At 41.0% G+C, this 144,179-nt stretch overlaps 3 protein-coding genes and 1 long non-coding RNA gene across 9 annotated transcripts; 1 reads left to right on the top strand and 3 right to left on the bottom strand.

The window, feature by feature from the left end:
- Positions 1-13,514: 13,514 nt before the first annotated feature.
- LOC134801425 (transcriptional activator protein Pur-alpha) lies at positions 13,515-40,683 on the bottom strand. 3 transcript variants are annotated; one of them, XM_063773978.1, is made up of 10 exons: positions 40,543-40,683; positions 30,018-30,065; positions 20,770-20,882; positions 19,630-19,706; positions 19,429-19,516; positions 18,492-18,670; positions 17,856-17,979; positions 16,758-16,874; positions 13,827-13,877; positions 13,515-13,752 (listed from the first exon to the last, which is right to left on the bottom strand). In XM_063773978.1, the coding sequence occupies exons 1-10, from the start codon at positions 40,583-40,585 to the stop codon at positions 13,729-13,731; spliced, it is 864 nt and encodes a 287-aa protein (XP_063630048.1). In that variant the 5' UTR covers positions 40,586-40,683; the 3' UTR covers positions 13,515-13,728. The 3 variants fall into 3 exon arrangements, with proteins under 3 accessions (XP_063630048.1, XP_063630047.1, XP_063630049.1); XM_063773977.1 differs by lacking the exon at positions 19,429-19,516 and having other exon boundaries at positions 19,542-19,706; XM_063773979.1 differs by lacking the exon at positions 19,429-19,516 and having other exon boundaries at positions 17,856-17,961; positions 19,542-19,706.
- Positions 40,684-56,207: 15,524 nt separating this feature from the next.
- LOC134801412 (trithorax group protein osa) lies at positions 56,208-122,071 on the bottom strand. 4 transcript variants are annotated; one of them, XM_063773953.1, is made up of 20 exons: positions 121,758-122,071; positions 97,487-98,173; positions 81,773-81,914; positions 73,861-73,992; positions 73,514-73,645; positions 72,420-72,518; positions 71,454-71,647; positions 69,739-69,960; positions 69,381-69,444; positions 68,183-68,333; positions 67,190-67,410; positions 66,762-66,974; positions 66,173-66,580; positions 65,726-65,903; positions 65,349-65,424; positions 65,079-65,170; positions 62,969-63,230; positions 61,911-62,139; positions 61,431-61,502; positions 57,443-57,559 (listed from the first exon to the last, which is right to left on the bottom strand). In XM_063773953.1, exons 1-19 carry the CDS (start codon positions 121,796-121,798, stop codon positions 61,470-61,472), a joined length of 3,576 nt encoding a protein of 1,191 aa, XP_063630023.1. In that variant the 5' UTR covers positions 121,799-122,071; the 3' UTR covers positions 57,443-57,559; positions 61,431-61,469. The 4 variants fall into 4 exon arrangements, with proteins under 4 accessions (XP_063630020.1, XP_063630021.1, XP_063630022.1 ...); XM_063773950.1 differs by lacking the exon at positions 61,431-61,502 and having other exon boundaries at positions 56,208-57,559; XM_063773951.1 differs by lacking the exon at positions 61,431-61,502 and having other exon boundaries at positions 56,208-57,559; positions 65,726-65,900.
- Positions 122,072-122,325: 254 nt separating this feature from the next.
- Positions 122,326-124,347, bottom strand: LOC134801436 (uncharacterized). The gene is made up of 2 exons (XR_010145669.1): positions 123,422-124,347; positions 122,326-122,846 (listed from the first exon to the last, which is right to left on the bottom strand). It is a non-coding gene; the product is annotated as an uncharacterized LOC134801436 (long non-coding RNA).
- A 5,157-nt stretch (positions 124,348-129,504) lies between these two features.
- On the top strand, positions 129,505-143,269 carry LOC134801649 (zinc finger protein 484-like). Its single transcript, XM_063774267.1, has 11 exons — positions 129,505-129,939; positions 130,013-130,116; positions 132,760-132,907; positions 134,425-134,607; positions 135,307-135,491; positions 136,116-136,206; positions 136,532-136,652; positions 137,421-137,508; positions 139,516-139,765; positions 141,089-141,219; positions 141,691-143,269. The coding sequence occupies exons 1-11, from the start codon at positions 129,832-129,834 to the stop codon at positions 141,779-141,781; spliced, it is 1,500 nt and encodes a 499-aa protein (XP_063630337.1). The 5' UTR covers positions 129,505-129,831; the 3' UTR covers positions 141,782-143,269.
- Positions 143,270-144,179: the final 910 nt, after the last annotated feature.

The following is a 144,179-nucleotide window of genomic DNA, read 5'->3' as shown; positions in this document are numbered from 1 at the left end:
TGACACGTGCCGAAACCGTCAGCCACGTGTCCAAGTGGCCGCCTATCTACCACGCCAACGTCGCGATGCGCAACAGTAATCACGAGCTCGAAAGAGCCAATAACAAATTAGATCTGACCACACCTGAGTCACGTGTCCATAGCGGAAGACGGTGAAGCCGTGGCCACGCACTGCTCCAGAGGCGCGCAGGGGAACAGCCAAGAGTCGCGGTGACACGCGGTGATACCGTCAGCCACGTGTCCAGGTGGCTGCCTGCCCGCTTCGCCAACGTCGCGATGAACAGCACGAAGCTCCAGCCCAAGATCCACAGCAACGCCCAGCGCCGACACGTGCCCGAAGAAAGAACCCAGGGTAGAGACCGGCATTAAAGCTAAAGAAAAAAACACATATTGAAACGCAATATGAAAAGGATTGAGGTTACGCACATGTTAGACCTTGTTCTCCACTGAAATTAACTAGACATTAACCAAACTGACACACCGATCTGGTATTTACAGGAAAACTTACAAATTGGCCATGCGGTCATCCGACACACATGGACAAGGACAGAAAAAAGGTTACACTTCCTACAATAAAATCGCAAATGCTTACCCGGATTTCAATTGAAGCTGCCGATGCTACACTGCCGACATTTATAAAAAAAAAAATCCTAATTTGCCCTTACAGGGACTTAATATGGGACGCCATGTTGAGTTCTGTTTGCTGTAACAAAAGAAATGGAAAATCAGTATTGACAAACGTTGCAGAGAGCAGGCTATATTCTCCTAACATTAAACACTTGCGCTGTGACTTACCTTGCTACAAGAAGTCGAGGTGTGTTCCCATATTTTACAGGGATGGCTCCCGTACAAAGCGACCAGAGAAGATCTGCACCAACTTTCTCACATGGCTGCGGAAATCTCAGTGACTTGATCGCGCTCGACAATCAATTTCCTCTCTTGTTATTTTTTTTAATCTACATCCGCGCTTCACAGCCAAGGAATTTTGCCAGGCATTGCAAACGATGTCCCAAACAATATTTGAAAATTATCATATTAAAAGACTAACGATATTGAGTATTAATATTTTAGAAGAATTAAACCTAAATCTTTCAATCATTAAAGAAAATCTTTAATACTAAATAAGAACCATAAAGTTTCCTAGAGTAACAGCTTGCGACTAAGTGATCAAGTGCCATCTTGTGCGGATAGATGGCGCTGAAGACAATCCTGTGCGGTCTGTCCAACCACAATGCCGCTAGGTGTCGTTGTGAGTACCAAACTAAAAAAAGGAAATTTCCCCTGCTACGTTGGAAACGTAACATGCAGGTACCTATGTTTGTGCTTATAGCATCTACCTGCTGGACCGATTTTGGGGAAGGTAAGTACCTACCTATCAATAGTATCAGTCATATGAGTTGAGTGCATAAGTGAGGCGAGTAGAATATACCTAACTGTTCCAAATATTAGGTATCTATACTTACGTCAAACGGTCTCCACGAAAAACGTATTAATAACCGATTTCCTAAACCGAAGTAATCCCGTAAGTGCTCCGTGGACAACGTTTTGTACGGAGCACTAAAAACGGTGTCGGATTGAATTTATAGAAGGATTCTTTAATGAAATGAAAAACAAATCAAAAGGTACCTCCGCCCCTTGGGTAGATGTTATCATTCAGGCAGTAATAATACCTAAGTATTTAACAATAATATCAATATCACATACATTCTAAATATCTCATATACCTAATCGGTGCCTAATAGCGCCATCTGTGGCACATATCAAACTATAACTCTCCCCAGTTCCCTGGCAAAATCCTGACGTACTGACGATGCCAGCACCTACGTGTTGTTAAGAAAATCTCTTTTCTCGTATGAGGTCGCTACCGTCGGGAATGGAAATAGGTTTCATGTCGCGTCGAATTTCATATAATTTTAGAATGTTGTGTTAAAATGAAAGTGTAACTTGGATTGTATGGCGGCGGCCAGGTTCGTGTGGGTCTGAATCAGAGACTCCTGTATAACGCTGCGTGCCTCATCATAATTCTAGATGGCGCTATGTATCTGCTGCTCTTATAACTTTACTGTCACGGGGAAAAAAGTGTTAGAGTCGAAACAAGCTAACGCTGCATGGCATTTGCAGCATATTTGCAGTGATGACAATATTATGACATTTATTTAATGATACTCCCTCATTATAGTCATTATGTTCTAATTAAGCCGATGCAAAGTTAGCTTAGACGGACTCTACTTCAGTCTACAGGGCAATAAATGACATAACCAAGCTTTTTTGTAATTTTATTTATTTTTTCACCATTTATCGTAAAACTTTCCTACGGCACACCGCGCGTCGCAGCCGCGCTCCGATACTCGTGTATGTCGACACTCGGCCGGCGCCGGCTCGCCGTGACGCACCTGCCTCGTATTCATATGACGCACAAGTGTTCTGTTACTTGACAAGTATTGTTTATCGTTATAGTAAAATTTTTACGTGACTCGAACTGATGTCACGGTGTCTTCAGATTACCTTCTTGCATTATTTTAACTTTAATTATCATTTTGCAATATTTTCAATTCTTAACCTCTTGCTTGTGTACAGTCAGCAGCAGAAGTTGCTAAGCGGGCAAGGTGTTCAAAATGACCTTGACACGCTCTTATTATCTTAACAATAAAGTCATCTTATTGCATTTTTTTTTCAAGAACTATTTTTCTGCTCTATACAATAAGCAAAACCGAGGTTTGAACCCACGATTTGTGACCACCACACACACATGAAAGATTAAAGTAGTTTTTAGGGTTCCGTACCCAAAGGGTAAAACGGGACCCTATTACTAAGACTCCGCTGTCCGTCCGTCCGTCCGTCTGTCACCAGGCTGTATCTCGTGATCTGTGACTAGCTATCACAGCTGAAATGTTCACAATGATGTATTTCTGTTGCTGCTATAACAACAAATACTAAAAACAGAATAAAATAAAGATTTAAGTGGGGCTCCCATACAACAAACGTGATTTTTGACCGAAGTTAAGCAACGTCGGGCTGGGTCAGTACTTGGATGGGTGACCGTTTTTATAGATAATGGTACGGAACACTTCGTTTGCGAGTCCGACTCGCACTTGGCCGGTTTTTCAGTATACGTACTAGGGCTCGCGGTCGTGTCCGGGTTTCGTGTACACGTGTTCGGTACCCGTTTCCGAACTACACGTACACGGTTTTCTGACCCGTTCTACACGTGTAGTCGTGCACACGTGTAATTAAGATCCGTGTATCCGGGTACCCGTGTACCCGTGTACACGGTGAAACGGACCTTAAATACACGCGGGCCTAACCCGTCCTTGGCGTGTAGCGGAGATTGTAGTAATGTATATATGGATGTTCAATGTGATTGATATGTGTTGTACCAATTTAATTTATTTTTCACCTCAGCAGCTCGAACAAGGGTACTTTGCTAACAGTGAGCAAAATGCGATTTTGTTAAAGGAAAATATATATTCCGTTCGTGGTAGTTTCAGTCAGAGATGGGCAAAATTCATTTGAATGACGAATTACGAATGAGAATTACCAAATCATTCGCGAATGACGAATAATTTTTTCGAATGATCATTCGTGTTCAATTCATTGGCGAATAATTTATTCGGCGAATAAAATAGCCAACGAATAAATTATTTGCGAATAATATTGTCGAATAGTTAGCTTACAAAATAACTATTTAGCTGTTTTATATCCCAATAGTAAAAAGAAAATGTTTTCTATCGGTTTATCTGGTTGGTTGATTTGAGGTGTGGAAACTGGGAATACGCCTCATGTATTGGCGGTCACGTGGGGCGAGAACAACTGGAAATACACCAATAATGGGGGTATTCCCGTTTGTCCCCTTCGGGAACATGTGGGAAAAGACCAACAATCTTTCCCATTTGTCCCCACTTCATTGAAGCAGGGACAAATAGGAACACACCATTAACGGGTGTATTCTTATTGTTCCCCGCCGGGAACAGATGGGAATAGGCGCTGCATATAAAACATTTCCATTTGTCCCTCATGTATGGCGTAGGTCACGTGGATAGGGGACAAATGGGATTATATCAATAATGCACCCATTATAACATGGGTGCATTATTGATATAATCCATGCATTATTGATGGGTGCATTATTTGTGTATTCCCATTTGTCCCCGCGGGGAACATATAGGAAAAGAAGCCGCATATAAATATTTCCCATTTGTTCCCACCTTATTTTTGTAAGGACAAAAGGGAACACACTATTTTCGGATGTATTCCCATTTGTCCCTGCCGGGTACAGAAGTGATAGGATTTGCATATAAATATTTCCCATCTGTACCCTCCTTATTGGTGTGGGGACAAATGGGAACACACCATTTTCGGAAGAATTCCTATTTGTCCACGCCGCGAGAGACATTTGGGAAAAGACGCTGCATAGAAATCTTTTGTATCGGCACCAAATGGGAACACCAATATCGGGGACAAATGGGAACACCAAAACTCATATAAAACATTCCCATTTGTCCCCGCCTCATGTATGGCGTAGGTCACGTGAATCGGGGACAAATGGGAATACACCAATAATGCACCCATCATTACCAATAATGGGTGAATTCCCATTTGTCTCCGCAGGGAACATATGTGAAGACCCTGCATAAAAATATTTTCCATTTTTCCCCACCTTATTGGGGTGGGGATAATTGGGAACACAATTTTCGGATGTATTCCCATTTGTCTACGTCGGGAACTGATGGAATAGGTGCTGCATATAAATCGTACCCATTTGTCTCCGCCTCGGGGACAAATGGGAACACCAAAACTCATATACAACATGCCCATTTGTCCCCGCCTCATGTATGGTGTAGGTCACGTGAATCGGGGACAAATGGGAATACACAAATAATGCACCCATCATTACCAATAATGGTCGAATTCCCATTTGTCTCCGCGGGGAACATATGTGAAGACCCTGCATAAAAATATTTTCCATTTTTCCCCACCTTATTGGGGTGGGGATAATTGGGAACACAATTTTCGGATGTATTCCCATTTGTCTACGTCGGGAACTGATGGAATAGGTGCTGCATATAAATCGTACCCATTTGTCTCCGCCTCACGTATGGCGGCGGTCACGTAGGGCAGGAACAAATAGGAATACACCAATAAAGAGTGTATTCCCATTTGTTCCCGCGAGAAACTTATGGGGAAAGACGCTGCATAGAAATCTTTTGAGGTGGGGACAAATGGCAACGCCAATATCGGGGACAAATGGGAACACCAAAATTCATATAAACATTCCCATTTGTCCCCGCCTCGTGCATGGCGTAGGTCACGTGAATTGGAGACAAATGGGAATACACCAATAATGCACCCATTATTGGTGTATTCCCATATTACTAATAATTACCAATAATGGGTGAATTCCCATTTATCTCCGCGGGGAACATATGGGTAGACCCTACATAATAATATTTTACACAAATATCGGATGTATTCTCACTTGTCCCGGCCGGGAACAAATGGGAATAGGCGCTGCATATAAACAATTCCCATTTGTCCCCACCATAGATGGCGACGGTCAGTTGGGGACTTTCCCAAAATTTTCCTTGGCTCTAAAATACGCTGCAGTTGCATACCTATTCAGATTTGCCATCTGAGTGTGTATTACAAAAATCCTTCGTGTAATTTATTCGAATAATTCATTTCTTATTCGAAATTCTAAACGAATGGTTTATTCGCGAATAATTTATTCGCGAATATTAATCTCACCATAATTATTTAGATTAAAAATGATTCGAATAATGCCCAACTCTGGTTTCAGTAAGCATAACTATCTACTTTTGTATTAAATAATCATTTAGGTTTATATAACACTTTAAACTCTCGCGTTTTGTACACATAATTACACAAACGGGTCTACCGCGATATAATTTCATTGTTTTTACCTTTAATTCCGACGTTTCAGCTGAGTTGCACCAGCTGTGGTCACGGAAAGACTGACGTCCCAACAAATGGTAACATGGTGGTGGTGGTATTTAGGTTTACTTTAATTATCAAAAAACTACATCAATGAAGAAACTGAAATACCAACAATGAAGTCAACGGTTACTGAGATATTGTTAATTTTAATCTTATGATTATTGAAACAAATTGTACTTACCTACCTATTATTGACATTACAAATCAATCCAGTAAAACTGCAAAGTAGGTAATCGAATCTTCCTAACCTTCCACATATTCGATCGTATGTCTTCATAGCACGAATCTCCGCTACACGAGAGTGAAGGGTCGAACCGGCGGGTAAATAAGATCCGTTATTTCGTGTATCCGAGTACCCATGTACACGGGTACCCGTGTAAACGTTTCCGAATCCGGGCGGGTTCGTGTAGTTCGGGTTCTTAAGCCCGGCGGGCTTAAGAACACGGGTACCCGTGTCAGCGTGTAACACGTGTATCGGGAGCTCTAATACGTACCTACCTACTTAACCGTATTGACCTTAAGTTATTGTAGTGCGCTTATGTAACACATTCATTTTGTTCTTCAGAATGTTGCGTCATAATACTCATAATTTCATAAAGTCACACCAGTATCTAGTCATATTTACCTACTGTCAAATTACATATGTTCGGGATTGTCACAATGCGTCATTGAATAGTTAATTAAGTAACACATTTTATTTCATCGTCAAGCTTTATTCGTCGCATGCGTCATTGCGTCACGTGCGTCACGCCGCGCCGAGCCGTCACATTTCCATCCTGCGTCACGTTTAGCTTTGCTAGCGTCGACGTGTCGCTCACAAAAGGGCATGAAGTTACAAAGAAACAAATACTAAAATTAGAAACATGGACATCTCTTGCGGCGTTCCATCGATTCGAATCGTATACAAAATAAATAGGCGTCACACTTTTAGTATAAGAAAAGAAAATATAATGATATCCATCGTAAGTACACAAGCACCATGCAGTTTGACTGCTCCTCGCTCGAGCGCGCCGCGCCGCCGTCTGTCAGAGCCTTTATAAAGACATTCACACACTGCGTGCACATCAGGCCTCAATTTTACTTGCAAATCTATATTAAAATTTTCACTGCCCGGTAGGGGATAAATATGTACATAAATAAAGCGATAAACATTTATAATTTATATAGTTCCACTGAGAAACGGTTACCCATACCTATAGGTAAATGTATGACAAATTTTCGTAGATCAGTGAAATAAAATAATTAGTCGAGAATTTAAGGTCTTAACTACGTACATACTTGTTTATCCATTACCGAAGCTAAGGCCCCTAATGCCTTTTATACAACGGACAGACGACAGCGCGGTAACATTTTATGCCATAGCGCGCGCTCACATAACTTCCTTCATCCCAAAAAATACATAGTGATATAATATGAGGCGCCGCGGCACGATCGCATCGCGTCGCGGCCGGCTCCACAATTTCGGTACACAACTTATATTATAACAGCTAAATTTTAAAATCGATCTGGAGATCTGACAATGTTCCAAACATTTCCGATACGAACTAGTGTCAAACAATAGAAAAATAACAAGTATAAAATACTAGTATAATAATAATAAACCTATAGGAAGTTATTACATCACACTATACAATCTTTGGATACAAAATCTCATCCGGGTCGGAGGCCGCGGCGCGACGCGGCGACTGTGCGTTAGTCGCGCGACAGTCGTGCGACTGTCGTCCGGCAGTCGCGCGGTAGTCGCGCCGCGGCCCCACCCGGCACACCGAACCAGTCTCAGAGAGAAGCGAGTCGTGTCACACACGAATTGTTTTTTTTTAGAATAATCCAAATAATCCGAACAAAATTTATCCTCATCATATGAGCCCCATCAGTCCCACAATTCCGAATTCTCGATATCAAAAATTACCAACTACTTTTCCTGTGCATATTGGGTGCCAAATTGAATAGAGTTCGTAAAAGCTTCAATAAATCAGAGCTAACTACCATTTCATTCACACGGGGCACGACTATCGAGTATTCAAGAGCAGTCGTTCGTCACTACCTCCCCATACCTACACAACACCCAATATGCCAACACTATTAACCCTAACAATTTTATGTATATAGCAATCTAGTTTTTTTTACAACTTAGCTCCTTCTGCGAACCCCATTCGCACCAAATTACTTACGGCGCCGGGCCCCCGCGTCGGATCCGCGCCGGAGCCGGTACGGCGGCCCGGCGCCTGCTATCTAGTCAACGCCCTGTCGCTCGGTACTCTACAGAACACAGTTTGTATCCATCCTCGCCCTAAGGAAACATTTACATGGTGGCCCTGTCCGTCCAAACTCCCAGTGTGTCGCTAACCGATTGCAATGCTATTGTCAGTTACTTTGTGAAGTCTGAAGGCACGGACGAAACTGAACGTTTTCCGAAGCGGAACATTTGAACGGCACCTAGCCACCGTTATCGATACTATACATAAAATATGAAATATTCAGGACACAATATTTCGAAATCGTTTAATTCTACAAATCATTATCCATTATTATTATAAACCTACAATCGATTGGCAGTATTTGTTCAACTTCACTCCCCACGTCTGATAACGCCACGCGGGTCCCGGCCCGCGCGGCCACTCCTACATACACGTCTGTCTTCGGACAAACTTCAACGGAAACTGATGTCATGTTCCTTAATCTTTCTTCAGTATTATGAAAGAGTCAAGCTGTTTCACCCTCGTCCCGACTGCGCGCGCCGGCGCCGACACGGATCCGGCACGGAGCCGGCGCGCGCCGCCGCTCGTGTTCCCTACAACCGTTTACCCTAACCGCTAACCTGCCGATTCGTCGACCGACTTGTCTCGCGACTGATTCAGACAGCTCCCAGATTGCTGCAGTGGCTGAACTTTACGGTGAGCGCTCCAGCTATACAAATACGAACGTTGCAAGATTCATTACTTTAATTACTTTATTTGACAATATTTAACAATTACAGAAGCCTTAGTACGATCGACCACCCGAAACTAAACTGAACGTTCATCGAACCCGCAGGACGCCGCGGGGCGGCGTGCTTCGACCACTATTTCCGTACTATTACATTTTATACTCTTTTTTTTCCTTAATTTCAGGTACTGTGGTATTGCTTACGTGTAGTTAAAATCGTGTATTGCGTGAGTTCGATGCCGCTCGGTCATGGCGGCCCGCGGGCCGCCGCGGACGAACGCGTAAATAAACTTTAGTAAAACATCGATTCTTGTCAGAAATATAATTAAAACTAACGTACTATTATAACTCTGTTTTTTTAGGATTTTTTGTTTTATTTTATAGTTTCGCGGTGTTGTCGTCCCGTAGCTAGAGCCGGTGCGGGCGGGGGGAGCGGGGCCGCTACATTAATTGACTATCCGGCGCCGAGCGCCGCTGCGCGAGCACCTGCCGTCCGATACACATACGGATCCGTGTCACTGAGGGAACACGGATACGGAGCGTTTCTCAGTTGATGAGTCGTACACAACAGCGAAAGCGCGAATATATTTTCAAATTCACTTTGAAATCGCGTATTTGGGCGTCAGTAGTCAAACGATAATTGTAATTGGTGAGTGAGTGTTCGTTCGGCAGGCGTTCGCACAGCGCATACAGAAGAAGTGAAAGCTTGCGTGGGAGGTGCGGGGGCGGTATCACAGGGCAGCGCTGTACTCGCCGCAGGCCGCTCGCTGGGCCCCAACCATTACACATCAACTGGTGTCGGGCCATAAACGTGCCGTTGCACATCTTATACTACTGGGGACCTAGCTAAGTGACAATGGAATATTAAAACGACAATCGAAACTTAAATAATGTATGAAATTACCGCACGACTTTTCAGCGCATCTGCCATTCCGATACATTTTGACTTTTCGATTGGAATTTGTCGATAGACGATTGTCACCTTGGCTAGGCCCGCTGGCCACTCCCGCCATTAGGAGAATGGGTGGTATACTATATAGGGGAGCATGCCACATGTTCTAAATTATACCAGAAGGTAGGGAGTGACTTTAACGACTACACAGGAGGCCCGCTGGAGGGGCCGAGCGCGCGTCGAGGCCTGCAGCCGACGTAATCACCACGCGATAACTAGCTCACAACATATAGATCTATGTTAACATTAAATTTATGTCACTCCTCACTCGGATACACATATATGTAACATTAATTATATTTATCGACGATGCTAAGTCGGTTTTAATCACTTTTCTCTAAATATAAACTCTGTAGATCTTAAACGTCTATGGAACTAAAATTACATTTTGTACCATAAATTGTTGTTAAAATTAAGCCACTAGTCGCGAGGAGGCACACCGGTCGCCTCGCGAGGCAAGCCCCCTGCGGAGGCAAGTGCGCCTCCCCGCGGCCCGCACGAAGCCCCGCGCCGCCCCCGCCGGCAAATATATTTCTATTTTATTATAGAGAAGTGATTTATTTTTTATATATTTTATCTTTTTTTTTCTATATGTAACATTTTATCGGACGTCACGAACTTATCCCACACTATTAGTATTAGTATATGGTCTCCAGGAGATGACTGCATAGCTTACAGGCTACTCTAGCTCCGTAGGTCAAGTATTCTAGGACTCGCCGCTCGCTCGCCGCGTCCAGCTTCGCAGGCCATGAGCCATAGGCTGTGGCCTATAATGACTGACTTATGCACTCATACTTCGTTTTGCGCAATAGTCTTTAGTCATTGACTTTTATTTAGTACTTTAGTTACAGTGAGGTAAAGGCTAGTGAAGGCCCTTCCGAGTCCGGAGGCGACGAGCGAAGCGATGACGAAAAGGATCGGAGACATCACAACTGTCGGCAACGTACCACTAATAAAAAAACATTACCCTATCATTTAGTAACACAATAAAATTTTAAAAACGAGTTACTACTAACCTGACTCGAATTCGTAGATATACATAATATTACATTTATAACGAGATAAGGCGGTCTTCACTGATGCGGATCCGCGCGAAGCTCCGGTGTGCGCGCGGGACGGTATATTATACGTGCATAGCGCAGTCTCGCTCGCACACCGGAGCGGCGTGCGGGTCCGCATCAGTGGTAACCGCGTAACGCGCGGCCCGTCGCCGGCGCGGAGCTACCATTAGAGGGTGAAAACGGGTGATGCACTTATAGTAAAGAAAAAACAAAAAAAATGCAAAATAAGACAATTAGTAAATAAAGGCACGTCCGACGCCCGGTGTAGTGCTGAACTTAAACTACAGCGGAGCGGCGCGGCTTGCGTCACGGAGCGGAACCGGCGTCACGGAACGGAACCGTCCCGTCACGGAGCGGACCGTCGTAACATCCACGTCACACGGCAGAAGCGTTGTCACACAGCGGGTCCGTCGTATAACACAATGAAACAGGCGCGTAACACACCGGAACCCCGGTAACACAGCACCGCGCCGCCCGCGTGCGTCCCGCGCACACACTCACACATATATATATATATATATATACACGCACACGCCACGCGCTCGACGGGTCCGCCCGCGACTTGCCACGATTCGTTGAAGGTTCCAAAAACCAGACCCATCGAGTGCGATCAACGGGCAATTTTTTTTATTGTTGTAACGTGCATGTTCTTAAGATTCCCAGAAATTTTAGCTTAATCCTACTTAGAATCACGAGCTCTATTGACTCTACTATAAGAAAAAGTACAACAAATTTTCTTTCAAAGGTACCTTTATGGAGGTAACGCCATGGAAAGCAAAAATAGTAGAAATTAAATTGGGACACTTATTAAATTTCTCCTAGTAGTTTTTCTTTTCTTAATCTAATGTTCCTGATTCTGAGTAGAAATAACCTATAATTTCTGGAAATTCTTAGTACAGATGAGCTTACAACAATAAAACCACGCCCTAACACGGGGTGTCTACGCCTTAACCTACCCGGCTCGGCCGCACCGTACAGGCGCTTAAATAAAACCAATCCAAAACCCGCCCTCGCTCTTAAAGCCTTAACCCGGGGCCACGAAACACGCTCCGAGCGATTACGCTTGACGCTAACACCGACTGTAAATGTTGTAGTTTTTATATTGAATTGTTCCAAGTTTTAATCAGGGGCAAATGCCGAGCTACTTCAACAGCAAAAAACAGAAGTATATTTTCAGAGTAATAGCTGAGGTAAAACTCGCGCGATATTCTATATCGGAACAGGTGACGTAACAGAAAACCATGTCGCCAAAATGATTTTAAGATTTTATATGAGACTTAGATAATCATAATCATTTATTGCAATCATGGTATTGCCTGAATATAAATAATATTTGATTTGTTTTGGCATTAATCTTGCCATGTCTCTTATTCCGTTGTAATTCGCCCGGAGCGTGCGGCGGCCGGCCGCGGCATTTCTCCCACCCTTTAGAAACCCCATTGGAGTTGAGTGTTCGGCCCGGCCGAGCCTCCCAGCGCAGTACAAAAGTTGTAATCCTCGGCTGTACCAACATATCACAGCTTGCGTAGCTTATCTAATGATTCGAGATAGCCGAGCCGGCGACACTAACGATGGTCAAATATAATTTTCATATTAAAACCAAGTATACCGTAGACAAATTTTTATCGAGCAGATGAAATCTGCGAACAATTTTTTTAATAAAAAAATAGAAAAATGCAGTTTTGGTACCTCAGGTAGTTAAGCGCGATTGGACTGGTATTCCAAAAGGTTGCATGCTCGAATCCTTGCCGAATGATTTCCCTGCCCCCTGTAAACACCCGGGAACCCGCGGTACTGACGTACACTTCCGTTCAAAATAAAGGCATATTGAATTCATAGCACATGCTCGCTAATATCATCCCAATTTCTTACTTACTTACCTACATATTGTAGTTGAAGCTACATTTGTATGTTCTTTAAATTTAGTTGTAAAACAAAATGTAATCAGCAGGTTTTTTTTTCTATATTTTAATATTTTCATCGACGAACCGCGAGCTCCCTCGTTTTCAGTCAAAAAACTATCATATATCATTAAATAATTCATATAAAAAAATCATACCCCTACGAACTAGATAAGTGGCATTTATACATCAACGTAACTCCTTATTATGTCGTTAGGATGTCGGCCAGGCGTGCACGATTGTTAAATTTGTTTTTTTTTTACATTTTTCAAAATCTCTTTTAAGATTTACCAATTTTTATATCCTATGTTACGCGCTGCGGGTGCGCCCGGGTCGCGCGGGGTGGATTCGATCACAATTAACCACGTCCACTATGAAAAAACGCTCCAAGCAATTACGCTTGACGCTGACGGTAGCGGCGTCGAGCGTCAAACACATGTATGGTGTTCTTATGCTAACGTCAGCGTAGAGCATAATTTTTAGAAACATTTATTTCGTAACTTTCAGGCAAGGGACTCCGCGACAGGCGCAAAGTTTCCTAATGTTTCAAAACCGCCCCGCTCGCCGGCGTCACATTTCATTCAAGTAACTCATTGACAGGAAAATTTGAAGCGGCGACGACATAAAAAAAGGCCACGAACGTGAAACGAGACCGCACCCGGGCGCGCCCGCCCTAATACTTGACAAATTAATTACAATTATACAAAAAAAGATAAAACAATAAAGCTCAAAAACGTGTTTTTATCACATTAATACCTTACAACTAACGCGTCTATGAACGCTCAGAACGGAGGATGAGACAGAGGTCGGAATGTCCGCGCGAGCCGCGATCTATAACAGGCTACGTATATAAAATACTATATACACATAATGTGGTCCGCCGGCGGCTGCGGCGGCGGCGGCGGCGGCGGCGCCTCCCCCTCCCCCCCGCCGCATCAGGTCCGGGCACCGAACGACTCCTGCAACAACGCGAGCCTGTACACACTCCACTCCACGTACCCTGTACCTACACACATGTGCTGACGCCACTTACTGTGTCGGGGTGAGGCGCGGCGCTGCCGCCGGCGCGTGCGCTTCCGCCGCCCTGCAAACATATCCTCGATTACTCTCGACATCACCAAACGCTAGGCGAGGGGCTTAATTAACTTATTCAGACCGTATCTAGTTTACGGGGCTTATCATGGAAGACAGGGACGGCCACCACTAATTGCAGGAAATATATATTTTTTTTTTTTTTTTTTTATTGAGAAACAAACAGTCTTAGAATAAACATATGAGCAACTTAGCTAGTAGCTACAAATTAATTTCGGTATAGACCTATAGTTCCCTAATTTACAAAGATAATTTACAAATGTATAAAATTAGTGTAAACTTATAGTACCCAATTACATAAAAATAGAATAGATGTAAAAGAGAAAAGACTCAAATTACAAGTATGCGGTTGCTTGCAACATTTCACACTTTCTTTACTTCAACAAAGAATATACAGTTTTCTTAAACAGACCTAATGAACTGCCAAACAAGTCTGCATCCATACATTTTTCATTGTACTGCTTACATGCGCGCCCAATATATGAATGCTGTGCGTGTTTCGTTCTGCTGTTAGGAATGCTAAATAATGCCTTACTACGACAACTACGTTCATTCCTACGGGGAACACGGAAGCCAATTTTATATAATAAGTCGGTATGTAAATATTCATTTTTAACATAAGTACTTCCGGCACTGTCGGTTAAAACCTCCGAGACCTCTGTCGGGCACAATTGTATAAGGAGACCTCACATGTATTTTTCTACAGTGAACGAAACTAAGAAAAAACACCTACCACGTGAGTAGATACCTTTTTCGGTTTCGTTAAACATAAATCTTCACTTCGCACTTCAAAATAGCGAGTCATCAGTCATCAACTCGTCACATTCATAACTTAAATAGAAAAATAAACAAGATTTACTATATACAATACTATGTATCTTAAAATTTGGTCAAATGAAAAAAAATAAAAAAAATACACGTGAGGTTATGTGGGGGAGGGGAAGTAGCCAAAAACCTCACCAAATATCACCAAGGGTGAGGGGGGATCAAAATGTAGCCGAAAACACCTCGAGTGATTTGTGCACAACCCCTATGTCCCGGCCACACACACACGCACACACACACTCACCTGCATGGAGTCAGGGTACGCGAGGCCCATCTTGTCCGTGTAGTCGGCTAGTATGTCCCGGCCACACACACGCACGCACACACGCGCACACACACGCATACGCATGCACACACACACACACACACACACTCACCTGCATAGAGTCGGGGTGCGCGCGGCACATCTAGTCCGTGTAGTCGGCTAGTATGTCCCGGCCACACACAGGCACGCAACACGCACGCACACACACACACACACACACCTGCATGGAGTCGGAGTACGCGAGGCCCATCTTGTCCGTGTAGTCGGCTAGTATGTCCCGGCCACACACACACACACTCGCACACACACGCGCTCACATACGCACTCACGTACCTGCATGGAGTCGGGATGCGCGCGGCCCATCTAGTCCGTGTAGTCGGCTAGTATGTCCCGGCCACACACACACACACTCGCACACACACGCGCTCACATACGCACTCACGTACCTGCATGGAGTCGGGGTGCGCGCGGCCCATCTAGTCCGTGTAGTCGGCTAGTATGTCCCGGCCACACACACACACTCGCACACACACGCGCTCACATACGCACTCACGTACCTGCATGGAGTCGGGGTGCGCGCGGCCCATCTAGTCCGTGTAGTCGGCTAGTATGTCCCGGCCACACACACACACACTCGCACACACACGCGCTCACATACGCACTCACGTACCTGCATGGAGTCGGGGTGCGCGCGGCCCATCTAGTCCGTGTAGTCGGCTAGTATGTCCCGGCCACACACACACACTCGCACACACACGCGCTCACATACGCACTCACGTACCTGCATGGAGTCGGGGTGCGCGCGGCCCATCTAGTCCGTGTAGTCGGCTAGTATGTCCCGGCCACACACACACACACTCGCACACACACGCGCTCACATACGCACTCACGTACCTGCATGGAGTCGGGGTGCGCGCGGCCCATCTAGTCCGTGTAGTCGGCTAGTATGTCCTGGCCACACACACACACTCGCACACACACGCGCTCACATACGCACTCACGTACCTGCATGGAGTCGGGGTGCGCGCGGCCCATCTAGTCCGTGTAGTCGGCTAGTATGTCCCGGCCACACACACACACACTCGCACACACACGCGCTCACATACGCACTCACGTACCTGCATGGAGTCGGGGTGCGCGCGGCCCATCTAGTCCGTGTAGTCGGCTAGTATGTCCCGGCCACACACACACACGCACACACACGCGCTCACATACGCACTCACGTACCTGCATGGAGTCGGGGTGCGCGCGGCCCATCTAGTCCGTGTAGTCGGCTAGTATGTCCCGGCCACACACACACACTCGCACACACACGCGCTCACATACGCACTCACGTACCTGCATGGAGTCGGGGTGCGCGCGGCCCATCTAGTCCGTGTAGTCGGCTAGTATGTCCCGGCCACACACACACACACGCACACACACGCGCTCACATACGCACTCACGTACCTGCATGGAGTCGGGGTGCGCGCGGCCCATCTAGTCCGTGTAGTCGGCTAGTATGTCCCGGCCACACACACACACTCGCACACACACGCGCTCACATACGCACTCACGTACCTGCATGGAGTCGGGGTGCGCGCGGCCCATCTAGTCCGTGTAGTCGGCTAGTATGTCCCGGCCACACACACACACTCGCACACACACGCGCTCACATACGCACACACGTACCTGCATGGAGTCGGGGTGCGCGCGGCCCATCTTCTCGGTGTAGTCGGCTAGTATGTCCCGGCCACACACACACACTCGCACACACACGCGCTCACATACGCACACACGTACCTGCATGGAGTCGGGGTGCGCGCGGCCCATCTTCTCGGTGTAGTCGGCTAGTATGTCCCGAAAGCGCGCCCAGCACTTCTCGGGTACTGTGATCGCTGTGCGGAAGTTGCTCTTCACCTGAACAACACACACATCATTAGTCAGACCAAGCTTACTATATACATAATATAGTGGTTCTGTGGGCTGTAGACCTCGCAAATCCCCATAGCCCCGCCATTTAGAGAAAACAAAAAAAAAACAAAAACTAAATGAGCAAAAAAAAATCCTATAAATAAATAAATAAATAAATAAATAAACAAAATAAATATTACAGGACAATTTTACACAGATCGACCTAGTCCCACAGTAAGCTCAATAAGGCTTGTGTTGTGGGTACTAGACGACGATATATATAATACATAGGTATATATAATACTTATATACTTTGACGACCGGTCTGGCCTAGTGGATAGTGACCCTGTCTGCTAAGCCGATGGTCCTGGGTTCGAATCCCAGTAAGGGCATTTATTTGTGTGATGAACACTAATATTTGTTCCTGAGTCATGGTTGTTTTCTATGTATATAAGTATGTATTTATCTATACAAGTATGTATATCGTCGCCTAGTACCCATAGTACAAGCTTTGCTTAGTTTGGGGCTAGGTTTGATCTGTGTAAGATGTCCCCTAATATTTATTATTATTATACATAGAAAACGTCCATAACTCAGGTACAAATATTTGTGATAAACACACAAATAAATGCCCTTATCCTATAGAGCCCTCCACAGTGCGAGAAGGCGAAATATCAATCTGATCGACGATTAAGCGGCTCGTTTCCCGAATTTAGCCCTTATTTTAGTTTCCTGCTAAAGTAAGGACTATAAGCACGAAGAATTTCGTACATTGACCGCGTGCGATAGAGATAGCAACAGGCGGGTCAATGTACGAAATTATTCGTGCTTATAGTCTTTACTTTAGCAGGAAACTACTATCCTACTTGGTTCTCGGTTCATGTCTGTGAGATTCCAAGCTCTAATGAGGAGGATGCGACAGCCAAAGTACCTAGTTTTCTTTCTCGATGGGATGGTAAATAGGTAATAGAATTAGTGTGGTGTTACCTCGCTGACTTTCATGTAGACCCCGCGGTTGTTCTGGCCGATGTCGAAGTAGAAGTTCTTGTTGTCGACGCGCAGGTGGCGCCCCTCGGGCAGCTCGCCCTTGAAGCTGGAACCCGACACGGATCTACGTCAACGTTATGTTGTGTTAATTTCGCATGAGGGGCCATACAATTACATACACGAACATACATACCCCTTTGGTATATGGTAATTAGTTAATTTTTGGCTTTACAGTACGAGTCTCACTGAACGGGCGGAGTCGGAGCGCATTTCACATTTGTACGGCCGCAAGCCGGTCGGCTTCTCGCGGACGCGGACGGATCCGGACGGACTCCATCGCTTCTGCCATTTTTTTTGATATGCATTTATGCGTGTCTTATCAGTCTTATCACTATCAGGTCTGTATGTAGCCCACAACTTAAGAATGATGAAAAACGCATATCTTTAGTATAGGAAACCAATGAAACCTCATTCCGTCCGGCCGGTGGAGTATTTACTGATGGCGCCAGCATAGGTGTTACCTGTCAGTCCTACGAATACCTATCAATTTCTTGTTAATTTTCAATTTTTTTCTAGAACAAAACTTGAGACAGGTAAAATCTGTGTGGTGTGTGTGTGTGTGTGTGTGGGACGCACCCTCCGTCGTCGGTGCCGAAGTCGTCCAGCAGGTCGGTGAGCGCGTCTCTGAACTCGATCATGCCCTGCGCGGGCAGAGCCACCTGCGAGCGCGGCCCGCCGCGGGTGATGGTCTGGGAGACGCGCAGGAAGCGACCGCGCGAGTTCTCTTTCAGGTCGAGGTAGTAGCGCCTGTTGTCCTGCGACACACACAATCAATCGGTATATGATTTATATAAAAACCCAGAAAAAGACAACTTCGAGATAAGATACCTTTAAGCAACAATTAGTACTTGAGCTTACCGTCGCCGTCGTTGGGCACGTTTTACGGGCTGAGGGGTTCGAGCGATGTGTAGTAGTCACTGAACTCGGACTGGTGGTCGCGGAACTAACCTTGAGCATCGTCTCGGACTTGAGCTTGCCGTCGTCGGGCACGTTGTCCGGGTTAGGGGGTCCGAGCGACGAGTAGTAGTCGCTGAACTCGGACAGGTGGTCGCGGAACTAACCTTGAGCATCGTCTCGGACTTGAGCTTGCCGTCGTCGGGCACGTTGTCCGGGTTAGGGGGTCCGAGCGACGAGTAGTAGTCGCTGAACCCGGACAGTTGGTCGCGGAACTAACCTTGAGCATCGTCTCGGACTTCAGCTTGCCGTCGTCGGGCACGTTGTCCGGGCTAGGGGGTCCGAGCGACGAGTAGTAGTCGCTGAACTCGGACAGGTGGTCGCGGAACTAACCTTGAGCATCGTCTCGGACTTGAGCTTGCTGTCGTCGGGCACGTTGTCCGGGTTAGGGGGTCCGAGCGACGAGTAGTAGTCGCTGAACCCGGACAGTTGGTCGCGGAACTAACCTTGAGCATCGTCTCGGACTTGAGCTTGCCGTCGTCGGGCACGTTGTCCGGGTTAGGGGGTCCGAGCGACGAGTAGTAGTCGCTGAACCCGGACAGTTGGTCGCGGAACTAACCTTGAGCATCATCTCGGACTTGAGCTTGCCGTCGTCGGGCACGTTGTCCGGGTTAGGGGGTCCGAGCGACGAGTAGTAGTCGCTGAACCTGGACAGTTGGTCGCGGAACTAACCTTGAGCATCATCTCGGACTTGAGCTTGCCGTCGTCAGGTACGTTGTCCGGGTTGGGGGGTCCGAGCGATGAGTAGAAGTCGCTGAACCCGGACAGGTGGTCGCGGAACTCTGCCGCCGTCGACATCGCCAGGAAGATCTGGCTGCGCCGACCGTCTGCGCCGATCTGGAGAACACAGCTAATTAGTACCATCGTTCACATATTCTTATAAGTGATTCGTTAATCTTATTGCAATGACATGTGTTTCACGCATCTAAAATATTATTCTTTTATTGTAAAACCGCTGTGTGCCTTTGCCTGAATGTCAATATAACGTTCATTATTATATTTTCGGAGACTGGTCAGCTATGTGTCCTTGATTATACATAACGGCGTCACATCATTTTATAATCACACCTAGCTGCTTCTTGGAGAAGGCCACGACGTTCCTAAAGAAAAACTAAAGCTATACATTTGTATCTTATCTCGAAAACATGCTCCGTTTTACTTGGAAGTAATTCGTAAATGTATATATATATATATTTATATTATGTTTCTTGAAATCACGTATTTATAAATCGATTCCGTCGAGTATCGATGACTCGGTATCAAATATCGTGGCGAGCAGAGCGGAACAGACATGTCAATGTGTGAGTCTCTTTGGCTGTGCAGATCATAATATAACTTATGTTATGTAACAACACGTTATTCATTATCAAGCTGATATTACGTCTGATCATTATCGTGGATACCGCCGCTATCAGCTTACATAATATCGGCGAACTCAATCATATATTGCTGGAATATATCGATAATAGTAATAGGTAGGCTAAATATACACCAGTTCTATTACTGTGAGATACCTAAGCCGCTATAGGTAGAACTTAGAATTTTTTAACATATGTTCAAATTTAGAGCTGCACTGTAATAAGTTTTTGCCAAAAATTTCATTTTTGGTACAAGCTTTTATCGCTGACTGTACTTTTCCTTCCACATGCAACTAATACTCATCGAGACAATTCTAAATATCTTAAACACAATTAGGTTGCGTTGTTCATCACATCATCACAGAGTTCCTCCAATAGATCATTTATTGTTATAGCGATCATTAAACACCCAGTTCCTCCATCATCAGATCAGCTCGATGGTATCATAATATTGCATTGACACTTTATGTATGCAAATTTTTACTTACTCCATAGGTACAATTGAAAAATGACAGTGAGATCGAGACATCCATAAAACTCACCTCCGCGACCTTGATGAACCGGCCGCGGCGGTTCTGCTTCACGTCGAGGTAGAACCGCTTGGACTGGATCTGGAGCATCTTCGTGGCCAACTCCTGCTCCTGCGGCTGCTGGCCTGCAACACACGGACACTTCACTTCACTCATCGAACGACGCGTTCTTGCAACATTACGGCTGCCTACGAGTAGTAAAGCAGCGGACCGGACGCAAGCGACCAGCAACGCGGCGGCGGCGGTGGCCTAGTTGTCACCTTGCAAGTCGCGCTAGGTAACATTATCCATGTCTCTAGCAAGCACAATACTGATTAGAAAGAGAGGGAGACTTTTTCGCAAACAAATGTAAATGTATATATCTCTAGATAGAGCCTGGGGATCTTTTAAGGTACAGTGGGTTCAGCCTGCAGTTTTTGAAAATTCGTAGCGCTTTTTAGATCATAATACATTTGCCAAAAAATTCAAATAGCAATCTTGAAGCCTTTCTCTAGTAACTTCATCGATTTGAAACCTCGTTCGATAGAAGCATAAAGAAGGTAATCTAATCACGCACATAGGTCTAAAAGGCACAAACACACAAACTTTTTATAAATTAACTAAAAATAACAATTCAATAACAATCATATCTTATGAGGCCCATTGTGAGCCTCAATGGGCCTCATAAGAAGGCTCAAGGTCACTCAAAGAGCAATGGAGCGAGCTATGCTCGGAGTTTCCCTGCGTGATCGAATCAGAAATGAGGAGATCCGCAGGAGAACCAAAGTTGTCGACATAACTCAGAGAATTGCCAGACTTAAGTGGCAGTGGGCTGGCCACATTGCTCGCAGAACCGATGGCCGATGGGGCAGAAAGGTTCTCGAGTGGCGACCACGTACCGGAAGACGCAGACCGACGATTTGGTTAAAGTCGCGGGAAACCGTGGGTTGAGGGCAGCGAATGACGGTTCGCTGTGGAGACCCTTGTCTTTCGGCTGAGATGATGATGATTTACATTCATATCCGCGATCCCGGGCACGCACGGCTGTCCGCTCGGTGCTCAGCGAGCTGCGTTCGGAGGAGGACCTGAACTCACGGCGCCTTAAGTGTAGATAATACCACCGCCCAGGTATTATCGATTAGGCATCCAGGGCCTAGATACAAGCCCCGAAAGCTGTTATCTCCTCAACCTAGGCGTAGCCGACATGATTGATTATGATGAGCCCTAGGCGTGACGTTCAAATCTGATACTAAGTAATTTATCGTCCCTGAAACTTCAAAGAATGTTATATTGAAACTTATGGTTAGCTACACAGTAACCTACCTGGAACAGTCACTGACTTTAATTGTTGGGCCATTTATGGTTCAAGCAATTTGGTTGTTAATATATCTATCGACGGTATGAAATGTCTAATGTAAAGCAAACCATAAATGGCTCAACAATTAGTCCGGTGACTGTACCTGCGCCAAAGAGGCCCGGTTCTTAAGCTTGCCTACTTTAAAAATTTCATACTATACGTGCGAATGCGTTCCCATTTCTCATGCGTTCTCATATTCGCTAGTACAGTCAGCAGCAGATATACCTGAGCGGGCAAGGTGTCCAAGAAAACATATACACTTCAATCGTCACAAAAATAAGGACATCTAAGTTGTCATTTTCACGTAGGCTTTCAGTTCGTCACATATATCTTAACTTCTAAGTTTTTCTTTAACACATATACCCTTATTTAATTACAATGACAATAACGGTTAGAAAGTCAGTGGTAACTAAGCATTCAAATTCAAGCTGCTGTCATTAATACCTACACGCACTGCCAATCACGTACGTCAGCAGCCAGGGTGCCACCAATTGCTAAGCAGTTGTTATTTCAATGGTAACTAAGCATCAACATTTTAACTGTTTAACTTTTTAAAAAATATTGTAGCAGCTACGAATTGACACATCCTTTCTTAAAGAAGTATTTTCTATTTTATCGTCAAGTGTCAAACTTAGACAATAAATAAGTAGGTTCTACGAGAACGATCGGTCGGGTTTAACTGTCATAGGCGGCCGTTCTTCCAAACCGTAGAGCATATATATGTTAATATATTTATTTAGCCCGCTTATTGTACTAAAATATAATAGTATGTATATGGCCCATTTAGATCGGTCAGTATGGAAAAATCTGAAACTATAAGATATACCTACACCGATCTCTTCTTAGGAACCATATGTCATCGATTTTAGTAACAAGAAAAACTGCATTCATAGATTTAAAAAAATGTGTACTCTGCTCGGGAATCGAACCCCGAACGTTATGAAAAATAAAACTAAGACTATTTCTATTTAGATAGGTATCGATTGCGTAGGTCTTAAGAAGTAAATGTTACTATGAAACATGATGTCTGAAATGAATAAAATGCATTGTTTTCATATCCTTTAATTTATTTTAGTAAGTTTTCGAAAAGACCACCTTTTTTTCAATACATGTTACATACATTTTTTTAAATGTATGAATGCAGTTTTTCTTGTTACTAAAATCGATGACATGGTTCCTAAGAAGAGATCGGTGTATGTCGTATAGTTTTAGATTTTCCAATACTGACCGATCTAAATGGGCGACCTGTATAGTACTAAAATACGATGCTCCGAATCGATCAAAGAACGGAGGAGAAAATAATTGTATTGAAACGTAACACGTTCACTGTCCCAATCTGACATGTAAACCTTATGGCTTTGTAATAGAGGCTAGCCGTGGCCCCACGTGAGGAGCACGAACAGTAAAGGTGTTAAACATATCCAACTATAACTCCTCTCTTTATTTTGTTGGTTGGACTCATGATCCGCAAGAACGGTGCCATGCCATGCATATACGTAATATGCTAACTGTTGACCATAGGAATGACGAATTTTGTTTTTACAACTTAGCAGAGAGGATAGAGTAAGGTTTCTGGTTTCTCGACCTTTTTAATTTCTCGAGTTTCTCGAGTATCTCGAGAAATTTTGAAAGTTGTAAAACACACCATGTTATTTTATTTTTGCTTTATTGCAAATCAGACTCATACGAATCGTAGGTGAGATCAATAATCAAACATAATATGATAAATTTTTTAACCATAAATTGCACTTAATAATCAAAAATTCAACAACAACCAAAAAAATAACTGTAGGTGCAGACGTGCGCCGGCGATGTGATATGCTATAGGTAGTGCATTTCTTTAGATAGGTATTTAACAAAATGTAAACACACCAAAATATGGTATTTCATTAGGCAAGAATATTCAAGTTGATAAATTTCTTTCATAAGTAATTGGTTGAAGCCAGAACGATAGGGGACGGATCAAGGCAGTTTTTATTTGGTTGGCTATATAACTACCTAATAACTGGTATGAGTACCAGAAAATGTAAAAAAAAAACATTCTTTACATCAATTAACCTACCTAAAGAAATACACTATAGACACATCACGTGTTATAGGTACGCGTGTTTTCTTTTTACTGATGACAAGAGATTTATTTCTCGAGTTCTCGAGGCATTGAGTTATTTTTTCCCGTCTCGACTTAGGACAAATTTCTCGAGATTTATCGCCTCGAGAATTCTCGAGCAGAAACCCTAATACGGAGTTATATATATCTTTGAACTTATTGTTAGTATAACCTAGCAGTAAACATCAAATGGCATTCCGCACAGGAGTAATCTAAGGAACGCCCACTGCGGGTTCAAGCCTACAACGTCCTGTTAGAAGTCGCAGATACGCTAAATGTGACATATCTTCAAAAATTATATAAACTAATGCGAAATTAACATAAAACCAGAAGACACAAATTAATAATAGAAATGAAACCAAAAACTAAATAAAAAGCTGTAATCTCTAGGTGCGTGCGACTGAGATTTGAACCCGCGGTCTCTGCTTTGAAAAGCAAACGCCTGCATTACTGAGACCACAACGTGCCTTAATTGACAATTGGCTCTAAATTCGGCTTCAGTTAGCTTTCGCTATGTGTCATTCGTTTTGACGATTCTGCTAAGGCCCACTTGCACCATTCCACTAACCCGGGGTTAATCGGTTAAACCGTTAACCAAGTGTCAAATTATACTGGTAACCATGGTAACTCCATGGTTTAACCAGTTAACCCTGGGTTAGTGAATGGTGCAAGTGGCCCTAAAAGAAATAGTTGGTAGTAAGTTGACCGAGAGGCCCCTGTCAAATGGTTGAAGGACAAAACGTGAGATAGATGTATGTGATGACAATACTGTACTGCTTTCGATGATTGTCAAAACGCTTTACCTGAAATTAGCATGGCTATTTTTCATTCAATATTCGACCATACTTGTATGCTTTAAACGTCTATTTTTCCATATTGTTCAGATATATTTGACACGTTGACCGCTTAGATACCAGTGGTTTTTTGACAGCTAAGGTATCAATGGCTTGTTGTAAGTGTAGAAATTAATGAATAGCGACTGTTAAGATATTTGTGACACGTTGAGCGCTCACAAGTAAATACTACCATGACAGTCAACAACTTTTTGACAGCTTAAACGTTTACCTCTCTTTGAGCACTTGGAGTGTATAGCGACTTCTGCTGCTGACTGTACCATAGACACTGCTAAGTAGTTCATATTAAACATAAGAAAAATATAAAAATAAAATAACGATGGATTCTTTAGTTCAAGTACCTACTTCTAAACCGGAGGTTGTGGATTCAAACCATAAGGCGCGAATTATATGGAGATGGCGTAAGGTAAAGGCGCGGCGCATGCATGATGCAGCTTCAAAACGTTCATGACGCCTTCCAAAATTGTTCTAACTCTTGCGCTTGCGTCACGTACACCACTTACAAAAGGTCGGTAGAGCAGATGGAGCCAAGCTCTTCCTTTTTGACTGTATCTGAGCGAAGTACCTACGTGTGCAATTACGAAAGATCTTGCTTGCTCTATGACTTCCCAATCTTCCCGATCTTCCCAACCAAAAATGTTATATGGCGGTCTTCCTCCCAGTGACCTTAGTCAGTGCAAACTTAGCATAGACGGACTCCGGTACAATTTTACCTAATTAGTATTGTTTAATTTTTAATTCAAATCGATTCGTGTAATACCTACTAATGAGTACCTAGTTCCGATGATTAGGGCAATCCACTATGTGTCCCAGACGGTTTTATGTCTGCTGTCATTTTGGTATGTTTACATTGTTTGCAGACGTTTCTGCGCTTAATACAATATTAATTCATTATTGGGGTAGCACATCGTAACTGGTGAATTTCCAATACGACTTGTAACTCCGGTAGCCGTTTAAGATGTGTAATACTCTTACGGTAGCCGTACGTGGCTACGCGCCCTCCTAAGGCGCATATTAAGGATCATGATAAGTATATTCGCTGTCAACGGGTAAAAGTCTCGGTAGCTCAGTTTGTAGAGCGGCGGGCAGGTGTCCCGGGGTCGCGAGGTCAGGTCTCGCCCGAGACAATGAGATTCTCCACTTCTCCTTTAATTTTATGAACTGATATAATAGGTAGGTAATTATGAATGAGTGACATAGTCTCATCCGATACTACTGACGCTGACTGTACGCCAGCCAGACAATAAGCACACGGGCACACCCACACTCCGTCAAAATTATAGCACCTGCGTCTACAAACCGAACAAACATAGACTTAGGAACACAGACTACACAGCCACCGTATTATGAAACGTTTACAAAGAGCACGAGGTCACCACACATAGGTGTAATTTTACTCTTAAAATGTTACGATTTAAGCTCCACAACGACTACAACCAAGTTATATTTTACACCATTTTATACTATACTACTAGTTACACCCCCAAAGCTAAATTATTGTTAATATTTTTGATTTAGGTCTACGAGAACTGGTCGTAGTTGTGGGCGCAACCGAAATAAGTGGTCGCACCCTTAGTATACGGGATCGCTTATGTATGATGGACTTCAACTGTCTTATGTGCTCCATCTAGTACCTAATTGACGTGGTCTGTGCTTAGGAACCATCGTCAAATCAGTAACTAACCATTCCTAACCCTTATTACAACGAGTTAAAGTATGTAATCAGTTAGGCGGTTATTACACGGACCCAATGTGAAAACCGCCTAAGCGCTTTTAGTACGCGTGTACGGGAGAAACCTTATACCGTTCTACAAGCAAGATCCAACCTTGTGGCAATGACATAAGGCTGACGCGTACTCGGGCTAAAATTAGATGGGATCAACGCCCGCTGTGAGATTATTCAATATGTCAAATTTCGTCAGTGAGGCCTGCTATGTTTGCGTTTATTATGTGATAAGAGGCACAATTTATACACGGGATTTTGTCAATCCTTAGCCAAATTTTGCGAGGTTCACAAACACGGGCATAGCGGCGGTCACCGAGGGCTGGGAGGGGCTTAAAAATAGGACACGTAATATAGGTATATTCCCTAAATGCCGCTGTACGGCTCCGTAAACTATGCGGGCACTTTGGTGTCAAAAGTTGATGTATGACAGCTCAGTCCTCACAAAACATATGGTACCATACAGCGCCATCTCCAGCTGTCAAACTCGGGGCAGATCTTTTCCTTAGATTTTACACATCATATACAATCAATGAATCTTAGCCTCCCTTGGACTAGGGACCATTTTGGAATTTGAAAACTTCTTTCATCCATTATACCTAGTTTAAAATTTCGATTTGATTTTGCCCTTTTAAAAGAACATCCGGACTTGGGAGGTTAGTCAACATTCACTGAAGGACCTTATATTTTGGCAATAAGGTTTAATAATTGTCAATGGTCGGACGATGCCGACGGCGGAGAGCAATAAACGTTAGCACCGTCTGCAGTTGATGGCGGAGCGACCAATGCGAGCGCTGGTCATGGGACAGGTCAGTGAACTCGGGTTCAGTCGTGTACAGTACACTCGGCATCTAAAATAGCGGATGAACCAATGCGGAAAAATATCTGCTATTCTAGAAAACTTCCAAACGGGGATAAATTAGAAAATCTACGTTCGCGTTCAAAAGTATCAATTACAATAAGTTTTTGGCAAAAATTTCATTTTTGGTACAAGCTTTTATCGCTGACTGTACTTTTCTTTCCACATGCAACTAATACTCATCGAGACAATTCTAAAAACCACAAACACAATTAGGTTTCGTTGTTTTATCACATAGTTCCTATGGCCACCTCCGGTCTCCATCATCAGATCAGCTCGATGACACCATAATATTGCATTGTTACCCGACTTACGTATGTATGCAAAATTTCAGCTCAATCGGAAACCGTGAAGTGGATCAAATTTTACTTGCAAGATTTGATTACAGACAACGGTCAGGTGAAACTAAATAAAAGCTTGTAAAAAAGTGCTCATGCCCAATATCCACATATCGAGGTCCGCTAGAGTGAGCTATCGATATCCATAACACTTGGGTCGATATTAAATTAATCACCAGAACTGGTACGTTTTTGCCCCCTAAAACCGGGCTATGGACGTAACAAGGAATGAGCATAACGGCCGATTAGAAACCGCGATCGATTACATACAGCTTGCATCACTCACTGCTCATCGCATACGGTGCTAGTTTTATGTCCAATGTGAATTCGTAAGGGCCACTTGCACCATCCTACTAACCCAGGGTTAACCGGTTAAACCTGGAGTTACCATGGTTACCAGTACAATTTGACACTGGGTTAACTAACGGTTTAGCCGCTTAACCCCTGGTTAGTGAGATGGTGCAAGTGGCGCTAAGTATACTCAAGGTCGTATTTATACGGACAAAGTGCCAAAATTGAGTTTTTTTATGATCAAAGATAATTGATTGCAATAGAGAGGTAAAGTCTTCAACTTGAGTTTTCCCACCCACAGATCGCTCCCTTACTAGACGGGGTATATAAGACGTTTTATTACAGCAGGATGTATATCACTTTGGAATGTGTTCGGACTTGAGACGAGAGGGCACAACTATTTCAAGCTAGAGGTTATGCAGTAACTGATATTGGGGGTTTTCACTCGATGTCGGCGGAGCCCTGTCTAAAACTGCAAAATTCGTGTACAGTTCTTTTTGATATCTAGTAACACTTATTGAAACTCTGTTATGTAGAGGCCCAACGAAGCCGGCATGTCTCATTGATAAAGGCTTCTTTGGGGTCATCCATTAATTACATCACACGTTTAGGGGGGAGGGGGGAGTCACAAACTTTGTGAAGTCACTGACTTATTTAAATTATTTAATTCGCTGTACAGTTAAGAGCCAACGGTCATATCTCCATACAAACGTACTCCTCGTTTTCCTCCGTGGTTTTTGAAGCTAGAGCAATGATTTTTTCAACACAGATTAATATTGTCAATATCTGTGTCGGACCGTTTTGATTTTTTTGATATTTTTATTATTTAAGGCGCTAGAGCCCTTCAAAAATGGCCAAAATGGCCTAATTGACTATGCCGCAATGAGAGGCGTGGCATTCAAACGTTTTGGGTTATAAAATTACTTTGTATTTTCAAAAATATTTTGATAAAATGTAATAATAGGTACAACCTACTTAATTCGATTTGCCGATTTCGTTGAAAAAATGACGTCACACCAGGGGGGGAGAGGTTTGCCAAATGTGACCAAATGTGACAATGAGGGGGGAGGGGTAAAAAAACCTAGAAATTCGTAATCGTCGTGTAATTAATGGATGACCCCTTTTAAATATGTAGATTAAAAAAAAACCGTTTATTACAGTTTGTATGGTGACTGCTATGTTATATGTAGTTATAGATTAGCCACTCCATAGTAATTGGCTACTGTTAACAATAAGACTTCTATTGCCTTTCTGATTTGTTAAGAGTGACAAATTACTATGGATGGGCCAATAACTATAGCAGTCACCCTACATAGATTTAAGGACGTGTAAGATGTGTTGTCTGTTGGTAATCCTAAATAAAGAAAAATCAAAACATAGCGTAGTCTGCGAGTGGTAGTCTATGTCCCACCAAAGGGACCAACCAGATGTTATTGATTACTTTGCCTTCCACGAGTAGGTAAGGGTCGGATAATACATTCTTATTTATTTAAAACTTATGTTGTTAACCTTTTTTATGATAAAGGTGGCAAACGAGCAGACGAATCGCCTGATGTTAAGCGATTACCGTCGTCCATGGACACCAAAGGGGTTGTAAGTGCGTTGCCGGCCTTTAAGATACGAGTACCTAATACGCTCTTTACTTGAAGGTTTCTGTATATGCCTCTCAATCGCTTGCAAACTTACATAGGTATGTCAGTGTGACCTGTCGCCAGACCTGTCGCGTGTTAATAGAATACATAAAACACTCACCGGAGTCAAAATTGTTCCCTCCCGCGTCCATGCCTTGACCATGATATTCTGAAATGAAATAATATACTTTAAAATTGCTAAATTCTTAACATTTGACTTTGATTCTCGTTTCTGCCTTTCGTATGGCTTTTACAAAAAAAATACGATCTCATTTTTGATACATGCTTTTATCGCTGACTGTAATTTTCTTTCAACGGTCAACTACATAGTACTCATCAAGACAATTGTAACAATCTCAAACACAATTAAGTTGAGTTGTTTTATCGAGTTCCTATAGCCACCTGCCACCTCCTGTCTCCATCTCCAGATCAGCTCGACCGTACCATAATACTGCATTGTCATTGTCACCAACTTACATATGTGAAGTTTGTTTCTAATAATGGGATGTGGGTCTAATAACATACATACATACAAACATTGCAAGATAAATAAAAGCTTCTAAAAATAAAAAAAACAGGTGTGACATGTGAGCGCAGGGTATCGCGATATTTTAAATAACCAAGGGGTCGCATCATGACAAGTATCAAAAACACTGCCATAGACAATACAGATTCTTAATTTAAGACCCGTGTGTAGTGGCCCTTATGTCATAGCATTGAAATGAGACAGTCCTTTGACAAACTATAGTATTGTCCGTTGAGGTCACATCCGAATGATCTGAATAGCCGGCCCAATTGTTAATCAATTGGCGAGATCAAGGAACTTTATCTGAAGGAAGTCACTTTGGCGTTACATAAGTAAGTTAATATAAGCGATAAGCGTGTTCGTAATGTTCGTATATATCAAGTAATAGCTGTTTTACTTTGATGTTCACGCAATTGTTATTAACGGCTTGTAATTGTAACGTTACCCGACCCGGGTGCCGCGCGTCAAGTACAGCATTTTTTTCTGCCTTTCAGTCGGAAAGCGTCAACTTTCGGCCCGCGGTGTTAAGAACCCATCAACGTGCACACTAGCGCCACTGCTAAATAATCGCAATAAAAATTAAATTTAACGAACTATATTTAAAAAAGGAGGCCGCTACGTACTGTATTTTGTATTTAAGTACCTTTTGAATACATCAAACTATTTTTTATTGGCTGGTGTTTAAACGAGAGGTTGAATCGAAATAATTTTAAAATGGACTGTATGGTTTTTACATTAAGACGAAAACTTTCTTTTGCTATTAAATATTTAAGTAAATCGAATTCACGAGAAATAACAACTTAGAACAGTGCACAATCACATACCTTTATGTTAATGATGGTGAAGGTTCGTGCGGGTTCAGGCTCGCTCCCCGAGGATTCCACGGTGGCGGAGAACGTGCGAGCTCGGCTTATCGTTACCTTAACCCGGAATACCTCCCTGCAAGGCCTGTCACTCTCCACACGCACAATGTAATTGGCACTTCTCTAAATTACTTCGAAAGTACAGAATCTGACCGAAAGTTGGCTTTACAATAATTATTCCACAATTTTAACTCTGAGCAACGTACTTTTAGTAGATCGGTTAGAAGGTTAATGGCTGCCGGAAGCGGCTAGTGTTGTATGTAACTAACCCTACCGGAAGTTATAGGCTAATAGAGATGTCACCTAAAACCGATATTCAAACGAAAGTTGAACAGCTGGATTTGTCGATCTATGAACTCAATACAAAAACGGCCGTTTTAACTTTGGACCAGGGATGTTGCGAACATCCGCATCCGCATCCGCAACCGCGGAACATCCGCATCCGCATAAAGTCGATGCGGAGCTTATGCGGATGCGGATGTCGACCAAGTCAGTCGGTACAGGAACGTCTTAGCGGCGGCGTAAGTGCTAGGTAATTTCGTCATTACCTATAACGAAATCGTCTAGATACTCTAGATCCAGAAAAGTCGGCCAAGTTACTGTTTATTAAATATAACGCACCTATACTATATTCTTGCTCAAATACTTAACGTTTCGTTTTTTTTTAAATAAAAAAATACTAAAAATGTAATATTTGACGTTTTCTAAGTACCTAATCTTGACATCCGCATCCGCATCCGCGGATGTGAGCCTTTAAATATCTGCATCTGCATCCGCATCCGCGGATGTCAAATCGGCATCCACAACATCCCTGCTTTGGACGCATAGATTGACGAATCCAGCAACATATAAACTAGTTTGATGTATTCAAAAGGTACTTAAATACAAAATACAGTACGTAGCGGCCTCCTTTTTAGGGTTCCGTACCGAAAGGGTAAAAACGGGACCCTATTACTAAGACTCCGCTGTCCGTCCGTCTGTCACCAGGCTGTATCTTATTAACCGGGATAGCTAGGCAGTTGAAATTTTCACAGATGATGTATTTCTGTTGCCGCTATAACAACAAATACTAAAAAGTACGGAACCCTCGGTGGGCGAATCCGACTCGCACTTGTCCGGTTTTTTAAATATATTTCGTTAAATTTAAATAATCACGATTATTTAGCAGTGGCGCTAGTGTGCACGTTGATGGGCTCTTAAACTCCGAAAATAATGGTTGAAATCATACATTTCGTAAATTTACGGCAGATCAAATATGTATGATTTCTTATGGGACAAAATAAAATAGAAAAGGAAGGGGGAAAAATAAAACGCTTGAACGTAAAGGCACATGTTTATAATAAACTGTCAACAACAATACATTTTGTACCAATTCCAAGCTGAATCGCTTCGTTTAGCGAGACTAGTATTTATTACTAATAACCTAGTAGCGTCTGTCTGGACTACTCTGGACTGGTGACATTGGTCATTAAACTCATTAATTCCGGACTTTATGGTGATACAGTCAAGGTATTAAACACGTGACAAAAATATGTATACAACTATACACCACCTTATTGCCCCTACATTATTAATTTATTAAAATATGTATACAACTATATGTCGCAGTCGGATCGTATAATCCGCCGTATTACATTACGGCTAGCCGTTTTCAAAAACAGGGGCGTTTTGAAATGCGGCGGTTTAACGATTAGCCGGATTGAATGCGGCTGAATGAGAATCCGCCGGAATGTATTCGGCGCCATACGTTCTTCAACACGGCTAGCCGTAATGTAATACAGCGAGTCATTAGCCGCCGCTTTGACAGTTTTTAGTTCCCATTTTTAACACCCGTGGCGCTGCCTGACAAACGCTGGGGTGTCCATCAAATCTGGAGTTCGTCGGACTGTTTCTTTTCAAAAAACATTTCTTTCGCAACTTAACTAGACGGAGCCCCGCTTCGCGGGGCTCCTATTTCTGAGCTGTTTGCCCTTCGGGCATCTGAAGCTACCTAACGAACCTAACCTACCTACCTATTGGTTTAGTGAGACGTCCGTGAAAACATTACACTTTGGGGAAAAAATCGTAGGTAGGTAAGTAGGTTAGGTTCGTTAGGTAGCTTCAGATGCCCGAAGGGCAAACCGCCCAGAAATAGGAGCCCCGCTTGCGGGGCTCCGTCTATTTAAGTTGTGAAGGAAATGTTTTGGAAAAGAAACACATGTAGTGCGGTGGGACCATGGTAAAAATAAATTAAATTGCATACATTTTCAAACTCCGGTTACGTAGGCGACCGAAAGAACTGGTCACTCTACAATCTAAAATAGTAGTACGATGCGGCTAAACGTTGGCCGCCTTATTGAAGAACGTATCGCAATGACAATCCGGCTAATCGTCGAACCGCCGCATTTCAAAACGCCCCTGTTTTTGATAACGGCTAGCCGTAATGTAATACGGCGGATTATACGATCTGACTACGACATATACACCACCTTATTGCCCCTACATTATTAATTTATTAAAATATGTATACAAGTATACACCACCTTATTGCCCCTACATTATTAATTTATTAAAGTAGTGTGTACATATTTTTGGCAGTTTGTTCATGTCGATATTTAATACCTTGACTGTATTTTTACGGCTCTATAGACATTTAGCATACATTTATTTTATTTTAATTATGATATCGCTTGTAAGTATAAGTATAGTACCTATTTGAACTGTTCTTCCTAATCAACCCAAGAATTGCTTCCACTAGCTCACACTGGATTCGTAAACTCCCGGAACGGCCTCGATAGGCGAATCTAACAAGTTCAATGACACGATCCACATATAGGCGCGATACCTACTGTGATGTGTTCCAACAGTTCACGTCAAAAATAACTATATACATCTTTTGCCTTAGGGCCTTTCCACACATTGCGACTTTATGCATCGATACAAACGCGCGTTTAACAGCCACGCGATTGCGTCGCGACACCGGGCCGGTATTGCTGTACCACTGATCACTGCTAGGTACACGTCCATGGGGCGGCATCGCACACGCATCGGACGCATCGCACGCAGCGGTTTTTTTAGGGTTCCGTACCCAAAGGGTAAAACGGGACCCTATTACTAAGACTTCGCTGTCCGTCCGTCCGTCCGTCCGTCCGTCCGTCTGTCACCAGGCTGTATCTCACGAACCGTGATAGCTAGACAGTTGAAATTTTCACAGATGATGTATTTCTGTTGCCGCTATAACAACAAATACTAAAAACAGAATAAAATAAAGATTTAAATGGGGCTCCCATACAACAAACGTGATTTTTGACCAAAGTTAAGCAACGTCGGGAGTGGTCAGTATTTGGATGGGTGACCGTTTTTTTTTTTGCTTTTTTTTTTGTTTTTTTTTTTGCATTATGGTACGGAACCCTTCGTGCGCGAGTCCGACTCGCACTTGCCCGGTTTTAGTTGGTATACTTGCCTACTTGGTATTCTTTGTGTAGAAGGTCACACAAGTGCGTCCACTGATCAGGCCGCGTAGCCAAGATGCCAATCGCTTACGCACCGTAGCCATCGAAACGCAACTGTCACTGTCGCACTAATATGGAAGAGTGATAGAGAGACAAAGCTTTTCGTTGTCGAAGCGATAGCGATTGTAACCTTGGCTAGACCGGCTGTTGCGTGCGATGCGGCCCTGTGGACGTCTACGTTAAGGCTCCGTCGGGTGTGTAATGCTTAATATAATTATAAAAAAAACTATCATACATTTGTTATAATTATAACGCCACTTGATATATTATTGTATGTTATAATGTAATTTTTATTATACGTTTCCTTTATTATATTGTGATTTCATCTAAACTGTCATTGATATAATGCCTAATGTAATATAATTTTCAAATAGTATATAGACATATTTTATAATGACATTTGTTATATTATATTTTTGTATAACGTAATACTTCATACAATTTTATCAAGTATAAATACATATATTGTATAACATTTTTTGTCATATTTCATTTACTGATAACGTAAAGTTTTACATACTTTTTATAACTAGTACGCAGCCCTACTGCTTTTGCTAGCTATTTTATCCTAGGGAGGTCGCAGTTCTACCAACCAATCTAACCTAACCTAACCTAACCAATTTTTACACGGTTTTCGTTCTGCGGGGCCGCAGTTCAAACCTAACCTAAACCACTTTTTTTCCTAGAGTATTTTATTCTACGGAGGGTCAAAGTTCTAACCTAACCTAACCCTCCTTTTGTTAGGTAGCTATTCGTTTATGCGGAGTCGCAGTTCCAACCTAACCTAACCCATTTATGTCATGCAACTATTATGCCACATAAATAATTATGTGATGTCTCTTGTTATAACAAATAATTTGCTTTAGATTATGTAATAATTATGGCAATGTATATTAAACGAAGAGTAAATATACCTTATGACCATTATACCAACAATAACATTATGTATACCGTTAATTAGGTATTACGGTAGTATGCCATTTATTACGTTATTCTAAATAACGATATATCAAACTATAATATATGAAAAGTAATTATAACAAATGTAATGCACCCGCTCCGTCACACAGGCGCGTTTTGCGGGCGGTGCGTGAGCGGGGCGCGCCGCTTTTACATATAAAACGCTCACGCCGCGCTCACGCCCCGCCCGGAAAACGTGCCTGTGTGACGGAACCTTTAAAGGCTTGGTCGTTTTCCGGGCATATAAAACGCTCACGCCCCGCCTGGAAAACGCGCCTGTGTGACGGAACCTTAAGGTCGCCTGCTGCACTGAGATGTATGGATTTCATTCAATACCCTCCATTCTGGAGTGTATGAACGGCTGTGCCCGTCTTACGACTATGACAGTAGTCTCTGGTAGGGTTGCCAACCGTACTATATGATTGACCGAAGCGTTACCGAAGCTCTCCGTTTTAACTCTGGCATTTTGGTTTCGTATATGCGGATGTTCTCTTCTATACTACAGGTTGCAATGCTTAACCGATTCTCGTGAAATTTTGTGACCATATTCTATGATTAAATATATTTTTTTGTCGATCCAGTTTTTGAATTTTTTCTAAATGCGGAAATTGACATAAAAGATTTAAGCGCCAATAGCGTGAGTTCACTGTAATAACGACTCAAAGAGCCACTAGTATAATATGTACTTTATTTTGACCTCGTGTGATATATACTTTTAAGATAATTACACAAAACAACAACATTTCGTTGAGTCCTTACGATGGGAAAGATACAACAGTTATTTTTGAGCTCTAAGAGTGTGTTTGACAACCGCCCTTGGTGCCTGGTGCTATCGTAACTGCATATTTAAGTCCGCGCCTAAAAATGCACCAAGTTATGCAGGTGCGCGTGCACGCAATGCACCGCACTAATTGCTAGGCGCCTCGTAATAACCTCGCATCATTGCCCAATCGTTTAAACATTCAATTTATTCATTAAATAACTATGAAACCACAGGTACAGTCAGCATCAATAGTAGGGGATGAGCCAACGTGCAAAAACTACCTGCCACCCTTGACTACTTTTCTAAATAAAGATGTATATGTATGTATTCTGGAGTAACCCATTCAGTCCTTTTCAAATTAGAGCATTTGAAAGTCAACTGTGGATTATGAAAATTTTGAACGTTTTCTAATAATTTGTTAGACCAAGTACCTAGTGAAAATGTTACAGTACCTATATTATATATTTGTGATCTACTCACAAAGACCTTTCATTTGGCACTCCACATGGTATGTTTAAAAGAAAATAAAAAAAAGTTTGTACTGTCGACTTTATGACGTCACGTCATCGATACCATATTTCCCCATATCTGAGACGACATGAATGAAAAGTAACCTAAAGCCGGTGCGGCCGGCCTTCTATTAATAAAAATTGAGTCCAACCCATTTATAGAGAATTAAGACATGTTGAAGAGTAGTGGTACGAGTAGGATGTGACATTGGTCTCATCAATGTGAAATGTACTGACCTAGAATAACGCTAACTTTAGACTTCAGGAATTTATAATCAAGATAATGATGTAGGTGACCCCAAAAACAGCAGCCAACTAGTTTTTATCTCCCTAGATCTGGCAAAAACTGTTGCCATATTACTCTCTCTGCTTTTTATAGATTCAGTATTTTATTTGCGGGTACTATTTAGGTACTTTTATTTGTTATTGAAATAAATCTTATTCTGGTCATATGTCTATCACTGATGTTGTCTATAGACATCTACCTATATCTATATAGGCAGGTATAAAAGATGCTTTTAAACATATAGCATTCTCTGGGGACTAAAAGGTAGATAGATATACATAAATGCCTTCCGGCATTAAGTTCATCTTCTGTACAATTTTCAATTTTTACTGAGTGATAAGGTTCAAATAAATTAATTTAATTAAATTCAATGTCATACTGAAAAACTGTTACCATGCCTAAAATAATGAAAAAAAATCTGATCATAATCAACAAAATTGTCTATAATATTTTTATAATTTATCTCTATTCATTTTAACAGGTCTCTCAGCACAAACAGGTTTAGATCTTTTTATTATATAAACATTTGTGATAATTAAGTTGTTACCTACTCTAAAGGCAGTTAGGAAATCATTGAGAAAACATATAATGTGGACAACAAACCAGACAACAAAAACAAATATTGATAAAAAAAAAACCATAAGAATAACAATCTACTTTTTTTTAATAGTTTCCTCAAGCAAAACCAACATAACCTGTTTTGTAAGACATCATATAGAAAAACAATTAAAATTTTATGGTTACTAAAAGTTTCTAAAATTAACTAAGTAATATTCAAAAGTTGAAAAAGTAAAACTTGAAGATAGTTTCTGAAAAGAGCTTTGCTGGCCAGTAATGTGGTTATGTAAGTAGTTCAAGGTGGGTCGTTGACAGCAGACAATCCCATTACAGACCGCCGCCAGACGCCAAAAAAACCTCAAACCTGTTTTTTGCTGACTTTAGTCTCAACCATAGACTGAAACACATGTTGGCCAACTGTTTCTAGCCAATTTAGAATCATTGAGCTCCAATTAATTGATTATTTGTCCTTTTTCATGTTTTATAAAAAATGCATGAGTAATGGAATTTATGTATTTATTATTTTTAAACCTTTTTATCATTAATGTAAGAGCTAAAATTGATAAGTTAAAATATTGATGTTGATAGAATGTTGGTGCTATGGTGATGATACAGATCTGATGAAACCTAGTTACTCACATTTGCATAATAATTAATAATACATAGAAACATTGATAGAAACGTTGAATGAATATTTCATGTATGTGTAATACCTATAAGTACATAAAAACCTTTATAACTTGTATAATCGGAAAAATCGCAAATACCTACTAAATTAGAAGCACTTTCTACTGTGATAAACCAGTTAAATCACATTTGATTGTGTTGCCAGTGTTTTCAATTTTATACCAGTTTTAACTCCATTATTATATCCCAAATATAAAAATTACCTAATCTAGTAACCAAGCTATCTAGTTTAATGCTAAAAAGTATAATGGCAGCTGGATTACTTGTATTGGGCAGATTGGGTAATAGATTGGCCAATCTAATTGTCATTTCGATATCTGAGTATAAACCAAGCTCAGTTGATATTGTGATGTAACAAACCCATGCCTGTATTACTCCAATGCACCTTATTTTGTATAGTATGTTTGTCAATCCGAGCAGCCGAGGCTGGTAATTCAATATTAGTCACTGCCGAATTATAAGAACATAAGCGATACCATGAATAGGGTATTTTCCTATTAGTCAAATCAGTTACTTTTTTAGAACTGTCAAAACGATTTGCTAATATGGAATTTATATGAAACATTACATCGTGACGTCACGGTCAACTCACCTACTTTTTATAGTTCTATCCGATTTATTAAATAGAAGTTGTGTTTAAAATAACTACTATCTGTGTTTTTCTAATAATTATCTGGTGCTTTATTTCATGCATGGTGTAAAATAATTTATTTTAAATACAGTATAATACCCTATTATCTGAACTTGTAGTTTGAATTACTAATATCACGACTTGGAAGAAATAGATCCCCCATGACTATTCGCTTTTGTCTTCTATATTAATGAAACTTGCTTTTGTCCAACATTCTCACTGTATTCCTTAGTTATATTTTCAAGTTTTGGTTTCTGATATATCTGCCACTAATAAGTAATAAATAAATTGTGCCCCCAAATAATAGTTTATGTGTGTTGTGCAATCATTTGTAAAGCACTCCACTGTTACTTGCCTTTAATAATGATTGGAACTGTCATTTAGAACTAGCTGACCACAGAATTTGCAATAAAAAAAATTTAAGTCAATCAAGGTTAGAGAATCAGTATAAAATTTAGCTTATAGTCACCAAGCAGACACATCTAGGTTAATGTAAGTACACCTAGGACCCGGTACTCCCTGTGTGGAACTTGTGGTGTGCACAGGATGGACGGCTTGTTGCCAAGAGGCCACTCCCCCTGCTCCAGTTGATGGACCGTGGAGGTTCTGCCTAGCAACACACTTTCACTATTGCACAATGGACTGTGTCCTCAATACCTCAATGTCACAGCAGGTAGGGCAGGTAACCTCACTTCGAACAAAGAACTAGCACCACACTTCACTATCACTTCACTTCATTTGGCTCTTGCTGCAACTCACACAATATCACTACACAACACTTAGAAATACACTTCAGGTCTAATCAGATTATTATTGGAAAAAGTGGGATTGGGTCTGGCGCAATGTTGACGATGGTCAGATGGGGCTCCAGACGGGAGACGGGGGCTCGGTGGGCACTGACCTGGCGTGGCGCGCGCCGTCAGCTGACCGCTCGGCTGCGCACACAAAGGGCCGCGGCCGCGGTCGGCGCCGCGGGCCCCCGGGCCGGGCTCGGCCGGCCCCGGTGCGCCCTGCCGGCCTCCCGGCCGCCGCCGAGCCCGCCCGGCCGCCTGCCGTCAGCCGCTGCCGCCCGGCGGCGAGAGGTCGCAGACAAAAAAATCGATAGGTCGTCAACCTCTGACGGCGGTAGCCCAGCCGGTCCCCGGCCGAGCCCGCGCCACCCGCGGGCTCTGCGGCCCCGCAGCCCGGTCGGCCTCCGAGACCCTTAGTGCCAGACGACTTGCAGACCCGAATTCGCCATTTTGAAACGGGAACAATGAAATATTTACTTTTGAACGACGGGACAGGGAAGAATGTCTTCCCGGATGAATTACGGAAACGGCGCGAAACGGGGTGCGTCGCGAACGCTACGCCGCTGTAAATATATACGTACTCTGACTAGAAAGCCCCTCGTCGCCGCTGCCGATATCCGACATCTCAATCCACACCGAATTCTACAGGCAATCCGCGATCTTTTCGGATCGCTCTCGGTCAACTGGAATTGTCTATGATTTCGAAGCCATCAAACTTAGGTTCTTTATAGTGGCAACTTTACGTAAAGAAGTGATGCTCTTTATATTTAAAAAAAAAAGTCAAAATTACAAATTAATAGCATGAAATATGCCCGAAATAGACTAAATTTAATTTTATATTGCTAGAATTTTACTTGTTTTAAGATTTACTTTCATGTTGAATAAAAAAAAGGATTTCGTTCGTATATTGTGTCTGCGACTCTATAAAGAACCGAGTCGATGCATTCAAAAGCTGAATTTACATTTTGTGGTTGTGACATCCTTTGTCATTACTTGTTAAAAAGTTTATTTTTTAAATATAATTTCCCACCAAAGTAGTTTTTGTGCATTTTATGAACAAAAGTACATATTCCGGAGCAAAAAAAACCTAAATACAATTTATTTTTGCAACAAAGAAACCATAGACAATTTATTTTTCTTAGGGCATGAACCTAAAGCCCCCTCCAGACTATGCGCGTGAATCGCGGGCGAAGCCGCGAAAGCGAATGTGGAATCGATTTCGCTGTCTGCGAAAATCGACTCCACACTCGCGTTCGCGGCTTCGCGCCGCGATTCGCGCACGAGTGTGGAGGAGGCTTAATATATAACTGGATCAGGCATGAGGGGTGGGGGGAAATGACCGAACAGGATAGTCTTATATATCTTTCAGTAGGAGTAGCAGCGAAAGAGCTATTATTGTTCGTCCTTGTTACAGTCTCACATTTATTTTAGAGTAGGCACGCACGAGCAACTTTGTCTCCGCAACATTTTTTGTCTCTGTCGCACTCAAGTGTCGAAGTCAAGTGGGACAGAGACAAACAAAAAGTTGCGGAGACAAAGTTGCTCGTGCGCGTTTACTCTTATTCCCCGCCGTAAATTTAGTATGGACTATTGGTGGGAAACAAATAAATTCGAGCAACAAATTTTGTTGACAAATATTTCCTTGTTGTATCACCAATTGTCTATGATTTAAAAAGGGGACTCCCTCTGGTCGCATAACAACTTTTGTCATATTTTAAATTGTCATAACACTTTATGCATAAAATTGTAAGTCATAAAAATCTTCAGTCAGAATTATTCCTGAGCATAACTGGGTTTTTGTCATAAATGAGTTGTCATAATTTTTATAGTCATTAATTTAATTCGCATAAAATTATAAGTCATATGCTTGCCCTAGTAGCATTTTCGTTGGGGCCCACGGTGCCAACGGTAGGGAAAACGTTGGGATGAGGTTCGTTCCGTAGCCAACATTAATTTTGTATTGGCCCACCATCGCATTTACCAACATTCGCTGTGGCACAGATGCCCAACAATGGGCCTTTGTGTATTTTGGTACCGTTGGCTAAACAACGATAATATTCGTTGGCCCAATGATGACATATATCGCATTTACCAACATTGGCAGTGGCAGTGATGCCCAACAATGGGCATTTGTGTATTTTGCTACCGTTCGCTAAACAACGATAACATTCGTTGGCCCAATGGTGACGAATACTGCATTTACCAACATTGGCTGTGGCACGGATGCCCAACAATGGGCCTTTGTGTATTTTGGTAACGTTGGCTAGTCAAGGAAATCATCAGATGGCCCAATGATGACAAATATCGCATTTACCAACATTGGCTGTGGCACTGATACCCAACAATGGGCCTTTGTTTATTTTGGTAACGTTGGCTAATCGACGATATCATCCGATGGCCCAATGACGATAAATATCGCATTTACCAACATTGGCTGTAGCATTGAGGCCTAACAATGGGCCTTTGTGTATTTTGCTACCGTTCGCTAAACAACGATAACATTCGTTGGCCCAATGGTGACGAATACCGCACTTACCAACATTGGCTGTGGCACTGATGCCCAACAATGGGCCTTTGTTTATTTTGGTAACGTTGGCTAATCAACGATATCATCCGATGGCCCAATGACGACAAATATCACATTAACCAACATTGGCTGTAGCATTGATGCCCAACAACGGGCCTTTGTTTATTTTGGTAACGTTGGCTAATCAACGATATCATCCGATGGCCCAATGACGACAAATATCGCATTTACCAACATTGACTGTAGCATTGATGCCCTACAATGGGCCTTTGTGTATTTTGGTAACGTTGGCTAATCAACGATGTCATCCGATGGCCCAATGATGACAAATATCGCATTTACCAACACAGACTGTGGTACTGATGCCCAACAATGGGCCTTTGTTTATTTTGGTAACGTTGGCTAATCAACGATATCATACGATGGCCCAATGACGACAAATATCGCATTTACCAACATTGGCTGTAGCATTGAGGCCTAACAATGGGCCTTTGTGTATTTTGCTACCGTTCGCTAAACAACGATAACATTCGTTGGCCCAATGGTGACGAATACCGCATTTACCAACATTGGTTGTGGCACGGATGCCCAACAATGGGCCTTTGTGTATTTTGGTAACGTTGGCTAGTCAAAGATATCATCCGATGGCCCAATGATGACAAATATCGTATTTACCAACATTGGCTGTGGCCTGACCCCTAACAATGGGCCTTTGTGTATTTTGGTACCGGTGGCTAAACAACGATAACATTCGTTGGCCCAGTGAGCACAAATATCGCATTTACCAACATTGGCTGTGCTACTGATGCCCAACAATACCAGTTGAGTTTGCTTGTGGCGTCACTAGATGGCGTTACTGTCTCCAAACATCGAAGTTATAGTTATTTTCTCCATTATTCCGGATATAATCATAATATTTTTTTAAAGTAACTTATAAATCTAATAGCTATAACTATAAAATTTATACATAAATTTAAAAAAATGTATATTACCAACATTTTCTCAATTTAAATCTCAAAAAACATAAATCTCGCTTACGAAGTTTCGAAGTGCGGTTAGTATATATACAAATTAGAGTGTATAGTAAGTGTACTTGCTTCGGCAGTACATATACTAAAATTGGAACGATACAGAGAAGATTAACAACAACTGCTGCCTAGCCTAGGGCCTTCATGTGGATACAACCAATGCCTACCGTAGTGTAATTGTAATATTTATCAACAAAGGCCCAACGTCGTATTACACAACCACTTACTTAACGTAGGGTAACTGTAGGATTCGTAAACAAAAGCCCATTACATAATTAGACTGTAGGCACACTATAAATTACACAACTATTTACCTACGGTAGTATTGTAAGAATCCTACACAAGGCCCAACGTTAAAGTTACAATGTTGGCCCTTTGTGGGACAAGCTGTGTTGGGCCTTCAACCTGGTGCACGACTACCTACCGACCTACCTGACTTGCCGTTGGGTAATTGTTGAATTTGCAAACAGAAGCACAACGAAAAAATTGCCCTTTTTTATTTTTTTGCAGTTGGCCCTACAGCAAGCCATACGGCCAAATGTAACAATTAACCAACCATCAAACAAATGTGTATAGGCCCAACCACGGCCCAACCAAAACCACCACCGTTGAATAATTGTATGATTTATTTAAATAGGCCCAACGAAAAAATTACTCTAATGGCCCTCTGTTGGGAATCTTCGGGAGGGCCTTTGTCGAGGGCCCTCCAGCAAATCGTACGGCCAAATGTAACAATTAACCAACCATCAAACAAATGTGTATAGGCCCAACCACGGCCCAACCAAAACCACCACCGTTGAATAATTGTATGATTTATTTAAATAGGCCCAACGAAAAAATTACTCTTATGGCCCTCTGTTGGGAATCTTCGGGAGGGCCTTTGTCGAGGGCCCTCCAGCAAATCGTACGGCCAAATATAACGGTTGCCCAACTAATACGTAAACAAAGGCCCAACAAAATCCCTACAAGAAAATGCTATTAGGGTGATATCCATAATTGTTTTTCGTTCGAAGTATTGCAGTGCATAGTATTAATATAGACATAAAAAGTTAAGTCATATATTTATAGTGGTCATAATATGTTTTTTTCATAAAGTTTCAAAAGTTTCAAAATGTTTGTAACCAAAGCATGAATAATAAATATGTATGGTTGTGAGCAACCTATGAAGCAAATATTACTTTAGTCATAAATGTCCCCTCACGGCGGTGAACATTATGCCGCCTTGCAAACCTTTTTTGATTCCACGTCCGATTTTATAATTAATAATCCAAACGATAGTTACATAATTCTAGGCGATTTTAATATTAGTCATGCCGTTTGGACACCTGTTAATGGAAGCTTAACTATTGATACAAACAACAATGCGACTGCAACCTTACTCACCGATTTCTTAAACCTCTCGGGTTTAAAACAGTTTAACTGGTGCCCGAATGTAAACAATCGGATCTTAGACCTAGTGTTAAGCGATTTGTCTTGCTCTATTACGCATTGTACGACGCCACTAACCCCTGAGGACTCCCATCACAAATCTCTCGACATTGATATCAAGATTTCCTTTCTTTCGGCCGCACATGATCCCCCTAGAGAGAAATTGCTTTTTTATGCTGCAAATTACGAAAAAATGCGTGACGCTCTCTCTTCCACTAACTGGACCCTGATGCAAAATATGAATACGGAACAGGCTACCACTTATTTTTACTCAATCTTGAACACTCTTATAAAAAAGTATGTTCCTCTTAGTAAGACAAACTGCTCTAGTAATCGTCCCCCCTGGTACACCCGGGCGTTAGTGAAATTAAGTCGAGAAAAACGTAAAATGCACACCAGGTGGAAAACTTACAAAAACCCTTTAGATTATCTTTCTTTCAAGTTATTAAGAACAAGAGAACACAAAATGGAACTGGATTGCTATAATTCATATATATCTTTTGCCGAGAAAAATATTCGTAATTGTCCTAAATATTTTTGGTCTTTTATTAAATCAAAGTTTTCCGCAAACAAAACCCCAGACTGTATGTATTATGGAAGCAACTCCTCTACTGACAGCGAGACAGTAGCTAATTATTTTAATGATTATTTCCATTCAGTTTTTGTTAAAGGTACCGTGCACCCAGTCTCTCCTAATTCTTACACAAACAATAGTCCGGTAGATATCTCTTCGATTAACATAAATAAAACACTTGTCCTTAAACATCTCCAACAGGTTAATACAAATAAGGGAGCGGGTCTCGACCGTATTCATCCTATTTTAATCTCTCGCTGTAGTAAGGAATTGGCTACTCCTCTCACTATTATTTTCCGTAAATCGTTAACCGAGGGTTGTTTCCCTTCTGTTTGGAAAACGGCTTTAATAACACCAATACACAAAAGCGGAGATAAACATGATGTGACACAATACAGACCCATATCTAAATTATGCATATTTGGCAAAATTCTTGAAAAAATAGTGACCTCCGAATTGGCAAGTTGTATCATTCGTATAATTTCTCCTGACCAACACGGTTTTCTTCGTGGCCGTAGTGTCGACACGAATCTCATTACCTTCACAGATTTTATTCTGAACGCTATTGACAACGGTCATCAGGTTGACGCCGTGTATACCGATTTCTCAAAAGCTTTTGATAAAATTAACCATACTATGTTATTACACAAATTATACGAACTCGGTATACACGGCGATCTCTACAGGTGGATTGAATCCTATATCCAAAACCGATGCCAGGCGGTATCACTGAGGGGCTATACTTCCAGATACTTAACCATTGATTCAGGGGTCCCTCAAGGCTCTCATTTAGGACCGCTGTTATTTATCCTATATGTTAACGACATGGGTTCATCGTTTTCTAGTTCTAAACATCTAGTCTATGCAGACGACACAAAAATTTACAAAATCATAGAAACAAAGAACGACTGCCTGGACATGCAACGTGATCTTGATAGCTTTGCCACATATTGCGGTTATAACCAATTACTTCTAAACCCTGACAAATGCAACTGTATTACTTTCACTCGTAAACGTAGTCCGCTTCTTTTCAATTATAATTTTTCAGGAAAGGTCATAAATAGAGTCACAAAGATTCGAGATCTTGGCATTATTTTAGATTCTAAGCTCAATTTCATTTCACACATAGACCACATCACCACGAAGGCCTACAAGAAATTGGGTCTGATACTTAGACTATCTCACCCATTTAAAGATCCAAACACCTTAAAAGTATTATACTCCTCTTATGTTCGCAGCATTTTAGAATTCGGTAGCGTTGTCTGGACCCCTCAATATACCGTTCATATAAAAAGAATTGAAAAAATTCAAAACAAGTTATTAAAGTCGCTCCACTTCCGCCACGGTTTAAACATGTCAGAGAATAGCACACACCGTCGTGGTCTTGGGCCACTAGAAAAAAGACGTGTATTTATAGATCAAATGTTTCTTTATAAACTCCTAAATAGCCTCATTGATTCTCCCACTCTTCTTGAAAAAATTGTTTTTAAGTTGCCGCGTCGTATTCCCACTCGTCACCCCCAAACATTCCATATCAGCTTTTGTAGTTCTAATTTCGCCAAAAATACTTTCTTTAGACGAGCCTGTCAAAATTATAATGTTAACTTCATAAATCTAGATATCTTCTCATTGTCTTTCGGTAAATATAGTAGTGGTCTGCGGAGCCAAATATTTCCATAACAGTTTAATGTTATTACATACTTAGTTTAAAAAAAAAAAAAAAAAAGTCATAGTTTTACAGTCTTATGAAATGTATGTACTTACGTCTGTAAGCATGATCGATACTTGGTACTTTATGAGTTGTGTATCCAATTGTTACTTCTGTGCATCTTCCTACTTATAGGCAGAACCGAACTAGCCCTGTTTCTACTTATTATCAATATCATTATTTTATATTTAATGGAACTATAGGTCTTTATTGTATAACTGCAAGCTTAAACATATTTGTATGCGACTGTTTGTTTCCTAAATAAATTAAAAAAAAAAAAAAAAAATGTCATAATCGTAACCACACAAAGACCGTATAAAAGAGGAGATCGAAGGAGAGGAGCCCCCTCCAGTAGGAGAAACGGTTTTATAAAAGAAACTAATCATAATAGGTAGGTTAGGTTCGTTAGGTTTCTTTAGATGCCCGAAGGGCAAACTACACAGAAATAGGAGCCCCGCGTGAGCGGGTCTCCGTCGAATTAAGTGTTTGGACGGTTTTCTTCGAGGAGTTGTTGAGAGGCTAAAATTATGTAAACCATTATGGTTGAAAATTATTATGCTACAAAACGTTATACGTAGAAACATTATAAGTATCGATAACTATGTTTTTAGCTGGTATGACATTTGATTCATTATAATCAAAACCTATATGCACAAAAAATATATGACAACTGCTGAGTATGTCATCAAATATTATGGCTAAAAATGTATGACACATAATAATATGACTTTTAATTTGTATGCGCAATGATGATTATGACACAAGTTGTTATGCGCATCAAATATATAACCTAAACTTGTATGCAACCCAATATGGACCCTTTAAAAAGAAGTTAAAAGTCTGTTGATGGTCTGTTGTCAATTTATGTCATTCATTCAAATTGCGGTTTATAAAGCCTCCTCCACACTCCTGCGCGAATCGCGGCTTCGCCTTCTTTGGAAATTTATAGAATACTTTTTATTTATTGATACTCTATCATACTGTAAAGTTTTTTCTGGCTGAGGAATTACTGCGGGGTCCACTACCTTTATTTACTACACTATTCAGCGCGCCGCTCCCCGCACCGCGCGCACCGGCACAACGCTAGGGTTGCTGACGCTTAGAAATGATAAACAAATACCTACTTAAACAGCGGAGTGAAATAAAAGAAAGCTAAATCTTAAAATGTATCTAATATCCCGTTTATGCGTTAGTGTTTGCGAAATACTAATTTTAAAAGGTCATATGTCCCTGCAGTAACCGCAGTGTTTACGCCGTTTTATAAACCGCGCAATGACCCCAGCAAGAATTTAGTTTTAAAACTTCGTGTAATTTAAAACCAGATAGAGATTAATGTTACACAATAAAGAAAAATAATAGAAAACCCATGACTACAGGTAATTAATTGTAAGTAAGTTGACGAGCATAAATGAGTAGGTACTTTGGTGTAAAGTTAACTTACTGTCGTTAAAATGAACATTTCCCAATACCTAAATAAAAAATTTGCTACCTATTCAAATATATAGATATCTAACTATACATTTGTCGTAATAAACACTACATGTTTAACTAAAGAAATTCAATAGTACCTACCTACGTAGCTTTTAAGTATCGTAAAAATTGACAGTGCGGCGCGCGGTGACATGCGTGCGTGAGCGCGTGTGGCAACCAACTGGCTCGCTTTTCTACCGTGAACGGGAGCAGATTCGTAGGTATAAATCCGAGTTCGCGCGGAGAGTTCCATAGGCCTGACCGCACCAAGGTCGCGGTACGGTGCGTTAGTCTGCTAAGATAAAGATAAAAAGAGTTTATTCAAGTAGGCATATTACAATGCGCTTATGAACGTCAAATAAACCTTTACCGGCTCCAACCGTACACCTCTGCCCCGAGAAGATTTAAATCCCCCCTCAATTGGAGGCTTTTATTATCAAAAAATCTTAGTAAGTATTGAAATAGGTGGAAATAATACACCGTGTTTTTATTGAAATCCGTTAACTTCGGGGTATGGTTTTACGTTTAAGCGAACTAAATAAATAGTTAATTTTCAAAAAAAAAATATTTTTGCTTTTTTTAATAAATATAATTAAGTATAAAAAGTAATTAAATGTAGCATATAGCGTTATTGTAACACGGGCATTACACATTTAACTCAAATAAAGTAAACAATTGAAATCTGTGACGTATCAATGTCATTTCGAACATCGATCGACCGATATTGTACTTAAGTTTAGTAGCAAATGTATGAAGTCACCCTAAACCTCGGAGTAATTAACAATGGAGCCGCCATTAACAGGCGTTCCCCTCTGTCGAAAATAGGCGACCAATGGTCAACAACTTGTCAACCATATGTATGGACTGACGTTTATCTGACATGACGTACCTATACATTTGATGTGCCCCTCCCCCGCAAAAAACGGCAGACTATTTTGTACCGAAAATTTTAGACATGGCGTCTCCGTTGGTTATATCCTCTAAGCCCTAAACACTAGTCAATATGTAAACCGGCCCTAAGTAAACTCTTGTCTTACTATATTTCTCTATGTTATGGCAAGAAAACTGATATATGGAGTTAGCACTCTTTCCTTACTTCCTCTGGCACGTTTTTTTGCCTGTATCATCAAGCCTTTGATGATTGATTGGAGACAGGAGGTTGTTTTGTTGTTATAGCTTAGGGCTCGTTGGAATCGTCTTGATTAGATGTATGATATGACAATGTCATAAAAAAGTATATTGGGCAATAAAAGCTTGAAGGTATATTTTTTGCCATAATCTTAATTTTAGGCGTTTCAGGGTGATTTTAGTTAACAGGAATGGAAGGGAGAGCTAGCAAGTTACTCACATTACTGTTAGGAATGAAACAACAATGAATATTACAAATGACTATAATTTTGTCACAATTTTTCCATACAATGTTAATAACTTTTTACCTTATCTCTATTTATAATACATTACTTAACCATTATTAATATTGTATTACATTATTTAAAATTCTTTCAGTTTAATTTCTAATTTTAAATTCCACGGAGTCAGTTTCAGATGAGACATTAATATTTATTTAAAGTAAACTCACGAAGGACCATACAAAGTTAAAAGTAATTTTGAAAAACCTCGAGTACTTCATATGATACACTAAAATGTAATTCGATTAGATCTTATTAGGGGTCATCCATTAATTACGTCACACGTTTAGGGGGAGGGAGGGGATCAAGAAAATGTGACATGTTGTGACATGGGGGAGGGGGGAGTCACAAACATTGTGATGTCACTTTAACTTCATCAGTAACCGAAAATTAATTTATATTTTTTTATTCGCTGTACAGTTAAATAATGAGATTTTGGATGTAACTTTCGTTGTGTTATAAAATTACTAATATTTATATATCAAAAATATTTTTTTATTAAAAAAATAATGCCGAATTAATATTGTCGATTTCGTTGAAAACAAAATTGCCTAAAATGTGACGTCACACCAGGGGGGGGAGGGGTTTGCAAAATGTGACCAAGTGTGACAAGGAGGGGGGGAGGGGTAAAAAAACCTAGAAATTCGTGTGACGTAATTAATGGATGATCCCTTATACTAAAAATATTTCTTGCTTAGTTCACTACGAGAAGTATAGTTAAAACTGTACAAACGTATTTTATGTTACCTAGCGAAACGTTGCGACGGACGGGACCGCGCGCCGCGACATATTACATATATCTACTATTACATTACTGCGCCCACGACACGACACCGAGATAGTCCTGATAATTGACAAAGTATCGCAACTTAGGAAAATGCGCACACGAAGCGCCGGCTAAAGGTACCTTTACACTTTGGTTATCAGCGATTCTTCTAGAAAATCCCGAAGTATTAGTGGTGAGAAACTTGAGTGTAAAAATCCCTTAGTCGACCGTCTAGCTCGCTTGGAGGGTGTAGCACCATCTTATCATACACTCAAAAGAATCAAAGCTGATCTCTTTGTACAGGAATTTCTATAAAAAAAGACCCGCTTTCAATCTTTAGTGTAAGTTCATTACAAATAAAAATGTATAAATTAAGTACTAAATTAGTAGACAGGAATCTTATAATTAAATCAACCTATTGCGTTCACAAGATAAGCAGCACTTTAGTTGACCTGCTTAGACTAATTTTCAGAGTAATCCTTACAAAAAGAGACAAATGGCGCCTTCTATATAGTCGCGCCGCGCGGTCCGTGCGGCGGGGTCCAACCACGGCCTACCGCAAAAAACGAAATTGTGATATCTGCCTCTTTATCGCTCTTGCGTATTCGAGCGATAGAGAGGCAGATAAACAAATTTCGATTTTCGCGGTAGGGCCTCAGGACCCTCCGCGTAAACACAAGCACCGTCAGAAATGCGAGTAAACGAGTAAACAGTCGTCGCCGACACAACAGAACTACTAAACATACACAACACGGCAGTCTGTGTTCAAAGGGAGAGTAAATTATAAAACAGTAGGTTAGCCTGCGTTGCAAACTATGGGACCCTCTGAGCATTTCATGATTATTTCCTAACGCTCCCGGCGTTAATATATTGTCACTCTGACACTGACCAGCGATCATATCATAAGAAGAATCGCTGATAAAAACTATTCTCATAATGGCGTATAACCACTTCATGAAACGCTCAGGCGTCTCCTTACAAGTAATAATTAACGGTGTATAACAAGCAAATACAATAAACGTTACAATAATTAAGTATCAATAAAATTGAGCTAGAATCGAACCCCGCACCGGTCTCGCCGGTGTCGGTAACTTATACCTACAAGCTGCGGGCGCCGCGCGCCGCGGCGGCATCTTTACTTTTATCGCCCTAAATATATTATCAGCCACACTATTTAGTTGTTAGTATATCGTATCACGTACATAACATTCACAATGATATATGATAGTTTGTAATTTATGGTATACAGGGTGGAAAGATAAGTCGGGCCCTGGAGGGAAACTCAAACTACCTTAAATCCTTAAGCTGGCTCATTTTACTTAAAGGAGACATTCCTTTATTTTTAAAAAGGATCAAAACTGCATTCAAAGATTTTCTAAAACTAGCTTGCCTTGCCCGGGACCCGAACCGACTAAAAATACCAAAAAATAAAAACTCGCAATTTTATTCTACTAGTCGATACAGTTAATGTTAATCATAACATTTCTCCAAGAAACATTAGGTCTTACACTCGTCTGTCGTACAAAATAGCCATAAAAACTAATATTTAGTACCTACTCAAGATTTTTTTAGACAAGCCAAATTGAAGAAAATAATAAAAATACTATGAATGCAGTTTTGTTTCTTTTTAAAAATAAAGGAATGTCACCTTTAAGTAAAATGGCCCAGGGCCCGACTTATCTTTCCACCCTGTATAATAGAATATCAATGCCTCAAATGCTGCCAGTTTGTTGACTGTGACTGTGCGTGATTCAACTCGCCCTAAAAGGCATTTCTTACTACAATTGTGTACCTGTAAGCGATCGACACACTTTACATACTTGTAACTTAGTCAAATCTGTAAAAGTATGGGCAGCGTTAAAATTAAGAATATTGTCCTTAACATCAAGACTATGTTTATAGCCGGCAACACTAATATTGAGATGTGCTCGATCAATGAGAGACCTTATCAATTATCAACAATGTCGGTTTAGATTAAAATTAGCTTTTAACTTGAAAATTAGGGCCTGAAAATGCATGTCGTTATTTTTATCGTTATGTACGGCGATAAAAGTACCGTCGCTACGCCGCGCCGCCGCGGCGTCCGCCCGTGTTACAGCGAAGCGAAATGCGTTATGGCTACGTGTGATCACTGACATTCGACTAGTACCAAAGAGATTATGAAGGTAATTTGGAAACGCAACGCAATCAGTCGCACTCGTATTGCTTCAGCGTCGCATATTGCTCGTCGTTTGGCACGGCGCGGGAGCACTACTCACAACCGCCCGCGCCCCCGGTACTCCGGATAACAATTGTACTAACTTTTAATATTAAAGATTAAGTTTTAATATATTGCCACAAGTTTAAGATTGAATTTTACAAAAATATACACACTGTACAAATAGTGAAGCGCACTAACGCTAACTCGTTGACAGACTTACGGCTACCCGACGACCACTAAACAGACTCCACACGTCGAAGCTCGGACTTGTATATTATGTCGTAACTGAGGGCGTACTGCGAACATCTAAGTTAACAAATTGCGGGCATCTATCTCTTTTACTTCAATTAATGCGTAATCAGAGTGACAGAGAAAGATGCCCGTAATTTGCAAACTTCGGTATTCGCAGTAGCCCCTCTGCGCTGCGCCCGCGCGCGCCGCGGCGAAGGAACGAACCCTTCCAACCACAATTACCGTTCTTGCTGTAGCTCTATCGTATAACTGAGGCGGTTGGTAAGTTATTATGGTAAGCTACGGTTAGGAGGCTTGGCTGCATGACGTTGATTTGTGATAGTTTAATCCCACTGAGCTACCTTCTACTAGAAATCACCGTGCGACTTTACCGACCGCCTAAGTAGCCCTGTGGTGTTCAAAGGGATTAACAAAATAATTTAACTTCATCAAATCAAAACAATCTAAACAAGTGTGCAGATCCTTTTGCGCAGTTTGGTGGCTTACAAACTTGTGCTAAAAATCGACTAATGGCGTGCTGAAACGAGAACAATCCTATAGTTCTCATAATTTATACCTGCGTCGAAAGATGGACCCCATGATATGACAGTTCATTTTTAAATGGAGTCGCTGGCACATAAAATGTTTGTAGACATTTCTTAGAAGTTTAGCGCATCGATTTATTCAGAAATGTTAAGTAATAAAAATTCGGTAAAAACATTTCTACGTAAAAGAGACATGAAGTACCTAACTTTCATAGGGAGGGACTATCATTCGACGCGAGAGGTATAATATAGCCGCGTCCAGACTGAACAATTTGCAATAAGTTTGTAATATTTTTTACATTGACAAGCCCCTTCAGAAAACATGATAAATATAAAGGTTTTTCTATTCTGTGAATTCATAATACTAAAACAACGATCACAAACTATTCGAAGGTTTTGAAGAGCCGACGTCAGAGACCCGCTCTACGAATTTTAACCGAAACCGTTTTTAATTTCTGGCGAGTAGTACAAGAAAAGTTGTGCGACACAATGAGATGTGAACGTACAGGGGTCTCTCGGCGAAGCTCTAGCACCAAACTAGAAAGACGGCAGCATCGCTATAGGCCTTCTGGCAAAACGGCAATACTGTCAAATAAAATATTGTAATGATTACTCAAAACACGTTGAAAACGAAACCACATTGGGCTAGTTCACTATAGATAAATTAAACACAGCAATGAACGGGAAAACTAAGCTTATATAAATACATATATCGCTGGCCCAATATTACAGGGTTCTAAGTTTCACTTTTATTGAACTGAAATTTGAACATTGTCATAGTGACATTAAGTCGAATTTCAACTATCTTGAAAATGTAACATGGAACCCTGTAATATTGGGCCAGCCATATAAGTAGAAAGCTTTCACATTCAAATTAATCCTAATCAATTTATCTAGCTAGTGATACATACACTTAAGAAAAAAAAATTATAAAGAAGCTAGTCACAAAATTTAGTACAAATTGCAATTTGACAGTAATACCGAAACGCCTTGCCAGCTGGCATATGTGACAACTCTTAAGGGGCCCACTGATTAACAGTCCGCCGGACGGTATCGGCCTGTCAGTTGTTCGAAACTGTCAAAATTTTGTTCTAACTGACAGGCCGATACCGTCCGGCGGACTGTTAATCAGTGGGCCCCTTTATATAAAGGTGCAATCACACCGGCAGCAGAAGATGCGGTGCCGGCCGCGCTAATACTGTCCGTTTGCGAACTGACCTTATTTCACGGTTAAACCCGATCACGTTTTCGTTACAAACTTTGGTTTAAGAAATACTACCTACATACTTTTGTTATTAGTTTTAACTTGTCTATTTTAACTGAAAATATGGGAGCTTCTAGCCAGCCACAGAACTGCATAGCCAGTTACAATCTCGTATATCTTGCAGTTGAAACGCAGTTCGCCTGTCCTGGTGTTTAACTGGTTTTTGATGAAGCAATCTAGTTTTTTTTTGTCAAGCACTAGTTTGATAAAAAAAGGTTAAGGTATAACGAAAACGTAAGCCAGTTTGTGATTGGGAGCAATGGCCGACGTGCGCGGCGACCGCATACACGAAATACAACTAAATTGTTATTGTACAAAAGCAAACGTATACAAATACAAAATTAATATTTAAAAATATAATATCAAAAAGCGTAATAAAGCACTCGTTATGTACAGAGGCCTCGCCGCCGCTCGTCCGTCAGCGCTCTTACAGACTAGTTCCTTAACTATGTGACCTCAAATATTGAGAACGCGATTATGTACTTAACTCATAGCGGCCGCGGCGACGGCGACGGGGCCTTGGTAAAATGTACTCAAATGTTTATGGCGTAAATATTAATAAATGAAAAATAATGGTATCCGTCGATACACCACGACTATTCGAGAACAAACAACATGGCAGATAACACTAACGCGCGCACCAAATAATAAATATAAAATTATAAACCTTAAGCAATCTTAAATACCCTGTTGATTTCATGTAAAAAAAAAAAATTCCCTTTTGACGTGTGCGTCGCGAGCGTTCGGTCGCGCTCGCCCCTCCTTAATACTAACTCGGTATTCTACGAGTACACTCGACAACGGCGCGTACATCAACAAACATCACACAATGTACACCTGTGTCATTCAACGCAGCGAGCGGGTCTCACAGAATAGCGTTCCTTAACAGGTAAATATTTACCCTAATTTCATACAAAAACTGTCATGTCAAGTCTCACGGCTTCAACCGTGTCGGAGCGAGCGGCTCGCGAACGCCCGCGAACATGTTCGGGCGCGAACATTCGCTCGGCCGCTCGGCGCCCTCTTATACCTCCCGGTAACCTATCATTAACGTATATGTCTTTCTTACGTATGTTATTTCGTTTTTACCTTATACTTAAGACTTTAATCGTTTGTGCAAAGAAAAGACTTCATTTCACTAAGTTAAGAATTTTGTACAAGAGTTGTGACGCCCCGAGTCCGCCGCCCGACACGATCCGGTACGGTCCGGTACGGCGCGGTACGGTCCGGCGCGGTACGGTCCCGCACGGTCCGGCGCGGCGGCGGACGGTAACTTCTGTCCGGTCGGTCACCTCTAGACTTTAACCTTGTAATCGAGCAACTGTCGCGAGTAATACATGATATAAATAAATTAAATAAATAAAAAATATTTCCATTAAACATAATTTTAAAAGGCAGTATAGAATTCGCTCATCATCGAGTGTCAAAAATACATATAACGTAGAGAATGCATAACAGACTCTAATTAATAAAAGTGTACGTACACGAGAGGTCACCGACCGCGACGACAAAATGGCCGACAAGCGGCGACAGTAAAAATATATTCCGTTGTATATAAAAATGCTAAAATCGCTTTATAAATACCGCAAACGCGGGAACTAAACTAAAAAAAAGTATACGCATCATAGGCCGAGCTCGGCTGCCCGCGGGGAGGCGGTGACATTATTTCCAAATTTGACTAGCCCACACGAATTAGTAAGTGACTAGAACGCGAAACTTCACTGGCAAGACTCCGAATATCCCCTTCACAGTGCAACGCCGCCCCGCCGGCGTACGACCGAAAACAATCTACCTAATACAAAATGTGATGGACAAAAGATACAATATTTACAAATAAGGGCCATGAACGGAGCGCGCAAGTCGCATTAATTAAACCTCACAAGGAAGAGTACTTTATTTTATCGACTGTTTAATTATACATCCGAAACTCTTGTCTTTAGTTTCAATCAGAACAAACGATAATCCACACGCTTTTTGTTGTTGAAAACTGTTCCAGCATGTAAATTATTTTCTAAAATTCTGTTAATTGTAATATCAGATCGAAACACATTGTCTATTTAGCTAATGAAATGACGAGTGACACTGTATCGAGTCGTTTCATTATTACAGCTGTAATGTTTTCGTTGACGCCTCAAGGAAATAGATATGTCAATAATTACAGCACAATCAGTAATATTCAAGTCACAATCAAAATCACGGCTAAAAACGTCGATAAAATCCTCTCCCAAATGTCATTTAATTTTTGCTACATCATATCCGCTCCGTCAAAACTCGCTCTCTCCGTGCCGGATGCGTGTCCGTGCCGGCTTGGTGCCGGCTTGGTGCCGGAGTCGGCTAGCAGAAGCCGCCGAAGCCGACGGAGGGCACGGACGGCACGGCGGGCACGGGCGCGGGCGCGTCGCCGCTCTTGTGCAGCTCCATGAGCGACGGCGGCGACAGGTAGTGCGCCTGCAACAACCATACATAACACATACAACGGTCTCCTTCACAACTTACACGAGTTAAGGCCTATTAACGCCACACTTGTGGTTGGACATGAGAATTTCCTGTTTTTCGACGATACCCTATTTTATCCTAACAAAAATCTATGACATTGTAGCAAACACATAGTAACTTCGTATAAGATGAATAAAGTCTAAGGAAAAAACGTGCCTCGTAAATCAAGAAAAAGTAATTCTCGGATGGATGGCACACACACCTTTAGCCTATGCTCGGCTAGATGGCGGGACGACACAGTTTCATATTTAACAATTTTAACACATAGATATCAGTGAATGAACATGTGTCAAAATTATATAAAAATAATAAAATCATTTATCCATATATATACATTTTTTTGATAATTTTATACGTTTTTATTTTGAGTTTTAGTCGTGTGTCGATAGATGGCAGTAAATTTACTGTGACTACAAAATTTACTATGACAGGACCCCTCTATATTATCTATTCTCTTTGCATGTAGTAAGAATAAGAATCTTTTATTTGCGATAAACATTACCAGGTACATCGGTGTTCAGGATCTTGGGAATCTGTTCAGAACCATCCCTGCCAAATTTTACGAAAAAATAAACAGCACGAAAAGCAGCGGCATATATCGTGTCCACCCACAAGTGTAGCGTCGTCCCATAGTACACAGCTTGTATATGTAGGTACGTATATAATTTAGCATAGCGCCTCGCCAATAATGTAACTAATTTAAGAAGCATATTCGTGACGTTTCTCGGCAAAAGGTACCTTATGGCGGATAGCGCTTACGTCGCATAGCGCCGCAATAATATTGGAGCGGCGTTAATAATAGCGTAAGCGTCAATCGCCATAAGGTACCTTTACCCGCCGTGGGACGTCATATTTAACCACATTATTTTCCGTCATGGATGAATTCCACCAAAATGTCGCTTACGTAACTCATATCATATGGCACTGATAGCAGCTTTAAGTAAAAGTAAGTTATAAAAGGCAAGCTCTACAACTATGATATAGTTAATATAGTTCCATAAGTGACACGATTGGAATGTTTCCTTCTCTTTCTTCGTTTAAATCAGCGGTCGGCAACCTTTTAGCAGCCAAGGGCCACATAGTAGTTAACGAAGATGCCGCGGGCCGCACTTTGGTAATATTTGTGAATTTAGCCGACATTGTCTTTCGTCAGTATTACATACAAAATAGCCAGGGAGGCTTGCGGGCCGTAAGCGAGAGGTTGGCGGGCCGCGGGCCGCTGGTTGCCGACCGCTGGTTTAAATAGTTACAAAGCTGCCGCTTGCGAATAATAATGTAGTCTACTTATAGCATTAATACCTAAATATGTGAAAAACACTTCTGTTTCGTCAATATTCCATACTTAAACTTAACGGGTTAAATAAGAGTTTCTACGGCTAGGTTTTACAAAAATCCGTTATACCATTTAATTAAATAAATAAACAATAGACAACAAACTGGATAAAGTAAATCGATCTGTCTCATGGATCTTTAACCGAGCACAAGAAACCATCCTACAGATTTAAAATAAAAATACCTTATGATAACCGACGCCATAAGAATAATCCCCAACCATATAAATGTTAGTATAAACTGCTTTACGGACCATATACAGACATAAGAACAAAAACTGTCTCCTCTGTTCCCGATAGATAAGAAATTTAACCTTTTGAACGCCAAACGGCGCATCCATTTGCCGTGCCACTGACGCCACGGGGGTAAAATTTAGTTTTGTGAATAAGTAAATCCAACCTAAAAGTGGGGTGTTTTTCAGTAGATTTTCATCAAAAAACGATCGACGTCAAATGCCGTCTTTAGCGTCGTTGTCACGATTTTGCATTGACGTCATTTGCCGTCTGTGGCGTTCAAAAGGTTAAGGATACTAGACACATTTTTAATTGGTAAAACAATATTACTTTGCTATTCCGTTAAATTAAGTTATTTATTTATTTAGCGCAATAGCAAAACAATACTGTCCAAGCAGTTAGGTTTATATTATAAGGAAAGCCTTATACAATAATTGCCCCAACATCTTTCAGGTATTAAGAATTTGTGAGCATTAGAGCGTTTTCACATTGTCCGATCCGATATCGGATGTCGGAAGGAAGTAAAATGTAAGATATATGTGTTTCTCTGTATTTATTTAACCCGTGGAGCGCCCTATTATCACACGTGTGATACTAAATTCATACTATTGTGATACAGGGGCACTCCGCGGGTTTATAAATCATTATTACTAAAAAACGATAAAGAACGCAAAAAAGGCGGACTTAATGCCAATGGCACTCTCCTGCAGGTGTTTTTGTCAAAGGCGCCTTCCGACATCCAATATCGGAAAGGCGCTTCCGAAAAATGTAGTCATGTCGGAGCCCCCCGTCAGCTGTCGGACCGATAATATTTGTTTTCACTTCTCATGCTCAAAAAGTGCACCTTTATGTCGTGCGTAGACGACATAAAATCGCATTTTATGCTCTAGAGCATAAAAGTAAAATTTTCTTCTAAGACTAAGGTAATCGGTCTCAACAGCCAAACAGTTAAAACATATTGCACAATTTTACTGAGCAATAAAATTGTGTAGATGACAAAACTTGTTATATTATTTTATTTTTGCTACAATTTATTAGAAATCCGTATTTTCTGTCATTAAATTTAGTAAATCACATAAAATAGGAGTCGATTATCGTTCAAAAATGAAATGTTTGACTTGGCAGAAACCCAAGCGTCTGAAACTCTGAAAAAAAAATGCTTGTGTAATTTTAAATGAAAAATGTTATTTTAATCAATGTCTGTCGCTCCTTTTGTGACATAATATGTAAATAAAATGTATATATTTAAGTTCTCATTTTAAGTGAATTGTACAAATTCTTATGAGAATAAAGAATCTTTAAACCGAACTCTGATCACATGTTGAAAATTAAAAAAAAATTTAAAAAGTTAGTTGGCGGGAATTGGTTATGTATTATGTTCTTTCGCTTTACGACAATTTCGTGGTGTAAATTGCCGTGAAAAATATAATTTCCTCGCAATCGAAGTGAAAAGCAGAGTGTACAACAAGGGCATAAAAGTCCATTTTTAGGGTTCCGTACCCAAAGGGTAAAACGGGACCCTATTACTAAGACTTCGCTGTCCGTCCGTCCGTCCGTCCGTCCGTCTGTCACCAGGCTGTATCTCACGAACCGTGATAGCTAGACAGTTGAAATTTTCACAGATGATGTATTTCTGTTGCCGCTATAACAACAAATACTAAAAACAGAATAAAATAAAGATTTAAATGGGGCTCCCATACAACAAACGTGATTTTTGACCAAAGTTAAGCAACGTCGGGAGTGGTCAGTACTTGGATGGGTGACCGTTTTTTTTTGCTTTTTTTTCGTTTTTTTTTTGCATTATGGTACGGAACCCTTCGTGCGCGAGTCCGACTCGCACTTGCCCGGTTTTTTTACCCTCGTCTACTATTTTGAAAAAATTGCCTGGGGTAAAAATGGGTCACTTTATGCCCTTGTTGTACAATCTACTATTGTGTGCGTATGTGTACATGTGACGGCTAAAGACGGCGCCCGGGCGCGACCCGCAGCCTGACTACGGGGATGTAGGATCCTACATCCGATATCGAATCGGACAATGTGTAAACGCTCTTAGTATCACTAATCTTCTACTTTCAGGAATAAAAAAGACAAAAGAGTTAGGCGGTCTTCACATTGAATGTATCCGCACGCCGCTCCGAGCAGGATGCTATTTACGTGGACAGCGCTGTCTAGCTCACGCCGGAGCGCCGTGCCGATCCGTATCAGTGTCATAACCGTGTTCAGTCCGTATATGACCGTAATACCTGTACTGTACATACCTCCTGGTTTGCAAATAAAACTTGAGCAGAAACGAGCAGTTACTGTGTGCCGGGGAAGTGCGCCGCGAGAGACTGGAATGTAGTTAAACGTCACATTGGGAGATGCTACACTGCGTGTGTGGCCCACAACCTTTACTAGCTACTTATAGTTAATTTTTCTAAATATTTCGGAATAGGACAATCGATTTAAGGACTATTTTATGTATGTGTCATTTAAGTTAGTTATCAAAAATTAAGTTAATTTAAATTTTCATCTCGATAAGTCGGAATAGCTGAAGCCGTTATCGTGATCAGATTTATCAAATCAATAGTTATGATCTAATGATAAATTTTGCCGCTACTGTGTTTATCTTGTAATGTAATGTGCGTATATATATATTAACCTAATTCGATCCTAATCTCAAATGTGATCAAACAAAAAAGCATTCCAAACCCAGACTTCTAAGAATAATACTAAACAAACATGGCGTCGAAACTCACCTGCTGATGATGCGCCGGGGGCGGCGCGTATCCATTATAATAGGGCGCGTTGTAGGGCGCGTAGCTGCCCGCCACCGACGCCACGGACGCCACGGACGCCACGCCGGGCACGCCCGGCACGCCCGGCACGCCGGTGTAGCCGTACTGCCACTCCGACAGGTAGCCCGGCGTCGGCCGCATCAGCTGCCCGCCCCAGCCGCCGCCGTACCCCACGAACGGCGCGCCGTACCTGCAACCGTACCGTAGCCACGTCACATCACGTTAGGAGCTCGAGGTCACTATCAATCATATGTAGCAAATTGTATTATTAGGAAGTAAACGTCGTGGTTCAATACGCGCAACATTCATTATTAAACTATTTGTGATACGAGTGCTTAAGGTACTTATTTGACTTGTAATTAAAAAACAGAAACAAATTTTTATGATTGTTTTCATGTTTATGATTTTTTTTAAATAAAATGATAAACATTGATTCAATTTGGTGCCGTGAACAGAATATTTTAGTGATGTTTTTGAATGCAACACAAGTCAGTAGGTATAGTGTCAGTACGAGTCTTGCTTCGGTCTTCGTGCATGTGACACGATGTGAGCCGAATTGTAATGTGATAACATTTTGCGTAAAGATTTAGAAAAACTTATATTTAACACAAAAATGCAATTTAATTTAATTTGTCGCCACAAACCCAACCCATTATACTTCGGCGTCATGCGATTAGGGCTAGAAGCTCAAGTAGCTCAACAGTCAGTTAGCGAAACACTGCTGGACTAATCCGTAATTGTAGGAGTCGGAGGAGAAAAAATAAATAAAAGAATTTAAATAAAACCATGACCATGATGGCATTCACCACAAATCCAATTAAAGTTAGAAGCACCGACACCTCGGCCACGAAACGCGCGCTCGCTCGACGCCGTCGACCGCCTTACGGTCAGCTTCAGGAACGAACGCGCGTTCCATAGCCACCGGAACGGATTAGTTGCGCGCCACACGGGAGACTGACCCGTTGTTGTAGGAGCCGTAGTAGAGCTGCTGCTGCGGGGCTGGGCGGGGCGATACTGACCCGTTGTTGGCGTAGGCGGGCGAGCCGTAGCCGTAGGGCGGGTACAGCGCGGGCGCGTACTCGGGCAGCGCGGCCACGGGCGCGGCGGGCTCGGGCGTGGGCGCCGGGCCGGCTGCCCCTGCACCCGCCACCCCCGCACCCCCCGCCGGGCCCTCCGCGATGGACGGGATCTGGTCCACGAGCGACTCCAGCCCCGAGAGGGATTTGGACGCGACGTCTTGCGGCTTCGGCTTGGCGCCGCCCGCGAATTCGCCCGGCGATCCTGTTGAAAGGTTTGAGTGTTATCGCCCGGCGAGTTGTGTAATGTTAATAATATACAGGGTGTTTGGTCCATCGTTTGCCAAATTAAAATGGCGTAGTTTTCTATCTTTTCACGCCCTTTAAAAAAATGTTGGGCGCACGTGTATTCTTTTGCTTTTTTTGTTGTTTTTGAAAAATCCTCAGGGCCGACTCGTTTAAACTTAAATTAAAAAAAAGTAAGTGGTAGAGAGATGCAACGTTTATTGCGTCGTGATGTCTAACGTTAAACGGTTTTATCAAAGTCAAAATTACTAACATTTAACCTCTAGTTTTTTTTTAATTAACCCTTAAATGTTTTGCAACATGTAAAAATTTACACCAAGGTCAACTTTGATTTTCAATTAAAAAAAAACAAAAAGAGACCACGTTCTTGAAATTACTTTACTAAATTCTGTGTTCTGTCCTCTTTCTAATGATGTACAATTGTACAATAATCCCAAAAAACCTTACATGAACTTCATTTTTTCCCGATGTTTTGTAACGGACGCAACAGGCAAAAATTATCGATATAACACTATAAACTCTCGCGTTTTGTACACATATTTAATTACACAAACGGGTCTACCGCGATATAATTTCATTGTTTTTACCTTTAATTCCGACGTTTCAGCTGAGTTGCACCAGCTGTGGTCACGGAAAGACTGACGTCCCAACAAATGTCAACGGAGATATTAATAAAACACCACTAAACTACCCGAAATTAGTTTATAAAAATGTTCGGGGTAGACAAAGAAATTGCAGCTACCCGTTAAAGTTTAATGTTTATTGTCCACGGCACGACACGCAACACTCACAGTATCCGTACACTAGTCCGAAGATATATCCGCTGGTTTCAACATCAAAAATTCATGAAATTATATCGCGGTAGACCCGTTTGTGTAATTAAAAATTATCGATGCCTAAACATTCGACTCTGTAATCTCCTTTGAAATCCCCTTTGCCTATCCACACGCGGGTTTTTTTTCAGCGATGAGGTGTGCTGGTTGTGAAGGTTTAAAACTTATCTTTCGTAAATTTAGTTAAAGGTGCTATGCTTACATAGCACAAAAGCTGTTAGGTTCCGACGTCGCGTCGCGTCCATAGTTAATGTGTGTTTGGTTTTGTCTATCAAATTGTAATTAAATGTGAACGCGCCTTATTAGTGGGAGACCGGTTAAAAAAAAACCTTAGGCGCGAAACGCGGGAAATGTGACCAAAGGAGATTACAGCGTCAATGTTTAGGCATCGATAATTTTTGCCTGTTGCGTCCGTTACAAAACATCGGGAAAAAATGATTTTCATGAAAGGTTTTTTGGGATTATTGTACAATTGTACATCATTAGAAAGAGGACAGAACACAGAATTTAGTAAAGTAATTTCAAGAACGTGGTCTCTTTTTGTTTTTTTTTTAATTGAAAATCAAAGTTGACCTTGTTGTAAATTTTTACATGTAAAAATTTTCAGGTTAATTAAAAAAAAAACGGAGGTTAAATGTCAGTAGTTTTGACTTTGATAAAACCGTTTAACGTTAGACATCACGACGCAATAAACGTTGCATCTCTCTACCACTTACTTTTTTTTTTAATTTTAGTTTAAACGAGTCGGCCCTGAGGATTTTTCTAAAACGAAAAAAGCAAAAAAAAAAAAATACACGTGCGCCCAAATTTTTTTTAAAGGGCGTGAAAATATAGAAAACTACCCCACTTATCCGCCATTTTAATTTGGCAAACGATGGACCAAACACGCTGTATATTTATATAGAACGTTTACATAATTATCATAAAAACATAAAAAGTATAAGACTATATTTTTATTTACAGTAAATACATACCGGGTGGTCGCGAGTGCGACGTGTGTTCTGGCGGGCGGAAAGCGGGCGCGTGTGGAGAGAACGGCCCTTCACCTCCGCCCTCCGGCGTCGATCTGAACACAGAATGGTATCAATAACATATCATATGTGTCTAGAAAATATTTAAGGCTTTGGTTTAATTGCACCTTCATTACGTTTTACCCATTCACAAAAAATCCTAAAAGTCAAAACGGAATATTAAATTTTATAATTTATGATGATGGCACAATTTTACTATAAACTAAGTGTTACCTATTAAAATTGCTAGAATACATGGATGGATGCTGTTGTAAGTGGTCTAATCGTGGACTGTCACCCAAGTTGCTTCCTGAAACGGAATAAATACAATATTAATTTTAATACAACGGTATACAACTGATACATCATAATTTACACGTTATAATTATACTCGTCGATGACTGGCATATAGTTGTAAGAAAATAAACGATATTGTTGACTTTTTTTAAGTAAAGTATGGCACTTTGCTTTAACCTGTCCGTATCATGTCATGTGTCAAAATTGAGAAGTGAGGTTATGTAAATTACAATGCCGAACTGAAATAGTCGCTATCATAAGGGTTAATTTGTTATTTGGAAAGAAGTGGCAGTAGTAGTTTATGTAATTCGTACCTTGGTCACGGTAGTGGTAATGGTCTTTATGTGTGGGGTCGTGAAGCGCATGCGGCGTGTGGTGGGGGTAGGCGAGACGCTCGGCGCCGTCGTACAGCCCCGCGCCGAACGAGCTCGACGCCACGCCGCCGCCGCCGACGCCACCCGGCGACATCTCGCTCACGCTGGAGTTCGCCTGCTGAGAGATCACATAAAGGTTAATCGTCGATAATTTTAGAGGGGTGTGTCGTTACAATTTGGTGCCGTGACCAGGATATGCAGTTCGGTTGGTAGTGTGCCGGTCAAGTAGTAAAACCAAAAACAGGTTCTACTAAGTCGTAGAACGATTGCTGAATTACTTGCCCGGTGATCTTCTAGTAAAGTCTAGTTTTTATCGTATACCAAAATTCTGTAAAACATTTAGCATATGAAAAATAAATACCATAATGCGTGTTTCAGCGAACCAACCTTATTATAATCCTGTAGCGACTCATCACTGCCGCTGCCCGGATGCATGTCAGTAGATCCGAGCGGCGATCGCTCCCGTTCGCGACTCTCCCCGGCATGCGGCGGCTCGAAATCCAACGTGAGTCCCGGTGAGGCGTTCGGCGAAGATATCGCCGCACCGATATCGCTGGATAACTCCCCGGCGAACGATCCAGCGCTGCCCGTGGAACGGTGCGGTAATGGCGGGAGCGGCGCGGGGGAGGGGTGCGAGGGGTAAGCGGCGTTGGGAGTACGCGGCGCGGGGGAGGAGTGCTGGCTGTAGGGGGTGTGCGCGGGGGAGGGGGTGTAGGAGTGCGCGGCGGGGGAGGCCGCGGGGAAGGCGGCGCCCGCGGCGAGCGGCGCGGGCGAGCGCGAGTACGGTCGCGGGGTCTGTGGACAAATACAACTAGTCAATATCGGGAGTGAAGCTTCTTTTTCCGACTATACCTAAACGTGGAAAGAGTGAAATGAGTCGAACTAAACAAGTAATTTTATTCAGTATCAAAACTACGTCAGTGCCGAAAGTGCACGCGACAGGGCGTGCACTCCGTGCGTCGGTAGACATCAGTACCTGCGACTGCGGCTCGGGCTGGCGGTGGTCGTAGCCGTCCTCGAGGCGCAGGTGCGGGGAGCCGGCGGCGTGGCTGTAGGGCGCGGGGCTGGCGGCGTACAGCGGGCTGCGGCCCGGGTAGCCCGCAGCCACCACGCCGCCCCGCGCCGGCGACCCGTATGGGTTGTTGCGCGGCGGCGACGGCGCGGAGAACGCCGCCGGCGATGACGGGTACTGCCGGGACAGGATATAACGTTCAATAATACAGAGTAGAGTAGTCGTAGCGGATTTAAATATCTATGAAAACTTGGGCCGATACGATTTGGGCGATTTACTTTTTAATTTCGTTTGATCAGATTCTAACTTATAATAGCGAGGAAAATGAGGGACTACGCTTGTATGGAAAGGCCTGTCGTCCAGTATCGTGTTGGCGTGTGTTGGGCGGTCACCTGCGGCTGCGGCGTGCCCTGCGGCCGCTGCGGCCCCGGCGAGTAGCCGGCGGAGCGCGGCGACGCGTATACGCCGCGCGGCGATGCCGCCGGGAACCCGCCGCCGCCGCCCGGGCCCGGACCGGTACCGGACCCCGGCCCCGCCCCGCCCGGGCCCGGCGACGAGTAGCGCGCCAGACCGAGCGGCGCTGACACTTCCATCCCGGACTCCATGTTGCCCCCTGATAACGATACAAACACGTTAAATTGCTGTTTACGATCTGTAGGGTACGTAGTATGAAGTCTCCGGTTGGTGAAAATAAATACGCTGCGAGCTGTGTTATGGCAATGTGACGCTCCTGCTGCTGCACGAAACGTATGTACGTTCATCCCCCGGAGATTGAAGCCTATAAGGTGACACGATTTAACAAATTTAAAATTAATATGTCCAACATTCATTCATAGGAATTATACCCCTGTGGTAAAAAAAGCCTTCACGAAATCCAGCCACGTATCTTGATCTCCAGCAGCAATTCTAACATTACTACATTTGGAATACTTATATCATCTAAATGGCTTTCAGCTCTTGTTCAACGGAGAGCCGCGATAAATGCTCGCGACGCTGATCTGTATTTATTTCTCGGCAGAGGCCAGTTGAGAACCGTGCACGCAATAATGACTACACTTGACTCTTATACTTGATCCATTGCCACTTTTGCTTGGCGGTCTCTCGCACAACAGGCTATTTACTCATGTACATACAATACTTGTATACAATAGTGATATAATCAAGCTTTTCAATCTCGTACCTCACTTAGGCAACTCGGCAAGCTTCGTTATATCACGATTGTATAAAATACTAATTTAGTAGGTATCTGCGGCTGTCATGAAAAAAATATAGTGTGCAACAGTACATAATTAGGTCTTAAAATTCTCTACCCCGTTCTGTAACTTCGACCCTCGAATTTTAAGAACTCGTATTATGTTCCTGTTGCAGATGAAGTAAAAGGTTACCGTGCTGGAAGTAGGGCGGGTACTCGGCCATCATGTCCATGTCGGGGTTCTGCGGCGCGGGCCCGGGGGGCGCGGCGGGGAACTGCTCGTGCAGCGCGCCCGCCAGCTGCGGCAGCAGGCCCTGTCCCTGCGTCTGCGTCTGCCCCTGCCCCTGCCAGGGCAAACATTCCTTTAACATATCATGCACCTACAAACAGACAAGTGCCGTTACACTCTGTCACGGTCGCTTTTGTCCTAGAGGCAAGGGGGTGTCCGTTCATTGTACCCGGACCCTGGTGGGATGTCGTGAGATTTGTCTCGACCAATAATCTCACGTGTGAACATTCACATTTTGTATTTTGAGTAAAAAAGCGTTTGTTTTATGAAAAAAAAAACACAATTTTGCTTTATTATATTTATTAAGAGACTTAATAAAGAAGACGGGGAGGGAATCTTTAATATATCAATCTATAAACATAAATGCGTGTGTCCTGACTGATTGATTCATCAACGGAAAGCCGAAACTACAAGAGCTAAAAAGTTGAAATTTGACACACCTGCAGGCGTATTATGGATGTCTTTATCCACGTAATAAAATAAGTGCTACTTTTTAACACCACGCGATTTAATGAGATAGGAACTCTCTTTACCACGCTGTCACGTGGACAAATACGGCCATCATATTCGTACAGGTTACAGCGTTTTTGAAAATTCATCCCGTTAAGGGGTTAAAAACGGGTCTAATCTAATTTGTGCTTCGAATTTGACAGTTGATATCCTAAATGACGCTGTGAGGCTCCATGACACACATGACCCCGGAACAAGTATTCATACTTATCATACAAATAAAAGCCATTACCGGGATTCGAACCCAGGACCATCAGCTTCATAGGCAGAGGTACTTCGGACTAGGCCAGACAGGTTGTCGACCAAGAACAGGGGAGGAGGAGGAGGGATTGTTCTTTTTTAATATCGAACCTCAAACTTGTTCACACAGATAATTAAATCCAAACGATTGCGCATTTATCCTCATTCGGTCAGGTTACTTATTCCGCATCCTCCGAAGTCCAGATGTCCCTGTTTAAAAGGACTGACAAAATCAAATAGAATTTTGAACTATATCGGAATACAAGGTTCCAAATTCAAAACTGCAGAAATGATTCCGGGACTTGGGAGGATGTTCGTGACAGGCACTCTCTGACAACACAACATCACTAACCTGTTGCTGCTGCTGCTGTTGTTGTTGCTGCTGCTGCTGCAGCAGGAACTGTTGCTCCTCGGGCCTGGTGACAAATATTACATTGGTGCGTGGAAATGTGGATGTGGAAAGACATCATGGACGCCTCAGGCCAGAAGTATGGAAACAAGCTGCCGCCGACTGCGTACTTGGCAAACTCGGGGCGACATTTTTTCTCAGACTTCATTTCATTTCATTGTGACGCTTGGAGAGCTTTATACATCTTTTTTTACTCCAGCAAATCTTAAGCTAAGTTTAGTAAGTTAATTCGAGTGACTGAAAAAACGTAAGTTAAACTGTAATAAAATCAGTTTAATTTAGAAGTTGATATGTGTCGGACCTGATCTTCTTGGGGCGGCCCCTCTTCTTCTTGGGCGGCTGGTCGCCGTTGGGGTCGAGCGGCTGCGGCTGGCGCGGCTGGCGGGGCTGGCGGGGGGTGGGCGGCGCCACCTCGCCGTTCTCGAGCTTGATCTTCTTGGGGCGGCCGCGCTTCTTCTTCAGCGGCACCTCGGTGCCGTCCTCCAGGATGATGGTGTCCCCGGGCTCGGGCTCCATCGTCAGTCTGCAAGCGTTTCTTTGTGTATAGTTTTTTTTTCTGTCAAATTCGGTGCATCGGGGAAAGGCTTGTGCTACGCTCCTACGAGTAACGCCGATACTTGTTTTAATGCGTGGACCGATATAATGCCTTACACACAGAATTAAATTCGCCTCGTATATTGTAAACATTTTTTATTTTGTAGTAAAAGTTACATAAATAAATATGTCAGAAAATAAACGTTATCGTTTACTTTTTTTAATGTGGCCACACTTTACTTTGACCTGTCAATGTCATGTCATACGTCAAAGGTGGGAAGTGAGGTTATGTAGATTGCAATGCCGCTTTAAATAATCGCCGTTATAATTGTTATTTGTTATTGAGAAAGGAGTTTCTAAAGCAGGAATAAACTTTAAATGTCGTTTCTTTGTTTACAGGTCGGTATTGTTAGTACTAGTACATACAATGTAGGTTAACATTAAACCTTGTAGTATTAAAAATAAATCTTTGTTTACAGAGCAACACATGAAGTTATTCTTTCATCCAATGCATATCAACAAAAGTGAAATCATCTTATAAATATAATTTAAATAGTGCGAAAATAAACGAATTTACCTACACCTCTATTTATATTTACTAAAAATGTACAAACAGCAGCACTCCTAACTGTACATTGGTGGACCTTATTACAATAGGCATAAGATCCGCCGATGTACAGTTAGGGGTCATCCATTAATTACATCACACGTTTAGGGGGAGGGAGGGGGTCAAGATAATGTGACATGTTGTGACAAGGGGGAGGGGGGAGTCACAAACTTTGTGACGTCACTTTAACTTCATCAGTAACCGAAATTTATTTAGATTACTTTATCCGCTATACAGTGAAATAAATAACAAGTTTTTGGAACGATAATCGTTTTTATTCATATAATTTTCTTACCTTATCAGTTTTCCGTTATAAAATTACTAATATTTAGTTTGTCAAAAATATTTTTATAATATATTAATGGTAACACTTAATTCGATTTGCCGATTTCGTTGAGAAAATGTGACGTCACACCAGGGGGGAGGGGTTTGCCAAATGTGACCAAGTGTGACAAGGAGGGGGGGAGGGGTCCAAAAACTTAGAAATTCGTGTGACGTAATTAATGGATGACCCCTTAACACTGTGAGCGATGGTACCTATTTCAATAAAAATATGTGTTACTGAATTATTAAAATCTCAATAAAAATAAGATATACCTCAAAAGCTACAAATTTTTCATACTTACAATTTTTTTTTAATTTCTATCAGTACGAGCTAATACGTGTTATTAGTGAAATATCTTAACTATTCAATAAACATGTTAAAACATTAAATAACAAGTACCAGCGTTTTTCTCAAACAAATTCTAATATTATCCGTCTAATAAATCATTATTTCAAAATAAGCTAGGCCTCGTCGATCAAATGAATGTGGAGAAGGAGGCCGCGCGCCGTTGTGGTTTCCGCTCCATTAGGCCTCACGTCATGTCAGATACCTGCGTATTTCCATCTCCTCCTGCGGGCGGCGGGAGGTGTTGTCGGGGAAGATGAGCTCGGCCTCGTCGATGTGAGGCACGAGGCCGTTGAGGTAGTCGCGGAACTTCTTGAGCGCCGCGTAGAAGGGTACTTTGTCGGCCGCTCTAGGGAGTTGCGCGCAGCGTGCCGAAGACGACGGCATCACCCACATGTACTGCGGAGAACAATGACAGGTTACGAGCCACGCAGTGCACGAGCCCTGCACTGCGTATCTCTTAGTTTATGTTTTGGTCGCGTCCCCTCTAGTCGAGCCAAAACGCCGACAAACAAAGTTACAAGCTTGCTTGCTTCACAGTCGCAGTGAATTTCCTGCGTTGATATACATGGTATCTTCCCGGGTCAGAATTAGAATAGAACCGTCGGTAGTTTTCCTGTTTGATATTCATAAGCGTATTGAAATATTAATATGCCATGTCTAGATTAAAGAAGGAGAGCCTACTTGGGTCGACTAACGGACGCCGTCCTGTTGGTCATCCTAAACATCGTTGGGCAGATAGAGTGGAGGCAGATCTCCGTGAGCTCGGCGTCGGCGAAGGCTGGCGTGATACCGCTCTGGACCGAGCAAAGTGGCGTGCTCTTGTGTTGGAAGCCAAGACTCATTTTGGGTGATCGCGTCAGCCAAGTAAGTAAGTATACACGGTGTAACATGAGGAAACCGAATAATTTTAACCACGCATTTCTGAGGTCAAAAGAAGGAAAAAATGTAATATGAGTTTAGGTCAATTTCGCCAAAAAAAATTTTTTTTGTTTTGTTTTTTTTTTTAATTTTTTAATGTATCTGTACATAAAAAATAAATCTTATTGGTAAACTTGTCACTTAAAATTGATTTTTACATTTTTTTTTCGTAAAACCTACTTTTTACAAAGTGTTACTTGTGTATAGTAAAGAATAAACCACATTAATGTTTGATCAAAGGTTGTGTTACCGTGTTGGTGCCGGCGATGGTGTCGGGCTGCTTGCCGAAGCAGAAGTCCTTCTTGCCCGAGAACACCTCGTAGATCAGCTTGCCGTTGAACACCGCCACCTACAACCACACACGCACACATTCACAAGCCAGACAATACAATACTATACTATAGTGAACTAACCTAGAGCCACTTGCACCATTCCACTAACTCGGGGTTAACCGGTTAAACCTGGAGTTACCATGGTTACCAGTACAATTTGACACTGGTTTAACGGTTTAACCGCTTAACCCCGGGTTAGTGGGATGGTGCAGGTGGCGCTAAGTCAACTCTTTGTAAAACATCAAATATGTATTATGGGCATTTTCATTTAACTTGTACTTTAAAGCGCGACTTAAAGTCGTGTTTCAGTAACGTCTAACCGTTACATTCCTGACAAAATGTATGGGATTTGACATTGACCGGCAGTTTTGTAACGATTGCTAACCGGCCGTTAAAGTAAAGGTGTTCAATTAAGTGAAAATGCCCATATTTGTTTAGTATCGGGACTCATTTAGTGACTTCATAATGAATCCACCTGCTTTAAGTGAGTTGTTTTTGCTAACAATCTAATTGAATATGTTTAATTGTTTCTTCCGTCTCTACGCGCGCTTCTACGTGGGGCTATATGACGCAGATGTTTTAAACGGTACCTCAAGGCACAAGCTGCACGAGCTCGTCGCCTAGGGCCGAGTAGCCCCTGGCCCCGTTACCCATACGAGTATGCTGCAGACACTCATGACGTTGTAGATGTGATGCGTGAAGATGAATAAACGTACGGCTTTAGGACAGAAAGCACGTGGCGGCAGGTCAACCGAGCCGTTGGTCCCATTATATCAACCGTATATCGAAGTTTACTTAGGTATATTTTTTTATTATTTTTATGTTCGTTTTAAAACTCTCGGGTCTTTCGAGCCCGGTCATTTATAAGGCGTGCGTGGGGATATGGATCCAACACGTAGATCCAACCGTTTGGAGAGATTTGATGTCATTTTATTATTATAAACTGATCGGCGATTGGCTCTATATTGTATTGTATTGGCTATATTGTAGTAATTAGATAGGTGGAGTGTACCTTAGGGCGGAAGGCGCGCAGTTTATCCAGTAAAGCTGCAGAGCCCTCCTTGATCTCCCGCCGCGTGAGGTCGGCGGACCCCTTGGTCGCGCGCCCCACCATGTTCGTGAACCCGATACCGAAGTTCAACAACTGTAACGAAACATTGTATTACTCTTCGAATGAAAACCTAAACGTTTATGCATTTAATAACAATGAATAAAATGGTTTAGGAGGAATGAAAAGCTGTCTGTTCCCGAGTCAGCCCAGATAGGCACAGACAGAGATATAGACACTTCCAGAAATGGTTGCCGGGGTATACCTAGTAGTGGGTAATACCGTGTGACGACCCAACGAAGGGACAGTACCTTGTAGTCCTCGTCGGCGCTCATCTGTTCCCGAGTCAACCCGGAGAGATAGAGACACTTCCAGAAGTGGTTGCCGGGGCCGGCGTAGTGGTGCCCCTTGTACGCCGCGAACAACCCGGGGTTGATGCCGATCTGCAATCATACAAAAACCGTTATATTATTAACAATATAAACTTACACAGCAGGAAATTATAAGAAATAGATTTTGGTGAATTCATATCTTTTCTCCTTTTATTCGTGTCGATGTTTTCAGACTGTGAGGGTCCAGAAGGTAGCGACGATGGATGGATGGTTCAAAATGATATAAATATAACGTAAAAATTCGATATGTCGACATGTTGTGTCATTTTGACTGCCGAGTGTATAATAGTTTGTACCAAAATGTATGCATGGCCAACAGCCTACACCGTTTGACGAATTATAATTTTTGTGAGTTGCCATTGAATTAATCTCTGTTGAATGTATATAAAAAAAATCCCATGCGAAGCTTATCCTCTCTTAGATTTATAATTACGAGCAGACGAACCGCCTGGTGGGAAGCGCTCACCGACGCCTACGGACGGAAGCAATATCGGATAAACCAGTTAATGCCTTTCCCACCCTTGAGAACCCTGAATACTTGCGTCTTAAAAAACTGCATGTCTAAGGCTGCGTTTCCACGAGAGATGTGCGAGGATGCGTAGCGAGGGATGTGTTTATTAACAACCAATAGAATATTAATGCACTGAACGAGGATATATTAATGAAGTGATTCTATTGGTACTCAACAAATAGATACATCGCTACGGGTCCTAATACATCTCACGTCAGGAGGAAATGCAGCCTTAGCGCAAAGACAAATTGACACACACGACTTTTTTTAATTCTTCTCATTCTAAATTTCATCTTGTACCTAGCACATAGGAGATAACGCACTACCTGCGTCAGTATTGCGTCACCGTACACTGCGTAGCCAATACATTTCACGTGGTACGTGGGCCGATCTGTCACACCGCCGATACCCGTCGTACGTGGGCCGATCTGTCACACCGCCGATACCCACGGTTATGGATTTGTCCCGAAATAAGGGCGATAGCCAGTGCGATAGAAACGGCTTGCCCTTTCGTGAGGACGCAGAGGTTATCACGATCGGTTTGAAACATACCTAGTCACCTGGCTAAAACACTTAGGTTACCTATACTAAACTTATGAATTGTTATTTTCTATTCTCGCGCGCGAGACCATACTTGAAGTTGAGCTATTAGATGTATGGAGTCGCGCCCGAGAAAGCAACCTCATGCTTGTCATAGAACAAGCATGAGGTTACAGGAAGCTACAGTAGGTACTAATTACTTCAAAAAGACAGACTGAAGGTCCAGACAAACCATTCGAATCGATTTATCAAATACTGTAATATAACGAAACCCGCACCGTGTAAATAAGTCTTTGGAGTTATAGTGGCAGTGCGTCAAACATACCAATTTGACTTGCTATTTCTTAGATATCTGTAGAATAAGATGATCAATCCCTCAGATTTGATTAGACACTTAGCCAGTGGTAATCTACTTAGTTCTATGTTGGGGACCCCTCACTATACATAATAAACCCTTATACTTAAGAATCCCTTAATCCGATTTTCCTTAGGATATCATTACAATCACTTTCCTTTGACCTAGACCTCTTCCTTTTCCCCATAATTATCACGAATCTAGCCCCGGTCACAAGTATAACGTGTGAACTTGACGACACAAAGATCACGTGTAATGAAGTTACCACGCGACTGGGAGCATACTCTCGTCTCGTACTGCTGCAAGTAAACATCTGCTGCAACGGTCTGACAATTACAATACACCACGTGTCGCCTCCGTATGAGGACACGGCGATATGTCATGTTTCTTAGTACTCGTGTTGTTGTTAGTAGGTACTGTACATGTCTGACATAATTGCTAACGTCTGCGTAGTTTACTTTCTGTACATCTCGCTCGCACTAATATGCGAGTACAAGCGAGATGTATGGAAAGTAAGTTACGTTCTCGATATCGTTTATGTCAGTGCCAAACTGGTGGTAGCCACACCAGAGACACCTAATCCAACTATAATAGCGTGTAAACGTTCACACCTGTGCTGTGGCATAGTTGATAGTGATAATAACTAAATTGAAATGTTTCTTTTAATACTGATATTTTCGATAAAAGCTTTACTTGGCAAGGAAATAATATTTTTACGAAAAAGAAGACGGTTGAGAGAAGAGGCTATTCATTCTTTCGTACAGTCGGCAGAAAATGTTACTAAGCGGGCGAGAAATTTCATGGAATGAAAAGAAGTATTATTAAGAGAAGCCAGGTTATTTTAAACTCAAAAAAACCCACTTTTAATTTTTTGATTCTAATAAATTTTTACTACTTTGTTATCGCGGCAATAGAAAAACACATTAAAGTTCTTTAGATACGCTAACAGACAGACAGACAGACAGACAGACAGACAGCAGTCTCCTAACAGGGTTCCGTTTGTCTTCGAGTACGGACTATGGAACCCTAAAAACGAAGTAGGTATAGGTAGACTAGGGCCGTGAGGCGCGGACGTGACAGTAAAGGGCGTCTGGGCGAGAGGTCGCGGTCGCGGGAGGTAACACTCGCAGGCCCTATTCTATACAGGTTTCTATACTCTTATAGCTCTGGTAGAATATGACCCCTAGCCTAGATTCAATAAATATATAAACAAATATTCTGGAACAATCATACAGTCGCCATGCATTAGATATATAGGAGCGGCCAAGACTTTGTTCAGATATATGTGAACACCTTAGCTGCTCCGATATAAGATGGTGGCACAGTCACAGATCTACCTAACTAAAGTAAGCAAATTAAGCTTGTATTATTACGGGTACGGGACGATATTAAATAGAAGCAAGCCGCGACCAGAGTAACACCGTGCCTCGAACGTGAACGCTGAGCAGGCCATGTGCTTTGCCACGCAGTTATCTAGTCCATAGAACATTGGTTCACCGGTGAACTTATAACAATCGCTGTGACCTTGAGGGTCGGGTGAAAAATGAATATGAATGCGACTAAATACATGAACCAAGTCTTAACCAGAGTAACACCCAACAGAAAAGTGTCCAATTGAAACTGTGAATACTGTACTGTATCTCGTTTCTATGTGGGCGTCCTAGACTCAAGGACGCCCTATAGAGACACGCCCTAGTTTGTCGTAATTGTCGTACAGTTTTACTTTGGCTAGAATACAACTCTTCTTAACATATCATACTATGGCAATGACTTTTTTTATAAATCATTTAAAATTACAATATTTTTAAGGGCTGAGTAGATTTACATACCCCTTAACTTAAAGTACGAGTATATCGCCTGCATTTACATTGTAAATCTGTTTCTGAATTTGTGGTGCAATAAACAATATTTACTTTACTTTAGCAGTTCTCGAGTGGCACAAGCGAGTACAGTCACCTGCAATAATATATTACACAACAAAGGCCGCAAAAATATCTGACACGATCTTATTTGTAGACCCATAAGAGCCTGTCACATATTTTTGCGGCCTTCGAAGAGTAATATATTGCTGACTGTACACAGGTGCGTCGTTACTCTGGTTACGGGTCTTTATTCCGTGTTTCGGTAACACTGTAATAACGCATGTTTACAAATTATTTAAATTTTCCGTGAACTTTCGTACAATGGCGTGAATTTCAAACGGGTCTGTTTATACACAAGGTCCTGAATGTAAACAGGTAAGTACTGCACCTTAACAAGAGGCCACGTGCGTGTCTAAGTTTTCTCTCAGACAAATCAATAAAATAATCTCTAACTCCGCATAGTGGGGAAAATAAACTTTGCCTTACTGTGAGTTTATTACCGCTTCAAAAATTGGTTATAAAATAGTCACTGGGCAACTTTAACTATTGGCCGGACAGCTGATCATCAAAAAGAAACTACTGCTCATTCTACGAATCTACGATGGTTCATTCTTAACCCTATTGCAAAGAGATAAGGTATATCAAAGGCTAATGTTCAATTTCAATTTCAATTTATTAACGCAAAATGCAATTTTACAGGACTAGCCTAAGTCATTACATTTCTTATACCTAAGTTCAATTATAAATAATACTAATAATAATAAAAATAAGCCTGACATCGTGATAATAGATCGATCGCAACGTCGGGCCGTGCTCGTTGACATCACCATCCCCCATGATGAGAATCTCGTGAAAGCCGAGAAGGACAAGTCCAGTAAGTACCTAGACTTGGCTCACGAGATAACCGCCATGTGGGATGTTGATTCGACGATCATTGTCCCGATAGTCGTTTCAGTGAACGGTCTAATAGCGAAGAGTCTCGACCAACATCTTGAGAGACTCTCGCTAGGTGGTTGGATCAAGGGTCAGATGCAGAAGGCGGTGATCTTGGACACGGCGCGGATAGTCCGCCGGTTCCTCTCTCTGCGGCCCTGACCACCGGTAGCTTGGGCCCTGCCCCGCTGCTGGCGGCACCCTAGGTTAGGTTTTTTATAATGTGTTTATATTAATTTTTATTGTTTTGTAAGTGTTTTTATATTTTACTTTTATATTCATATTATAAATAACCTAACTTAAGATGAGAAATGAATAAAGAGAATAAAAATAAAACAAAACGATTACATACAGATCATGTCATACAATAGATCGAATTTAAACATTTAAATCATTTGGTTAGTAACTCGCATATTTTCAAACAATCTTTCTCAATAACCGTCCAGCCGTCCGCAAACAAATCGCAGGAGTGTTGCACAGCACCGAGCTTATTGAGCGTGTTCAGCGCTCGGCAAACGGGCGAGTTGCGTTGCGCCGCGAGACCGTGCGGGCAGGCGGGACCGCGAAGAGACGCAGCCGGTCAGCACGAAACCGGGTACGCTCGTCCGGGACAAATAGTCGACACGCCTCGCCAACTAACTCGGGGCAGTCCAGGCAACCACGCAGGATACGAAGCACGGTTATCAGCTGGTCGAACAGTCTGCGCGTCACTAGTGCGTTGTATCCTAGCGTGCCCTGCAGGTAGGCTGTCGGATACATAAAAGGATAGTACCCGTACAGTTTCCTGAAGAGAGTACGCAGAAAACGTTTCTGAACCTTCTCCAGCATTAGCATGTAGGTTGTCTCGTAAGGACTCCACACGCACGAGCTTGCTTCCAGTTTGGATCGTACCAGAGCAGAGTACAAAACTTTAAAGACCCCTACATGCGTAAAGTCTTTGCAGATACGTATAACAAACCCCAAGCGCTTAAACCCTTCCGTAACCAGAGACCGCATATGGTCATGAAAAGTAAGACCTGGATCAAAGAGCACCCCCAGGTCCTTCATAGAATGGGTGCGGGATAGAGACTCGCAATCAATGAGGTAGTTCGACAGTATTCCTTGCTTAGCCCTAGTGAAACTCATGACATGGCACTTAGCCACATTAAGAGAAAGGCGGTTTTTAACACTCCACCGATATATCGCATCCAGGTTACGCTGCATGTATTGGCAATCTGACGGGGTTTTGATATCAACCACGACTTTTATGTCGTCAGCATATATTAGAAGTTTACCATCAACCAGACAGCTCGAAAGATCATTCACCATAATAGAGAAGAGAAAGGGCCCTAGCAAGGATCCCTGACTAACACCAGATCTCGTTGGGTACGGATCGGAGTCGAAGCAACCAAGCCTGACGAATTGTTTGCGATCTTTCAGGTAGCTGGCAAATAATTTTAGGAGTAATGGGTCAAAACCTATCGCGGAGAGCTTCTCTAAAAGGATATCGTTGTCAACCTGGTCAAACGCTTTTCTGAAATCAAGGTATGCAACGTCAACTTGGCATCCTTCGTCCAGTTTATCGGAGACGTGGTTGACGAGCGAGAGAAGGTTTGTGTTGACAGAGCGGCCTTTTCTGAACCCATGCTGCGCATCACTTAAATAAGGATCCACCAAAGTGTACAGTTTAGAGTGCAAAACACTCTCGAAAACCTTAGCGAAAGAGCTCAGGATGGCAATGGGACGGTAGTTTTCGGCTCGTGACTTTTCACCCGACTTTAGGATTGGTGTCACTCTCGAAGTCTTCCAACTATGAGGATAGGTGCCAGACTTGAGCGCTAGATTGAATACATGGGCTAGAGGACCCGAAAGTTGGGATTTAAAGGCTTTAATTATAAAAGCGGGCACATTGTCCGGTCCAAGCGCACATTTCGGTTTAAGTTTATCAACTCCGAGTTCCACCTCACACTCAGAAAACCCAGAAATGCTTATGTGACGATCACTGCCAATAGCTCCTGCTAATTCGGCACTTAGCTTTGGCTCGCAGGAGAGGAAAACACTACTGAAGTAGTCCGCAAAGGCCCCCGCCGCTGCTTGTCCACTGAACATCCGGTCCCCACAAATAATACTGGACTCATATCCGCTCTTGTTACGTAGGTTCGACACATGTTGCCAAAAGGATTTTGGGTTCGTTTTTAGGCGTCGCTGAATATCATAGATGTAGGCATCATACGCTGCGGAAACTCTTCTTTTTATATCAGCCCTAAGCTCGCAATACAGACCATATACGTATGAGTCACGGGTGGCTTTCCACTGCCTGTGCAAATCACCCTTCCTCTTTAGGTCCTTGATTATGTCTGCGCAGAACCAGGTTGGATATACTCTGGTAGCCTTCCTACTACGACTCTTTTTGGGAACGCATGCATCGAAACAGCTGTACAATAAAGCGTACAATTGCTCAACCGCCCCGTCTACGCATTTTTCAGCCAGCACGGCACTCCAATCAACCTTGGTGACTCGGTCGTACAACATGTTGCTTTACGTTCGACGATATCATAAGATAAGAATAAGAATAGGTAGGTTATACAACGTCCGTCAGTGATGACGCGATAGTATGACCTACCGCACAAGGTCTAGCTGCTAAAATCGTAGTAATGGTAAACCGACATGTTTGGTGTTAACTGCAGGGATTTGTCCAACATTTAGCCATACTCTGCGATATGCATGTCGTTGTCATATATGTAGTATTGTGTAAGCAATGTTGGTAATTAGATAGATATTCAAAATGGCGTAAGTAAGCATAAAGGACTGAAGTGCACGCAGGGTGTATGGCACATAAGACGATTGCAATTGTAACTTCGCTGGGGCAATGATTCAACGTATTTTTTATTTTTTTAAGGTTAACTATGAAGGTTGTCGCGAGGTCTACAGCTCACAAAGCCACTAGTATTTAGTTGCCTAGGAGTGACATCTGGTTGGACATCGCGTTGGTTTTCGGCGTGGAGATTAAACAGTGGCGCCCCTAATCGGTGTAATTTTACTACCAAACTATTTGATTAAGCTTTCGAGTGCAGCACGGCATGTAACACGAGTTACTAATGGGACTTGAACATCAAAAGGGAAGCTCTCGATCAGTCACACCGTTTCCATAAGTTATAGTAATCACACCGAGTCGTTCGCCGCATGCAAACAATGCCGGTAACCTAGCAACCTCACTCTGTATTACGTATTTAATATCATTTTTATTTATTTATTTTATTCGAGATTAGATGGAGGTATTCCGAGGTCGAGAAAAACTCGTAGACAACCTACTGAGGTGGTATTGCCATGTGATGCGACGACCACCAGAACTCATGGTCAAAAAGGTCCTGGTAATGGCTGATGCAGCTCGGGGACCAGGTAGACCCCAGATTACCTGGACGGCAGTTGTGAGAAAATCAGAAAAGACATAAATAAAGAAAGAAAACTTAACATCAGAGAAGACGATTAGAGGGGCCGACCCCAAGTAAATAGGAAGGAGCCAGGAGATCTCTGTACGGGGCTTAGCATGTTTGGTGTAATGTATCGCGTATCGCGTGACAACAGAGCGCCTTGAGCTTCTCTCCGAGCAAGTGTGTGTGTATGTTGGTGTGTGTTGGTGATCGTACTCACAATGATGATGTCGAGGTTCTCGGCGAGGTGGTCGGGCAGCGTGCGGCGCGCCACCTCCTCCTCGCTCATGCCGTTGAAGCGGTCGTGCTTCTTCCGCTCCTTCACCGGCCGGACCTCTTGGCCCTCTAGCTTTATCTCCATCCTGGAAACAAACATATTCGTTATTATAATCCTCAGAAATCAATCCTTAACCCTTCATAGGGCACACTTAAGGTTACACAGGCGCGTTTTCCGGGCGGGGCGTGAGCGTGTTATATGTAAAAGCGGCTCACGCGCCGCCCGCAAAAGCGCTTGTGTGACGGAGCCTTTAGATCTGCTCTTTAGATCCTGCAACTGCGGCTCTTCAAGACCCCGCAAATATGTACAATTTGACACCGGTTAAACCTGGAATTACCATGCTTACCAGTACGATTTGACACTGGGTTAACGGTTAACCCCGGGTTAGTGGGATGGTGCAAGTGGCGCTTAGAGAACTTAGTAGATCAATAAAATCATCGGTTACATAAAAATATTAGCTAAGACTGATTCGAGGGACAACTGATTACTCTGTCACTTGTGTTGCAACTTGCACCGATCGCATGCGACTTTTGATGAATTGCGGCGTTTCATCGATTGATTGAATTAATTACTCCTACTTAATCGCAATGTATCGAAAATCGCATGCGATTTATTGCAAAGTCTGTAAAGCCATTAGACAGTGAGAATTCTGTGGGTACGTAGTATGCATTACTACGTATTCTGTGCCGCAGGCTAAAATAGAACGATTAGAGTTGACGTCACGCACTAGGTAGACTTTGGGAGTGGGTCAATTGTTCGTGGTTGTCATGAGGCTTTCCATTTCTGGACTCCCTCTCACAAGTGAACCTAGTGAAACCTCGACAGCACCAATCTCAAGGGAAACACCAAATGAAAAACTTTAATCGAGACCCGCTACATAGATATTGACCCGGACAACACATATCCTAAGCTTACGATTTAGAATAACAGTTTTGAATAATTCACGTTGATTTCACTAGACTTATATCGATCTTATTAGACTCATGCCTTTTACCTTGTCTCTCGTATGGAAGCCAAACTTGGATCTACAACACCCACACAAAAAGAAAAATTGAAACATGCCAGAGAGCCATGGAACGCAGTATTCTTAATCTGAAACTCAGGGACAGACAACGAAATACCGAGATAAGGAGGAAGACAAAAGTCATTGACGCTCTAACCCACTGCAAAAAGCTTAAATGGAGATGGGCCGGACATGTTGCACGCCACGACAAAGAAAGGTGGACTAAAAGAATCTCAACATGGGCTGGCCCCCCCGGTAAAAGAAAAAGAGGTCACCCTTTAGAAAGATGGGCGGACGAACTTACAAAGTTTACAAACGACGACTGGACAAGAATAGCCCAAGATAGGAAAAAGTGGAGAGAAATGGAGGAGGCCTATACTCGTCGAGAGGTCTTTTATAATAATAAAAGTTGAAAAGTAAAAAAATTATAATAATCAAATTTTATATCAACAATAATTGTATAATGGTAAAATGTATAATTTAAATTTAATTTAATTGTATTGTATATATTATAATGTATTATTAAAGAAATAAAAAGCTTAAATAAATAAATAAATATCGATCGGGATATGAACCGTGAAAGATAATCACGGTTCCCGGTCGATATAAGTTTAGATTTAGAAACTTGAAGTAAAGCCTTCTCTTCAAAAGTTGTAAAGTTCCATTATAGTCTTTTTCAAACTCGAAGGTATGCTGACAGATGTCATCTCAGTCATATCTCAGTACAAAATTGCGAGATTTGACGTTTTAAGGTTATAAATTATATGGAGATGACACCCCTGTGCCTGACACTCTTCGAGTTTAAAAAAATACTATAATGAATGATTTTTTTGTAAATTCAACATTAAAACTGGGATCTTCAAACTATGGCCTGCTAAAAGTCAAATTCCATAGAATCCAAAAGAAAGCGAGGTCCTAGCCTGGGACCCCGTGACAAAAAGTTTGAAGCCCCTGCACTTAGGGGTGAAAACGGAATTTTTCTCCTTCTAAGCGAAAACGTCGCGAGCGGATTCTAGTCAATATTTTAATCAGCATCCAACGTATCTGTTTATAGCAGTATCCACGTGGCACGGACACAAATATCTCGTAAACACCGCGGCGTCCGTCACCCTCGCACCCGAGGGCGTGGGACGCGCGCGAGCGAGACGCTACGTCGGTTACGTGGGTAAAGGGGACATACGTTTTGAATTACGATCGAAAGGGGAGCGAGTATTGTGATTTAAAAACGCGGTTGCGGAAGGTTTTATGTTTGTTTTGATGTCTTTGATTTATGATTGCTATTTAAACATAATTATCGTTATTAATTATCAAAGTTCGAAGAAACTAATTGAGGCGCGAGCATCATGCCGGCTGTGATGTTTGGCATTATTTGTTAGCTGTCAAGCAATGTGACAGCTGACATATAATTCCAAACATTACAAATGGTTTGTGCTCGCGCTCTGCGCAGGTGGCAAAGGTCGTACATGCATCTGGTGTGTTTCGGCCTTTAATAGTCACCTGCAAAAATATCCTGCCTCCTTAAGTCTAAAGTAAATCAGTGTTAAAGTGTTAAGGCTGGCGTCCACTAGACTCGCCGAGGCGAAACGCATCGAATCGCAATAATTCGCCTCCTATATTTTCTATGCAACTGCGTCCATTGGCGAATTAGATATGAGCGCCGCGCCGGCGCGCCGCCGCCGCCGACAAAATTTTCGCGCCGCCGCCGCCGACGCTGCCCTATCGGCGTGGCATCGGCGTGACCTTGTTAGATACTACTACTTTCAGAATCAGATAATATATATTTTATCTAGTTTAGATGTTTAACGGCGCTACTCTGAATAGCTTATAGACATTCAAAAGGTATTTTAGGTCCATATAATTCAAAAATATTGATGGTAAATTCAAACTTTTCTGTTTGGTAACCGCGCTGCTAGTGTTAGGGCAACGAAATTACTAATTTTGCCAGCTGGCTAGCTCATCCGTCATTCACCGCGAATTTAATCATTGCAAGCATGGTTTGAATGTCTTTAAAAGGTGTAAAAGGGTTAATTTCAGATATTAAGCCTTTTCACGCCCAAAGGTTCGGCCATTGGCTTCGCACGGAAGGGCATCGGAAATTACTCATTTAAGCTTGGCCATTGTTCAAATTTCAAAATTTGCTCTCTTACAGCCCAATCTTTTGCCTTGCATCGCTCGCATAGAAGACGCTATCGGAACCTCGTAAGTTTTCGGCCCTGTTTGGAGCTTAACTTTCGGGCTCGCTTTTAAAATGCCTGGTCATTGGTTCTTCTCCGATCTTAGCTTCACTGCAGCACGGCCTTTGGTCTCACACGAATGCACCTGCAGAAAAGCTCCAGGTCTTTAACACTATGGCCTCGGTCTTTATCGGCCTTCGGAATTGCTTACACTGGACCAATAGTTCAATTCCAAGCTCTGCTCTCTTGCAGCTTGACCTTCGGCCTCACATAGAAGCGCGCCGTAAAAGGCGCTCCGGGCATTCGGCCGTCAGCCAAGCTCATATTTGGTGTTCGATTCTAAGCTGTATGCTTACCTGCAGCTCAGCCTCTGGCCTCGCATGGGAAGGCGTCGGAATCAGGTCTACGGTTTTAGTTGGAGCTCGGCCTTGGGCCTCACTTTTTGACATAAATCGGTTTGTTGGGTCGATATTGGCTAATGACGGAGCTTGAATTTTCCTCACTTCGGCTCTTTGGAATGTCGACCAGACACCAGACGTTCCCCTGATACAGTCAATCCGCTACTTTTTACTTAGCACAAAAGATAAGGGCTTCGCAAAGATCTTCCGGCCAGGGCCTTGCCAAGATTAAGACCGCCACTGTTGCTGCGCGATCGGCGCGATACCGTTTATGCTATATAAAACTTTTTTCGTACCTTTATTCAATCAATTTTGCTTGTAATTGAAAAATTCACTTATTTTATAGCTTTCTTACAGCAAAACCATGTTTTTTCAGTAAAATTTTAGTTTGAATTAGTTTTTCATTAATCAAAGGTGTTTCAAGGCCACGCCGCCGATTCGCCGCCGCCGCCGACCGATTTTGACCGGCGCGCCGCCGCCGGCTAAATGCCTATCGGCGCTCATATCTATGGCGAATAGCCGCGGCGCGCCGATTCGACTCTCCGCGCGTATTGCTCGTCAGGCGAATTTCTGCGGCTACGTGTTTCGACTCGACTCGGCGAGTCTAGTGGACGCCAGCCTTAAACAAGGCAGTCTAATTAAGAATCAACGGTGTAAGAAATAAGAAATAACGCTGAATTTATTGTTTTAAAATCGAACGAACACCAATACAGCCACAGCATAGTGATACTGAAACATTTATTTAACATCTTGTAACTTACATATGTTGAACAAATAAATCTTTGAATCTTTGAAAGAAAAGAGATGCATCTCTGGGTGATAGATAACTTAGATAAGCCAAGATGCCAATCGCTTGCGCTCCGTAGCGAACGAAACGCCAATGTCTCTGTCGCACTATCATGGAAGAGTGATAGAGAGAGACTATCGTATCGTTCGCCACGGAGCAAACGATTGTCATCTTGGCTACGCAACCTGTTCAGATTCAAAGTAGTTTAAATTTCGATAGATTCAGAGTAGGAGCGTGAGGGATTTTGAAGCTTTATTTTGACAAAATTGCATTTTTCTTGGCATTTTTCGACGTGTGGCTACAGGATATCTATGAATTTTTAGCTTCGCAAATAACTTCGCAGCCAGTTTTTCTAAAAACGTGTATTGTTGAAAACGTGCTCCGTGTTCGTGTTGTTTTTGGTACGGTACGCAGCAGAAAACCTCGTCTAGCGAGCTCTAGGTATCGATCGGGCTAGCTAGAGTAGGGAGTAGGGTGTAGTGTCGGGATCCCTTGGTGGAGTCGAGTGGTTCCGTACAATAACGAGCGAAACATAACTAGGGAACAAATCAGATTCTTTTTATTATTAGACTTGCCTCGGTAATATTTTGGTAACATCTGTAACAGTTAACGACGTTTGAAAACTATACTTAAACCACCTATTTTCTTACTACTTTAACCAACTTTAAGGAAAAAGAGGAGGTTCTCAATTCGCTGGAATCTTTTATTGAAGTGAAAACTTCTTTAGGGGCGCTGGGCACTTTTTTAGGTGGGGAAAAAATGATAAACTCGAGACAGCGTAACGCGTAACGCGATCATGTGACCGTAACGTTTAGATGGCCACTCATTTAGATGGCATTTAAATCAATAAAGAAAAACTCAATGACATTACATACATGAAAAAGGTTCTAATCTTGTACGGGTTGAAATACGAGGATCTCACAGTTACATTCTAACTTTATATCACTCAAATATAATTCAATAAAGCTACATCTTGATGAAATCGCTAATGAAAGTGAACTCTAGTACTGGTGAATAAAACTCAAAATATCATGACCAAAGGTAACTTTACAATTTCTATTCGAATTTTAAACCATTATACAAATTTGAATTTCGAATTTTAAACAAACTCACTGACCAGCAATTTCGGAACAAAAGTTTTTTTAATAGAAAGGAGGATGGGTCAATTATACATAGTGCTGCAGACATTTTGGACTAGTCATTGAGTTTTCACTTCTGTCGGCACTCCCGGAGTGCAACCCGTTGTTTTTTTGTTTCACTGTCGGTTAACAATGTAGCTTAAACATGTCAACGAAGCCATAAAATCTGACAACTGACACTATTAAACATGACATGACTCCTGAGACAATCTCGATACCCCATTTTTATGTATCTTCCAAAGCGATCATTTCCGTGACCGTGTGATACATTAGCAATATTTCTTGATAGCGGTGTTATAATTTGACCGCCATAGAAGAGTCCGTCTGGGCTAAGTCTGCAACCACCACCACTTAGATGGTTGGCAGTCCTCAACTGTTGCGTTTCTCGTAAAACTTCCTGCCTCGCATAATAGCTAAACTCTCGCCCGCGGTGTTTCCGGACCGATACGACCTTCAGACCTTCAAGAAATTAGCGTACCCCCATCTTAAAGGCTGGCAACGCACTTGCAACCCCCCTGGTGTTATGGGCATCTATGAGCGACGGCAATTGCTAACCATAAGGCGATTCGTCTGCTCGTTTGCGTCTATCATAAAAAAGCGATAGAGTGTGAAAACTGTGGAAGTAACGCCTTAAACCTCAAAACAAAATGCTATGAAAACATGAAGTTTATAGTAGCGGCGTCACACTTGTCAAGCAAGTGTGGCGCATAATTAGTTTAAACAAACTTTAGCTCATCTTATAAACACCCAGCGCCCAGTTTTCGAAAATTAAAGAATGGAGCTCGCTCTCGTCGACCTTGCGGCGGGGTGCTCCGGGTGACACAATTAGTCTGGGGCGGTGACCCCGCGGCCCGAGAGCCCTACACAACACGGAACCCACTCCACGCCACGCTACGGCACTCTCTGCTGGGGATCGTGTTGGGATCGATAGTTGCAACATTTTTTGTGATGTCTTAATGAGCATAAGAAAGACGAATTTTGAAAATTTTGTACGAGAGCCGGTAAACCACCCGATTTATAGTCCAATACTACAACTACGGTCCACGAGTACAGTCACCTGCAATAATATGTTACTCTTCGAAGCCCGCAAAATATCTGCCACGATCTTATTTGTAGAGTATAATTAAGAGTGTGTCACATATTTTTGCGGCTTTCGAAGAGTAGCATATGCAGGTGACTGTACAGTACAAAATTAAGTATCTTCAATAGAGATGCACCGGATATTCGGTTATTTCGGTTACTATCCGGTATCCGGCCTTTCCGGCCATTATTTTACTATCCGGCCGGATACCGGATAGTTACATTCCTTGATTTTGGAGTAAACGAATTGGATTTAAGAATCAGACACGGTCATACTCGTACTTGTTTATTATTTTTAAACAATTCAAACATTCCACTGACTTGCACGCGCACTCATTTGGAACCTAGAAATGTGTCCGCGCGAACGTTCACTAGGAAACAGGTCAAACCTGCAGAATGCGCACCTGAAAAACCGAAATGTAGGTAGGTTCGGCCGATGGACAGGCCGAATATCCGGTATCCGGCCAAACAACTATCCGTTGCATCTCTAATCTTCAATACCAAATACCATTTTTTTTTGTTTTGTTTGTGTTTTTTATTCAATCTATAAAAGTGTTTTGCCATTCACGAGATTCAGATAAGATAAGAGTCACACTTGAACGAAGAGATTTGAGTAGCTTGGAGCATTTGTACTATAGTTGGGCCGTTTTACGAAAAGAACTTGATTTAGACAACATGTTACAACATCGTACAGATAATATAATTGTTAGCTTGAAAGTAAAGCACGGGTCTGGAGACTGTGTCACCCTCACCCCTGTTCATCGGAACGTGAACATCGGTTCGCGAATATCGCGATATCCGCGCCTGCATATTTATAGCCGGCGGGCCACAGGTGGATGAATGGACCGGGTGCACTATCAACGTCGCTTTACATTACAACCTATTACTATTACTATAAGGGCCACTTGCACCATCCCACTAACCCGGGGTTAACCGCTTAAACCTGGAGTTACCATGGTTACCAGTACAATTTGACACTGGGTTTTCGGTTTAACCGGTTAACCCCGGGTTAGTGGGACGGTGCAAGTGACGCTAAGTAAACTTAATAGTAGTTCGCTCTTCATTTAATGAATAAAATATAATAACTACACGTTTACCTAATTTCATTTAAATTTTAAATTAGAACAATTTAATTAAGTTATTGCGTAACAAAAACAAACTATCCACCATAATATAATATAGTGCTCTAGGCCGGGGCACTATCCTCTAATTAATTGCATCTTCTCATAATAATCATAATCATATTTATTTGCAGGAAAAGGGTTAGTTACAGGTTACAGGTCTTAAAGTTAGGTTAATATGTAATTGATCCACCCTGATCCGCTATCTCATGACAGCATGCAAATTTTAAATTATTCTTAAAACTACAACATCATTTTCATAATCATAATCATTTATTGCATCCATGGTTTACAAAGGTGTTAAAAAAAAAATTGGGTACAGCATGGACCCTACAAGGGCGTGGCAACATATTTTTCTCAAAAATGGACGGCAAAGTCGACTTTGCCGTTTAAAAAATAGGTTGCGAAGCGCGTAGTTTATGGTCAGTCAAAAATTAAAAAGTTAAAAACATTGCAGTCTCGATTTTGGGACTGCAATGTTGCATACAAATTCCATTATTTGTCGAGTTCCAAACTTTTTAAAAGTTGAAATGGCCATATCAAATGAAGGCACAGGCCCATTAAACAGCCAAACAGATGATTAGTACCGCGACTATTTAGCTGTCTCAAATAGGTTGGCGTATTTTCGGCAGAAAAATACACTTCTATTTTTTTATTAAAAAAATAAAAAGGCGGCAAAGCTAATTTTTTCAATTGTTTCTACTTTTTCTGTGAAAATATATACGTAAGAAAGTTGCTTTTGTAAAATATTTCTATGATATTTATATTTCTTGCACCATTTTTGAGAAAAGCACTATATATGACTCGGCTGGAAGGCTACTTGCTGGCTTCGGATTCAATTAAACGGACTCCCAAGGTCGTCCGTTTAAAACGAATCCTCAGCCTGCAAGTAGCTACTTCCGAGCCTCGACAATAATGTACTATTTCTCAAAAATGGACGGCAAAGTCGACTTTGCCGTTTAAAAAATACGTCGCGAAGCGCGTAGTTTATGGTCAGTCAAAAATTAAAAAGTTAAAAACATTGCAGTCTCGATTTTGGGACTGCAATGTTGCATACAAATTCCATTATTTGTCGAGTTCCAAACTTTTTAAAAGTTGAAATGGCCATATCAAATGAAGGCACAGGCCCATTAAACAGCCAAACAGATGATTAGTACCGCGACTATTTAGCTGTCTCAAATAGGTTGGCGTATTTTCGGCAGAAAAATACACTTCTATTTTTTTATTAAAAAAATAAAAAGGCGGCAAAGCTAATTTTTTCAATTGTTTCTACTTTTTTCTGTGAAAATATATACGTAAGAACGTTGCTTTTGTAAAATATTTCTATGATATTTATATTTCTTGCACCATTTTTGAGAAAAGCACTATATATGACTCGGCTGGAAGGCTACTTGCTGGCTTCGGATTCAATTAAACGGACTCCCAAGGTCGTCCGTTTAAAACGAATCCTCAGCCTGCAAGTAGCTACTTCCGAACCTCGACAATAATGTACTAATACGTAGTACTTAGGGTACATACTTTATATTCTATTGGGTAATTAAACTAACTAATATAATAATATAAATATTTAATTGTCCATAAACTCTTGCAGAGTGTATGGGCATTCGGTTAAAAGGTAAGTCTTCAGCTTATTTACAAAGCTATAATATTTATTTTCATTTTTTATATACTGGGGGATGTGGTTATACAGGGTGTGGCCTGTAATAAGAGCAAAAAATTAAACTACATACCCTTTAACTAATCAGGAATTAAGTCCAAATAGTTTCAATTAATTAAAATGAAATTTTATTTTTTTATTATTTTCTAACAAAACTAATCGACCCAGCAATGTACTGCAGACATTATGTGTCTAGTCGGATTACTTGACATTGACATTTACGATCGTTATCAATAATATTAGTGGGTAGTGACCCTGCCTATGAAGCCGATGGTCCCGGGTTCGAATCCTGGTAAGGGCATTTATTTGTATGATGATACAGATATTTGTTCCTGAGTCATGGTTGTTTCTATGTATTTAAGTATTTATATATTATATATATCGTTGTCTGAGTACCCACAACACAAGCTTTCTTGAGCTTACCGTGGGACTTAGTCAATTTGTGTAAGAATGTCCCTATAATATTTATTTATTTATTTATTTATTTTTTATTTATTTTAATATTGAAAAACCTATTAAATACATCAAAATTGCTTTTTAAACATAATAATGCAATTCTAATTAAATGGTCACATATTTCAACATTACTTAACAGTTTTCTTATCAAATAGACCTGATGGGCAAAAGGACGAAATGAGTAAAATGCTATAAAGTAACTTGAGCTAATTTATTAAGCAGTTCCAACTAAAATTGTGCACTTTAATAAAATCACTGATAGTAATTATGCCAATCTTACTGGATAACCACTTCACGATTCACGAGAAAACTTGCACTTTTATAATTTTGTAAGAATGTTTCCTTTTCACGACAACGACTACGAATGACAGTACAACCTGTTCTCCGTTTGACTCCGGTCCAACACGACATCATATGTATGTGCAATACTAGGTGTAGGGCCTTCTCAAGTCTCAAGACGAACGAAGAATTTCACAGCTAATTCATCTGGCTGTATGTACACGGCGTACGGTCACAATCAGAATCACATTTGGGGCACCCACATTCGTAGCTCTGAGTTGACAATAAAGGTCGGTTAACATTTACTCTTGTTTCGTTAATAGTACTATGTTACATAATTTCACGTGCATAATTGATTAGTTCATAATTAATTTTATTATTTCTATTTTGCTTTATTTTGATTTAACAACTTGACGTACATTGTCATGTATGTAGTAATAGAGTAAACAATCCCTGAAAAATTTGCAATGCGTGGTTTATGTCTTGTGACTGTGAAGGTTTAATACAATAATTATGAACTTTTTGAAAGGCGACGCACTCCGGTAGAAAACAGTGGTAGATTCTGTGCGGAAAGAAAAGAGTCGTAGAATGTGTTGGGCCCCATACATTCCACGACTCATCTCTTTCCGCACAGACTCTAAACAAACAGTTATTTACGTATGCTGACTTTATTATTTCTATGAACTGGCAATAATAGAGACAAGTGTATCTCTGATCCTGTTGTCCCTATCTCTATCATCGTCGTGAAGGTTTGAGATAATAATTATGAACTTTACTTATAATAAAAAGCAACGTACTTGATGTTTTTGCATGCAGTCTTTGCAAAAGTACAAAATATGTACAGGGTGCTTAGCCAAGATGCCAATCGTTTGCGCCGTAGTGAACGATACGCTAATGTGTCTCTCTCTCTCTCCCTCTGTCGCACTAATATCGACGCGTGATGGAGAGAGATAACCGTTTCGTTCACTACGGGCAAGCGATTGGCATCTTAGCTCAGCCCTCTGTTCTTTTCAGTGATAAAGTACCTTCGATAACACTAAAGAACGGCCAACCAATTTGGTTAGTTGGCCGCTTCAGAGCCATGTACAGTACAGATGAGGAAGTTGCGGAAAGTGAAAGTTTCTAGGAAGTTTTTGGAATGGAAAGTTTTATTTCTCATACATAGATCACTTTGACCACGTCGTAGCTACGTCTATCTCTCTCTCTTCCTAGCTATTTATCACACATGGTGGTGGGGACAGCTTTCCTGCTTAACCTTTTTCACTTCGTCCTGTCCACGACATCGTGCTCGGATAACTTGTAGTCACTCAAGTCCTTTAGCACTACATCCTTCCACAGAGGGCCTCCTTTTTACGTGACCATACCATCGCAGCCTGCTCTCCTGCATTTTATCGGTGATGTCGCGCACGCCCAGGCTTCCTCGTACGTACTCGTTACGGATTCTGTCAAGCCTGGTAACGCCGCACATCCACCTCAACATCTTCATCTCGGCGACTTGGATGGTATGCCCGTGTCTTTGAGTCGTTGCCCACGTCTCGCTACCATACATAACCGGCCTTATTATACTTTTCTGTCTGGTATACAAAAGTATCACGCTGGCTGAAAGGCTGCATCGCCGTCCCGGGCCCCGGCTACAGGCTCGTTGTCCCGCAAACGTGGCACTAGGCACTAAGTACGTTCAACGTTGACGATGACACTGTCAGTCTGCCTCCGATCGGGAAATCATTTGCGGTGCAACAGCTTGGTTTGAACTTCTTCTAGCTCCACCGTTCAATCATGTAATTCAGTCATCTTGTTTAGATTGAATTACATAAATAATTGTTATGCATTCGCTTGACAGTTGTCAATATTGACAAAGTTCAAAGCATTTTTCAAATAGGTAGGTAATGAAGTTAAGTGTTTTATGGAGGTTTTTATTACGAGAATACATTATTTTAAAAACTGTTTCCATTACATAGCAAAAAAAGTTTTTTCGAGTTTGTCAACAAAACAAAACGTGTCATTGCATATTGAATGAGTTCTGATTTCCTAATAATAAGAGCTACTTTTCTCTGTATTCATTTTTAAAATAAATTGTACTAAAAGGCGCGTACCAAGAGGTCCCGGTACCATGACATCTTACGATAGATAAGCGACCGTAACGCAATGTGGAAATCCATTGCTTGCTAAACTTGACTTTAAATTAAAATTTCTCCTAAATTAAGAATTTTGAACCATCGGGACCACTTGGTGGTAACTTTGGGTACTCCAAGGAACCTCCAGTTTGATTTTTTGCTCTTATTAAGGGCCACACCCTGTATATTCGAATGGACATCGAGTAAGGACCTTTGTTGAAAAAATGTAGGTTGGCGGGAACTGCTTGTACAAGTTTATTGCGGATACGTAAGTTATGTAGTTGTGGTTTGGGATTTTGGGGTTTTACAAATAAGTTTTCGTGTTTTCGGACAAATTTGCAGGTTTCCATGATGTATAAGGATGTAAGGGTGAGAATATTTAATTTCGTAAAATGTGGTTTGCAACTTTCTTCATTACTTATCTTGGTTAGAACTCATATGCATCTTTTTTGTAGTAAAAATAGGTCTTTAGCATTTACACTATTGCCCCATAAAATGATACCATATTGCAGCCATGACTGGGCAAAAGCATGATAAGCACATACAGCAGTTTTTAAGTTGGTATTTATTAATATTTGTTTGAGAGCATAAGCAAATCTGGATAATTTGACGGATATTTTATCAACGTGGGCTTTCCAGTTAAAGTTTTCGTCGATTGTCAGGCCAATTGATTTTCTTGCGCTATCTAGAGTGGTTTATTTACCATCTACTTCCGTAGTTTGTTGCTGTCACAAAAGATTTAATTAGATAATCTGTGTAATTTCCAACAGACACCTCTAGGCCACGTGCCAGACTTTTCCAAACTTAAAGCAACATAGACGCTTCTCGAACAACTTTTATACGACGTTCCAGTCCCAACGGCTGCGAGTTTCTAACTTTTACAGGCCAATTCGGACGCGCAACTGACATCAAACCGATATTGGCTGGCAGTTAGCTGTCATTCGCGTGGGCGTCTCGCTCACACTAATATAATTACGGACAAGTCAGAACGAAATGAACGCGCGAATGACAGCCAACTGAGGGTCTACCGCGAAATCAGAAATTTAAAATTTCGTTACCTGCCTGTCTATCGCTAGAATATGCAAAAGTGATAGAGAGACAGATAACGAAATATCGATTTTCGCGGTAGGCCGATATGATATCGGTTTGATGTCAGGGGCTCGTTCGAATTGGCCTGCAAGTTACAATTTGCGAACTGAAAGCGATCAGCTGAGCTAATTTGCGAACATTCCCAGACCAACTTTGACACTAACTGTGAGTACCAAGGACTAATGGTAATGCCTGGATTTCGGGAAACGTTGGCAAGTTTCTTTGTCTATAAATAGTATCGTCTTTGGTATGCGGAATCTGGGTATTCAGTTCGCCTGTTGTCTTGTTGCAATGTCGCGCATTTTATAGTATACTAGGTACCCCCGGCTTCGCACGGGTTACACAAAACCTTAACAAATTATATACCTTTACTATACAGTGTGGAAAAATAAGTCGTGTCCTGGAGGGAAACTACCTTAAATCCTTAAGTTGGCTCATTTTACTTAAAGGAGACATTCCTTTATTTTAAAAAGAAACAATACTGCATTCACGCCCCGCCCGGAAAACGCGTCTTTATTCCCACCTGATTTTGTATTTAAGTACAATTTTCATAATTTTTCACACTTTTTTAATTTTATTAAGGGTTAAAATGTATGAAAACAGACTGTATTTATACAAGTATTTTTTGTTATGTGGCCCAAAAAAAGGAACGAGTAAGTGGAGTAAGACGGACAAACACACATATAACTTCACTTACATACAACACACAGGATTCAGTGGGGCAAGAATACTTTACATGGTACGTGCAACCTCTTATACATATATTATTTGAAAATTGGGCAAGACAGAAGATTCTATGCGCGTTCAAATGACTGAGAGGATTTAGAGGGCCAAAGACCTTGATTCATTTTGAAATAAGGACTACAGTAGAGGAGCTGGAGCACGTTTATCGATCCTGGCTTCAGTCCTTTTTGCTAATACAATATGATATACGTACATGTACCTATATACATAGTCGTTGCTATAAGGTACAAGTTATACTTATATTGTACGGAGCAACAACAGACGTGTTCCAATCGCTTCACGAACACAATGCTCATCAAACAGCGTAATAAGACATGGTCTCCGTTTGACGCCGTTGTCAAAGAAGGACGGCAAGTACGAAGTATTTCGTACATTGACCTGCCATTTCCCATACCGAAAATCGGTATTCACAAATGTAACTCGTACGGGAGTTCTCACACCGTCTAGATGAGCCTTTAGCCGCGTGTCGCGTAGCCGTAGTAGAAATAGAAGTTATTCAGTTGGAGTAGTACGACCTACAAGTCTCATTTATTTTTCCTTTTATATGTATATGTCCATCTCATCTCTGTTCACTCCTTCACTCCAAGAGCGATAGAGACAAAGATAGAACTTCGCATTTCTAGGTTTAGCTTTGTTCAGAGACGTATGCTCGCTCATCGCGAATAACAAGCCCAGATACCGAGGATGCGACGAGGAAAACCAAAGCAGGGTTTTACGAAAAACGCCCTATTATCTGACGATGTGTTGCTCAAAATTGAACCTTGTTACTGCGAGACGAGGGTATAAGTTTGAGTATTGATAGACGACACGTCAAGTGTGAACGTGACGCGGCGAGGCCGACAGATAACAACCGGCTATAATCCTTCCGCTTTCTGAACCTAACGCGACAGAACTACGGAATATTGATGTAATTATAATTTATATTTATGTTCTTTACAAGTTGGTAGTTAATAAAAATGTATTGGCAAAATACTGTTAAGAGTCATTTACGAGTATATACGAGCGAGCCTGGGGGTGGTTTTGAGATGGAAACCTAAGTGCCATGCCAAGTGCCTATAGGGGCCCAAGGCCTCTCTATGCGGGCCTGGGTATACTAGTAAAATATATGCACATTCGGATCTAGCGAACGCGCCACGAGTGAGGTGCGCACGCAACGCATGTTTACCGTAGATTACGCGATTAGCGAACCTTGCATGGGTTGCGCTAATTAGGCGCGCAATCTAAGGCAAACATGCGTGCGCGCTCGTGGCGTATTCGCCGGATTTAGACGCACCTAAATACTAGTGGTACGATGCGACATCGTGCAGTGGAAATCTGTGTGTAATGACGTGCATTTTAGGAATTCACCATTCACAATATCACGTCGTAGATTCAGGTCGTAGATTTAAAATTTAGTTTTATATGTGAATTTGAAATCAGAAATCTGCTGCTGGACACTAGCTGGCGGCGAGTCAATGAAATAACATTAGACAAGGGCAATCTGGAGTGAAGCTAATGTGGCTTTCGTTTTTTAAATTTGCTCAACCGCCTGAAAATAGGCAAGCCAGTTGGAATGGAGTTTTATGGCCACCCCGCGACTGACAGAATCGTTTACTACACTTAAACTACAAACTCACCCATTCTCGTCCTTAATCTTCTTCTTCCGCCCTCTCTTCTTCGGCTGGTTGAGCATCATCTGCGGATGCATCTGCATGTGGTGCTGCGGATGCTGCGGGTGCATCGCGTGCGGGTGCTGGTGCATCTGCTGGTGGTGCTGGTGCGGCTCCAGCGCGTGGTGCTGCGGGGCGCCCAGCATCGCGCACATCGCGTCCTCTTCCACGAACGAGTAAGGGTCATCACATTCACGTTTAACACCGTTATACATGTCTTCGTCTCTTTTATGGTGTTGCTGATGAGGGTGCTGGTGTGGATGTGGCTGAGGCTGGTAGTGGTGCGCGTGATGCGACATGTCGTACGGCGCGTCGGGCTCGCGCTTGAACCCGTACGGGTCGGAGTATTTCGGGAAGAATGGGTAATCGGGCTGCGGTTGGGGTTGCTCGAAGTGTCTGTAAGGGTAGTGGCGTTGCATCAGCTCGTAAGGCTCGGGCTCGTGCTCGGGCTCCGGCTCGAGCTCCTGCTCGGGGGAGGGGTTGTGCGGGGTGGGCGGGGCGGGGGAGGGGTCGTGCGGGACGGGAGGGGGCGCGGGGGCGACGGGCGCGGGGGAGCCCTCCGCGCTGGAGGGCTTGCGGCGCGCCTCGCCGCTGTTGCTCGTCTCGTAGCCATCGTCCTGCCCCTCCGAGCCCTTCTTCTCTGAGCCCTCCTCCCTGTAAACACAAGATTGCAGCTTTAGTATATGTAGTTACTTCACAAGACGCTTTCAGTTCTGTGAACAGCAGAAATAGCTAAAGAAGGTGTTCAAAATATGTCAATGATTTCCGCCTATAAAAATGATGACACATTACACTTATCGGACTTGAACTCGTCTAATCAACTTTTGTGGCTCCTTGACTTTCGTACAGTGATATTAGTGATGATATCTACTGGAGTTGATTTCTCTTCAAAAGTTTGCTGAACCTAGGTTAGGAAGCTGGCTAATGTAGCTATCGATGACATACTTTCGCTTACAGCCGCCCCAGATCCTAAGCCCGTAAAATCAGACACACATTCGGCTCTAAATATAGCGCCGTATTACACCTATGGAATATCAATAAGATTAAAAATAAAACACGTTACACGACACGAGTTGAACAGCCTTTAATGTAAACAAACAAACATACATGTCGTTTAATAGTATTGATAAGAGTACCTGCACTTATTAAATACACGTTTCGAGATGAAATGGGCAATTTTACTGACATTCATGCCGGCAGTATCGAAACAATTAATTGAACGTCTATAGACCGTATGCCATTGAAATAAGGTGGACAAATGGTCAACTTGTGTCAACGACATGATGGCACGATGGTACACATTGTATGAATGGAATATTGATGAACAATAATGACGAAGTAACATGTGATCACTTTCGTTGAATGGAAGCGTAATTTTAATAAGAGGGGTAATTCTTCGAGCATTTTATCGTCGTTTTATTCATACCATGATTACTTTATTGCTGTTATAAATGTTATCGGTATCATTTTTCAATTATCACTGTCGACGCTGTTTACTGACAAGATCCACCATAATGCCGACTGTACACACTCGTTGAGTGCCTCTCGTCGGGAATTTCGGTAAAAAACCGAACTAATCGAAGAATGGCAAGACGAGTAAGAGGGAGATGAGCCCATTTTCCCTTCTTCTTCTTCTTTTTGAGCCGATCGTCCGCGGTGAATTCAAATATTTTTCGAAATTTCTCCTCATCCAGTATGTTATATGCTTCAGTCTTCAATATCAGTGCATCCTCAGCAAATAATTGTTGAAATCCTTTCTCGTAGTTTGATACCCTTTCAGCGTTTACAATAACAAGAGCCATGTGCACGGTCTTTTCATTATAATTACTAATTTCTCTCCTACCTTATAAGTTATACTTATCACTCAAACTTTACACAACACATTTCGGTGCAAAGACCCTATCAAGTTTCAAAGGTGCAGGTTTTGCGTCACGCCGACATCAGAGTGTGATCGTCTTTGTCTCCCCCTAGCTCGGTGTCCCTAGCAGCGTGGGAGCGAAGCGCTGCGCCGTTAATAATAAATTGTCCCGTTCTGGGTTGGCACCCTGTATACTGGGTTTTATAATTGAGCTGTTGCGACTTGCGGTTGACATTATGTACTTATAGGTACTATAAAGGGGCCCACAGATTACCAGTTCGCCGGCCGATATCAGCCTGTCAGTTGTTCGGAACTGCCACCTTTTGCGATTAACTGACAGGCTGATATCGTCCGGCGAACTGGTAATCTGTGGGCCCCTTAAAAAATAAGATACACGGATATAAATAGTGGCAACAAAAGGAATACTTTTTATGTAAAAAACTGTTGTTACAGAGATGTTAGATCAGCACACTCTGATTTTTTATTTATTTATGTCGTTAGTTTTGCTCCCACACTCCCTCGTTTTGTTCTGTTTAAGTCGGTGCAAAGTTAGCGTAGGCGAACTCTACTCGCTTCTCCAATCTCCATCCATTCTTCCATGAAAACTGTTGTAAACGATGCTCGGCTTACACAAAACAGTAGCACTATAAAACAAACAGGTAGCCATGCAAGTGTAAGAGATGTATGTAATGGTAGTAGGTAATACTAGTAATTAGGGCTTCCAATACCGGGATCTCGGGATCCCGAAATACCGGGATCCCGTCTTTTTAAACGTATTTTTCAATACCGGTATTTTTAAATGCAATACCGGGATCCCGGTATTTTTAAAAACAAGGAAATTTGCAGTATAAACCGTTTATATCCATTAGAATGGTCATATTCGGCTGTATTAAGAAGCTTTTACTACACTTCAGACGCATCTAACTTGCATCTAGCCCTTATTTTATTATTGAAATAAGATCGTTGCCTGAACGTCAGATAAATATTTGATGATTGGTGGTGGATGAATCCTGATAGTGAGATTAATATAGTTAGTACTTAAAATTTTATCAAAAATTTTAAAGAAAAGAGCAAGGAACAAGGAACTGTAGTATGGCAAACTAATTTAGGCGGCAAACTAATTAGAAAAACCGGGCAAGTGCGAGTCGGACTCGCGCACGAAGGGTTCCGTACCATAATGCAAAAAAAAAAACAAAAAAAAAACGAAAAAAATACAAAAAAAAAACGGTCACCCATCCAAGTACTGACCACTCCCGACGTTGCTTAACTTTGGTCAAAAATCACGTTTGTTATGGGAGCCCCATTTAAATCTTTATTTTATTCTGTTTTTAGTATTTGTTGTTATAGCGGCAACAGAAATACATCATCTGTGAAAATTTCAACTGTCTAGCTATCACGGTTCGTGAGATACAGCCTGGTGACAGACGGACGGACGGACGGACGGACGGACGGACGGACAGCGAAGTCTTAGTAATAGGGTCCCGTTTTACCCTTTGGGTACGGAACCTTAAAAAGTCGGCTGGTGGGTTGTTGGACTAAAAATGTGACTGGTGAAGTCAACCAGTTGAATAAAATTATTGCCAACCTGGAGTGTGAAATAAAATTAATGCAGATGGCGACATTGATTGTTTATTGTTCTAAAAGCTTTTAGGGCATATCTGGTGTTACAGTAACCCTTTTTAATGCCCCTTTTTAATAAAACTATATTTTTTTAAAGCAATTCATATTCAATACCGGGATCCCGGTATTGATGAAGACAGTTTCGGTATTAATACCGGTATTGTGAGAAGTCCGGTATTTGGAAGCCCTACTAGTAATAATCGCGCTGAATGAGTTCATTCAAGCGCTCCAATTAATTCTAATGTGGCCGCTGCAAGATGCTCCTTTGACGTGTTTTACTTTGACTCTTTTTCATTAGATTTCAATCTTTTTTTAGATTCCATTCTTTCTCTCTCAATTGAATGAAATTGTATTTGAATATGGTTCGGCAGCTCAGTTTACACAGAATACATTATAAAACAAACATGTAACCATGCCAGTAATAGTAACAGCTGATCGTACTATGTAATTTAAGTAATGTTTGTAATAACCGCGCTGAATGATTCCATTCAAGCGCTCCATTTAATTTAATTCTAATGCGCTCGCCCGCCGCCGTGTGGCGCTCCTTTGACGCGTGACTTTTACTTTTTTTACGTTATTGGATAGATTACGTTCTTTTCTTCTACCTAAGCGTATATTATTGACTTTAGGTAAAAAGAATACTATTTGGGTATGATTAATATGACATTGTGATTGACATTATAACTTATAAAATTTGGTTACAGGCAGTGTTGGCCGAAACGTTAATGCAATTGAAAATTCTTGACCATTAACCAGCATAAGTTGAACCGTCAACTGTAACCGTCCGTCACCATTTACGGTTCAATTTGTAATGGTTAATGGTCAATTGCAATTAACGTTCGGCCAACACTAGTTACAGGGTCGTTTTTTCCCATATCAGTTTTAACCTTACTCGATAGTATGGGAGGTCCCAATGCCCAATGGTCCCCTACCTCCCCTATTTAAAGTAAATTGAATATGGAATTGTGATAATTATCTAATATAAAATATAAAGTCAAGATCAACGTGGAGAAGAGTTGAGAAGACCGTCTATCAGGTGAGGCTGTCTAGATGCTCTTTCGCCGCTTCTAACTCTTGCGTTTGTACACATACACCACTTACAGAAGGTCGGTGTAGCACACGTGTAGCAGGAGGAGCAAAGCTCTTCCTTTCTGACTGTGTCGGAGCGACGTACAGTCACAGTACAGACAGACTACAGAGTACAGACTTTATGAATGTTGAGCCATTTAGGGTTTACTTTACATTGGACATTTCATACCGTTGGTATTAATGACAACCGAATGAGCGTGAACTTAAACCTTAGATGGGTCGACAAATAAAGTCTGTGACCGTACTACGTCAATGTGACGTCCAAATAAGATCATTAGAAATATCCTCACATCTTCCTCCAATTGAGGGGGGATTTAAATCTTCTCGGGGCAGAGGTGTACGGTTGGAGCCGGTAAAGGTTTATTTGACGTTCATAAGCGCATTGTAATATGCCTACTTGAATAAACTATTTTTTTATCTTTTATCTTTATCTTATCTTTTTATTTTGCCATGGTTCCTAAATGGCCCAGGGTTCATGTTCCATTCTGCAGAGTATATACATTAGTGCCATAACTAGCAAACGTACCATCGCCACTTCAGGTCCTAATTCGTTTTTATTTCAACGCAATAAAGTTTCAACTCTCAGAATATTCTACAGCATAGAGTTCCTTATCAAAACGCATAAGTCCACACTTTTGCGCGGTCTAGAGAACCTTATTCGACCGTGATAAGGTTCAGAATGGTACAGCCAGAGTGCAGTGGGGGCTACGGGCGCGGGAAAGTCGATTTCTGCTGAAACCCCCCCTCCCCGCCCCTCCTCTCCGCCGCTCTCACCGCTCGCGTGTACTAATAAACATTTGGCAGTGCATTGCAGTGCTCTCACCATTATTTTAGCCAGGATATTCAAACATATTAAAACGCCCAAAATTAAAAGGAACCCTGACATTTTACCCATTTTGATAGGTGGATCGACGTTTACGTGACAGCTACTCCATATAAAAATGAACTATCATAGAGACCATCATTCGACGCGAGAGTAGAGTAAAATATTGTTTGTGAGAGATGTAAAGATTATAATCCATATATCATTATCATAAAATAAGCTTTGGAAAATTTCCTCAAGTCTGCAAATTCCGCAATGCAACTGACAAGTTATCTACGGAAAGGATGGCGAGTAAATCACGTAACTTTGGGGTTGAGTAATCACTTATCAACTACCATCGTCCACTGTTAACTTATGATTCGACCTTATTACAAAGTGACAGGGTTCAACTTGGGTCAGTCGAGTGATGCCGTCGGTGCCGCGCCGCGCCGCGCCGCGCCGGGCGAAAGTGATTCAATCATTCAATTAAGTAATAACTCAATTTATAAGTTTATCTAGGTCGGAATTTGCATGCAGTCTAGTCTGAACAGTCGTCCTTTAGTCACCTGCGATCTGCGACAATATCTTGCGAAACAAAGCTCGCTAAAATATCTGACACAAGAACGGGTTAAGATTAGATGGGGTAGGACTAGTAAGAGAAACATTGGGGCAAGAGATGATAGTGAATCGACACTGTGCGAGCGTGTTCGTGTGCAATAGAGATAGGTACTCGTAGGATCAAGAGGGTCAATGTACTAAATTCCTCGTGGACAGCGTCCTTACCATAGTTTTCTTAAAAAAAAGTCGGCAACCCTAATCAAAGTAGATAAACAGTATAAAAAACTGACAAGCCACAAAACTTTTCAGCTGTGTCCTCAGGGGCCGATGGTACACATGTATAATTATAGTTTTCAACGGAGGTCCAAACGGCTGTCACGTGGTTAAGGGTGCCTTCAAGACATTAACATGACAAGGGTCTGGGCCTTTGTCGCTTTTCAAGGGCAGACGCGGGGCCTTCGAGGCTCTAGTTTTTACAAGCTTTTATTTACGCAACGCAACCTCATTGACCTCACTGTGTTTGGGGTTTGTTAGAATTGTCTCGATTAGTAGTAGTTGCCTGTGGAAAGAAAAATACAGTCAGCGATAAAAGCTTGTACCAAAAATTAAATTTTTACTAAAAACTTACTATTACGCGGGTGACAGGCATCATTTTCAACCGACTATGAAAGTAGTTATTTGTACAACAAGAGATCAAAGTTTGATATTTCTTCGAGTGCTTATTTTGAGTCCCGTGCAAGCGAAAGATACTACTACGCTACTCTATTACGTTTGTAGTCGGTTGGGTACGGTTAGTATTACAAACTTTTTGCTTATATTTAAAATAAAATGTTTGTTAGTTTGTCGACTCAATATCCGATTGTGCTGGAATTTCGAATGTCTCTCGATATGACGATGATTTATTTTCTTTTAGTTCTTTCTACATTAGAAAGATGGTCCTATAAATAATTACACTCAAGGGCAATGAAAATTGGTAACTCTACGGAAATCTGTATAATTATACAAAGTGACCGGTGTTAATTGCTCTTGAGTTGAGAGTACATATTCGCGAATGTTCTTAGATAAGTGAAGTTCTAAAATTCCAATCGAATACCTACTGACTTTCGTTTTTTAGGGTTCCGTACCCAAAGGGTAAAACGGGACCCTATTACTAAGACTTCGCTGTCCGTCCGTCCGTCCGTCCGTCCGTCCGTCCGTCCGTCCGTCCGTCCGTCCGTCCGTCCGTCCGTCCGTCCGTCTGTCACCAGGCTGTATCTCACGAACCGTGATAGCTAGACAGTTGAAATTTTCACAGATGATGTATTTCTGTTGCCGCTATAACAACAAATACTAAAAACAGAATAAAATAAAGATTTAAATGGGGCTCCCATACAACAAACGTGATTTTTGACCAAAGTTAAGCAACGTCGGGAGTGGTCAGTATTTGGATGGGTGACCGTTTTTTTTTTTTGTTTTTTTTTGTTTTTTTTTTTTTGCATTATGGTACGGAACCCTTCGTGCGCGAGTCCGACTCGCACTTGCCCGGTTTTTTCTAACAAATATGCAAATAAGCGCTTTTAAAGTCAACAATAGATTCTAGTACCTAATGATAATGTATTACAAATATGACAACGTAAAGAACATTGTTGGAGTCAAATGCATGTAAAATGACACAAGACCTGTATTTTGCGAATAAACAAGCTTTTCGATGTTCGACAACACAACACACCGTACAGTCACCTGCAATAATATGTTACTCTTCGAAGGCCGCAAAAATATGTGACACGCTTTTATGGCGCTACAAATAAGATTGTCAGATATTTTTTCGGCCTTCGTTGTGTAACATATTATTGCAGTTGACTGTACGGTGTGTTGTGTTGTCGAACATCGAAAAGCTTGTTTATTCGCAAAATACAGGTCTTGTACCTTGTACTTGTACTTGTACCTACATCATTAGCTTTTTTTTAATCTATGCCCTAATATGCGATCGATTTTCAATATTATTAACACGTGAATAGGTGCAGAATACCATACATATGTATTTTACATTTCCAATAAGTTTTTGGCAAAAATTTCATTTTTGGTACAAGCTTTTATTGCTGACTGTACTTTTCTTACGACAGACAACTAATACTCATCGAGAGTAATCGAGACAATTCTAAAAAACCCCAATACAATTAAGGTTGCGTTGTTTCATCAAATCATCACAGAGTTCCTATGGCCACCTCCTGTCTCCATCATCAGATCAGCTCGATGGTACCATAATATTGCATTGTCATCAGATTTATACATGCATGCAAAATTTCAGCTCAATCGGAAACCGGGAAGTGGATCAAATTTAACTTCCAAGATTTGATTACAGACCGACAGACAGACAGACAACGGTCAGGCCCCAATTTCACCACGGCTACAATAGGCCTGTTGCAAGTAGCAAAGAATCACGGAAATAATGGTTTCAAAGAAACATATATGTTAATATGATTCAAAAAAATGGCCCAATCTCAGTATAAACTGAAGGATTATTAATATATTCAATAAAATAAAACTGCAAAATTCTCCAATCGGCCATTATTACTGAAACGCCAATCAGAAGCGTTCCAAACAGTGACGTCATCAATCTATAACATATTTCTTAGAGCAACATAGACAACCTCATTGACCGAAATCCATACGTTCTCACCAAAGAGTTCGAAGGTGCAAAAAAAATGTTATTTCGCCACTAAACATTTATTACGTCCAAAAAATATTATTACACGATATAAAGGAGATATCTATTTGTTATTATCTAAATAAAATGCTAAATAATACGATATTTCACAAACAAACTTTTTTAATTATTTGGCTGAATGGAACTATCATTGCCATGTTGGCTGTCGTAACTAGAAAAAATGAAAAATTAAAAAGTAAAACCGGCGCTCGGTGATTTTCACTCAAAATTTATTTGTATCTAAATAATTCATCTTAAATTGCAACCGTGTGAGAGTTTTTGTCTAAAATGAGTTATTGTGATAAATTTTTGTAATGTATTTATCATCCCTAATCGTAATATATGGTGCTGAAATAACAATATCATTCGGATTTAAGGGAAATTCGTAACTGTAAGTATGTAAACAATGTCTACCACCCTACCACCAACTAAATAGTGACGTCACAAATGTCGTGCGAGGCGTTTTCGCGCGAGTTTTAAACTAGCTATAATAAAATGCAATTATTTATGTTAAATCTTATGAGTATAGCTGAAATATTGTGTTTTTCGGAACCAATACAAGTGTACCGACAATAATAAAAGGGATTTCAAAATTTGTCATCAGGCCTATTGTCAGTGACATATGTCGAGCGACAATTGTCAAGCGACAGGTGACATATTACAATTTTATAAAATATTTTCTATAGAAATACTTACAAATATGACAGGCATTTTGCTACAATTGTATGTATTACAATTATGGTATGAAACAAGAATTATTTTTTCTAGTCGACATATTTGTAGAATTGTCGGTGAATCTTGACAGGAAATGAGTTATATGTCGGAAATTCGTGACAATTGTAGTGTTTCTTCTGACAATTGTCATAAACTTAGCAAGAGAAATATCTGTTTTTTTCCGATATAGTAAAGTTTTTTTTAATAATACAATGATGGTGGCAAACAGGAATACGGCCCGCCCGATGGTAAGCGGTAACCGCAGCCCATGGATGCCTGTGACGTCAGCAACAGTGATGTTTTACAATTGTCGCACCTGTCACCCTGGTGAAATTGGGGCCAGGTAAAACTAAATAAAAGCTTGTAAAAACAATAGGAATGAGCAAGTAAATAATGTATTTAAACCTGATTGAAACAGCTATTACCGTAAGGCGGGCGACGTGTCCACGTGTCACCGAGGTGTTATTACGAGATACAGGTACACATACAGTGAGCATCAAATAGATAATGACACCCAAAGTGGCCAAATATATCGGAACACATCCTTATATCTATGCCTCTATGTGGTAACAATAAAGGTGTGTCACGATATATTTGGCCACTTTATCTGTCTATGTCTATTTGATACTGACTGTTCATATTTCCAACTAACTTTTACATTAGTATCAATATCAATAGCCAGGGGAGGTAATAGTTAAATGGGTAATACGTTTGCCCGCAAGTCCGCGGCTTTAGACCTTTAAACCTAGCATCGATCGATGCAGCCGTCCAGTAATAGGGTGTCCATCACTCGTCAGGGTTTCAGGACTTGTCCTCATCGGTCAAAGCAAAACAAAAGCTGGAGGGAAAACCTAGCATCGATCGATGCAGCCGTCCAGTAGGGTGTCCATCACTCGTCAGGATTTCAGGACTTGTCCTCATCGGTCAAACCAAACCAAAGTCTTCCGTCAGAGCCGTCAAAGCTCCTATATGGGCGTCCGCTAGCTGGCGTGGTTGCAAGAAGCGGGTGAGCGGGTTTTGCGAAAAATAGTATGAGCAGCGCTAACTGGCGCGTAAGTGTGCGACGGATTTTACCTAGGTCAGGCGTGGCTCACTCCGCGATTTCGTCGCTTTGCTGCAGGTAGCTAAAAGTACATCCGTTCCAAAGCCATAAGCCGCGCGCGTGGCGCTGTCGCCACCTAGCGGCCATATCTGTGCTGATCGTAACAGACGCGTTTTGTTAGAGAGTGTCTTTTGTAATATTATTTATTCTGTGCCTAGGTACAATGGCACCCGCTTGCGTGCGCTCGCTACGCTACGTGCACCCGCCCTAATAGGTATAGGTATAAAATTGTACATATGGCTAATTAAGATGCGGCGAGATATGATAAAGCTAGGACCTTTGATAAATAATTGAATGGTGATAATTAGATGAATTATCTAAAAGTCAGAGCGGTTTCGCACTACGTCCGATCCGAATCCGTCCGTCCGTTGTAGCCGTAGAACTATTTCTATGGTAAGTTACGCACTAGATCCGATCTCCGTCATCCGATTTCTCTCCGTCATTCTAGAATCTCCATTCCGGAGAAGATTTTTAACGGACCGAAGTAGCCTTAGAGCGGTTTCGCACTACGTCCGATCCGAATCCGATCCGAACCCGTAAAAATACATCGGACGTAGTGCAAAACCGCTCTCACCATTTAAAGTGGTTTTAAATAAACTCGTTCGAAAATACCAAAAAGATATGTTGTAAAATAAGAAACAAGATTGGACTCGGTTTATCAGACTCTTAAATAATTAGGTCGAGGCTCGAGTTCTTTTCAACTTGTTAGAGACCCGAGTCTTATGTGGAGTCCTTTAACCTAACCTAACACAATAATGCTTATTTTCTTTACTGCTATAAAATTGTTGACGTGGTATGGTAACCCTACGCCCGCCCAGGCTCGGACCTCGCCGCTAGAACGAAACACACCCTTGCCTAGGGCTCGGTGCCTGTTAGCGTGCAACTACTAAAAGCAATACGTTTGAGAGAGCATAAAACCAGATTAGAAGGGAAAAAAAGATATCGCGCACCGCGCGAAACTTGCAACGGAAGATATGGCCGTCGCGCGCGCTTCTACATTTCATCTCAATTACTTTGAAAATATACTTCTGTTTAAAATGTATGTATATGTTGCAGTCAAAAGTGTGAACTGGTCAAAAGAACTTTTAACCGACAAAAACAGGCAAAACTGCTTTTGACTGAGCATGTTGGTCAAAAGTAGTTTTACCTGAAAATCATACCTATTTCTGGCAGCAGTTTCGTTTTTAGGGCGTAGCAAAAAAAAAATAACGCTAACCTACCTATCTCTGGGAACAGTTTCGTTTTTTGGGCGTAGCAAAAAAAAATTACCCTAACCTACCTGTCTCTGCGAGTACTTTTGACTGATAGTAACAGACACAATTACTATTAACCAATGATTTTCAGGTAAAACTACATTTGACCAACATGCTCAGTCAAAAGCAGTTTTGCCTGTTTTTGTCGGTTAAAAGTTCTTTTGACCAGTTCACACTTTTGACTGCGACATATATACTTCTATGGTATACAGGGTAACGACATGATATACGACTAAAGATTTATGAAAATTATGTTTTCATAACTTTAATCTTTAAAGGTTTTGGTTGGAGTCAGCCCTTGCAAATATAGTAAAAGCTACATATAAGCAAAAGCTACAGCTTTGATAGGTTTTTCATGGACTTCTTAGAATTTCACAATGAGGTCATAGACACACCACAAATTAGCATTTCAGGTCCATCGATCCCACGCCTCGCTGCAAGCACCAAGCATACGTACAGCGACCCGCTGCAGTGTCGCAAGCGAGCGACCCACTTGCGCAGATAACGGCGCAGATACACTGATAACCTGCGCGTGAGTTGACTGGGCTTAAGGATTATCTGCACAAAGGACTTGCCCTATTAGTATGTATGCACTAACTGACAGTGTGGATCAAATCTTGGAAGATTTGACTCACTTGCCGATTTCCGATTGAGCTGAAATTTTGCATACATAATTATATATGTTAACAATGCAATATAATGATGACATAGAGCTGCCGCTGCTGCATAGAGATCTGATGATGGAAACAGGAGGTGGCCAAGGGAACTCTGCGATAAAATAACGCAACCTAATTGTGTTTGGGTTTATTAGAATAGTCTCGATATTGCGACAATTAGTTGCCTGCTGAAAGAAACGCTTGTATCAAAAATTTTGTGTCAAAAAAAACTTATATTAAAATAGTTTTCTTTGATTTCTTCTAAAGCGAAAGAGGTTGTCAGGGCTGTGCAAGTATAAAGTCCTGCGACAACTAGGTCAAACTCCTTAGACATTACGGGAGTTAACAATGTTAGGTGTTACAAACTTCGGCCCGCCACCGTCGACCGATCATGTGTTCTATCGCTACGAGATAAGGTTCAATGTGCCGTGTGTGAGGTGTATGGTAAAGGCATGTAAACACTTGAAGAGTTTTTATGACAGCAACATTTAGTGAGGCAGAAGACAGCCACAAACAACAGAAAACTCTGTGCAAATGTAAGGAAACTGGATGTAAGTGATCATCCCAAAACACATAAAATAGGAACAGCCGTACCCTCTTTCCTCGAAGACGTACAGACAGGCATTATCGACCAAACCAAAACTTCTGATTTCTAATTGAATCTTTATGGGAGTGACAACAGTGGCGTGCCTAGGGTTTTGGAGTAGGGCAAGCCGAAAGATACGTTTTCGTAATAGCGCTCTGAGGGCATACTATTACTAGATAGAATATTACAAACATAAAGCGATCCCATAAAGCGATCGTGAATATCGTTTTCACCGAAATATCTCAAAATCAAACATAATTGTTCCCTATGACTGACGTCAGGAGTTTCGTCAATTATAACAGAAACAAATTTAGTTTTTTTCACTTCATTTTCAATGCGAGCTCTTATATCACGTCTGCTACGGGATGAATAATGTCATTTTGTATTTTGTTAGACAAATAGCTCGAGCTTGGTTTGTCGCTTTGAACATGTTTTTCTAGAACGCCGTCATATTTTGATAGCAACGATACAAGTTCCAAAAAATTGTCCCTATTTAATGAAGTGTTTGACTCATCGTGTCCTCTAAAAGGAAGTTCTTGCTGTGCTAAATGGCACACAATATCGACTAACCTCTGAAAAACACTACGATTTTTGTCAACACGCAGGGTTGGGCAAATACTGGCTTCCACGTATTTCAAATACAAATTACAAAATACATTTTAAAAAGTATTTAAAATACCAAATACAAACTACTTTGGCACTGGTATTTGAAATACAAAATACAAATTACAGTGTTTAAAATAATGTATTTCAAATACAAAATACAAAATACTTTTCATTTTTTTTGTTTAATCATTTAGTTTTTTTAACGAATATCGTTTCCTAAAAACTTATAGGGTCATTGCGCTTGTTTTCGTCCAGCTCTAGTTTTCGTCCACTTGACGAAATATGAATATAAACCTACATTGCTGCACTGGACTGATTTCAATCCTTAGCTAAACAATATAAAAAATTCGCAAATAGTAAATTAAAAATGAAATATATTATTTGCTAATCTGTCAAGTGGTCGAAAACTAGAGCATGGACGGAAACTACTGCAATGACCCTATCCCCTGGCTGTTGACGAAAAGTTCCGCGCAGAATAGCTCGCGCATTGTACCTATTTGCCCTCGTACAAGTCGTACATTATATTTAAAAAAAAAAAAACGTTCCATTTTAGGATCATAGAATTTAATAAAATGTATTTTGTAGAAATGTATTTTGAAGCTTGAAGTATTTGAAATACAAAATACATGTGAGTGCAGTATTTGAAATACCAAATACAAAATACTTTTCCAGGTAGTATTTGAAATACAAATACAAAATACTAAAATGTATTTCAAATACATGTAATTGAAATACTGCCCAACCCTGTCAACACGCATGTTATGTTTTGATATTTCTTCTGATAATTGGCGCGACAAAGAGGCCTCGATCCTTTGTTTCCCAAAATTGCTAAAAGAAATCACTGCACACATATGTTTACTGGAATTCATGTGCCTCTTTATCGCTCCAGATAAATTATTTAAATCGTTATAGCCAGAAGTATTCCAAACGTTAATATCGTTCGAAAAAAATATGCAACACCAGCAATACATCTTATTTGTATGGGAACAACCAACAATCCAATGAGTTTTGTAGACGGCCCTACAGAAATTTCACTTAAGCGACTGACTTGACTGAGAAATACACAAGGCGGGTGTTGGTTTTGCCGCGGAAATTATGTCCCGTTTTTCGACAAAGGTCAAAGACTTTACCTTGTTTTGGTTGACTAAAACTGGACGCATTTCAAACCGTCACAAGGAACCACTTCTTGATCCATTGTTAACACTTATTAAACTAAACGCCACAACAATGAACAAATCCACATTCACTATTTAATCAAATTCACTTAAACAAACTTTTGTTACTTTCATCTCGACCACTGACTCGGCTCGACTAAATAAGTAATAATACACTTGAAGTAAACGCGAACGCGCGCTCGTGCGAACTTATGCAGCTTACTTCACACCAAACAAAAGCCAAGCTTAAATCGCCTTATAAAATTGCTATACATACCAACAAATAGTTACATCGTTCTTTGGCGGTTTGTAGGCTGATAGTGCCCAGAGCGGGACGAAAAAGCAAGCACGGTTGCAAGCCAACGAGTGCGAGTACGAGCAGGATAGCTAGAACATCCTACGCCTGATTTCTTTCGCGCGGACGAGACGCCACGCCGCGGCAAAATTTTGCAACACGCTCGTGCCGTGGTTCGAGGCCGTTGTGGCTTGAATTTAATAATACGGGTTCGTTTGGCGCGCGATTTTAAAATAATCTTTATTGATCTTATCAGTACGTAATTTCGTTAAGGCAATTAGTTGCCTTAGGGCAAGCCCGGCTTTTGGGCTTGTATGGGAGTCACGCCACTGAGTGACAACCATAAATAATACAACCGAGATTTCCTCATGGTGCTACAGTAACGGAGTTTTTAAAAGGGGCAAAGGTTATTAAAAGATCGGCATCGCGCATGTGACATCTATGAAATTGCAGTCCGTGGGCTACAGTTACCGCTTACCATCAGGCGGACCATAAATGTTTGTCAACTTTGCCACAAACGTAATAAAAAAGTTCTTTCTTTTGAAATCTGCACAATAGGTCCGAAATATCAACCTATCGATCAATAGCTACATACTACACCGCCAGTATACGTCAGTCATGTATAGTATAGGTACTAATAATACGTCATATGTCACGTGAGAAATGTCAAGGGCAGATGTTTCGCGGCGCTGTCAGCGATTAGATTTGCTATTCGAGTGAATGCGCGATCAATCGGTATTATGAAAGTTATGTTACTCCTGACTTCGGGCAAACTCGGCTCCGTTCGGCTCAGCATTTCTCCGAGGAATTATTAGGGTTGGCACCACTTGACTTCCTTTTGCGTGCACGACCACAGATAAGATAATCACTTGAATTTTGACAACCCTAATAAATAGGCGAAAGGGATAGTGCCATACATCAGAAAGGGATAGCATGATTCGTCCCTGAATCGCTGTCAAACTTCGGTTTTGTAGGAAGTATCCTTTCTGTATTATTTATTCTGTGGTTATGTTTATTTATATGTGACGTTCCACGGGTAAAGGTACCTTACGGCGTATAATAGCACCACATTAGCATTGGAGCGTCGTTAATAATAGCCTAAGCTAAGCATTAACTGCCATAAGGTACCTTTATCCATGGAACGTCATATAATTTGGTATCAGGTTATTTTTTAAGGACTCTTTAAGATTACTAGGCTATAGCTACATATTTTATACTTTACATATTATCGATATCTCACTACAGTATTGTGAGACAATTTTGTCAATGACCTCGTCCGCGGGTTGACAAACTTTTCAGAAGAAGAGCTAACCAAAGTAGAAATCACCAATTTTAAGAACTTGAAAGTGCCACAAATGTTGTATTCCGTGGTCTAAAAGTAAAAACTCAAAATGATAACGTTTTTCGGTGACTTGAAGAGCCACATGACTATCGTACAGTCACCTGCAATAATATGTTACTCTTCGGAGGCCGCAATAATATCTGACACGATTTTATTTGTGGAGCAATAAGAGCGTGTCACATGTATTTGCGGGCTTCGAAGAGTAACATATTATTGCAGGTGACTGTACCCACAAAGAGCCGCACATTGCCGACCCCTGACCTAGTCTTAAAAGAGTTGTGATCATAGAAAATATAGTACAGTCAATTAATATATTTCACCGTGACAAAGTTAAAATCAGAGTTTTATAATGACTTTTCAACACTTTGTTACTGTCAATGTCGGTGCAGAGTTAGCTAGACTCTATTTTTGTAAGGTACCTACAAAAATATACGTTTTCAATTTACATTTTAATCGCATTGTGTATTTTGAGTATTTTGTTAAACAAATGTCATATGTAAATACGGCATGGTATAGGTATACATGTAACATTGTGAGCGATACCTACTCGGGGTCGGGGTCACGGCGCAAGGGAACGCGTCGCGGGGTAGGTAGGTATTACCTAAACTCTTTAGTTTACTGGCCCCTTTGGGCCCACTGATACAGTCCGCCGGACGGTACCGGCCTGTCAGTTGTTTGGAACTGTCAAAATTTTGTTCTAACTGACAGGTCGATACCGCCCGGCGGACTGTTAATCATCAGTGGGCCCCTTTAGGACGCTATAAGCACCAAGAATTTTGTAGTTATTGCTGTCCCGCTCGCACAGTGACAGACATCATCGGCAGGACCATAGTCTAATAAAACATGGTCTTCTCTTCCCAGAGTGACACAAGCCTACGTCACTTTATATAGCGCTATTGCATATTATCATATAGCGCTGTCGCATGATGACGTAGGCTTGTGTCAGTCACGTGGTCGGAAAAGAGTACCAGGCGGAGTATATTATTATACCATGGGCAGGACAGCAATGTAATTACGCGCGTGCGATAGAGACAGGGACAGGCGGGTCAATCGGGTACAGTCGCCATCAGTTATATCGGAGCGGCCGAGGTGCTCAAAAATAATGTGAATGCGCACTCTAGCGTCTTGACAATAGAGGCGTGTTCAGATATTTGGGAGCGCCTCGGCCGCCCCGATATAACTGAAGGCGACTTTACGAATGACTTCGTGGTTATAGCGTCCTTTCTTAGGTGCGAAGTGCATGCGACAAGAGCGCACGCCGCCCCGTGGGAAAAAATTTAAACTTGCATGAGACAGCTTAACTGTCAAATAACTACAGTAGGACCCGGCTAATACGGATGGGCAAAAAACCAGCCGTTGACGGATTACAGAGGTTTCTAGATCTGCATCTACAATTTTTTTATGTTGTGAATTAACAAATAGTATGTATTGATAAAACTAGTTGGTCAAATTTTAAGTAGTGTCCGACCGAAACATGTTTTTTTGCCGAAACCGAAACCGAATGTTCGGCTTTGGCTCTAGTTTCGGCCGAAACCGAAACCGAAACTTTTGTAGACTTGTTAAAATCGTTGAAAAAATGTCATAAAACCGCTTTTACACACATATTATGGAGCTGTCAACACCCAATGTCCTTGAAATTGATGTTACTTAAGCAGTTTTTTAAGAAAATTACTAGAGTTAGACCAAGATAATCCTGCAACGATTTTGATAACACATGCAGTGCAAGTGTTACTTTAAACGTCAAAACTTCCATGAAATTATGACGTATAAATAACATATGCACTAGCAACTAGTAGCACTGCGTATGCTATCAAAATCATTGCAAAATTTTCTTGGTGTAACTCTATTCATTCACCAGTCAAGCTAACATATAGATACAGGGTCAACCAAAAACGCGAGCGCAGCGAGCGTGAAATTTTTTGTTAACAATATCGCAAGGCCGGGTACCGATCTTCACCTGAGGGGCTATCGCGAAAACCGAAATTCGCAAATTGCGGGGATCTTTCTCTTTTACTCCAATGAAGGCGTAATTAGAGTGACAGAGAAAAATGCCCGCAATTTGCAAACTTCGATTTTCGCGGTTATAGCCCTGGGCCTAAAAGTCCGAAGTGCCCCAGTGAGGCGAACTTTCATGCGAAGTCAAAGCCGTGCTTCAGGCTTCAGGATAAGTAGTTAAGCACAGACTCCAACCAATGTCCATTGTATTAAAAAGCGAGACCGCACCGCAGGCCGAGCATGGCCAGGGGCGTATTTACCCTAGGGCCAACCGGGCCATGGCCCGGGGCGCCAACCCCCGGGTGCGGCATATGCCGCCCCTGGCGGATTGCATTTTGTATTTCTTCCTTGAGTTCTGGGGCGGCGAAACGTGCCAATGCCCGGGGCGCCAAATTTCAAGATACGCCCCTGGATGCTGCAGCGAGACCAAAGGCTAAGCTGAAGTAGAGGACATGTGGAACACAAACCAATGGTAAATTGAGGTAAAAAGTGAGGCTAAGGTCGAGCATTCGTATGAAAAACTGTACTGGGGACACTTTTAAGGGTTTTTTCTTCGTTTTAATCAATAGTCAGCTGTTCAGCTTCGCAAAATATTAACTATTGAGAAAATCAACTTTGCGGCACTAGTTGAGCGTAGCCTTTAGCCTCGCTTAAAATTTGCCATTAGAGGTAGATAGAAAAATGAGTGAATAAGAGCGAAAAAGACATCGTTCGACTCGTGCCGAGCTGATACTCGGCCAACGGCTACGTGCGACAGTGCTATCTCATTCACTCCGATACAATTAGACAGTGTGCGCGTTATAGATATTGACAGCCTCTATTAAGACTGCGTCGACCGTCCAGTGGCGCTCTCATTAGTGGAATTGTGTTTTATAATAAACCAATTAATTTCTGTACCTATACATGAATCAGTATATGTAAGTATGTATTAATATTGTTGTCCTACTTATTCCCGAAATTTTGGTCTTTGTCCGAAGTACCATTTCGTAAGTTTCGGCCCGGCCGAAAGGTTCGGCCGTTTTTTGGCCGAAACCGAAACTACAGCCGAAACATGATTTTTTGGCCGAAACTGGCCGAAACCGAAACCGAACCTTCGGTCGGACACTAATTTTAAGTGTACATATTTTTGGAATGTTGGCTACAAGTTGTTTGTGAACTCGACTGTACAGTTGATATCAAAGATGTGTTTACATTTTTCACCTTATTATAGTATTTTTCAAACTCAGCGAGTAGAGTGACAGGTGTCATCTCCATGTAATTTATAACCCAAAAACGACAAATCTCGAAAAATAGTATTGTGATGACATCTGTCAGCATACCCATCGAGTTTGATTAATACTATACAAAAGAGTATTACGTTTAATTCTATTCTATTCTTAAATCTTTGACGTTGAATTTACTTTCAGTTAAACCCATTGTAACTCGGAACTTGTAGAATACATAATGCAAGTTTTCGTTACATCATGTTGAACATTTGTAAAATCTCATGTAAAACCAACTCCTTTAATTGAACAATGTATTTGTTATTATAATATTGTGAAAACAAACTTATTGTACCTAAATAATTTGTATTATTGTTATTCAAACTCACCATGTTATGCATGTTGCAAGTTGAATAAATGAATATCAATGTGCGGTGTTTGGTCTTTAGGTAGTGCATTTAGCAAGAATAAGTTAAACCTAGAACAGAACCTACTTGCAGTCCTCGTTACAGGCCTGCAAGAGCAAGAGACAGCTATATACTAGACTTACTAGAGTGAGATATAAATATAAATGATATTGCTATTTTCCTTACAAAAAAAACCGGTCAAGTGCGAGTCAGACTCGCGTTCCAAGGTTTTCGTACATAAGTCCGACTCACGCTTGACTGCACATTTCTAATAGGTTTTCCTGTCATCTATAGGTAAAGTACTTTTGTGTATTTTTTTCAAAATTTTAGGCCCAGTAGTTTCAGAGATAAAGGCGGGGGAATGGTCGGACAGACAGACAGACGCACGGATGATCCTATAAGGGTTCCGTTTTTTCCTTTTGAGGTACGGAACCCTAAAAATGTTTGGGTTTTGCCCAAATAAAAAAAATGTCCAGCCCCCAGGTTCCAAAATAGAAAATATCCGGAAAATCAGATGGATAGAATCCCTTTTGGTTAAAACATAGAGAAATATTAGACGTCAGTTTTCCAGAAATGGCCTCCTAGTCTAGTTGGTAATGGTAGTGACCCTACCTACGAAAGAAACGGACGAAAGGTACTGGGTTTTAATTGTGGTAAGGCCATTTATTTGTGTGCTGCATATGCAGTTCTATGGTCAACTGTGGCACTGTGGCCCACCCAGGTTACATTTGGTTAACCATAGGTCAATTATATTTGTACAGAAACCTAATTAAGTTCAAAAGCAATCCATATTTAATAAGTTTTTGCTCACTTCGAGCTGGCAACTCTTGGACAAAGCAAAAGCTGAGCAACATGGTACACATAAATAAATATTATCAATAGAGCCTTATCTCTGAGAGATAAGTGTGATCGCTTGTGTATGGCCTCATTGTTTATTTTTATTGTTATGCTTATGAGTAATGTGCTTTATGTGGAAATATGAGCTTAATGTTTGCTTACTTTTATTATATACTAGCCTTCGCTAGCGACTTTGTTCCATGTAGTTTTTAAATTAAATTGTTAAAAACTTTCAACCATATTTTCTCCCCAATATGGGTTGATTTTCAAAAAAATACTTTCTCAGAGCTCTACAATAGGTATTTGAGGAATCTATGTTTCAAATTTCAAGATCTCGTTTTCAATGGTTGAGGGTGTATTGTATGTTGTCTGTTAGTATCTTTATATTGCAAAGGTCTTAAATTTATGTAGATTGAACAAGTCACTGAAAATATTACTGACCAAATTAATACTTAAAAATCATTAAGTAGGTAATAATATGATGCATAAAATCAATCAAAGTGGAAACAAGATGAGTGGATGTTAGGATATTTAGTGCTACCAGTTCCCCCGAGACAGTCAGTTTTCACACTTTTATTTCTAAGCAACATTAATAACCAGAAACATAGAGATGAGTGTAGTTTTTTTCCCCACTATTACTGACAAAATAAGTTTGCCAGCTATAGGCAATAATCTGAAAATTCATTATTTAAGACCCCTGTGGAGGGGCCCGAAAACATGAATGACCATAGCACTAAGCAGCCTACAACAAACCACTCAGTCCATACGTAACCTGCTCAAAAGCACGGCAACACTGATAAAAAAGATAATAGTCCACAGACACTCGCCAGACAGCCCAAAGTGGTTTAATCAATGTTTGTAAACAACCATTTTATGCCCAAGTAATTGGCTTAAGTGATGTTACATTCATGACTGTTTTGAAGTGTTAGGTTACACACAATTGAAAACTTTTACTGGGTCATATGACATGCTACCTGCTCATATTTTTATCACAGTTGCATGAAATCACTTGTGTATGTTTGAACATACATATTGCATACATGCATACTGCCGCCCGGGTCATGGCCTCCTTGGCCCTAGGGTAAATACCTATGCACCTGCAAATACTAATGGCAGTTTTATTTCCTAATCTACTACCTGATTTGTCAGGTTTTGAACTAAAATGACATCTGGATTGGTCAGATCGAGTAATCAGCCAATTGAAATGATTTTAGTGTCCGAGATTTAAAAACAGAGTTTATACCTAGTTAATAGACAACCTTACTACATGACCTAAACCAGTGGTGGGCAAAGTATGGCCCGTGAACGGATTTTATCCGGCCAGCCGCTGGTCCTATGAAATAATTAGTATATGGCATTGGCCCACGATTATCAATTTATCACAAATCAAAATAAATTTTGGCTACAATTCTGGCCCTCCACTTAAATTTTCTAAACTTTCTGGCCCCCCATGAAGAAAGTTTGCCCACCACTGACCTAAACTAAGAAAGTATAGAAATACTTAAAGCAGTAAAGTCCAATTTTGATAAATAATCAACATTGTTAGTAGGTAAAATGGATAAAAAGCATCTAATGGATTGATTTCTGGATGATATGCAGGCAAAACTTATTGTAATAATAGATGCAAAATGCAATTTTAAGAAACTTAATGTTTGTAAATTAATTGTTTACATATCAACTAACTTAAATCACCTTGGTCAATAAAAGCATCATTTATGTGTGACTGTGACATAACAATGCTCAGTATTGCTATCACTTTCACATGCCTATGCTGCCAAATGAAAATGACAGTGCTCCCACAATTACTGAAGGTAACTGGGTGTATACTCAACATTGCTAATGGCTTGAATGTATGAACAATTTAACCAAAATCACTGGTAAATGCTGATTATAGTGATTATAGTAAATTGAATGTGTCATTTGTACAATAAATATATTGATAGCAGTCCTGTTTGTTCCCTAGTAAAATCCTGTCGTATTACTATTAGTTTCCTACTTGCTTCATTATGTCATCATAACCTTGTAAAGGAAGTAAATACATGAAATTTTATTATAAAAGGCATTAAACCACCATGCCTCATAAGCTAGGGTAGATAATGTTTTCCTTGTGGATATGTTTGAACCAGAAACAAGTGATAACAGTATGGGAAAATACTCATGCTTTTGTTTTTTCTATTCAAGTTTTATCATGACTATCATGAGATTAGGATTTTGTAGGGTAAATCTGGATTTGCCTAAGAGAGAAAGAATGGATTTTAGCAAGAACTAGGTGATGTAATCACTTTGCAACTGTGTTTATGAGCTTTTTCATTTGGTTAGTACCGCAACTAAGCTGTATTAGTAGGGAGTGGCCTGACACAGTCGGGGACCGCTGGCACACAAGCTACAACTTCACCTGAGCATTAGGACGGCCTGTATTACATGGGCCGGCAAAGTCTCCACACTGATGTTGTGGTATCCGGCACTAAAAGCACTTGTCACTGCACTATGTTCTCACTGCCATCACTGCACACTAAACAATGCACCAACACTGCACATTCCACGCCCGCGCGCCGCGAGGTTGCGCCCCCGAGCCGACAGGGCTCCGCACGCGGCCCTGGCCCCGGTTCTTGGCCACGACACGAGCGAGACTCGCATTAATGGCACAAATCACAACCTAACCTCAAAATGCAGACTAAAATTAACAATTGACAGTCACAGATGTTTGGAAAACTCAGTAATATCGCGTGACATCACCGGGACCGGGGTCGGGAGCGGCGCGCGGTCGTGCGACTGGCGAGGTCCGGCGCGGGAGCCCCGCACTATGGATTTGTGGGCGAAATGCTTTGTTTGAGTAGGTAGGTACAGCCTTCGCTGCACACAGCTATAGCTATGCGTGCGTTGTAGGTATGTGTAGTGTAGTGTAGTGCACGGCGTATATGCACCTAGCCATAATTCACTCGGACGTGCCGCGGGCGACACGGGCGCACGGCGGGCTAGCGCGCACTAGCTCGCCGCGCGGCGCCGCCCGCGCCGGACAAAGACGGGGCGAGCAAAAACTGTAAACACGGCTCTGATTTACGATGTTTACCCAGCGGTGGCGAGGCGCTGGGCCGCTCATTCATGTCGGGCGCCGGGCATGAGCGCGCGCGGTCACGCTCGGTTGCCGCGCCGCCCGATCGCTATCAGCCCTGCGGCTCCGTGTCCTCGCTCCTCGGAACGCGGCCGCGGCGGAGGACGGAGGACAGACGCGAGCGTTTCGAAATGGCGCAACGCCACGGAGGCCGTGACGACGCACTCCGGGCGAGAGAATGTAGCCCCGCGACTCCGCCGCTCGCTGCGACGAGAGTCGAGAGGCGAGCGCGGACCGCGGAAAGCGCACGGGACGTTTCGCAACCTCGGATGGGCTCGCGGCGACCGAAATAATCCGCGCGGCGGTGTGGTTCGCAACATCGGCACAAGCGCCTCAGCACTGGGCACACGGCTCTGATACTCACGGCCTGGCCGCTCGCAGCGGGTCCGCAGCGCCGGCGTCCATGGCGCGCCCAGGCCCTGGCCGCGGCCGGGCTCCGGGCCGTCGGGCCGTCGGCCGCGCGACGCAACACTCTCCGATCTCACTGGGAACGCGCCGAGATACACCGTCGCACCATCTCGACGACACAGCACATCGACCGCGACGCTTCTAAACGCGTATAAACACTCCGCGAACGGTGTTTTGTTACATCGGTTGACTTTTCTTTGAAAAATCAATATACATTTTCCCAGAGTTTAGAGAATACGGACGAGTCGATGTCCAGCGCAGGTTAGGTGCGTGAAGTTTGCAAGCTTTTTTAGCGCACCGGTGTTACCAACGTTTTTTTGCCCATTTTTTGTTTTGGGTGTTGTGATTTTTTTCTAGTGATTTGTAACACACTTCACACTAGTCTGCAGGGCGTTGGGTCTCGAATAATACTCAAGCGCGCACAGTGGCGCCAAAGTTTCAATAATGTGCTACTACCAGTAAAATGGACTCCTTTTTAGTGTGTATCTTATGGTTAAAATATGTTAAAATAAAACAAGTGTAAATTAAATGTCATGTCATGTTTAAAATAAATAAGGATATTTTAATAACAATTGAAATAAGAACTTTTATTAACGATAATGTAATTATAATAATATGGTGCGGTGTTATCGTTAAGATTAATCATAGAAAAAAAAATCCGTATCAAATAAGTAGTTTTTTTTACAAACACATTTCAAATCACTCATAAAACAAAAATTACAAAATGCATGTAAAAAACGGTCAAGAAAAATAAAATTGGTGTTCGTAACTTGGTCCGCCTCGTCTGTGTAGATCGTGCAAGTCAGGGTTAAGTTGGAGGAGTTGAATCTCACTTTAACCAAAAAAAGTGAAGAGATCACACCTCCACTTTACCCTTCGCTCGCTCAACTTCTTGCGCGTTGTCCTCAGAGTTTGGTGCGGTGAGACGCAGCAACTTCTTGCGGCTCCACGCGTGAGCTGGAAAGATAGATCTGGCAGCATTCCACGTCAAACTGTCTAGATCCCCTGTCCAACTCAGACGTGAAGCCGGCGGTTCTGCTTGAAACTGCAAACATGAGAAATTATTAGACCTTGGCACTATGCAGCGTGTTAGACTGATGTGACAATCGGAGTGAGCGCTCGATTCGAAGCGCGCGCCCGCTATCACCGCTTGAAAAGGTGCGGCTAACGTTCTCTGATAAGAACACCTATTTTTTTTCCTGTCGCGTCAGCGGTCCTACGTAGCTCCATATTAAATGTAATTGCGATTTGATAATTGAAGCATTTAAATTGTAAAATATTATTAATAATACATACATACACTATTTCCAGCACGACAAGACGTGCGGAATGAGCAAACACATGTGCCATTGGACCACCATATGTTGTTACGTAATCGTTTTGTTTTACATTGACACTAATTCCGAGCTTAATTATTTGACTACCATTTCAATGATCATTTTATAAGTACCAACTCGCCGTGAAGAATAACCGGGAACGACCAAATGTTGTACAAATTTGAACGCGGCCACGAGGGTGGAGATATGTATATATTTAACGTGGAAATAAAGTATGTTGCCCACCATAGACAAATATAAGTTAAGAAATATGAAACGACACTTATTACGGAAGCACTGTTACCAGGAGACGCGCAGGACTCCAACCCGTGACACTACACTTAGCTATTCCTGACAGGCAGACGTTACACAGCTTGTACTTGGACAGAGACCGGATCGATCGATGGGCCCATATTTATACTTTTACGATATCTTTGATACGATATCGGGGAATTGACACGAGGTACGAATGTTCACCATGATCGTGATAAGGTTCGATGAATCGAGGGAATCGATTGGTCCTCGCCGTCCGTATCAGTCGCGCAAACACTTCAGTCCACCAATAAGTAAGGTATCGATGATAAGCCTCGTTGCAATAGCTATACGTTATCTATCTAGCGACGATCAGGACTGCGCACGCTATAGCCGGGTCCGTGAGCGGCGCCAGCGGTGGCGCTGTTGTCTAGGTCCGAGTGGGAAGCTGTAGCAAGCAGCGTCCGGGACCAGAGCCGAGAGCCCGCTATCTGCTCACGGCGGCTTCATCGCAATGACTAGTGCCGTGTTTACGCTGGAGATATACGTTTATTACGTTATATCTAACAGTCAACAGATAATTTGCTTACTTTCCTATATAGTCACAAAGTTACATGCAGTACTTCCAAAAGTAATCCCTGGCAACGTTGAATACGTATCACAAAATAAAACCCTTATCTAAAAATATAACCTATCAATAAATTCGGCAGCTATGACTGCTATGAGTCATGCTTTTTGTACTGGACTTTTATCAGTATATGTTCAGTATTAATTGCTGGATTCTAAATATGTATATTCAAAATTGTCGTACTAACCGAAATTTAGCCTTGTTACTAGGATGTGTGGTACGTGGAAGAATTTCGACATGTTAGATAAGGTAGCAAAGACGCGTATCAAACGGTGTCATTTGATAAGGCACGAGGTGCGCGCTTTCTGGGACGCGTTAGACAGGTGTGCTCATTTGCAGGACTTTCTTAGGAAATAGGTATTTATGAGAGAATTACCTGTCATCTAGCATTAGGAATTAACAAATTTGACTTCCCCTTGTATTATTACTTATTTTTTCAAAATTTTATTACTTATGGTATTAACCGGTAATTTAATTATTAAATGCCAGGAGAACGCGAGGAAGATGATGAATTATTAGGTATTAACCACGACAGGTAACGATCATAAATCACAGCCATCCCAAATACAAATGTGTACCGTAACTGAAACAAACGATGCTCATGTTACGACATTGGCTTTTATCTATATATATATATATACATATATATATATATATATATATATATATATATATATATATACATATATATATATATACATATATATATATATATATATATATATATATACCTATGACTTATAGTACTACCGTCGATCTATACGCAAATTATCCTGTTGGCTGTTGGTGTAAAAAATATATCTAATAGGTAAATCAAATCAAACATTACCTAATTAAACTTCTCAGCAAGTCAGCAATAGGTCGGTACATTTTCAACAACTTGTTTGGGATGAATGTATTGTATTTTATGTTTTGTAACATCCCAAAGAGTTTCCAACAAATATATCCTTGCTTTCCTAATCTAGATCTTGGCGAAATCCCTGTCCCCTGTCCCCTGCCTATGTTTCGTATTCCGTATGCAAATTCGACTAACCTACTTTTCTAGGGACTCTAAAATCTTAGATTAAAGGATTAAATGCATCCAGTATTACGATGCTACTGCTACTATACGTGACCAAAATATTCAAATGGTTAAACAAATTTAATTGAAATTTAGTTGGTTTATCGTTAATCGTAATCAATTAATAATATTGTTCAATGAAGCTTTAGACTGTGCTGAAGAAAAGGGTGGCAGAAGTAACGAGTTAGCAAGTTCAGCGCGGGGGTGACGAGCGATGCGCGAGTCTTGGGGGTGGACAGCGCGGCCGCGGGGGTGCGCGGGGCGCGGCGCAGGCTGGAGCCGGGGCAGGGGCCGCCGGGGGCCGCGGCGCCTCGCGGCCGTGAACTGGAACTTCGGAAACTTCTGCCGTATTGTGTTTACATTCAACTTTGTTATGTGGGTTAAAGTTAAGCTAGAGTTCACCGGCATGAAGTGAGCGTATGTGCCGCTCGTTTTGCTCAATTGCAAAGTTGACTCAAGTTTGGAAAATCGATTTCCATCTTATGTTTATCAAATGTTTCAAGGTTTCCTGCTTTGACCTGCTTCAGGGCCCGTTCGAGGCATCGAGGTAAAAAGACAGGCTCGTCGACTATCCGATATATGGTTTTAGAAATTTTGACATTGCTAAAGTAATAAGTAATAAATATATGTTTTTGTGATAATAGATCGATCGCAACGTCGGGCCGTGCTCGTTGACATCACCATCCCCCATGATGAGAATCTCGTGAAAGCCGAGAAGGACAAGTCCAGTAAGTACCTAGACTTGGCTCACGAGATAACCGCCATTGATGTGGGATGTTGATTCGACGATCATTGTCCCGATAGTCGTTTCAGTAAACGGTCTATAGCGAAGGTCTCGACTAACACCTTGAGAGACTCTCGCTAGGTGGTTGGATCAAGGGTCAGATGCAGAAGGCGGTGATCTTGGACACGGCGCGGATAGTCCGCCGGTTCCTCTCTCTGCAGCCCTGACCACCGGTAGCTTGGGCCTTGCCCCGCTGCTGGCGGCACCCTGGGTTAGGTTTTTTATAATGTGTTTATGTTAATTTTTATTGTTTTGTAAGTGTTTTTATATTTTACTTTTATATTCATATTATAAATAACCTAACTTAAGATGAGAAATAAATAAAGAGAATAATAATATATGTTTTAAAATGAATCACCGCCTAAACCCACGAAATATCAGGAGTAGGTGCGGCTGCAGTATCGATGACCTGCGCTATCAGTGATACCGCCACACCTGAACCTATATTTCAGTTTCCTTATCATATGAACAGGTCTTGATATTTTATCACAATATTGGATTCGAATGACATTGTTTGGTGGTTTGTTGTAATAAAGATTTATTTTAAATTAAACCAAGTACTTTGGTTTTTTTTCTAATCAGATCAGACATATGGACCAGCCTATTTTGATTAAAATTATGTGAACATACATGCTTAGAGTCCGTGCGGAAAGAGAAGAGTAGAATGTCTTATATCCCATATATTTCTCTTCTCTTTCCGCACAGACTCTACATAGTAATATGTGTTGTGTTATAGTATGTTCTTACATGCGATACAACATTCGTGTGTGTTCAAAATAGTCATAACATTACTAGTATTACTACTTAACCAACATAAACTAAGATAAGTATAAGCACCTAAAAAGTATTAATTATAAAACATGAACAAAGGCACTTTCTGAAGGTACCATCACATATCACGCTCCGCGATTGTTGAGCCATTTAGGGTCCTAGCTAAATTGGTTGTTCAATACTTACGCTATGGAATTTTCAATTTAGCTAGAACTCTAAATGACATAACAATCACGGAGCGTGACTGTACCTTCACTTACAAGCCAGTTCACCTAATTAACAAACAAAATTATCATCGTCTTCGTCTCTTTTTCTACAGCTGCAGATTTCCATATTATTGAAAAATCACCCGGTTCGAGCTTAATAATATCCTGAATAACTGGACTGAACTGACACCTAGAGGCACTACCGCCAACATAAAAAAAAAACCGGCCAAGTGCGAGTCGGACTCGCAAACGAAGGGTTCCGTACCATTATCTATAAAAACGGTCACCCATCCAAGTACTGACGTTGCTGACCCCGCCCGACGTTGCTTAAATTAACTTCGGTCAAAAATCACGTTTGTTGTATGGGAGCCCCACTTAAATCTTTATTTTATTCTGTTTTTAGTATTTGTTGTTATAGCGGCAACAGAAATACATCATCTGTGAAAATTTCAACTGTCTAGCTATCACGGTTGTTCGTGAGATACAGCCTGGTGACAGACAGACGGACGGACAGACGGACAGCGGAGTCTTAGTAATAGGGTCCCGTTTTACCCTTTGGGTACGGAACCCTAAAAACGTTATCTGCCTCGCTGTCGCTCGAATATCCAAGAGAAATATTTATTCAATTTAGACGAATTTATGTCAAAATGTGATTAAGAAAGATGTGAAGTCACGTAAATAATTGTAACTTTGTAATTTTTGAGTCCGAGTCATCACGCTCAAAGTTATACTAAATTTATGAAATAATACTAAAGTAAAACTCTTTAATACTATATGTAGGTATACTTACCTATGTTTTTTCTAAATTAATTACTAGGTACCTGCTGTCTTTTTCGATAAGTAGTTCCATGAAAGCAAATAAAACAGCCGACGTAACTGCGTTGGTGCACTTATAATAATCTAAGTTTGCTATATATGTACATAGGTAAGTATATAAGTAAATGGTATGGTAATATAGCTTAATATATACTATGTTGCCATAATCAGTTTCCATGTCTTAAGTCATTTTCCAGATTTGTAAGTTAGTGCAACGTCACCGGCCTAGTCTGAAATGAATGGATGGTGTAAATATTACAATACAAATACATTTCATACATTGATTACAAACTTTCTAGAAATAGGTGTAATGGGGCCCAGAGACAGATTACCAGTTCGCCGGACGATATCAGTCTCATCACATCAGCCTGTGAGTTGAACGCAAAAGGTGACAGTTCCGAACAACTGACATCAGGCTGATATCGTCCGGCGAACTTGGGCCCCTTAACTATGAACACCAAAAAAAATTGGTCCATATTCTAATTTTCTTTTATCGATATTTCGAATATGTAGGTGGCTAGAATTATGAGAATCGAGCGTTGGTATCACATCACCACATCAGTCACAGAGGTACCTTGCCCTTATCTCGTTTTACACTTTATTTGTTGAAGGCGCACGATAAAGATAAAGATAAGTGGTAGTCGACGCCTTTATCGCCTACTATCGTGCAAAATGCTTGCTTCAAGAACTTACACCATAGTACCTACTTTGTTCTAATAATTATTGCACAGGTCCATGTGAAGGCTAAATTAATAATAACCATAATGATGGTGGTGGTGATGATGATGATGATGAATTAAGTAATTTATAGGTTTATTTTTACCAATTTTAAGCCGCAAGTGCCGCAACAGTTAATTAAAGTACTAAATTTACTCTGGTGCTTTGGAATAAAATTATGACTTCTAGAACGCTGTAACTAACGATCTAAACGCTTCTACAAATTTTAGACAGCTTTGTCTTCATTTGGGAAAAAAATAAGACACATTTTTTTTGTTACTGAACATATACCTACTTATCACGCATAGGAATACCTATGTATTGTAATACAGATGATAAAAAATAATCTTATCTAATCTACCTTTAAGTACTCAGTTTGATGCGAAAACGAACACATTCAATAAATATAAAACAAAAAAAGATGTTCGATGGTATGGTAACCGTATATGTTAATACACAAACCGTAAACCAAATGAAATAAATGTATTTACATACAACATTACTAACATGATTATGTAGTATAGTAACATTAGTAAATAAACACCTAATTCGACGTTTAAAATAACACTTGCACTGCACGGGCTATCAAAATCGCTGCAGACTTTTCTTGGTCTAACTCTATCTCTTCTTCATTATATCATACATCGTGATCTAAAGACATAGACAGCCTTTATTGGTAATGATAAATTACAGAGGTCACAACTTATAATTATAAATAAGACATTAGTTTATATCTTTATCGATATAAGTCTGTAACTTTAGGTATTTAAAAAAAAAGTAAACAAAATCTACTCTCAAATGGCTTCTTAAGCCAGTTGAGGGTAGATGAAAACAATATTACATGATCAAATAATGTAGGTTAAAGTCAGTGTCGTTCAGTGACAGATCCAGTTGGTTTTGTATTTGGTTGGTTAATCAATAAATGTTATAACTACCTGAAAATTTAAGATACAGAGAATAAGTAGCATTGAACTGATTTTAAAAAGTTTGAAATTTATAAGTATTTATTTCGGGTTAGCAAAAAAATATATATTAAACCATCAAACATGTGTTTAACTTTATTTAAGACTTCTAATTCATTTTATATTATAATTATCTCTGGTTCGATATTCATATATTATCTTGTTCTAAATAAGTTTGAAATTTATTTGTGTTAGATTTATAAGCGAAAACAGAAATAATGTCTTGAACATTTTGTTATCCAAGTTGAACTTCACAAACATTCTGTTCATTAATCAAAAGTTTGGCGCAGCGTCCCATCGTCGCGCCGCCATCTCTACTTTATATATCTAACTATAGCATCAATAAAATATGAATAGGTACGCTCGTTAGAAGTGTGGGTCTCGATTAATACTCCTACGTACGATGGCAACATCGGCCTTTGAAGGTCAATATTTGACAAATGGCCGTGCAAGACAATCTGTCACTTTCTTTTCGAAGGAATAAACATTGCGAGCCGTTTATATTTTTATATTAAACAATGGACGAAATATGTAGATTATGTTGCTCTACAAAATTCGTAAACAATCATTTATTTGACGAAGAGAACGCTTTGTACTTAAAAATGTCTCTTTTCTTGCCGATAAAGGTAAATAGTTTGGGTCGGTTCGTGTTATTTTTATGTGTATGTTAATGTTTAACCTGTGAGCTGTGATGTGCAGGTGGTGCGGAGCGACCGGTTGCCGCAGCGCGTGTGCGACCGCTGCAGCTGCAGGGTCAACGACCTGTACCAGTTCTGCAATGAAACCATCGAGGTGCAGCATAGGTAAGTGCAGTTCTGCTACAGAATGCTCATTTATTACTGTCATTCTTTAGGTACAGCCATATCCCTCTGGAACTAGTATCTTAATGTTGGGTCAGTTCCTTATCTGACACATACCTCATATTTTTTGTAGAATTAAATGGCTTTCTGCATCAAAGCCAGCTTTTCTATTATCCAAACTGCATTAAGAATATTAATTTATTGGTCTTAAGGTTTAAGTAATTTTAATTGAATGATTTGAGAGCATGAAACCTAAAAACATTATTTTAACACTTGTAGCATAGTTGCATAAGCTGGAGTTCCTACGTCTGAATTCTGGTAAGAGAATTTATTTGTCTGGCGGGCATACATATTTGTTCCTGACTTATAGATGAGTTCTGTATATTATGTACCTACCAACAACACAAGCCTTATTGAGTTAACTGTGGGAGTAGTTTGGTTAGTGTAATATTGTCCCATATATTTTTTTGAAATATTTGCAATTGAAAAAAAAAGGCCAAGACTAAAAGTAGTCCATTCATAGCTTACCAGCGGTTCTCAATATGTTTTTTTGTTTCTTTCATTTCTGTTTTATTGCAACTCCTTGTAGAATGGAGTTCCTTATGTACTGAGATAACAACTTTATGTCCTTCGAGAACCTCTGGCTAAAATTATAAATACAGCAGTAAAACTGTCGCTATCATATTTAAATTTAAACTTATTAGCCTACACTACTGTTTTAGTCTGTATGTCTCATTATATGGAATAAATGATATGATATGATATGATATGATATTTATAGTTATTGATCTTGCCATTATTATAACTGTTCTCATTATAGTCATTATGAAAATTCATAACATGTTTCTGTGAAGAATGTAATATGTTACCTAGATTACTCTTGATAGTGCCTTTAACTGTCCATTTTATGTAAAATTTACTTAACACCATTTCAATTTTTTTTATTAATTTTCAGTAATTATTTTTCATAAACAAGTTATGATAAAAAAATATTTGATACATGCTTTTATTGTCAACTGAACTTTTTTTAAATCAACCTATGAAGCAGGAGGTCGTGTGTTCGAATCCTGGTAAGGGCATTTATTTGTGTGTTTATCACAAATGCATATTTGTCTGCATATATAAGTATTTATATGTATCTATATATATAGTGTAGTGCATAATTATTTTCCATTGTATTTTCATGTAAACATATGAGTATTGGTACAAAAAGTACTGAGGTTGGCTGAAGTAGCATGACAAATACGAATGTTTCCGAGAAAAAACGATGGAAAACAATTATGCACTACATCTGTATATTATACATATACATATATCGTCTTCTAGTCCCCAAAACACAAGCCTTATTGAGCTTACAGTGGGACTACGTTCATTTGTAAGAAATGGAATGAAAAGAAAGCATTTATTTCGGATACAAATACATCCATAACCATATTATGTTAGTAGTAACTAGTAACTAACTGGTGTTAGTAGAAAGTATAAGTAATTAAAATTACAATTGACATGCATAAGTAAGATTATCCATATAATATTTTATTTACTTATTTTATTTTAACTTTTTTTCACCAATTGTAACAAGCTCTAATTGAAAGAGTTGAATTGTTTGTCCTCTAGCCAGAGACCTATAAAAAGGTTTTCTCAAGCATCTGATCATTCCGGGGTAAAAAGATCGTACTCCATGTTATATTATAAGCGGTCTGTATGCGAAAATTTCCACGCCAAATTAGTTAAGTTGTTGTTGCATGATAAAGAAACAAACATAAACATCCACATATAGCGATGATGAGAATCATAGACAAACCTCCTTTTACTTACATCCATGTAGGCAAGCTTATTTATAATATAACTGATAAATAACAGAGGGTTTCAACAATAAGCAGGCAGGTTTGAATAATTGTATAATTTAAAATTAGTATTATCTAGTAAGTAAGTAGGCAGGTACTCGTAACTGTCTGGAATGTAAATTGTCTGTATTTATAATGCCTAATCAACCGATAGTCAATAAGTCAATATACAGTTTAATGGCGGGCGTGTTTACTTTAGAACTAACTATAATTACATTGTTTTTAAGGCCCAAAGTCCCAGTCCCAAAGTTGACTGGGCTCCGACCTATCTAACAAAAACCGGACAAGTGCGAGTCGGACTCGCCCACCGAGTGTTCCGTACTTTTTAGTATTTGTTATAGCGGCAACAGAAATACATCATCTGTGAAAATTTTATCTGTCTAGCTATCACGATTCGTGAGATACAGCCTGGTGACAGACGGACGGACGGACGGACAGCGGAGTCTTAGTAATAGGGTCCCGTTTTACCCTTTGGGTACGGAACCCTAAAAACTGCCAATTTCGGGACCCACCTCTTGGTCGTCTTAAAAAGGGGGCAAAAAATATTATTGATAATGCACAGATAGCCCGATCGGTCGGAATGTCTTATGTTTCAGGGCCCACTCAATATTCGATCTACTCAACCCATAATTTGGGAAATGCTGTTTTAAGGTCTCCATAGTTATTTTCGTTTGATCGTATCAGAATATTGTTTCTCAAGGGTCCTACAGTATAAGTACGTCGATTAATACAATAAGTAAACAGTTTTAAACGAATGCAAGTTACATAAATAAAAGTTTGAAATATGTAACTCATGTTTCAGGCTACGCGCCATCTTGCAATCTTCTGGTCTACCAGTGGACGACATCGACCTGACGCTCGTCAAGGACAGCTCTCGCTGCGAGGCATCCACGCAGACCGAGCCCCTCACCCCGCCGCCGCGAACACCCCCCAACCCCCCTGTCAAACAGGTAAGAGACCGCCTTTATCGATAAGCCTGCTGGTGGACGACCTAATGACTCCACGTAGAGCCAGCCTCTCCCCCCACAGGGTTTCACAGGTAAGAAATAGTTCAAATAGTACATTGTGCAACGTGGGGGATAAGTGAGATTTTGTGAGGTCTATAATAGGGTATTATACTGTATTTAAAATAAATTATTTTACACCATGCATGAAATAAAGCACCAGATAATTATTAGAAAAACACAGATAGGAGTTATTATTAAACACAAGCTCTATTTAATAAATCGGATAGAAGTATAAAAAGTAGGTGAGTTGACCGTGACGTCATGATGTAATGTTTCATATAAATTCCATATTAGCCATGGTATAATAATATACTCCGCCTGGTACTCCATTCCGAGATTCGCGTATGACCTAACTGACACGCGCCTACGTCATCATGCTGTTTACAGGTTCTCAAACTTTGAAATGTGGGAGAATTTTAACCAACGGTGAAAATTATTTTAACGGCATTAATTTTAAGTTATTTATGTAGAAACATAGTAAAATAAAACAAATCTAATGTATTAAATTAAACTTTATTTATCTATACAAGACAAACGTTTAAAAAACTAATTCACAGTTACACATTAATTACCAAGCTTACGACGTGAAAAGTTTGGAAAACACTGCGACTGCTGACACTGAGCGAGAAGGAAATAACAATTAACACGCGTTCGACAAGGATGACGGTCAGGGCATGAGGTTATCTAGATCCGAATTGTCAAATGTCCACAGCGCTATCCTGTGTTGCCAGTAGTATAAACAGAATTACCCGAAAGTCTGAAATTTCTTTCGTGAATCGGAAGATATTGCTAACGAGTAATTAAAATTGACGTGTTATTGTAAAATTTAAGCTAAAATACATATAAATGAAAATTATAAAATTATAAAGAAATATTTTAACTTATTAACCATAGGTATAATGTACCCATGTAACATGTTATGTTGAAATAAAGTGGCAATGTTATTGTGACGTAATCGCGTGTCACTCTGGGAATGGAAGACCATGTTTTATTAGACCATGATATTAGCAAATCGTTTTGACAGTTCTAAAAAAGTAACTGATTTGACTAGTAGGAAAATACCCTATTATAATATAATAATATTATAATATAATAATATTATAATATTATATTATCATATAATAGGGTATTTTCCTACTAGTCAAAATAGCCTTTGAATGCGTCCAAGTATTATTGATTGTAATAGAGATAAAGTCTCAGAAACAAGTGTTTTGTAAATATTCCATGTTTGATAAAAGCGTTTTATACACGCTGACTGTACTTTTCTTTCGACCTGTCAAATATTACTCATCAAGACAATTCAGATAAACCCAACACAATTAGTTTGCGTTGTTTTATCACAGAGTTCCTATGGCCACCACCTGTCTCCATTATCAGATCAGCTCGATGGTATCATAATATTGCTTTACCATTTGTCCAGGTTGATTTAAGATATTCCTATAATATTGATATTGCAACAGGAGCCAGAGCTGGAAACGCAAGTGAAGGTGGAGGCAGATGAGCACGTGTATGAGGACGGCGCGTGCGTGCCCTCGGACAACAGCGACGACCTGTCGCTGGTCAGCCTGAAGAAGAAGAAGAGAGTCAAGCAGGAGCTCCAGGGCGCCGAAAAACGGGGGCGGAAACGGAAGAAACAACTGAAGGTATCATTATCAATGGCCTTTTGAGTCTATTACATATTTGATGTTGTACAAAGTGTCAGAGAGACGTTTTCAAAGGCAATGCGAGAGCGGCAAACGCGACTGTGAGGGCCAGTTGCACCAACCACATTTGACAGACATCAACGTGACAACGTCACCCGGCGCGCCCCGGAGCTTTACTATGAAGCTTTCCATACATAAAAATTTTGCGAACTCTTTAACGATACGAACAGTTTGGTGCAACTGACCCTAAGTCTGACAATTTCTTACTAATGCCCCGTTCACATCTATTCCAGATATTCCAGTATCATTCCAGTCCAGTGATCAAATCCAGCACTGAATTGAATCGAATCGTTTACATTAATTCTAGTCATTTTCATCATCCAGTGAATTTATGGAGACTGTTGCCGAAAAAACAATACGTTTTCACTATTTAATGTTTGATCCAGCACTGGACTGGAATTATTATATTCCATTGCCGGTTCACATAATTCCAGCAGCATTCTAGCACTGGATTCGATCACTGGACTGGAATGCCACTGACACCGGGCATACCTCAAGGTATAATTGGTTAGTAATTTTAGCTACATTTCGTTTGTGGCCACGGTTTCATTTTTGCGATTATGGTTACGGAGCTCTAAAAAAATTGTGTGCAATAATACATTCTGTGATTTTTATAATAAAATATGATATTTTCTCCAGGAGTGGAACCTGTTGATGGGCCAGCTGCCGCCCGAGTTGTCCCTCGAGCCGGTGGTGGTGAAACAGGAGCCGCAGGATATAGCGGGGGATCTTCTGGTCAAGCGTGAGCCGGACGACGACAAGTTCGACTGCTGCATCTGCTTCGCGCAGTGCTGCAGTCGCGGGGAGATGCTGCAACATTACAGGTTTGTTGTGTTTTATTCAACCTTTAGTTTATTTTATTTAGTTATTTTATATTCAAAATTAATTACTTATCTAACTTTGGAACCGGGCTTAACATTCTCAAATAAAAATACACCTTTAGGTATACTCTGTTAATGTTGGGTTTATTTATACTTATTGAATAATTAGGTACACTGTGGGTTCAATTTTGTAGTCGTTTATAGAATTGAAAATAAGATAGAATTTTTTTTTATCACTACGCGATTTCGGGATATGTTTTATATTAAAAATTGTGTACCACGATTACCATACCTATTCATTTTATGAATTACAGCTAAAGGTTAAAACTGCTCGATGGCAGGTGTGTCGTCATCTAGGAAACATGACAATGGTCAAGCGTGAGCCGGGAAGTCCCCGTATACCTGTACAAGTACAAAGTCAAGTTTTGAATTTTTATAGAAATAAACGACAGTACCAAATTCAGAAATACGAAAATTGGCGGGTGTCTAGGATAAAGGTTTATTTTTATTGCATATTAGTAACAGATTGTTTGATATTGTCGAAGTGAGATCCAAGCTGAGGAGGGAGAGTAGTATTCTGTGTTGGGGTGGTGTAGTTGACTTGTGTCTCCTGGTGTGTGTGTGCAGGCAGCACGGCGCGGCGGCGGGGCGGGAGGCGGCGCCGGCGGCTCCGCCCGCGCCCGGCAGCAGGCCGCTGCGCTGCCCGAGGTGCTCCAAGGTATACACCAACACTATTACAACACTAATGGTCCTTATTCTTTTCCCCACCTCTGGGGACGTACCCGGTTAACTCTGGGAAAATAAACTTAAAATTATAATTTCTTGAACACTATATGAAGCATCGGATAGAATATTTATACTGTTTGTTAGTACTTATCAAATAAATTCAATAACCCTAATATAATAACCCTAGTAGCTAACATGTATCTAAAGCACTATAGCTTTAGATACATAAATCTAGGTTTTAAAACAAATTTTTAACTTTAATTTCATTTACACCTAATTAGTATTAAAATAAATTCAATTAGTGTTCCGCTGTACAGATAATGGAGGCGGACGCGTGGGCGGCGCACTGGCTGCGACACTGGGAGAGAGACCGCCGACCGTACCGCTGTGCGCGCTGTGAGAAGACCTTCCGCGACCACCACCAGATACTCAAACATGGTAACACTTTACCTATCTTTATTGTATGGCAACACCAAAATCTTGTAGTAACTAGAACGGAAATAAGCTCGAAAACAGTGGCTTAGTAAATGCTAAAATTCATTCATTTATGTCAGCGGTCGGCAACCTTTTAGCAGCCAAGGGCCACATAACAGTTAACGAAGTGGACGCGGGCCGCACTTTGTTAATATTTATGACTTTGTCAGACATTGTCATTTGTCAATATTACATACAAAATAGCCAGGGAGGCTCGCGGGCCGCAAGTGAGAGGTTCGCGGGCCGCATGAGGCCCGCGGGCCGCTAGTTGCCGACCGCTGATTTATGTCATCAATAAGATGTCAATTTTGAGAAAATATTGTGTCCCCAACTTTGTCAGCTAAACGAGATAGCGATGTACAGTCAAGGAATTTGACTTATGTACCATTTCGTTTCTTGTCACAGTGATAAGAAAATCGTTAGAGATCTTATATTATTGTCAGTTTATCATTGTTGTTACACTGTTGTGACAATTATTGATAAAAAATGGAATAACTATATCCTGTATTTTCTTCCAATTAGAAATTGTATAACTTCAAAAGTAGTGGTAACTTTTTATTCACATTATATCTGAGTAACTGTGCACTGAATTATAGTGATGTTTACATATTATTGTACCGCAATAGCATTTAGGGAAAAAAGTTAATTACCACTGCTTTTGAGGATATAAAATTTCTAATTTGAAAAAAACGGGGTATAGCTGAGGTAAATTGGATGTTTGTGTGATTTTAGGCCTGACGCACAAGGGCGAGGCGGAGGGCGAGACGCCGGGCAAGCGCTTCGTGTGCGACCTGTGCCCCGAAGGCTTCGTCTATATGAGGTACGATTTATATACATACTAGACGGGCCCGCAGCTCCGCTCGCGTAAATGAAATAAAGAGTTTGTCTTATGTTTAGTTAAATACCGACATTATTATGTGTCCCTGCCAGGGTTTATAACTGTGATAAGGATTTCTTATTTGTCAAGTAGGTAGCCGTTATTTGGATAACTTAATTCGAAAATTTCTTATAACTTACGTAGGTATTTATTTAAAACCTATTACTTATTGTTGTAAGCCTAGTTGCAAAAACGTTCATTAGATTACTTATTTTCCGCTTTAAGCCACGAATATGGACGACCACCACCCATAAATCGCCTTTTCATACAAACGTAGGTAGTCCCCATTTCCCTTTCTGGATCTTAACATTACTACGGCTAAGGTGACGCAACGATCCAAAGGACTCACCTGGCCTCCGATACCAGATCACGTCATTCTCACGTCACGTTTATTCTCACATGTAGATAATAGATTTAAACAGTTTTTTCTTAGCATACGTGCGTTGTATTCGAGATATGTGTCAAAAACTTTTTTAGAAATTTGTAAGGCGCCATCTCTCTTCTTCGCTCGTTTTTTATCCCGTTCTGGTTTTTCAATTTTATATATATGATACCTTCTAGGGAGAGTTAAAAACACACAATAGTACATTGTAGGAGAGGACGGAAAACCGCTAAAAGATGGACGAGTCGTTTGAGGGCCGACACGTTAGTGGAGGCCCTCAAATAATACGAGTCCATCTTTAGCGTTTCCGGCCGAGGCATTACATAGTGCTTTTCACGACTACTGCGAGGAAATAAGAAAACATTTGCATAACTATACTTACTTAAGTACTAGCCCGCGATTTCTCTGGTAGCAAATTACTAGCCTCTGCCTGTGCTGTCTCTTGAATTTCGGTAGGCGACAGCGTAAGAATATTATTTTCTTCACTAGAAGAACTCATTTTTATAGCGAGCGTAGATAAGTGTTTCTTGTATGTTTTAGTCAAACACAATTTACACTATCCAATTCAGTAAGTATTTTCGATCCCGCCTTTTTTACTTTTTTTATCACTTTTAAGAGGCGTTTTTCTGTTATTTGCTTCAAACCGACTCTAAACTTAGAAGCGTTTTTGCTAAAAAAAAACACAAACAGCTACAAAAGTAAAAAACGCCTTAAGCGTGAACTGAATGGTGGCTTAAAGGACTCGCATCCAGGCCATAATTGTAAAAAAAAAAAAAAAAAAAAATGAACTGAATGGATAATTGTTAAAAAAAATGAACTGAATGGTTTTGACATTTCTTTTTTTTTTAAACAAGAAATGGCCCTATAAATAACCTAATTTTATTTTTGAAGGAAAAAGTTGCGCAAAAAAGACCTTTTATTGATTTTTATGTTTTAAATGATACTCATTGCTGTAGCGAACCGTCGCCAATGACAGATGATGATAACAATGAAACATTATAGTAGTGGTGGTTCAGGTGCTACAGCTATTGCCTACTTTCCAGCTTGGTTTTAGACCATATATTGCCACATTTCCGAACAGTGGTGTGAAAAATAATTTAATTCGTTCCCAAAATTGAGGTACGTCCGTGCATACATATTTGGAGCATTTGATAAAGGACTAGTAAAAAATGCGTAAAATTTTGAAGGAGGGAGGCGAACTGTGTCGGGGAACTCTCGCGTTTTGTACAAACAATGAAAATTAAAAAATAACAATGAAATTATATCGCGGTAGACCCGTTTGTGTAATTAAATAATTAATGCATAATAGTAGGAGATCCCATATATGGTCGACCTTCACCAATCTGTCTGACGGATGAAACTATGAAAATATGAAAGAAAATATGTTCCAGAAAATGTTTTTCAAAAATTTATTAAAAATTGCCTTGACCATATTTCTTTAGGCAACCCTATTTATTTATGTTCTGGAACACATTTTCTTTCATATTTTCATCCGTCAGACAGATTGGTGAAGGTCGACCATATATGTGGGATCTCCTACTATAAGTTTTTAATATAAATATGGTCAGGTACCTGCTGGCGCACCGCACGCGCGCGCATCCGGAGGCGGCGGCGCGCGCGCTGGCGCTGCGCTGCGCCACCTGCGCAAGAGAGTTCGCGCACCTCAACTCGCTGCGGAGACACCTCCGGGCCCACAGCGGGGAGAGGAACTTCCTGTGCTCGGTGTGCGGGAAGGCGCTCTCCTCGAGGGAGCATCTCAAGTTCCATCTACGGATACACGCCGGTTATAAGCCGAATGTGTGCGGGACCTGTGGAAAGGTGAGCTTAAACTTCTATGTACGGATGTAGTGCGTAATTATTTTTCCATCATATTTTCACAGAAACGTACGAACGTGTTGTGGTATTTCGGTCAGTCTCGGTACAAAAATTACTGATGTCGACTGAAGTAGCATGACGAATACGAACGTTTCCGAAAAAATACGATGAAAAACAATTATGCCCTACATCTGTATGAGAGTTCGCGCATCTCTTTACGAAGACATTTACACACACAAAAAAAATTTTTTTCGTACGAACGAAATAAGTTTCAATGGAAAGTATACAACTTGTACAACATGAATCAACTAGGTTGCCTATCTTTTTCCGGTCACTATTATGTGGTTGCCATGTTTAAAAGAGGTAATTTTATATCGATAGTTTAGTTAGTTTAGTTTATTTATTTCATAATGATAAATGATAGTATAAATTATTCTTACGCTAATCTATATGAATTTACATTGATAGAGAGAGAGATAGATAATTTCACTCATCTGTCTGACGCTTGAACTATACATCAAAATGATGGTAATTTTATTGCAAATACAACGGTATAAGGTTGCCTGCGAAAATCCGGTCACATATAAGGGTTGCCAGGCTTATAAAATAAGAAGGGAAGACTTTTAGCGATAACTCATAAACGGCTTAACTAATCAAGTTTATTTTAGTACACATAATAGTGTCCGGAAAAAGATAGGCAACCTAGTTGATTCATGTTGTACAAGTTGTATACTTTCCATTGAAACTTATTTCGTTCGTCAGACAAATTGATGAAATTTGACGAAAAAAATTTTTTTTTCAAAAATGTATTAATAACAGCCTTGACCATATTTCTTTAGGCAACCCTATTTATGTATGTTCTGGAACATATTTTATAGTTTCATCCGTCAGACGTATTGGTGAAGGTCGACCATATATCTCGGATCTCCTACTATTAAGAGCCAACAGGAGTGGTCATTCCTCCATACAAACGTACTCCACGTTTTTCTCCGTGGTTATTGAAGCTAGAGCAATGAGTTGTTCAACACAGATTCTTGTAAACCTAATATGTGTGAAACATACGGCAAAGTAAATACTAACTGTCACCATATATAACAATTCTATAAATAAGATAAATACAAACTAACTTATTAAATTAACTAAAATTAAAAATAAGTTAAAGTTAATCCTAAAATAAAAGTAAACTTACCTATAAAAAGACCTAATTATAAAAAGAATAAATAAATTTTCAACAACTAACGAAAAGTCTAGAATGTGAATGAATGAAATTTCATTCTATAAAACCAAACACTGGCGTTTTATAAAATGCATCATTTCTCGTTGCAGGGATTCGTGAAGAAATGCAACTTGACACTACACGAGCGCGTGCACTCCGGGGAGAAGCCCCACGTGTGCAGCCACTGCGGGAAGGCGTTCAGCCAGCGCTCCACACTGGTCATACACGAGCGGTACCACAGGTAAGAGACCACGCTTCACGCTCGGCTGCACCCGTACTAATCGTTCTCATCGCACTTGCTCGTAAAAGGTGTTATTACACGTTCCGACGATGCGGTCCGTAAATTCTAAATTTCAACCTAGGATTGTAATGTACTTTTTCATCACACTTGCTAAGCGATGTGGTCTGTAAAACCTAAATTTCGACCTAGGGCTGTAACGTACGTACGAAGGCAGAAGTTTTTTTTTCTCACTCTCTGTGGTCGCTCCCTCATGACTGAGGATCGTGGTCGTCGGTGGACGTGGATGCTCCACACCTGGTTATTATGATACGTTTACGTTTCGGATGTAGGCCAGAGTACGGCAGAACAAACGCGCGAATTGAAATTGAAAACTTTATTTCAGACATATTATCCATATCATTGGTTAGCAACAATATAACAAAACAAAACAATAAAGACAAAGTGCGAGCGTAATGTACGTGTTGTCGACAGCGGCGCGCGGCCCTACGTGTGCGCGCTGTGCGGGCGCGGCTTCGTGGCCAAGGGGCTGCTCTCCATGCATCTCAAGACCACCTGCATCTAGCACACACACTACACTACACGCCACACGCCGCACGCCACACGCCACACGCCACACGCCACACGCCACGCCATCTGACGGCGATTTGTTCAAGATAACCAGCTGACTGACTGAACAAAACTAGACACCAAAGATACATTGATTAACATGTGTAAAAGTGGTAAAATCTAACACAATTTCGTGCTTCGAATTTGACAGGTAAACTAGATGGCGCTGTACAGCTCCATACATTTTGTGGTAGGTAACTCTGATTGTCAAAAGTTTGGCAATTCAGTGTGACCGCAAAACATATGGCGCAGTACAGCGCCATCTATGGATGCTAAACTAAGGGGACGTTTTTTTCTTACAGTTTACCACTCTATTAAAATCAATTCTCTTTGCTTGACACATTGTACAGTTAAGTGTAAAAATATGGACGTAGACAACTTACTCAAAAATAGGGATGTAACGATACCGATATATCGGCCGATACAATCGGCAGGCCGATATATCGGCATCGCCGATTTAAATTCAGCCGGTATTACAGTTTGAAAAGCGCGCGAAACAAATGACGTTGCTAATAATTTGAATAAACTTTGTTATAAAAAATATAACAAAACAAAAATATGTCCCATGTAATATTTAAAACTTACGCATTTTGAACACATATTAACTCACGTTTATAGACAGGTCTATCGCGAATTTATTTTATTACCTTCCTTTACCGACGTTTCGACACAGGTTTCACTGGTCGTGGTCGCGGCTAACTGATCTATAAATGACCGTCTATAAATGTGAATATGTCCCATAGTTCTTAATTCACTGACTAAGAGCATTTTGAGCATGATTTGTGCACCCATATTTTTACACTTGACTGTAGTAGAGTCAGCAATCTGACCGTCGTTCTATTATCTGAGATATAACTATATAAGATATAAAACAGCTATTTCTCCTCCGCTCCTCTATTTCATGTATCCGATAAGGTGGGTAAACAATGTAAATATTCAGACGCATCTGGCAAGCTTCAGTTGGTTAAGAGTGATTGGACCGGTGTTCCAAAAATGTGAACTTGTCCTTTAATTAAATAATATAATTGATTTTAGGCGTGGGTCTCCCATGTGGCAGTTATATCTCAATTTTTTATGTGTCGTTTTCAAGCAAAATGTACCACATTTGTCGCTTGCTATAAGGACGCTCTGACAGGTTTTTCGTATAAAGATACAAGCAAGTTACGTCCTTATGGTAAGCGACAAAGTCGTACCTTTTGCTTGAAAACGTCACATATTTTCGTGGTTAATTTGGTATGATGGTTCCAAAGCCGTGTGTGGCTATTATAATATTTAATATTAACAGTGATGTAGTGTGTAAGTGTGTCAATGCATATCAATCTTATATTCATTTAACTGCACGCTACAAATAATATAGAGTTAATAAACCCTTTTTACACGGAATGAAAGTTTAATGAAAATTTTAATATTTTCGATATGTGTTGACACAATCCTGACAATGTTCCTTGAGGTACAGTCAGCAGCAATAGTTGCTAAGCGGGCGAGGTGTTCAAAATGATCTTGACGCGAGAATAAGAGTGCGTCAAGGTAATTTTGAACACCTCGCCGGCTTGGCAACTTCTGCTGCTGATTGTACCAACTTAGATAAAAGTACCCATAAACTCTGGAATCTACAGACAGGCCAATTTATTGGCGTAACCAAAGGCAATCACAAAATAAAAAAGATAACAGTCTTGTTTATGTTTGTGGTGGTACACGGGAATTAATAATTATTGCGCACTTTTATTCGTTAAATTAGTTTTATTTTATTTCAACAATTGAATTTGCTCGGTTCAAGCAAGATTGTTGAGTCTGTAGGTTTGTTAATGATCGCAACCGTTTGTTAGATTTAGATAAGATGAAAAAATAGCTTACGGTCCAAAAGTGGACCCTAGTCTGGTTTTATCGTTTGCGACTGTTTTCACATGATAAGAAAAATAACTAGACACGTAAAACTACATGTTTGAATATAAATTGATGAATGAATGATAATAACAACTAAAATTGAATATCGTTTTGTAAATACTGTAAAAAATAATTGTGATATTACTATTTTTATGTGTGATATAATTAAGGGCCCAATCCAGGAGCAGCTAAATACAAATATAAAGAATGTAAATTATTTTAAGATTTTGCTAATTAGGTGTTTATGGACTTTCCTGAATTGGTAATAAGAAACTGCTGCGTTCTAAGGACAAGTCAGGAAAGGGCCTAATGAATTATTTACCACCAAAAGTGATGTTACACTTCTCTTGCTGTTCATGTAGCATTTTTATTTTAGACAAATGAATTATGGTTTTACGGTTTGTGGTACCTTTCCTTTTACTGTAATTTTTATTGTACAACATGCCTTTTATTTAGAAGTTTTATCCATT

Source organism: Cydia splendana, chromosome 22 (assembly GCF_910591565.1).
Source record: "Cydia splendana chromosome 22, ilCydSple1.2, whole genome shotgun sequence".
Lineage (NCBI taxonomy): Eukaryota > Metazoa > Arthropoda > Insecta > Lepidoptera > Tortricidae > Cydia > Cydia splendana.
Note: the sequence above shows the minus strand (reverse complement) of the source record. Positions and strands in the feature narration are given on the sequence as shown.

Coding starts and splice junctions, on each gene's coding strand:
- LOC134801425 (XM_063773977.1), bottom strand. CDS start 40,585: ATGTCGGATATCGGCAGCGGCGACGAGGGGCTTTCTAGTCAGA. Junction 20,883..30,017: donor AGGGAACAATTTTGACTCCG/GTGAGTGTTTTA, acceptor CGTGTGTTGCAG/GCCAGCAGCCGCAGGAGCAG. Junction 18,671..19,541: donor AGTCCGAGATGATGCTCAAG/GTTAGTTCCGCG, acceptor TGTGTGTCGCAG/GACAACAGGCGCTACTACCT.
- LOC134801412 (XM_063773950.1), bottom strand. CDS start 121,798: ATGGACGCCGGCGCTGCGGACCCGCTGCGAGCGGCCAGGCC. Junction 66,975..67,189: donor AGGGCACGCCGCAGCCGCAG/GTGACCGCCCAA, acceptor CTGTCCCGGCAG/TACCCGTCATCGCCGGCGGC. Junction 65,904..66,172: donor CGCTACAGGATTATAATAAG/GTTGGTTCGCTG, acceptor GTGATCTCTCAG/CAGGCGAACTCCAGCGTGAG.
- LOC134801649 (XM_063774267.1), top strand. CDS start 129,832: ATGGACGAAATATGTAGATTATGTTGCTCTACAAAATTCGTAAACAAT. Junction 129,940..130,012: donor CTCTTTTCTTGCCGATAAAG/GTAAATAGTTTG, acceptor TGTGATGTGCAG/GTGGTGCGGAGCGACCGGTT. Junction 137,509..139,515: donor GAAGGCTTCGTCTATATGAG/GTACGATTTATA, acceptor AAATATGGTCAG/GTACCTGCTGGCGCACCGCA.